This window comes from Rhinolophus ferrumequinum, chromosome 18, assembly GCF_004115265.2.
Source record: "Rhinolophus ferrumequinum isolate MPI-CBG mRhiFer1 chromosome 18, mRhiFer1_v1.p, whole genome shotgun sequence".
Classification (NCBI taxonomy): domain Eukaryota; kingdom Metazoa; phylum Chordata; class Mammalia; order Chiroptera; family Rhinolophidae; genus Rhinolophus; species Rhinolophus ferrumequinum.
The window spans coordinates 50,738,618-50,875,797 of NC_046301.1; the positions used below are offsets into that span (position 1 = coordinate 50,738,618).

A 137,180-nucleotide genomic window follows, 5' to 3' on the forward strand; every position below is an offset into this window, starting at 1 on the left:
GTGTTCTCAACCTTATGTTTCACGGCCCGGACATTAGTAGAATGGGGGATGCGGGTACAGTGGTGACTCTTTGACTTGGTTCGAGTTTGGATGTAGGGACACGGCGCTGCCTGGGAGTCCAGATCTGGGCGGGGGTGGGAAGCCAGGTCAGGATCCATCTAGGTCCCCTTCAATCCCCGCCACAAAACTGAGCCACCCAGGTAGGTCGCCTTCAGCTCTGGCCCTGGATGCCCAGGAAGATATACAGTTCTGCCTCTGACCAAGCCCCCGTGCCCACCGCTGATTGGACCAGGGCGAGCCCTGCGTAGAACAGCTGGCGGCCAATGAGAAGGCGCACTTCGAAAGCTCCTCCCACAACGACCTTCTTGCGTGGTGATTGGTCTTCCATCCTCCCCACCTTTTCTCGCATCCTCCTCCAGATCGGGCCTCCCAGGATGTCTTGAATTTCTCTGACACACCTCGCCAGCTAGCTTTTGCACCTGCTGTGCCCACCACCAGAGACACCCCTTCCTCTCTTTTCTCCTGGATAAGCTGCTTTTTCTCCTGCGTTCAGCTGAAATACCTCTTCCTCCTGCAAACCTTCCCTGACTCCCCCAGGCTGAATGGAGACCTCCCTTTGGGTCCTCGGCACCCAGTGTTCTTTTCATCATACCAGTTTTCTTGTCTGTCTCCCAATCAGTCGGCAAGCCTCTTAGAAGCCAGGACGGGGTCTCAGAAAACATTGTCTCTCTTATGCTTGGCATATAGTAGGTGCTTAAGTAATCTATGTCGAGTGGAATAATTAATGAGTTAATCTGGTATTAAAGAAGAGGGAGCCCTCGACCCTCTGGAGAACACTGAGGGTAGGACTCAGATTCGCCTGCTGCTGGCCCAGCACAGGGTCTGGCACACAGTGGACGCTCAATACGTGTGTGGAAGGGAGGAGAGAAGGGACGCACGTTATTTCTGAGGACTACGTGCTCAACGGCGGCTCTGTGGCACCACTTCAGCGGGGGCGGGGGAGTCCTCTGCAGCCCCCACCGATCTAAACCAATCCACCCTCCTATCTCCCTCCCCACTTAGAGCCCTTAGGTGGGATTTGGGGCGTGGCCTGAGGGAGCGGAAGGGCAGAAACTTGAGTCTTGAGCCGCCGCTGAGTGTCCTGGAGCTGTCTCCTCCTATCTCCCGTGGGGGTGGAGCTTCATAGGACCCTGAGCGGGTGGGAGGAGAGAAGAGGGAATCAGCATTTCTGTGGGTGTCTTTGCACTAGTTGGGGGATTGCGGGAGGGGCTGAGGGCCCCCACAGAGGACTGGATTATAAACAAAGTACAACCTCACCCCACTCACACCCCGTCCCACCCCCCTCCCTCTCCCCTCCATAGTTCATCCTGGCGATTTTAAAGAATGAACTGATTGCAAGCGGGCACCAACCCAGGCCAGGCCTCTCCCAGCTCCCTCTTAACTTTGCCCCGTAGAGTGGTGTTAAAAAGCCCAACCCCTGAAACTGAGGGCATCTGGATTCAAATCCTGGATCTGCCACATGCTGTCTGCGTGATCCTGGGCACATGACTTACCCTCTCTAGTCCTTACTTTCCCCATCTGTACAAGGGGATGGGTAGTTACATGTGTTAATCTTGTAAAATGCTTGAAACCAGCTCACAGTCATTTTTACAATTGACTTTCTATGCCCCCTCTGCTCCCACAACTTCCATGGCTCCCCATGACTCTCAGAGTAAAACCCACACCCTTTCCTGTGACCCAGGAGGCCCTGAATGGTCCAACTCCCACCAAACTGCCTGGTTTACTTCCCTGTATCTCCTTGTCACACCATCTAGTCACTTCGGTATTCTTGTAGCCTTAAAATACACCCAGCGTGTTCTGGCCTCAGGGCCTTTGCACATGCTTGTTTGCTCCACAGGTGAAGCTCTTCCTTCTCCAGGTGCTCCTCCTTCCATCTCCCATACTTGTGCTCCATTTCTCCTCGTCTTTCAGGTTTGACTCAAGTGCTGCTTCCCCTAGGAAGTCCTCCTAGATACCTCCAGATCTGGTTGTGACACCCCTATTATATTCCTAGGCCCTTGTTTATCTCAAATTCATGGATCTCCATCCACCGGCAACAAATTGAAGTTCTCTACCACACACCACCAGGCCTATGGGGAAGTTTTTCCTGGGTATGGTTCTCCTCCCATATATGTCACCTGGAGAAACAGAGGCTTCACTGCTGGGAGGTGGTTTGGAGCAGGTCCAAGGATATCTTTGAGGCAGAACCATGAAATCTTAGCCTCATTTAACCCAAACAATGTATTTAAAAACATTCAGCTCCTTCTGCTCTGGGGTAGCAAATTGGAGCCATATCCTCCTCCCAGGAGACCCCTACTGGTCCTCTGAAGAGCCCCCATGTTCCTCCACAGGGTCTCCTCCAGCCCCTACCTTTCCTTCTAGCCCATCCACGACTGTTGGGGAATCTACGTCTGGTTCTCCTTGGGACCCGGCTGGGGTGAGATTGGTACAGAGGATTTGGGTTGGGGGGGGGTGTTGTCAAATTAATGAATGCGTCATCTGCCTGATAAACTCCTGTGTACTCTTCAAAATCCCAACCACAATGTCCCTTTTTCCAGGATACCTTCCCTGTTGCCCTAAACAGAACCCCCACTGCCCCACTCACTCCTCCAGCTCCAGGCCCCACCCTCTAGCCCAGCCCTGACTTCACAAGGCTGGGGGCATCTATGGCCACCTCTTCTTCCTGCAGACTGGGGTCTCCTAGGGGACCAGAGTGAGACTTCTCGGGTGCACAGGAATGTTGTCAGGAAGTATTTAATGAGTGTGTGAATGAATGAATGAATGAATGAATGAATGAATGAATGAATACCTGCTGCAGGGCCTGGAATCAGATGCCCTGGGTTCATATCCTGGCCAGGGGGCTAGACGCTGAATCTGTCCCTTGACCTCTCCAAACCTCACTTTCCCATTTATTAAATGTGTTTACTCAGAGCCTGGGCCCCAAGCTATTGCAAGGATGAAATGAATTTACACATAAAGCATATGGCTTTTGGGGACTTCAGGCTCCCTCTTGACCCAGATAGGACCAGTAGCTTTGTTCCCCTCTAAAGTACCCAGAACTAGAGTGTGGTCCACACACGTGCTTAAAGAAGGTTGACCAACAGGGTTAGTGAGAGGGGTGAGGGAAGAAAGGAGAATATTTTAAAAGCTGAAACCTAAGTGCCGGCGAGTACAAGGGGTGGCATGGCCTCCCTCACCGGCCACTTGGGGAAACAGCCTGGTCATTTATCACCCCATGACCCAGCCATTGCACCCCTGAGCATTTACTAGCCGAAAAGGAGATATATTCTTCGAAAGACATGTACAAATGGCTCAAAACAGCTTTATCCACAACAGCCAAAAACTGGAAACAACCCAAATGTCTGCGAACAGGTGAAATGTACAAATGGGGAAAAGTTGGTGCCCAGTTGTTACAATAAAAAAAAAAAAAGCAGCCAAGTATTTGCAAGGATGTGGAGAGAATGGAGCCCTCATACACTTATGGTAGGATTATAAAATGGTACAGGAAGCCGTGTGGCAGTTCTTCAAAAAGCTAAACATGAAATTACCATATGACCAGCAATTCCACAGGTATAGACCCAAGAGAATGGAAAGCTGGTACTCAACAAAAACCTGTACACAGATATTCAGAGCAGCTCTATTCACAATAGCAAAAGGGTGGAAACAACCCAAATGTCCACCAATGGATGGATGGATAAACACAATGTCGTCCATCCACACAAAGGAATAAAGTAGTCATACATGCTACAACATGGATGCACCTTGAACATACTACATTGAATGAAGGAAGCCAGATAGAAATGGCCATATATTGTATGAAATGTCCAGGACAGGAAAACCTATAGGGCAAGAAAGTAGATTAGGGTTTGCCAGTGGCTGGGGAGAGGTGGGGTGGGGAGTGACTGCTGATGGGGACAGAGTCTCCTTTTAAGGGGATGAAAGTGTCCTGCAACTAGATACCAGTGAGGGTCGCACAACATCGTGAATGTACTAAATGTCACTGAATTATATACTTTAAAGTTGTTTAAATGATAAGCTATATGTTATATGTACTTTTCCACAATATAAAAGTTTAAAAAAAAAAATGGTACCCAGGAATATTAGATAGCCGTGAAAAGGTTTACACTTGCTCCTCACCACAATGAGAGGAGCAAGAGAAGCCAGATCCAAGAGTGGACACACTGTGTGACTCCATTTCTGTGAAGTTCAAAACCAGGTAAAATTTACCTACCGTGATAGAGATCAGGGCAGTGGTTGCCTTGAGGAGGAGAGAATCAGCTGGAGGGTCCAAGGAACTGCCAGGGCTGTGAATGTCTTAGATCCCGACCTGAGAGCTGTCCCCTCATCAAGCCTCACTCCTGACATTGGTGAACTTGACCAAGCCTAGGTTAAACCTCAACAAAAATGTTAAAAGGAGAAAAAATTTACCAGGGGAAGAAAGTGAGAGTGTCCAGTAGTGCTGAGGACCCAGAGTTTCATTTTCTCCACCATCATCTGACCCTTCTAGAAACTGATGACCTTGAAACAGGCATGGAGCTGGGAATGGACAAAGGCAGGAGGGCAGTGACCTGTGTTCAGTGGCTGGGATTTCAGAAATGGTCCCCAGACCATTTCGTCACCTCTGGGGAGATGCTTCCCATATTCCCCACATCAGAGTCCCTGGGGACACTCTAGGACAGGAAAACCTCAGTGTTGTCACACAGCAGCCTAGCCGACTGTCCCCCCGTGTCTTTCCTTGAGGAAAGAAAAGTCTGTGAGACTTTGCCCTTTTGGGACTTTGCTTATCTCCATGTTTTACACCTTATGTCTCTCTGTCTGGTCACCAAAAGATGGTTTGCAGCTAAAGACGGGTAAGATATCTCACGTGAGATACAACCCAAGCCAGGCGGAACCGAGTGGGGACCCCCAATGAGTTGCCTTAGAAAACCCGGGCAGGAGCCCTGCCTCCCCTTCCCCGCTGCCTGGGAAAAGCCGTTGCTGACTCTGGCTTTCCTCTCTCACCTGATTGTGAGAGAAGTCATGAGGGCAACAAAGATCAGCTCTCTCCACTTATCTCAATGAAACGGTTACAACATGAGAGACTTGCCCCCTGGGAGGTGCATACCTCACCTAAGTCATCACAAGAGTTTCTGCTCCGGCTGCTTGGGGACAAAGATAATTGGTTTGATTCACTTTTGTGACATGATGTATGAGATTCACAGACCGTGTGAAAAACAATACCACTTCCTTGTCTAATTATCAATAAAAGCCACCAGTCAGCCTGATTCGGGGCTCTAGGCTCTGGTGACTGCGAGACCCCCCTGGCCTTCTGAGATTTAACTGCATTAAGTCTCTGTTTCTTTCTTTCTTAAAACCTAACCCAACGCCGCCCCTGCTCGCACCCTCACTGCCCGTGTTGCGCTGGACGCGACACCTCAGGGCTCCAGAACACTCAGAACTTCAGAGGCCTATGAGGGCACCCATCTGCCCCAATCAGAACCCCTGGTAGAGACACATCTTGACGCCTCAGAGCCCTTTAAGACCAACTAGCTTTGGGCAGAAGGAAGAGCAGAAACTTCAGTCAGAAGTTCCTGGGTTCAAGTCCTGACCTGATCAATAAATACACATGAAGGAATGAAGGAGTGGTGGACCAATGGGCTTTTCACCCCCATCCCACAAGCCTTTGCCATACAATTCCCAGATACCCAGCCTTGTCCTGCAAAAGAGCAGGGCTCCGGAGAGGCCTCAGCCTGGTGTGGCCTCCAACAAGCTTCCATCCTTGTGGAGGAGACAGAGCCTGACTGACACTCCCATTCTCCTGATTAAAACTTTGCTCAGATCGCTTCTTAGCCTTTTGGCTAAGATCAAGGGTAAAACTTTGCTCAGAGCAAAGTTTTAAAAAATCATGAGCAGCCAGGACACAAGGAAGGGAGCCAAGGGGGAGGGACTGGAATAGAGGAAGGATGCTAGAGCCAAAAAGAGAGGAAGTGGAGTGTCAGAACGTTAGACAGCACGTGGCTAGTGACTGTTACATACTCACTAGGGAGGAAGTTGGGCTGAACAAGTCAGATAATGAAGGGTTGAGGGAGGCTAATTCTGCTTTTCAGATCTTTTCATTTGTCTTGATTTCTTTTGTATACCTCCAGAGATGGGGAACTCACTCCCAAGGGAGACAGCATGGGCACCGGCCCCTGTCAAAATGTTTAATGCAACATGGTTTTTCAAGTATTGACAGCCATATGTAAAAGGGCTGAATGAGATTGGGGAGCGAGGGGTACCCCTGTGAACCAGGCAGTCAGTCCCTGCCACAGGCTGGATCTTGAATCAGGCCCACCTGAGTTCTAATCTCTGTTCTACCATTTATGGGCCCGTGACTTCATCTCTCCAAGCCTAAGTTTTCTCTCCTTTCCTTTGAAATGACCCTGATAACAGCACATACCTCAGAGGTTTAGGGATGTACTTAATGAGCTAGTGGAATAAAATGCTTGGCACACAGCAGGTGCAGAAGTGGGTTGCCTCACTCCAGGCCCAAAGTGCTCTGGAATGTCTGAAACATACTGTCCTTTGCTAGCTCTAAAACTTCACAGGAGCATGCGCTTCTGCCTCACCGTGCACTTGCTCCACCACCCACACCTGGCAAACCCCCACATATCCCTCAAAGCCCGAACTATAAGATACCTTTCTTTTCTCTGTTTAAGCCCTGACCTAGGGAGCTAGGAGTATTTGGGCATGATTCTGATTGGGCCCACTGTGATGCGATGTGAGGTGAGCTCCCGGAGGGCAGGGATTCTGATTCGCATGTGGTAGGCATGCAGTCAAAGCTTGTTAGATGGATGGATGGATGGATGGATGGATGGATGATCATTAGGGAGAGAAGCCCAAAGCGAGACCCAAGAGTCCACCAGCCCAGACCTCAAAAGGCCGGGAGGGTGCAGATAAGCGGAAGGAGGGGGGCTTCCGGGCGGGGTCTTCAGCGTTTCCGGTGCGGCCCCTTTAAGGGGCAGGGGCAGGGGAGGCGGGGCCAGAGGGGCGGGTGCTCTTAGCGTCAGGGCGGTGCGAAGATGGCGGCGGCGGCGGCGGCGGCAGGGCCCCGGGTGGCTGAGGCGCCCAGCGCCTTGCTACTCGTGGTGGGAGGCGAATGCGGGTGCCCGGGGCTGCTGGCCTATGTATTGGAGGAGCTCGAACGAGGTCAGGCCGGGGCGGGGGAGCGGGGCCGGGAGTAGAGAGACGAGGGGTGGGACGGCCGAGCCAGGGTTGGGGGATGGGGCGGGGGCCCGGAGGGTGTGGCGGCCAGACCGGGCTGGGGGTGGGGGACGGTTGGATCCTAGGGGCTGGGGCCGGGACACCGGGCGGAGGATGGCGGGATCCCGGAGGCCAGGGCCGGGCGGCTGGGCCAGGGGTTTAGGCGGCGTGATCCAGGGGCCCGGGGCTCGGTTCCCCTCACCGTTAGGCGCACGGCGCGGGCGGAGGCTGTGGACGTCTGGGCCCGAGCTGGGTTGCTCAGCCCCAACTCGGGTGCAGTCCGTGAAGCGGACTCGGCCCAGGCTTTGGGACCCGCGCGATTGGGCAACACGGGCGACGACTACGCTTCCCGCCCGCCGGGCCTGCCCAGAGGAGGGCGGGTCGCCTCGATTCCCCGGGTCTTAGCAGCCTGGATGTCCTGGAGGGAGGAGCAGGGATGAGGAGGCCGGGCCTGGAGCCCCAGGGCCCACTTTCCGTGGCACCACAAGTTGCTGCTAATTGGAGTGTGGGCGAGTGCGGCCTACCCAAGAGATTTGGCACCTGGGGAGGTGAGTCATAGGTGCACCTGCAAGGTTCACTTCACCTGCAGTTACTTGGCACGGTGGGACCCGCTGGCGTGGTGCACCACACACCGTGGTTGGAGGGCATTCATCTCTCCAGTTGGCAGGGCCTGGGGTCTGTCGCCTGGAAAATGGGAGGCAGCACACACCTCTCTTCATCCTCTTGGGGAATGTTCCCCTGCAGGGCACAGGGTGGGGACGATTGGCAGGCTGAGCCCTGCTGTCACAGGGCTAAACGGTCTGGTTGGGGTAGACCCAAGATGAGTGCGGAGCTGGAACGAATTTTTAGCTCAAACAGTGTCAGGAGTGTCCAGATGGATGCAAAGGCCAGAGGACCTGAAGGGTGGGGAGGTGTGGGAAGGTGTGGGAAGGGTTGGACAGTGGGAACAACTGGTGCCAAAGCCCAGAGGTGGGAATACGCCTAGCAGTAGAGAAGAGCAGTGAGACCCATGGTGGGGTGAGGCAGATGCTGGGGGGGCCAGATGACCATTCAGGTGGGGGCTTTCTTGCTGAGGTCCTGAATCTTCTCTGTAAAATGCCAAGTTACACTTTGGGGTCCTCAGTGCAGCTGCCGTGAGCCCGTAGGGCCCATGAGGTGGTTCTGAGTTTCCAGGCTGTCACTGCAGCTTGTGGGGAGGGGGCTGATTTCCCACCTCGCTTCCCCTACCCCCACCAGGCATCCGGTCCTGGGACATTGACCCTGGCATCTGCAGCCTGGATGAGCAGCTCAAGGTCTTCGTGTCCCGGCACTCAGCCACCTTCTCCAGCATCGTGAAAGGTGAGGCTGGGGACCCCGTGTGCCGCAGCTGCTCCCCTTCTGTGTTCATTGGGCAAGTGTTCTCTGAGTGTCCAAACAATGGCAGTAATCACCTGAGCTCTGCCCTGTGCAGAGCAGGGGCAGGAGTGCTGTCTCAACAGCCTATGAGGCAGGAACTTGCGTTTTTATCCCCCTTTGACAGATGAGGCAGCTGAGGTGTAGGGGATAGGGAGACCTCCAAAAAGGGGGCTTTGTGGAGGAGAAGCAGCTGGGGCTGCTGTATCAGGTGGAGGGAAGGGCCCAGGCAAAGAGACAGGACATTTGGAAAGTGAGGGACTGCTGGGTGGGCTTAGAGGGGGGAGTACGGGCCTTGTGTGACAGAATGTGTCTGGTGAGTGGCTGTGACTCCTGCACACGCCCGGTACACAGCAGGTACTCAGTAGATGGGGAGCTGAGAAAGGAGTAAGATCGAGGAGAAATTTGGGATGCCTGGGCCAGCTTCACATAGCCTGTGGCTCCCTGGGGATTCTGGGGTGACCTGGGGTGAACAGAGCAGCTGCTAGGTGGAACCCGGCTGTCGCCTGTAGCCCCCCCTTGCCTCAGCCAGCCCTTTGAGTCATGTCCAGGCTGCTGCAGGAGGGGAAGGAAGTGACCACCGCCTCATTGTCCAAGCAGTTCCAGGTGGCTTCCTGACCTCTTACAGGATGGGGGCGGGGCTGGAAATCCCATGCCGGCCTTGTGTGACCTCCACTGCCACTTCCCCTCTTTGTGCCTTGGTTTCCCCACCTGAATTGGGCAATACTTGGATGTGTGATAAGAAACACGTGATAAACTGCTAAAGGTTAACTGGAGCTAGAATATCCTTCCCTCTCCGGCCTTGGGACCTGGGTCTCCATATTCAAAGCACATCTGGGCTCCGAAGGACAGACCCGGGTTGGCATCCCAGAATCAACCCCACTCCCCTCTTGTGGCCCATAAGGCCTCCCCACCTTCAGCTGCTTCCTGTTGCTCCTTGCTCCAGCACCCGCCCCCCCCCCCCCCCCCCCCCCGCCACTTCCCGATCTTCCCACAGCCCTGCCTCAGGGCCCATGTTCCCTCATTGGTCCTCCTTGGGCTCAGACTCCTGCCTATAAAATGGGGATGGTGGTGACATCTCCCACAGGGCTGATAGCTGTGAATTGGGCCACCACAAGTGATAGTGGCCTTGTTGTAACCGCTGTTTCCAACGCAAGGCCTGTCAAGGCGAGCTTTCCTGTTCTTGCCTCATCCTGACCTGTGGCACTACCATGTGGGCCGGCTCTGCCTTGCTGGGGTTCCCAGGAAATGGATCCCGGAGGGGCTTGTGGCTGCCTGCGGTCACATAGGGAGGAAAGGTTCAACCTGGGGACAGCCTGACCCCGCACACATGGTCCAGCCCCAAACTCACAGGGTCTGATTCCCCCACAGGTCAGCGTAGCCTGCACCACCGCGGAGATACCCTGGATACCCTGGTCCTCCTGAACCCATCAGACAAGTCCCTGTGTGACGAGGTAGGGACTAGTCAGCTCCCGGAGGGAGCGGGCCGCAGGGATCTGTGCATGTCCCATCCTGATCTCTGTCCCTAACTTCCAGCCTGAAAATCCTTCTGGGCATTCAGCAGCAGCACCCCCTCCTCCAGGAAGCCTCTCCCACCCCCATGGCTCCAGCCTCAATTTATTCCTTCCTCAGGGGTGATGATGAGAGCAGGTAGGATCAGAAAGGCTGGAGTCTGGAGGAAAGAAGATGGGATAGGGAAGGTCTGGGAAGTGGAAGGCAGGACCCAACTGATTGCATTTTGTGCATTCCCTCGGTCTGGGCCCCAGTTGTCTGAATTGACTTCTTAATACTTCTAGCTCGGGGACGTCTGCATCCTTCTTCCAATATGTATGAGGAAAAATGAACAAGATAAGAGCCCCAGGGCACCCTCTAGAGACCCTTATACAGGTTAATTTCTCTAATCAAAAATCCTCTCAAGGGGCTCAGAAGGAGATACCCTCTTCCCCTGGCACTGGGGCTGGACCGTAGGAGAGGTGGGCTTGAGGAGCCCTGAAACTGTATGGAGGGCTTCCAGGAGGAGGGGCACTGGAGCCAGGCTTTATAGGATGAGCAGGAGTTGGGCGGAGTGTGGGAGCAGGAGGCCCGTACGCTACCTTCCCAGCTTCTAGTCAAACACTGGCCTGGCTGTGGGGTAGGGACTCGAGTGGGGTGATTATCCATAGATTTGGGGTTGGAGGCCACCCCAAAGGGGGTGCTAGATATGTCACCGTACAGAATAGGGCCTTTAACAGTCTCCTCCTCCCTCAGCTCCGAAACCTTCTGTTGGATCCTGCCCCTCATAAGTTACTGGTGCTGTCCGGGCCCTGCCTGGAGGAAACAGGGGAGCTGCTGCTCCAGACAGGGGGCTTCTCCCCCTGCCACTTCCTGCAGGTCCTGGGGGACAAAGAGGTAAGCTGCCCCCTCCCCATTCTGCTTCCCTGGCTCTGAATCCTGGTTCTGTGGCTCCGGTAACCTGCTGTCCCCCTGAGCCCCATCCCCTGCTCCTCTGAAAAGGTGGTGGTAGCCACATTTTCTTCCTGTCGTCAGGGCCCAGTCCCATCACCCACTGTAGCGTGTGGTTCAGGCTGGGCCTGTGGATCAGCAGATACCCCGAGTCCTCAAGGGGCACGCCAGAGTCTACATCCCAGCTAGGATGGAGCTAGACAGCGTTCCTTCTGGAGCCCTTAGTCCGGATAGGGCAGATGAGTAAAACCTTTGGAAACCGCGTGTTCACGTTTTAGTGAGTGATGTGATGATGGTGAGAGAAGAGCCAGGAAGGGGATGGGAGGGCTTCCCTGGAGGGACCTGGGCCCTAAGAGGAGGGAACAGCAAGTGTCCTGCGGCAGGGAGAGTGGAAGAGGGAGGGAGGGAGAGAGCGGGGGAGGCAGGACCGGGGGAGGGCTGAGTTTTTGTCCTGCAGGTGACAAAGGACCCTCCCAGCCACAGGAGGCAGGACAAGGAGTGTCCTTACCCCGTTTTCCCAAGGGGCTCGGTCTTGCCTGGCTCTAGGTGGCCCCGTAACCATTTTCCCTTTCTGCAGATCCGGGATCTCCTGGCTTCTGCATCCCCACCTGCTGACCCACCCAAGCTCACCATCACCTGCCCAACTTTCGGTGACTGGGCCCAGCTGGCACCTGAAGTACCTGGCCTCCAGGACAGGCTCCAGCTGCGGCTGAACCCGCCAGTGCAGCGGCCAGCCTCTGAGGGCTTGCGTGAGTTCCTGGAGTATGTGGCCGAGTCGCTGGAACTGCCGTCCCCCTTCGAGCTGCTTGAGCCACCAGCATCCGTGGGCTTCCTCAGGCTTGCCCGGCCCTGCTGCTACATCTTCCCTGGCGGCCTTGGAGATGCCGCCTTCTTTGCTGTCAATGGTTTCACCATGCTGGTCAACGGTGGCTCGAACCCCAAGTCGACCTTCTGGAAGCTGGTGCGGCACCTGGACCGGGTGGACGCTGTGCTTGTGACGCATGCTGGCGCCGACAGCCTCCCAGGCCTCAACAGTCTGCTGCAGCGCAAGCTCGCCGAGCGCGAGGAGGTCGCAGCCGCTGGGGGCTCTGAGGATGACAGGCTGCGCAGGCTCGTCTCACCCAGCCTGGGCGTCGTCTTCCTCAATGCCCAGGAGGCTGTCTCGCGTCTGGTGCGTGGCGAGGACGAGGCAGAGCTGACCCGGAGCCTCCTGGCTCGGCTGGGCATTGCGCCCCTGCCGCTGAGCCGAGGGCTGCTGCCGGCCGAGCCCACGGTGCTCTTCCAGAAGATGGGTGTCGGCCGGCTGGACATGTACGTGTTGCACCCGCCCTCGGCCGGTGCCGAGGGCACGCTGGCCTCCGTGTGTGCCCTGCTGGTGTGGCACCCTGCGGGCCCTACTGAGAAGGTAGTGCGTGTGCTGTTTCCTGGCTGCACACCACCTGCCCGCCTCCTGGACGGCCTGGTCCGCCTGCAGCACTTGGGGTTCTTGCGGGAGCCCGTGGTGACCCCCCAAGATCTGGCAGGGCCTAAGCGTGCCGAGAGCAAGGAAAGCGTGGGCTCCCGGAACAGCTCGAGGAGAGAGGGCCGGACTACGGTGCCTGCCAGGCCTGCCCAGGAGCGCCCTGTGGTGGCCCGGAAGGAGCCGTCAAGGGCCGAGGCCCCTCGCAGGGCTGAGAAAGAAGCTAGGCCCCCTCGAGAGGTGAAGAAGGACCCCAAGTCGAGTATGCCTCAGACCCAGCCCCGGGAGGTGCGCCGGGCAGCCTCCGCTGTGGTTAGTGGCAAGAAGCCAGGTGCCCAGGCAGCCCCCAAGCCCCGAAGAGCACCCACCACTCCCCGCCAGGTGGTCCCATCGGTGGAGAATGGGCCCCGTAGCCTCCCCAGCTTCCGGTGCAAAGAAGCCAGCCCCCCCATGGAGGCCTGCAGCTCTCCAGCCCCCCAGCTGGTGGCCACACCCAGCCAGGGGAGCAGCCTGGAGCTGGGGTTAAGCCCCGCCAGGGAGGACAGTGACAGCATGGAGGAGAAGAAGCGGGAGCAGCTGGTGTCCACTGGCACTCCCCCGCCGCACAGCACCCCCTCGCCTCCTGGAGCCTGCCAAGGCTTGGCCGAGGGCAGCAGGCAGCTGTCACTGAGCCCGCTGAGGGGTGGGGAGCCCGGGCCTGATGTCTCCCCCACAGTGACCACACCCTCCCTGCCCGCGGAGGTGGGCTCCCCGCATTCCACAGAGGTGGATGAGTCCCTGTCCGTCTCCTTTGAGCAGGTGCTGCCCCCTCCGCCTGCCCCCATGGGTGAGGCTGGGCTGAGCCTCCCACTTCGAGGCCCCCGGGTGCGGCGCTCTGCCTCCCCGCACGATGTGGACCTGTGCCTGGTGTCGCCCTGTGAGTTTGAACACCGCAAGGCTGTGCCCCTGGCGCCAGCTGCTGCGTCCCCTGGCAGCTCCAATGACAGCAGCGCCCGGTCCCAGGAGCAGGCGAGCGCTCTGGGGGCTGAGGAGACCCCGCCCACATCTGTCAGCGAGTCCCTGCCCACGCTGTCTGACTCAGATCCGCCGCCTGCTGCCCCTGGCACTGCAGACTCAGATGAGGACACAGAGGGCTTCGGGGTCCCTCGCGGCCACCCGCTGCCCGACCCTCTCAAGGTGCCCCCACCACTGCCCACTCCGCCCAGCATCTGCATGGTCGACCCCGAGCTGCTGCCCCCAGGACAGGCCCGGCTGACAGAGGGCCTCAGCCGTACCCGGAAGTCCCTGGCCCGCCCCACTGCCAGCACTGCTGCCCCCAAAGCCACTCCAGTGACCACTGCCAAGACCAAGGGGCTGGCTGGTGGGGAGCGGACCAGTCGGCCACTCAGCGCCCGAAGTGAGCCCAGTGACAAGGGAGGTCGGGCACCCCTGTCCAGAAAGTCCTCAGTCCCCAAGACGACCACTCGGGTCCCCTCTGGTAAGTAAGTACCTGAGGGCTGGAATTCTGCAGTGGGTTACCAGCCCAAGTCTTCCTGTTCCTAATGCTGTGTAGCTTTAGCCACACCTGCCACCCTCTCTGGGCCTTAGTTTCGCCTATAAAATGGAAGCTTTGGCCTCACCGTTGAAGCACTTGCAATTCCAAGTTGCTCAAGCAGTGCTGTCAACAGAAGCTCCAGTGAGCCCATTCGTCACGGTGGATTTGCAAGTAGCCACAGTGAATGGAAAGGAACAGGTGAAGTTAATAGTACGTTTTATGTAACTGTTGAAGTTCCTGAGAGCAGGCCCAGTTCGATGACTGGCTAGGAGGACCCAGCATATAGTCATACTTTTGGCTTCCATGTCTGAGAACAAAAGCACGTAGAGCAGGATCAGAGAAAAGGCACGGGGTGGTGGGGCAACACAGGATGGGGGACGCAACATCCCCAGGAAACCAGGCACAAGCTCCTAGAGTCCTCTCCCAGTGGAGTCACATACCACGTGCTTAATTCCTGAGCCACAAGTTGTGATAACACGGGAGAAGTGGCCTCCCCAGGGGAGAGACCATTAGAGGCTCATCACCGGGTTTCTGTTGGGGGCTGGTCACGTTGGCACCTCTGCCTGGCTCGTACCCCAGATCCAGACACCTCAGAAAGGGGAAGTGGTTCCAGCCTAAGCCACGTTGCTGTATGGACGGTGTAGGCTTAGAGAGCCATTCTTACTGTGGGAGCGACTCTCAAATAATCAGTTCCCAAATGGAGCCCCAGGCCACCGCCCTGGGGGCTGAGGAGACAGCGCCCACACTGTCTGACTGGGATCCCCTGCCTGCCACCCATGGCTGTCCTAAGGATGGCAGTCTGGGCCTGCCTTGCTAACGTTTTTGTCCAGTTTTCCTTAATTGTGATGAAATGTACCACCTTAGCCATTTTAAGTGTCCGGTTCAGTGGCGTTAAGCACATTCACACTGTTGTACAACCATCGCCACCCTCCACCTGCTGCGCTCCTTTCATCTTGCAAACTGAAAGTGGTCTCCATTAAACACGAACGCCTCACCCCCTTCCCCCCGCTGCTAGCAGCCTCTCCTATTTTCTGTCTCTGTGAATCTGACTCCTCTAGGGACCTCATTCATACAAGTGGGGTCACACAGCGTTTTGTCCTGTTGTGTCTGGCTTATTTCACTCAGCATAATGTCATCATGGTTGATCCATGTAGTGGCAGGTGTCAGAGTTTCCTTCCTTTTTAAGGCTGAATAATATTCCATTGTATGGATGGACCACATTTTATTCATCCGTCCATGGACACCTGGGCTGCCTCTACTTTTTGGCGGCTGTAAATCACGCTGCTGTGAACATCTCTTCAAGACCCTGCTTTCCATTCTTTCTATAAATACATAGAAGTGGAATTGCTGGATCATGTGGTATTTCTGTATTTAATTTTTGAGGCCCCTCCGTGCTATTTCCACGACAGCTGCCCGTTGTACACGTTCCCACCAGCAGTGCACAGGGGTTCCAGTTTCTCCATATGCTCACCAACACTTGTTTTCTGTTTTTTTGAGAGGAACCATCCTGATGGGTATGAAGTGATATAGTGGTTTGAATCGCATTTCCCTGATGATTAGTGATGTTGAGCATCTTGTCATCTGTTTGTTGGCCATTTATGTCGTCTTTGGAGAAAGACTACGAAGTTGACTTAAATCCTTTGCCCATTTTTGAATTGGGTTGTTCGTCTTTTTGTTGTTAGGTTGTGAGAGTTCTCTGTATTCTGGATATGAATCCCTTACCAGATACATGATTTGCAGTATTTTCTCCCGTTCTATGGGTTGCCTTTTTACTCTGTTGATAATGTCCTCTGATGCACAAAGTTTTTGCTTTTTTTAAACACAGTCCAGTTTGTCATTTTTCTTTTGTTGCCTATGGTTTTGGTGTCATATCCAAGAAATCATTGCCAAATCTATTGTCATGAAGAATCATTGCCAAATCTTTGCCTCATGTTTTCTTCTAAAAGTTTTATAATTTTAGCTGTTATATTTTGCTCTTTGGCTTAACTTAACTCAATTTTGAGTTAATTTTTCATATGGTGCTAAATAAGAGTTCAACTTCATTGTTTTGCATGTGGCTATCCCGGTTTCCCAACACCATTTGTTGGAAAAGACTGTCTTTTTCACCACATGGTGGCATTGAATGGTCTTGGCACCTTTGTCAAAAACCATTTGAATATATATGTGAGGGTTTATTTCTGGGTTCTTTATTCGATTGATCATTTTTGATCTTACTATTTTGAGTCTTATTTTCTTTATCTAGCTAAAGATTGTCAATTTTGTTAATTTTTTCAAAGAATCACCTTTGGATTTCATTGCTTTTCTGCTGTGTTGTTTTCCCATTCTCTGTTTTATTGATCTCTGCTCTAATCTTTATTTCTTTCTTTTGCTAGCTTTACATTTACTTTTGTTCTTCTTTTTAGTTCCTTAAGGTGTACAGTTAGGTTGTTAATTTGAGATTTTCTTTTTTAATGTAAGCTTTTTAAATATAAGTTTATAACTACAAACTTCCCCTTTAGCACTGCTTTCTCTCAGATTCTGTCTTTGCTTTTAACAGTTGGATTATAATGTAGGTCTCTGGGTTCATCCTACTTGTACTTCATTAAGCTTCTTGGATGTTTATATTCATGTCATCAAATACGGGAAATCTGGAGCTATTATTTCTTTAAATAATTTTTCTGCCCCTTTCTCTCTTTTCTTGCTGGGAATCCCACAATACGTATGTTGGTGGTGTTCACCAGGTTCCTTAGACTCTGTGTTCACTTTCTTTAATTTTTTTTTCTTTCTGTTCCTCACACTTAGTATCATTTCCATTGTCCTATCTCAATTTCACTGATTCTTCTGCCTGTCAAATCTTGAACTAAATCCCTCAAGTAAATGCTTCATTTCCGTTATTGTACTTTTTCAGCTGCAGAATTTCTCTAGTTTGTTTTTATGTTTTTTATCTCCTTATTGATTTTCTATTTTGTTCATACATTGTTTTCTTGATTTTCTCCATGTCTTCCTTTCGTACTTTGAGGATCTATCAGACAGTTTGTTTTGAAGACTTTGTAAGTCCACCATTTGTTCTTTGTCAGGGAAGGTTTTTGTTGATTTCTTTTTCCTTTGAATGGTCCATACTTTCCCGTTTCTTTATGTGCCTTGGGACTTTTTTTACACTGGACGTTTAAATGTAATAATGGGGTAACTCTGGAGATCCAAATTTTCCCCTTCGCCAAGGTTTGCTGTGGCTTTTTTTGTATGTTTAACGTGGTCTGTCTCTATGCCAGAGGTGGGTCTGAGATGTAAACATAAGGTGTTCTCCGTCTTTTCTCAGCTCTTATCTAAGTTCCCCTGTACATGTAGTTGCTTTCGAATATCTTGGTCCTTAAAAATCTGGCTCCTAGAAGGGGAGAAAAAAAAAAGAAGATATGTGCAGTCCTTTAAATGCCAGTAAGTCCCTTCAACTTGAGGGGGAGAGGCTGCAATACAATTGTCCTCCAAGTGAGGAGAGGGATTCCTGGTGCTTTCTCTGCCCCATCCTCCCAGAATCCTCCTGCTGTGTTAACTCTTTCCTGCATACTACTATGTCAAGATACTTCAACAAGTAATCAACATAAAAAAAATTAGTAGATAGTTCCCCTTCTTTTTTCCACCCTAAGTTTTGGAAACCTGGTGTGTGTTTGACACTCCCAGCTCCTGTGGGCTCACACGCGCCATGTTACGGTGCTTGGTGGCCACTGCATTCATTGGTTAGCGCAGGCCTAGAATTACCTGGCGAGAAAGCAGTGACAACGACAACAGTAATAATAATTGTAGCTCATAGTTACTGAGCACTTGCTTGTGGGCTGGGCCCTGTTCCAGGTGCCCAGTATAGTCCTGCCCTGCAGGAGCTGTGGGTGTCTCTGGCTTCTCTCCCCACATGGCCTGCCCTTGGCTCCTGGCCACCCTGGTCTCTCGAGTCTCTGAGCCTCAGCACCCACTGAACTACCACCTCATGTCCTTGGGCAGGTTCCAAGGGAGGCCTCTGGTGGGCCCGTGACCTCTGGCAGGTTAGGAGTTCCCAGCACAGTGGCAGGGAGAGGGTGGTCCCCCAGGGCCCTTGGTAAAGGCTAGCACCTGGATGCTGGGGCTATCTGAGGCTCTGTCTGCCAGGGAGTTTGGTCTCTTTGCAGAGGCCACAGTTTTGGCCATTCAGGGTTCCGACTCTCCATTGCTATGTCAGCAAACTGTCTTAAAGGGCCAGAGGGTAAATTTTTTTTTTTCTTTTTGCCGGTGGGACCATCTCTGTCCCACACCCTGCCTGTCCTTTGTAGCACAAAAGCATCTCAGTAAGTAACTGATTATTCCAGTAAAACTGTCTTTACAAAACCAGGCGGTTGCATTTTTGCCTGTGGGTCATAGCTCGCCGGCCCTTCTTCTACCAGTCCTCCTGCCCACAGTTCCCCTTGTCTTCTCCTTGCCCTTCCACCTCTGCCGCTCCTGTCTCCCTTGCGCTTTCCATAGCCACAATGGCTTCTCTTCCTGAGGCTCCAAGCAGGATCCTCACCACCACGGTCCCCAGTTTCAAGTGAGGGAACACCAGAATGAATGAAACTAGGGCATTCTGCAAATGCCCCCGCAGCCCTCTGGGCCCACATCCTGAGCTGGGCAACGTTTGTGATCATAAGCCGTGAGGCATCTGGCAGGTTTCCTGTGCCCAAGACCTCCGTGAGGTGGTTATGAGTTCACTCACCCCAGAACGGTGGCCTTGTCCCCCTTGCACAGGCTCTGGGTTCAGGGTCATGTATGAGGCCCCAAGTACATCCCCAGCTCCATCCAGGCCGCCCCATCCTGAGTTTCCCTTTTGTAACTCCATGCCTCCCATACCACCTCTGGCTCTCCATCGCCCTCGTAGGCAGGGATTTTTGTCTCTGTCGCTATCATGTCCCCAGGGCCTGGTGCCCAGGAGGTCTCAATAAGTATTCCTTGAGTAATTGAACAGATGGAGGCTGCAGTAGCAGCAGAGCATTCCAAGCACTGGCTGCTTTCAGGACTCAAGTGTCAAAAACCCCTTCTTCCAGAAAGACCTCCGTGATTGTCCCCTCCTTCTGGCCCTGAGGATGTCTGTGCCTAGGGACTGGCCAGGGAGGGTCTAGGCATGAGGAGGTGGCTAGGGGTATTTGCAGAGTTCATTACGTAACTGTCTGTGCCAGGGAGGGCTTGTCACCCAATCATAAAACAGACTAAGCTTCATGCTGAGAAGGGAGCCACTCAGAGGTGCAGGTAGAGCTGGGAGCCTTGTCCCAGGCTCTGAGTCTCAGCCTCTTCCCAGTCCCAGGAGTTCACACTGATCCCATCCCTCTTATCCACAGGGCCAGCTGGCAGCCGGCCAGGTGGGTTGGAGGCTTCACCTGGCTCCCCTGTCTACCTTGACCTGGCCTACCTGCCCAGTGGGGGCAGCGCCTGCCTGGTGGATCAGGAGTTCTTCCGGCGGGTGCGCGCGCTCTGCTACGTCATCAGCGGCCAGGGCCAGCACAAGGAAGAGGGCATGCGGGCTGTCCTGGATGCATTGCTGGCTGGCAAGCAACAGTGGGACCGTGACCTCCAGGTGTGTGACCACTGCAGGGCCTCGGGCAGTCTTGGCGCAGGATGGGGTCAGCGCCTCCTGGTGTCTTCATGTTGAACTCATACAGAGGAGGGACTGGGTCTCAGAGAGACTCAGCTGTATTTCCAAGGCTGCAAGGAAAGGAGGGCAAAGGCAGGAGTTCCCCCAGTTCTCACGATGCTGTTCCTGTCACGTCCATTCCTTTGCCCACTTGGGGCAGCCTGGGCAAGGACGCAGGGTGGGGCGAATTTGCTCACCTTCCCTGACCCCTTGCTCTTAACTGCCCCGCTGTCACGTGAATTGGCCAGGAGGAACAGGTGGGGGTGTGGCATCTACACGGTTGAGAAAGAGGGCTGGGGTCATCCCCAAAGCAAGCCTTGAAACAGAGCCTTGAAGGTTGAAGAGTGAGGCAAGGTTAGGTATAGGGAGGAGCTTCTAGGTACCTGGCTGCCCACTCAGCCTGTGAGTGTGCCACCCCCTGCCTTGCACACAGCTTACAAAGCATCCGGGAGGGAGAGTCTGGGCACGGGGCACAGTGTGGGCAAAGGCCTGGAGGTGGCAGCGAGCCTGGTGTGTCCAAGGAGCTCGGGGGAAGCTCAGGTGAGCCAGGAGTGGGAGGTACAGAGAGGGATTCACAGAGCCGTGGCTCGTCTCCTGGATTGTAAGAGGGTCCTTTGGGTGCTGTGGGGAACAGAAAGGGACTTCAGGGACGGGCTGGCTGCTGGCTGCAGACATCCAGGTGAGAGATAAGGCAGACAGAGCAAATGTGAGCTTCAGCTGCCTAGCGGCTGAGCCAAGAAGGCACCCTTCCCACTGTCTGTCTATCTGTCCCACCTGCAGGTGACCCTGATCCCCACCTTCGACTCAATGGCCATGCATGAGTGGTACGAAGAGACGCACGCCCAGCACCAGGCACTGGGCGTCACGGTGCTGGGCAGTAACAGTACGGTGTCCATGCAGGACGAGGCTTTCCCTGCCTGCAAAGTGGAGTTCTAGTCCTGCCCCACCCTACCCCCACCCCTCAGCCCAAATCTGCCACTGGCGTGAGAGTCACTGCATCAAAAATAAACCAAGTGCTCCACTGAGCTGTGGCCTCGGTTCCTTCTGCTGACAGGAGACTTGTCGGCACTCAGGACAATCATCTCCACTGTGGGCCCCCAGGTCCGGCATGCTCTGGCCTCCATGACTCAGGAGAGGGCATGTTTCTCCAGCAGTGCTCGCTGGCAATGGCCCCTGGACCTCCAGCCCACCCTGGCCACTGTGCAGGGCCCGTGTCACAGACAGAAGGCAGCTGCTGGACCCTTCCATACAGACTGACCCATGGCTGAGGTGAGATTAGAACCCCTCTCTGCTCCGAAGCCATCAAATGAAAGCTGCCTCTGTTCCTGGAGAGAATCGATACTCGTGCCAGTAGAGGCACAGCTACAGGGAGATCGTAGAAGAGGAATCTGAAACCCAGAGGTTACAAACAGCAGTTTGCCGATGAGCCCCTGCCCTGAGGGCTGCACGTACAGAAACTCCTAGGTAAAATTTTAGATAAGACGTCATCTGTACTGGGTTGAATGGTGACCCCAAAAAACGTGTCCAAGTCCTGACCCCCAAGACCTGTAAATGTGACTGGCTGTGGAAAAAGGGTCTTTGCGTATGTAATTAAGTGAAGGATCTCGAGATGAGATCCTCTTAGATTAGGGTGGCCCTAAATCCAATTACACTGTCCTTACAAGGGCTAGAAGGGGAGATCCAGACCCGCAGGAGAAGGCTGTGTGCAGATGGAGGCAGAGATGGGAGCGATGTGGCCATAAGCCGAGGAACCAGAGCCCCCAGAAGCTGTAAGAGGAAGTCTCCCCTAGAACCTCCTGAAGGAACCAAGCCTACCCACCCCTGTTTTAAGCCCCCCAATTTATCTAATTTGTGACACACCACCAGCTGTCCCGAGGCGGTCAGCACTGGTCTCCTCCCTGGCCACTGTGGCTTTGTAGGATTCCGTGGTACAGAGCCTTTCCTTTGTCAGTCAATGAATTAGTTCGTTCAGGCTGCTGTAACGATACCACAGAGCAGGCAGCTTAAACAGCGGACACTTAATTCTCAAGGTTCTGGAGGCTGGAAGCCCAGGACCGGTGTGCCAGCGTGGTGAGGTTCGGTGTGGGCCTCTTCCTGGCTTGTACACAGCTGCCTTCTTCCTGTGTCCTCACATGGCTGGGGAGAGAGAGCAGGTTCTCCTGAGTCCCTTATAAAGGCACCAATCCCGTCATGAGGGCTCTACCGTCCTGGACTCGTGGAACCCTAGGTGGCCTCCTGAAGGCCCTAGCTCCCAACATCCCATTGGGGATTTGGACTTCAACATAGGAATTTGGGTGGGGATCAGAGTCACAGGGCCAGTGGCAGGCACGGAGATCTCTACTTCGTGTTTAAAATTTTCATAAGCTGCGGGTGGGGGTGGGGGTGGGGGGTGGGGTCTGGGCTTCTGCCCTAAATACTTGGATCTTTCCCTGCCCTTCACATTTCTGGTGTTGCTGTGTTTCTCATCACCCTCACTCAGCATCCCAGCTTGACAGAACTTTCACCTCTGAGAACATGAGGAGACGGGAAGGGGACACAGGGCAGCCAGTCAGACGATCCGGCTCCCACCAGGGAGCATTTCATTGACCAAAGCAAGTCACATGACTGCCTAATTCAGGAGCTGAGAGGCACTACGCTTCCTGAACCTGGAAGGAGGAGAATCAGAAATAGTGGTGAAAATCAACTAATGAGCACTGACAAGCCACCCATCCCCCCCACCCCCCACACACACACTGCAAAGAGAATTTCGCCCTGGCTGGGGGTTGGCAAAGTTCCTGTGAGAAGCCAGATAGTTTTTTGGGTGTTTTTTTTTTTTTTTGGTGTTATGACCCCTGCAGTCTCTGTCCAGACCACTCAACTCAGCTGTTGTATTCCAATAAAACTTTGTAACTGACCTTTTCCCATCTGTGTACTAGAATAGCTAGTAGCCTGGAGTCCCCCCACCCCCATCCATCTTCCCTTCTCTCTTTCTCTCTCTGTCTCCTTCCTCCCTCTCCCCAGTCTGTCCGACAGCTGTCTAGCCCAGCCAACACAGGAACAGCCACCAAAAATACCCTTGCAGCAGCAAAGCACCTGGGGCCCCGGGCCAGTGCAGGAGCTGGATGTGCGCCCTTGGCTCACGCACCCACTCTCTGCACCACCTGCTTCCTGGCAGCTCCTCCCCGATACTCACCCTGCACCTGAGCCACGACCCAACCTCCTGGGATTTCTCAGTGTTGCTTCAACATCCAGGTCCCGCCTCCAGACCTTTGCACCCGTGGTGTCCTCTCCAGAATGCCACCATCCAGCCAGTCATCATTCAGCAAATGCTGACCTCACAGGGCAAACTGTCAAGAGGGGCAGCCGACACAGGAGACCACAATCCACCGGGTCGGCGTGGTGGGTGGCATGTAGCACCGAGGAGGCGCCCACACCGCCTCCAGCTGAGGATGCAAAGACTCAAGCCAAGTTAGGGGAAGCGGGAGAGCACCCTTGCGGAGGGGCCCGCAGCAGCAGAGGAACTGAGAGGAGACTGGTAACTGAAGCTCCTGAAACCGGGTGGCTGCAGGGCCCTGCAGGCCCCCCTGAGCAGTTGCAAGTTCCCCTTCTTGGGGCTGAGGGTGGGGCCAAGCTGGGGAGCATTGAGAAGGCTAGGTTTGGGGCGCAGCATTCGGAGATGCTGGGGAAGAGGAGGGTGTGGGGCTGGGGGGGCCCGGCTCCCTGGTGGGGTATAGCCCGGACACTTTTCTGGAAAGATGTGGGCTCTTGGGAGGCAGTGATGGAAAGAGAGGGATGGCCTCTCCTGGGAAAAGCAGCACAATAACTTCTTATCTTCCAAGACTCACCTCTAGGGCCCCTCCTGCAGGAAGCCCACCCTGCTCTTCCTCTGATCCCATCCCCACCCCCAGCCCAGGCACACTGGCTCTTCCTGACCCACTCCCTTTAAAATGCCACCCTGTCCGTCCTCTTGCGTTTCTAGTCTGTTGCCTGGGTTGCTGCTGGGGCACGCCAGGCACCTGCCCACACACAGTATGTGACTACCTGCCTGGCACATATTAGGTGCCCAGGAAATGTTGATTGTGTCAGGTTGGCAGCACTTTGGGTGATTTTGGGAATGTTATTTAACCTTTCTGGGCACCTCACCCCCATCTCAGAAATAAAAAAATTGGCCTGTGAACCTCCAGGTGAGGTGGCCTTGGGTTGTACTGGGGCTGACTGGACCCTTGAGTTTCCTTCTGTGGCCCGCTTAGCTCCAGGCACCCCAGGCAGGCCTGTTCTTCATTCTGTCCTCCCCATCTCCACAGCATCTTTTAGAATCCAAGGTCAGAGCAGGTGACAGCCTTGGCACCCACCCACCTGGGTTAAGTCCTGCCTCTGACACGTCTTCACTGTGTGACTTCAGAGAGTATCTTCTTGTCCACATGCCACAATCCCCTCACCTGTGAAACAATCATCCCCTCTTTCCTCCCCTTGGCCCTGGCCTGTGCTTGAGAGAGGCGAGTGTAGGGAGTAGAATGCAGTTCAGACCCCACCTGACAGGTGTGGGTGGCGCCCTGGCCCCCAAGGAGCTCCCAGCCTGTGGGGGGAGGGGGCTGAGCCTGACACAATGCCCCAGCCTTGCGGAGGTCAGCCCAGACCAGGTCTTCCAGGTAGGATCTGAAAGCTAAGTTACCAGTCAGATGTGGAGCTGGGAGAAAGCTCCAGGCAGTGGGAACAGCAGTAGCAAAGGCCCTGGGGTGGAGCTGACTTTGTTCCACTGCAGTGACAGGGGCAAGGCTGGACTGCACAAGCCTGGAGGGCTGTGGGGAGGAGGCTGGGTTCTTGCCTGGGTGCTGGGCAGTCAGGGGAGGGTTTTGAGCTGGAGAAATAGGTGATGAGTTTCTGTTTGCAAACACCCCTGTGAGTCGGAGTTAACCTCCCTGCACCTGGAATGGAACAATGAAGCAAATGGAGGACCTACGGGGAGGCGGGTTTCTCACTGTTGCAGTGGGAGGTTACAGACAGAAAAGGGAGGAGGCTAGAAGATCCATTTAAAATAAATTAGATGGGAGGGGGCCGGTTGCTCAGTTGATTGAAGCAGCAGTGCTCTCAACAACAAGGTTGCCGGTTCAATCCCCACATGGGCCAGTGTGAGCTCAAGGTTGCCGGTTCAATCCCCACATGGGCCAGTGTGAGCTGCGCCCTCCCCTCTGCAACTAGATTGAAACAACTACTTGACTTGGAACTGATGGACCCTGGAAAAACACTTAAATAAATAAAAGTTTTTAAAAAATAAAATAGATTAGATATGGAGACATCTGCACAAACTCCTGTTTAACTTAATATAGATACAGACATTTACATATGGAAATATTTATAGACCTGTGCATATACACAGGTTAGTATACACATATACGTCTTTCCTCTGTCAGCTGCGAGTTCCTAGAAGCAGCAATACCCCAGTAAAAAGGAGCACCCCTACTTCCCCAGTCTTGGTTTCTAACACCATTCTCCAATGAAAGGCACTAAGGCTGCTCCTTGGAGAAAACTGATTCTCGGCCTGGGATGGGAAATAGATGAGCTTGGAGCATTTTGTAGTGACAGAGGAAGTGCTAAGAGGAAAAAACCAAGGACGTGATGGAGGCATGTCAAAGGGACATGAGAGCCTACTGAAGCAGCTCCCAGCAGCCAAAGTTGAAACAATTTTAGCAAGAAAATCAATAAAGTAATATTGGATTATAACCCAAAGTATAAAATAAATGTCCATGAGTCCACACTGATATGAATAATTGAATAAAGGAAGGATAGCTGATGTATTTCCCAGGCAGAGGAATCCCAGACAATTTATGCAGATACTCTGCCCTCGAGGAAGGGAAGTGGGCCTCCTCACCCTTAGGTGTGAGCTGTCCATAGTGACTTCCTTCCGAAGAGGACAGCCAGGAAAGAGCGAAGAGAAGCTTTAGAGTGGAGCCACCTGACAGACACCAGCTCAGCGGGTGATCAAGGTCAACATCAGTGATAAGTCATGTTGATGGCATGTGCCCTGGTCACAGTGTGATGAAAAGGGCACTTCACGTGTGGGGTTCTCCTCCCCAAACCTGTCACCCCAGTTCAACCATGAGAGAAACACCACACAAATTCCAGTTGTGGCAATCATATTATAATACATGTATCAAATCAGTATGTTATACATCTTAAATTTGCACAATGTTGTATGTCAAATATATTTCAATATATATATATTTTTAATCCCAATCGTGGGCCATCCTACAAAACAACTGACCAGTTTTCCTCAAGGTCATCAAAACGAAGAAAGTCTGAGAAACTGTCTCAAACTGTTTCAGAGAAGCCTTAAGGAGCCATGGTAAGTAAATGTTACATGGGATCCTAGGGCAGAAAAAGGACACTAGGGAAAACTGAGGAAATTCGAATAAACTATATGGATTTTAGTTAATAATAATGTCTCAATATTATTTAAGTAATTGTGGCAAATGTACCATATTAATGTAAGATGTTAGTAACAAGGGAAACGGTGTGAGATACGCAGGAACCCTCCATGCCATCTTCACAATAAGTCTGTAAATCAAAAACTGCTCTAAAATAAAAAAGTTTATTAAAAAAAAATAGTTGCCATGAAGAACAGGGCTTGTCTGAGGCAGGGATGGAGGCAACAAGAGGCCCAAGTAGGAAGCAGAGGCAGCATCCAGGCTGGACAATACTGGGCCTAGACCAAGGGTCCCTGCGGCGAACAGGAAAATGGACAAATTGGGGTGTTTCAGAGACACAGGACCGATGCAGATGATGAACGGGGTAGACTCTCAGGAAATCCCAGGCCCCTGGGGAGGCTTTGGAGGAGCAGGCGTCAGCGCAGGCAGATCAGCTCCAGTATTAAACTGGAAGGTTGAATGGGGTACTGGCAGACGCTGTCTAAATAAATCTCCTTTTATGAGGACCCAGGTGAGAGGGGCAGGAGCCTTTCAGATTTGTGACATGACAACATCCTTGGGGCTGGTTTTCCCCACCCCTGGGGCCAGATTCTGGAACTGCTCTCATAAGACTGATGACTTGCTGTGTGGTCCCCGAGCAAATTCTTGACTTCTCTGAGCCTCAGTTTCCCCATCTGTAAAATGAGGATCAGTAATGTCCCGCTCAAGCCCTGCTCTCAGTGCGGCACACAACGGGTACTCAAAAAACTGATCGTCCTTTCCCCTTCCCACCGGATCTCAGGTGGCTGGAGCGCCGCCTGTCTCTTTAAATTATGCAAATAACCTGCAGGTGGTGGAAGGAGGGTAAGATAAAAAGGAGCCTCTCCTCCGGATTAGCCAGTCAGCGCGCTGGGTTGGCAGAGTTTGCCGCCTACAGAGCCCTATGGCTGGCTGCGCCGACTCAGAGACCGCCCCTGCCTCGCTTTGCCTGCTCGGCGTTGGGGACTCTCTCGGCCACGCCCAGGGGGCGGAGCCATCTAGCAGCCGCGCCGCAGCCGCGGAGGGAGGGGCGGGGCGGGCTCGGGTGTCAGCGACCGAGCCGCAGGTGGCGGCGGGCGTGGGGCTTCGTCTGAGCTCGGAAGGTGAGTGCTGTCCGCCGACTCCCCCAATCCCCTGGCCAGCGCAGTCCCCCATGAGCACCGCTCACCGCAGTCCTGGTGGCCACGAGGGGCAAAGGCGCAGCGGAGCTTGGGGGATGGCGAACGCGAGGTGGGGGGCTGCGCGGTGGGCGGCCCGGCCTCTCCCTGGTAATAATCAGGGGTCCGCGCAGGGAGATAGGGACCCCTCTCCTAGTCGATGGTCTCCTGGCTTAGAACCGGAGCGTACAGTGGGGCGGCTATGACGCGAGACCCCTCCCCAAATCCCTTTATTCTAAGCCTGGATCTGGGTCTAGGTTCGGGGGCTGCAAAGATGGGGGCGCCGCTAACCCTCCAGCCTGAGATCTAAGACAGCTGAATTGGAGACCACCCCCAATTTCCCTCTTCCCAGCTCTGATCTGCAGAACCACCCCCCCCACACACACACACCCCCGGCAGGACCGAGATGAGGAACCCCCTTCCCTTTTTCTCCCCTGTGAACCCTGATCCAGTCCTGGCAGAGGAGCTGGGGTCCCCTGGGCTCCTCCTCTAGACTGTCTTATGTCAGCCTCCTTATCACAAGGATGGGATAGGGGGGCCTTTCACTGGCATTCTCTTCAAGAACCCCAAGGTTGGAATTCTGGGGAGGGGGTCAGTGTAGTGTCCCTTGCCTGGCTGGAATTGCCAGACCAGGTCTGGAAGGGCCTGGATTAGACTTGGGGGTGGTCCCTGCCTCAGTGGGGGCTGGGCAGTGAGCATCTGTTCCTGGGGATTAAAATAAATCGAGGTAAATTAGGATCCTGCCAGAGGCTGACTCCTAGTGGAGGGCGGAGGAGGGTTGGTGGGGTGGGCGGCCCCTCCATCTACCTCCATCTCGGGAGTCATCTGCCCCATCTGTCCCAATCACAGTGGGGACAAGGAGGTGGCTCTAGATGGACCTGCCTCACTGGTGACCTTGGGCAGGTGACAGCACCTCACGGAGCCTTGGTATTCTCCTTTGAAAATGGGGTTGGGTACTTCGGCACGTGTATTCTACAGATTCTGAAAACCACCCACCCCACCTTTTGCCAGATCGTGACCTCACCCTTTTGCTTAAGATGTCAACGGTTTGGGGGGTGAGAGAGCAATGGAGGGTTTGGAGAACCACCCCCCAAACCTTGCTTGCCTCCGAGCCTCAGTTTACAGCACTGCAAAATGGGTTGATGGTTATACTCTGGCATTGCTGCAAGGGCTATTCTGCCAGACAGTAAATTATATCACCGGGCTGCAGTAATTGGAATGGGGGCTCCACCATCCTGGTCTCACCGGTGGGATCACCCAGGGCACACCCTGACCCACATACCATCACCCACGCCAGAAGCAAATCAGTGCCTGGGCGGGGTCTTGGGCAGGAGGAGGTAGGAGGTACCAGGCCAGCCTCTCCTCTCTCCCTTGAAGCTCCGTCTCTGTAATGGGCACAGGGGTGAGCTCTGGGCTGAAAGTCCAATGCCCCCAAGTTCAAATACGGTTCTCTTGTGTGTGGCTTTGTCCCTCTGCATCTTGGTGTGTTTCTCTGTGACATGGGCTGAATCCCTCTTGGAAGATCAAAGGAGACTGTGGGAGGATGGGAGTGCTGTAAGTACAGACGTGATCATTATAATACTAATTACAATATTACTGATCATAAATGGGGTCACAACTGACCAGGAGTGGAAAGGAGAGAGGGGAGTCTGCAAGGGTGTCACCTGTTGTGTCTCTAGCCTAGCAGTCAGGTACACAGTCGATGCTCAGTAGGTGTTTGCCAAATGAAATGATGAAGAGGCGGGTACTATTGGGGAGAACTGAAAAATTCCTGAGTGTGAGCTCACAAGCCCACTCAGTGGCTCAGTCATTATGCAGCATGGAGCCTATGCCTCAGTTTCCCCATTTGGAATGATGGCCAAGATGAGATACTATCTCTCAGTGTCATTGTGAGAATCAAGCCAGAGTATGTAAATGGCCACAACTCTAGTAGCTGAATCTGGAGGGGAGGAAGCACGTGACAGAGCTGGTCATTGAAACAGCATGGCCAAGAGGCTGGCCACTGGAAAGAAGAGAAAACCCCCAAACTGTCCCTACTGTGTGCAAACTGGAGACCAGGGGGAGCAAAATGTCAGATTCTGTTTCATAGGACCCAGGAGGCCCAGAGTGGTTGGGGTGGCCCAAGGTCACCCAGCAAGAGGCCAGGAGCTGAAGCCTTGCTTTTTTGGCTGACTGGGTTCCTGGCCTGATGTTTTATCTGCTCCTGGGCCTGCTCTCATACTCCACCTGGCGCAGAGTCCCGGGTTTAGGGAATTAGCGCTGGGGAGGCAGGATTCATCTCCAGATGGTGCCAGGGCTCAGGTCAGACACCCCCAGGGAGGACTCTGTTCCTTGCTTCCAGCAGCCAGAGGATAGGGGTGTTCTGGTCAGCCGACAACCTGCGGTGTGAACTTGGTCAAGTCTCTAACCATCTTGGGCTTTGCACTGGCAATACAGAGGCCGGGAGGCCTGGGTTCCAGCAGGTCTGACTTCTCCGTCAGATGTAGTGACTCAGGCACAATATGTTTAGGGGTCCGTCCATGAAGATGTTTTAACTTCTTTTAAACTCAGAAGGAAAAAAAAAATGAACTTTGGAATCAAAGAAAGCATTTTGATATATGATATTCATATATTTGTTTTTATGCCAAAGCAGTTGTAAAATATAGCTTAAATTCTTTTATTAACGGAGCAAGGGGAAGGCAAATGTGCCTGGGGGCTCATGAAAGTCCTAATGCAGCCCTGTTTGAGTCTCAGTGTTGCCATTCATTAGCTGTGCAACCTTGGATGTGTAGACTCCCCTCTCTGAGCCTCGGTTCCGCCATCTATGAGGCAGACATCACTGGCCCACCTCGGAATGGTGAGATGTGGAATGCTTAGCCCCAGATTGGCACTCAGTTTGTGGGTTCGGTTACTTCACATTTGTCATGATTATGATTTGTTGGGTAATAATAGCCCCAGGCTGGGGGTTGCAGGTCCGGGGCTCAGTTTACCCATCCATGGCCTGTGTGGTTCCAGAGAGGTCCCAAGGGTACTGCTCTGGGGAGCGGAGGGGAGGTGGCAGTTGGGCGTTGGGCGGGGCGGGTGAGCTTCCTGTCCCCTACGCCCACAGGCCTCCGCTTGGTGCTGGCGGAAGTGGCAGGGGCTGCGTGGCTATCTTTGGTGCCTGCCATGTTTGACTGGGTTCCAGCCCCACTTGTTTCCCTGTCCGGTGAGTTCAAGCGCTGCCAGGAGGCCTCCATTGCCCCTCTTTACCCCCCTCAGGAACAGAAGGTAGGCCCCCCTATCGTCTGGGTTTCAGAAATAGCAGGTGTCACTTCCTGGGCTGGGCTAGAGCCTGCAGGGGGTGGGGGAGTCTGTCCCCGCAGTATAGCTTTGAGTGGTAGGGCCAGTTGCGGAGCAGTAGAGTGGACATGGAAACCCAGAGCCCCCTATGGTGGTTCCGAACAGGAGTCTTTTGGCAGACAGGCGAGAGACAAAAATCGCAGTGATCTGGGGACAGTGAGTAAACTCTCTACGCCTCAATTTCCTCATCTCTAAAGTTGGGATTGTGCCCCATGATGTGGTTGTGAAAGTTGAATGAACTGGGCCCTGCGAGAGCCGGGCATAGCACCGCATACATACTGCCGCTCAGCGTATGTGAGGCTGGGAGGCAATCTAATTGAAGTGGTAAAAAACAGTAGCGAGATTCTTATTTTCTGGGGAACTTGGGTCCGGTGCCTCCTAGGATCCTGTAGAGCAGCACTATCTAGAATTCTCTATCTGTGCTGTCCCATATGGTGGCCGACATCTCTTGTGTGGCTACTAAGCCCTGGAAGCAAGGCTGACACAACTAAGGAGCTGGGTGGTTAATTGTATTTAATGTTACTTCATTTAAAATTAAGCTGCATGAGGCTCATGGTTCCTGTGTCGTTAGCGTAGCTTGTGGGGATTTAGCCATGTTCAGGGTCTAGGCCATGGCCAGAAACTAAGAAATGAGACGAAAATGTAAGGCTTTTCCTTCTTGGGATGTCAGCCTAGCATGCCCTTGCCAGACTGGGTTTCCTCGGGGGATTTACTGGTGACTGAAGTTTCTCAGGGGCCCCAGCATCACCCAGCATAGGGTGGTGGTTGGGAATGTTGAATCCAATAATTTTTTGCCTAATGAACTCCTATTCATGCTTTAAAACCCCAACTCCCACGTCCCCTCCTTCAGTCCAGGCTCCTTCCATCCTTGTTCCTCCATTTGGCCCAGCCCCGATCCTACGGGACCAGTTTTATTCCCCTAGACTGGGGGCTCCTCAGGGACCAAGCCCAGGGCTGAATCATCTCATAGACCCTGGCCATGTGGGTACATGGTGGGTGCTGGGTGAAGGCAGTCAAGGGACTAGGGACTAGATGATAATGGATCAAGTTAAACTTACTTTCAAGATTAGGTAAACTGAGGCTCAGCCAGGGGCAGCCTTGTCCAAAGTCCTTGTTCAGTCGTTTCCTGGTAAGGCCCAGGGAGCTTTCCCATTCTGTGGTCACCAGTGCCGTCCCTGTTGCCACTGTCCCTCCTGGGCTCCCAGCTGCTGCTGAGCTGCCTGCGGAGTCATGAATTATGAATGAGGTCTGTGAGCTCCAGTGACAAGCTCAGACTTGAGGACATGCCAAGGACACCAAGTGTCCCTCTGTTGCTGGGTGGCTTGGCCCACCCCCTCTGCAGGGAGTCCTGGGGTCCCCTGGCAAGATTCCTTCTAGGCATTCTCTCTTGTTTTGCAGATGGGGAAACTGAGGCACAGAGCTGGACAGTGATTCAGACACCAGGTGAACACTGGCTTCCGGGGGCAGTGTTGGGACTCCTGGGGGCACCAATGTCACCTGGGTCACCATGGTGAGGGGTGAGCTCTCCATCCTGGGAGTGTGCATAAGACAGGAATTGTTGTAGAGGGATTCAGGAGATGCCAAGGGACCCTTGGGACACTTCAAGGACCCCAACACCCATGTGGCCAATCCCAGTCCCAGTGTCCACCTCTTACCAGATCCTTTTCCCACAGAAGCTGCCCACTGTGGAGCTGAGTGTTCAGGTCTGTACTCAGCTGGCCCAGGGTGCAAATTCACTGTCAATTCCAATCTGTATGACCTTGGCAAGTGGGTTCCCCTTAGGGGGAACTGTTTTCCCATATGTAAAATGGCCCAGAACTTTTTTGCCCATGCTAGGGCTCATCCAGTAGCACCCCACACACATAACAAACTCCTATTTGTGCTTAAGAACCCTAATTCCTTTGCCCCTTCCTCTAATCTAGGCTCCCCCAGCCCCTATCCCTCCATCAAATCCAGCTCTGACCCCATAGGAGTGGGGGCATCTGTATCCACCTTTGTCCTCCTAGACTGGGGGATATTTGGGGAGCAGGCCCGAGACTGAATCATCTCAGGAACGTTGGCATACTCCCAGCCTTGGGGCTTTTGGTTCCTCCTCTGTCCTTTCTCTCCCTTCTCTACAGGGAGGACAGTTGGAATTTCCCTTCCTCAGGCCCAAGACATTCGTGACTTTGCAGCTCAAATTTGCCTCTCTCTTCAGACAGGCACTAGACAGGAGCCTGCAGGGGTCTCCACAGAGGTCATAAGAATGTCATATTTTGGGGAGCATTTTTGGGTAAGTAAGGCCTACTTTTATTTTGGTGGATGGGGGCTCCTGGAAAGGCTGTGGGGGCTTTTATGGAGGTGGGGGGACCTGGTGGCTTGTGGGCAGAGTCTTGGGCAGATGGAGAGTCTGCAGGGGATAGAAACGAAAATGGGAAGAGTCAGGCTGGGTTTGAATATACATCCCCAGAGCTCACGGGCCCTGTGACCTTGGCAGTGTCACAGCTTGAACAATAGTGAGACAGAGGCTTATAGTAGGACTCTCTTACTTAAGGTTGTCCAGTGAGAAAGTGCAGGATTGGGGCTCAAACCCAGGACCAGACTCAACTTCCAGTATCCAGGGTCATTCCAGCCAGGGGATTTCCATATCTTTCCCATCCTGGAGAGTTGGGGGGTTTTCATGGCTTGACCCCTGGAGGACCCCTCACCAGTCTACCCTCTGTGCTGAGGACCACATGCTGTGACCCAAGGGGGCCTGAGTGAAATGGACTTGTTTTCATTCATTCACACCCTCCCTTCCGGCCATGAACACCCTATACCCAGTCAACTCTGGGGGATGCTGGGCCTCCCAGAGAGACTCTATTCTGGCTCTAACCCCAAGGAGTCCCCAATCTGGGGGACACAGAACCAGCCAGACACCTCCAGCCCTGCAGTACCTTAGGGGCACCTAGAGGAGGAGCCAGGACACACAACCGAGTTTGCCATGGGCTTTGAAGGCTGAGATTTTCCAGGATGTCAGTAAGGCATTCCAGGCACAGGGAACAGCCTGGACTAAAGCTCAGAGGTGTGATACTGGGTGGCTAGTGGGGGGCACAGGACTCCTCCTGCAGGGCCAGGCTAATGGGGAGACACAGAGGATGTGTGAACAGGACGGTTGAGTAAGGACCAGGGCAGAAAGCCCCTTCCCCAGTTGCAGGCCCTGAACTTGCCAGAGGAAGCCCGTTGCTAGGCAACTGGTTGCCCCTGGCAACAAGCCCTGCTCCCTCCTTTTCTGCCTCCCCAGCTGGGGCTCCTCTTACTGGCACTTGCTTTCTTAAAGGGGCCACACCCCCTTGCCCCATAAGGGGTGGTAGGGTGGCACTGACCTCCACCCCCTTCCCAAGGGTAAGAGTCCCTGGAATTTGCCTCTGAATGGCTGTGTGATCCTAGTGAGGGGCTGTCTCTACTGAGTCCCTGTTGGCACCTCTGTGTAAGGGGGTTGACTGAGGATCAGTTGTGTTGCCCACGTGCTGGAACCCTGACAGCGGCACCTACATTTATTTAAAATTTCTTTTTAATTTCATGAGGCATGCAAGCTCGCTGCAGAAATTTCAGATCAGTAAAGAGAAAATAGAAGCCACTCCCCACCCCGCCCCTCCGCACCCAAAGATAGTCTAGTGCAAATGGATTAAAACTTTGAGTTTGGGATTTGAATGGGCTCTGCTGGGAGCCCTGGGGCAGGCGACTTTACATCTCGAAGCCTCAGTTTCCCCATCTGGGAAAAAAGGATGACATCCCTGCCTCCCTGGGACTCAGGGAATGTCCCTGGAATGTCTGTTTCTTTTCATCAATGTTTCATTTAATCTATTGTTTGTTTTGGTGACTCTGCTGGGTGACACTGGAACCCTGGCTGGCCTGAAGGAGGCTCCAGTCAGAAGAGATCAAGTCAGACAGGGAGCCCCAGGCCCTGTTGGGCCAAGGCAGGGCTAAAGGCATAGAGGACACTGGGGAACCATGGGGGCAGTGTGAGCAGGAGAGGGACATGATCAAGCTGTGTTAGAAAGATCCTTCTGGGGCTAGTGTGGGAGCAACACTGGAGTACAGAAGTTCTCAGGGCAGACAGAGGCTCGAGACAGCCCTTCCTAGGACCCTCGGTTGCCAGCTAAGCCTGAGGGAGGCAGACACTGCTGGTGGCTTTGCCAGGTCTGGGAAACGGGCCAGCAATTGGCTCCAAGTCAGCCCCAGATGCTGGCCTGGGCAGCGGTGCCTGGTGCGGCCTCACTCAAGGATCCCCTGGGCGGGGCAGGCGGGGGCTGCTGGGGCTGTTTGCTGAGCCATCACCACAGTCCCTGTGTCCAGCACTGTACCAGCCTCAAGTCACCAAGACCCTTGGCAGGTGGGAGCTGTCATTGTCCCCATCTGTCAGATGAGAAAACTGAGGCCCAGAGAGGTGAAATCACCAACCCAAAGTGACCCAGTCCATAAAAGAAGGATTTGACTCCTCAACATTGAAAGCATAACTGTAGACCTGGGAAGAGATTCCTGGAGAGCTGGAGGGATCAACAGTGAATGTTCAGGGAAGTGGATGTCTGAAGAAGGTCTGAGAAGGTTCTGGAAGGAGGTGGGCCTGGCAATGAGCCTTGAGAGATGGAAAGATTTGGATAGGTGGAAAGAGATGCAGGCTGGTGAGCTGGGTGGCAAAATGGTGTAATGGCGGGAAGGCACAGCATGTCATCTTGCTGCTTGCCATTTTGCTGGCGAGGCTAAGAGGAAGCTGGTAGATGAGGTTGGAAAGGCAATTCCAGGCTAATGGCTTTGGACTTCAGGAGCTGGTGGGCCATAGGGAGCCATCGCAATTGTAGAATGAGGAGTGACTGTTGGGAGATTTGGGCTGTCCTGGGTCTACCCCAGTCTTAGCCTCAGTTTCTCCATTTGTGCAGCAAGAGAAATCATCTGGTAATGACTGCTGGCTTTAGCCTTCAAGCTTCCAGGTAACTGGGAGGGTGAGCCCCACAAATTGGAGGAGAATGGAGGAAATCATTACAGAGAGCCTATGAAGGGCTGCCAAAGGGGTCACATCAGTGATTTGTATTGATAGTGAAATAACCAATCCCTCTTTTTTCAGCCCAAATTACAAGGCCCCATTTGGTGCTAAAATGTCTCCAGTTCCCTTGGACTCCAGCTGATCTCCCTGTTAATAAACAGCTTAGTGTATGATATGCCCTTACATGCGACATAGTCTGGCGTCATTAAAACAGCTGTCGCTTATTTTTTCCTGTTCCTTTCATTATGGCATGGGGTCCTGGTTTTCCACTTAGAATAGAGGTAAAGGTTGCCCTTTTAGATAAACGTGTTTGGAAAAGAAACACGAACAAACTTCAAGCAAAACGTTAACCGATGCCACAAATTAGCAAAAACTAGAGTTGCCTTTGGGGCTGTAAGGGACCCTGATCATCTTGGTGTTTATTTGTCCCCATATTAGAGGTAGATGACTCCCTGACCTTAACAAGGAGCCACTAAAGGTTCAGAGAGGGTCAGTGACTTGCCCTGGCCTCTCCCACTCTGGTGACCCCAGAAACTGGGAGGAAAGAGGTTTTGTGCAATGCACCATCAGGCACTGGGGTAGAAGCTCTGTTCCCACCAGTACTGGGTAACAGCAGAATAACTCATTTGTTCATTTACTCAACAAACTCAAATGCCCTTTCTGTGCTCCACCCTCTATTGGACATGGCTGTGTCCTGAGACAGGTGTCAGTCCCGGACGTTGCTCTGAGGGACTCAGAGAGGGAGTTTCCATGTTGAAAAAAACAGAAAACTGACCACAGTGACTTACCCAACAATGGTCATATTGGTTCACAAAATTGAAACGTGGGGTAATGTGGCTTTCAGGGTTGGTTTGATCCAGCAACTCGACTCAACACACTTGTTATTCGAACTCTCTCAGGTTCAGCTTCTTTCCAAAGTTCATGGTTTCCACTTGGCTTCCAATATCTTCTGTGTCCATTTAATTCCTCATTTATGGAAAGATGAAGACAGAGAAAAACAGGGGAAGAGACTGATGGAGGCAGAGACACAGAGAGAAAGCGAGAGAGCCAGAGACACAAAGACAGAAAGATAGAGACCGAGAGAGGCAACCAGTACTGGAGAATGTCTTTCCCTCAACTAGAGGACAAAAATCCCAGGCTTCTCTCCGATTAGGCCAGTTTAAGGCCCATGAACCAATCTTTGTGACCGGGGAAATGCAACAGGCTGATTGGCTCAGGCCTGAACCAATCCTTACAGCCAGGGGGATAGACTTCTGCTGGTTGGGTCCTCACGTCAACGCCCCCGTTGCTTGGCAACCTTGATGTTTTTGTTTTTGTTTTTGTTTTTGTTTTTGTTTTTGTTTTGTTTTTGCATCCTTTTTCTCAGTCTCCACCTCCATCCTCTGCAGGGTGAGAAGAACCAGGGCTTTGAGGTTCTGTACCACAGCGTGAAGCAGGGGCCTACCTCCACTAAGGAGCTGGTGGACTTCATCCGGGAGAGGTGAGGTTCTCACATCCCACCCACCCACCACATGGCCACGCCCCACAGTCCATTCACCCCAACCCTCCTGTGGTCCCGCCCATCCCACCTCACAGCCATACTACGCCCTGCCTAATCAGGTCCAGACGCCTGTGGGCTCCAAGAACCAAACCTGGTAAAAGACACTGGAAACCAGCAGTTCTCAACACTCTCAGCCCCATGACCCCTTGCTAACATTCCCCAGGTTTCTAACGCCTTCTCCTAAACAGACGATATGACCTACTTACAAGAGGAATTTTGAAAACTCAATCTCGTGCCCTAAGTATGATAAAAGAAAACACATGTGTGATGAAATAATCTACATTTCAGCCTGTAAATGAAATGTCGTGTCCCAGAAAACATAATAAAGTCAAACTGCCAGGCATCCTTCTGCTGCAACCCAGCAGCTCATTAGCTGAATGCTTATTAAATCAGGCAGTCAAAAGGATTATAATCAGATTTTTCTTTTTGTGGCTGTCAAGTGGAACTGCCTGAGCCATACAGTGGCCACTCTTTATTTTGTGGGTCTTTGGCCCCTGAAATCATCCACTCTTGCCTGCAGTACCCCGTGGGTGCCTCTATCAAAAAATACTCACATGGGTAACTGGTTTTAATGGGCGTCCCACACAAATTTGAGGTTCTGTTAGTCTGGATGAAAATATGAATGAATATTAGGTAGGCATTTAGCAGTGCCTGTCCAGAGGGAAAAAAGAAATATGAGTTTGTCTCCTACAATTAAATAAGACAAACCGTATAAAGCATTTATAGTATGTGCTCAAAACTTTTTTCACTTGCTGCTGCTACTCCTGCTACTATTAGTAAAATGTATTACTTAAGGATAAAAACCTCTCCCTTGAATTTACCAAATGCCTCCCTCCATACTGTCCTCACTGAGAGCCACTGCTCAGATGTTTGAGATGGGGAAATTGAGGCCCAGGGGGGCAGGTCCTCTCCCATAGGTACCCAGAATTTACTCCATCTTTTCCGCATCCTACTACCCAGGGCCACTATTGAGGAGACCTACTCGAAGGCGATGGCGAAACTTTCCAAGCTGGCAAGCAATGGGACTCCCATAGGGTGAGTGTGCTATGGGTGGGGGAGGGGTCCCCAAGGTTGTGAGGCCCTGGGATCATTGGGAGCCTGTCCTTGGGTGGATACGTAGGATAGGAAATCATCCCCCCACTTATGGGGCTTATTGGACAGAGGAAGGTAACTCATTAATTCACTCACTAGCTCGTTCATTCATTCATTCAACAAATATTTACTAAGCACCTACTATGTGCCAGGTACTGTTCTAGGCACTGGGGATCCAGCCGTTATCAAGACAGATAAAACCCTCAATCACCTTCATGCTGTGTTCTTGCTGTGCACATCTGGGATGTATGACAAGACAGATGTTAACCACAAATTTGAAAAAAGGCCTTTCCCGGGGGGAAAAGTGATAGGAAGGGAACTAAATAGGAGTGTGAGAGATCGGGCACTTCCTCTGGGTTGGGCCCAGTTTCTATGAGCTAAGACCTTAATAATGAGGAATTGGCCATGGGAATGTCTAGGAGACAGAGACCCAGGCAGACAGCTCTGCCAGTGCAAAGGCCCTGAGGCAGCCATGCACTATGCATGTTCAAAGAAGAGAAAAGAGTCAGTCTGACTTGGCTGCAGGGCTTGGGCCAGGTGGAGATGAAATGGGGGGGTTGGGCACAGGGGCCCAACACAAAGGTTTCTTTTAAACAAGGATGTGATGTGGTCCCGTTGGCCTTTGCAAATTTCCCTGTGGCTGCTGTGGGGCAAAAGTTCTATCCGGGGCAGAAATGAAGGCAGCAGGGAGGGAAGGCAGTGGGGAGGCCAGAAGGGGATTCTGCTGAGGTGGGAAGGCCCCACCAACTTGGTTTGGGCAGGTTGGGTCTTAGCTGCCTTTGGGTATCAGGTGGGGCCTGGAATCTAGAGTGAGAACTCTGGGGCCTCAGGCTCTGGATTTAAATTCCAGCTCTGATGTTCATTCGCAGAGGAGGCTTGCATGAGTTACTGAACGCCCTATGCCTCAGTTCCCTGTCACAGGCCTGCCTTGTACAGTTGCAGTGGGGATTAAATGAATTATTATGTGTTGATGCTTAGCAGGGCCCAGCACACAGTAGGTGCCTGAGCAAATGTCAACCATGTTGATTGAGGGGGACCTTGGGGGGTTGGGCTGCTGGATCCTGGGTGTGACCCTGCCTGTCTCCAGGACCTTTGCTCCACTCTGGGAGGTCTTCCGTGTCTCTTCGGACAAGCTGGCACTCTGCCACCTGGAGCTGACGCGGAAGCTGCAGGATCTCATCAAGGACATGCTCCGTTACAGCGAGGAGCAGCTAAAGATGCACAAGAAGGTGTGTACCCAGTGGGCACTGCCTGATGGGGTGGGCTGGGGATGCCAGCGGCTGGAAGGAACCCAGACCTGCTGGGGCCTTTGAACCTCCTGCCCCTGGCGTGTACCTGTAAGAATTCTGGTAATTCCAAAATATCAAACCTAGAACCCCACTGACCAGGGAACTGTCAGACATTTCAGACTCTCAAAATCCTAGACCAGTGGTCTGCAAACTGTGGCCTGCGGACCAGAACCAGCCCACCACCTATGTCTGTATAGACTGCGAGCTAAGAATGTTTTTTCATTTTCAAATGGTGGGGACAAAACATCAAAAGAAGAATATTTTGTGACACGTGAAAATGATATGACCCTCAGAGTTCAGTGCCAGTAAGTAAAGGTTTATCGGCACACAGCCATGTCCATTCGTGTCCATGGCTGTTTTTCAGTTTATGACAAGCGAACCCATTTACTGTCTGTCCCTTTACAGAAAAAGTTTGCCAATCTCTGATCTTGAGCATTTTGTGTATTTCACCACATTTTTTTAAAATTGAGGGACAAGGAAAATTTCTATGGGCTGATGTGGAACAATTTTGGGATTGGATTATGAAGTGGAAAAATCTGTCAGTTAAACTAGTACAGACTGCTGCAATGTCATAATAAAAAAAATGGGCTAGAACAAGTACATTATCCACGTGCTGATTATTTCTGGAGACATCTGATAATAGCGGGGACTCCTAGGCTAGGGATCAGGGTGTGGAAGGTAAAGTTCTTTATTGGACCTGGAATCCCACAGTGTTTGGGAAGCTGGGATCTGCTCAGGTCCTGCCGCCCTGCAGGGGCTTCAGGTGGTACACACACTCCCTTTTCCCTGCCATTGCAGTGTAAAGAGGAAGCAGTGAGCACCCTGGATGCTGTGCAGGCCCTCGCAGGCGTCAGCCAGCTCCTGCCCAAGTCCCGTGAGAACTACCTGAACCGGTGCATGGACCAAGAGCGGCTGCGCAGGGAGAGCACCAGCCAGAAAGAGATGGACAAGGTGAGCCCACGACTGCAAGTTTCCAGTCGGCACTAGCCCACGCAGGTGGTCCAAGGATTTTGCTGAGGAGCAACGGGGCTGCCTGATGGAGAGTGAAAACATCACAGAGTGATAGTCATTGAACCTGAATTTGGTCTTCACATCCTGGGCACCCCAGGGAGTCTATCAGCTGGGTGATGGGGAAGGGGGTGGGGAGTAAGGGCGAAGCACCCCAAGTGTTCCCTTCCAACCTGGTCCCCTCCCTATGTCTCCTAGGCAGAGACCAAGACCAAGAAGGCGGCGGAGAGCCTGCGGCGCTCAGTGGAGAAGTACAACTCTGCCCGAGCTGACTTTGAGCAGAAGATGCTGGACTCGGCTCTAGTAAGAACCGGGAGTTATACCTTGGAGACCGACACATCCCTTGGCCTAGGATGCTATGGGCCTCAGAATTCCAGAACCTCCCACACCCTCAACTCCCAGGAGCCTCAGAATCATAGGAGTAAAGCCATCAAATTCTAGAGCCTGTTAGCTACTGTTACTGTTGATATTATTATTATTATTATTTGAAAAGCAAAAATCATTTTTGTGCCTCAGTTTCCCCATCTGTAAAATGGGGACAATAATACTACCTGCTTCATAGAGTTGTTGTGAAGATTAAATGAGTCACTATATGTGAAGTTTTCAGACTAGTACCAGGTGCATAAAAATCGCTCTATGAGGTACGTTATTATTTCTATTACTATTGATGAGGTTTTTGAACAAGATAGGGCAGGATTTAGAAGCTAAGAGTCTTGTGACATTTCATAGTGGCTGAAAGGCCTGGGTTCTGGTCCAGCCTCCATTACTCACCAGCTATGTAACCTTTTTATAAGACACTGCACCTCTCTGGGTCTCCATCTTCCCAGATGTATGAAAAGCAGATCGGAATCTCAAGATTAGGAATCCTATTATATTTGTTTATTTATTCATTCATTCATTCATTCATTTTGGCAAGTAATAGAGAGTTACAAATGATAGAAACCTTCATTCAAATTGAAAGGAAGATTTATAGGCTCAGGGAACTGAAAAGGTTGGGGGGTGGTCTCCAGGTATGGCTGGATCCAGGTGCTAAAATGGTGTTGACAAGAAGTTGTGCCTCCTTTTCAAGTCTGTTTTCCTCTCTGGGGCTTCACTCCTAAGCACACATGCCCGTGTGCACGCGTGCACACATGCATGTGCAGCAAAGTAGCCACAAGCAGCCTCCACATGCATTCCGTCAATCCATTGACTCATTGTAGGAAAGTGTCTCTTTTCCTATAGTTCCAGCAGAAGTCCCAGGGCAGACTTACTGGCTCTTTCCCAAACCAATCACTGAGGCCAAGGAGTTGGAACAGTCTGATTGGTCGAGCTGTCACATGGTCACTCCTTATAGCCTCCACCTTCCCATTTGCCTCTCCCCTCCTGCCTCAGCGCTTCCAAGCCATGGAGGAGACCCATTTGCGGCACATGAAGGCGCTGCTGGGCTCCTATGCCCACTCAGTGGAGGACACCCATGTGCAGATTGGGCAGGTGAGTGGGGCCGGGGATGGGGAATGAGGGTGGGGGCCCTGGCTTTGCCCAGTTACACACTCCACTCACCTGGCGCAGGTTCATGAGGAGTTTAAGCAAAACATAGAGAACATCAGCGTGGAGATGCTGCTGAGGAAATTTGCAGAGAGCAAGGGCACGGGCCGGGAGAAGCCTGGTGAGTCGGGGTATCTGTTGGGGTCAAGCTATAAGGCCACAGCTGCATGGAAAGAGCAGGACTCGAGACAGGAGACTTCTTTGGGCCTCAGTTTCCTCATCAGAAAAATGGGCTGATGATAAATCTAATTCCACAGCCTACAGAGGAAGAGGATTTGATGCCCGAGCTGTCAGGCTTAGCTGTTCAGATTTTACCACAAGGGCCCAAGGGAGCCATTGAGGGTTGTTGAACCAAAAAAACAATCTGAAACTACCCAGATGTAGGGTCAGGGAAATGTTGAGAGCAAAAGTTTTGGGGTCAGAACTAGATTTGAGTCTTCTTCATTGCTTGCTGTGTGACCTTGGATGTGTGTCTTGAATTCTCTGAGCCTCAGTTTTCCCATCTGGAAAGTGGGGATGATACTAATCCCCACCTGATGGTGTTGTGAATATTCAGTAATTTGATGCAGGTAAAGGGCAAAGTATGTGCCTGGCACACAGGAGGCACTCAGTAAATGCTGGTACACAGTCGGTGTCCCCAAGTCTAGTCATCCACTAGGGTTGGTCCTTTCTCCCTCCTGTCTCTATAGCTCACTTCTGCCTCAGGCCACCTCTCCTTGTGTGGGCCCCACTCTGGCCCTTCGCTGCCCCCAGATCAATCATGACCTGCTTCTGCTCTCATACCCTCCATGGCTCCCTATTGCCCTTAGGAGAGAGTCCCAGCTCCTCATCCTGGCACTTGAGACCCAGCCCACTGCACAGACTTGTGGTCCATCCCCTGACCCACCCAGGTTCTACCCAGAAATACTGGAAGTAGAAGTAACTCAGGCATCACACCCACAGTCCATCCCAAGGTGGGAGTAGAACCTTTGGCACATCCCACTCACGATCATCTCTGAGGCTGGTTCAGCATCTTGGCTCATGCCCTGGACCCTGTGAGCTCAGATCCAGGTGCTATTGTATGGCCAAGGGTGTACTGCTACCCTTCCCAAGTCCAGGCTCCCATCCACTGAGTTTCTCAATCTCTTCTGTCTCAGGGCCTTTGGACTTTGAGGCGTATAGCACAGCCGCCCTGCAGGAAGGCAAGTACGTCTGGGCCTGGATGCCCAGGCTGGACCATGGGGAAAAGGGAGGCAGAGCTGATTGGGAAGCGGGTACCCCCTGGGCTCAGCTGTGCCCCTGATCTGTCTTTAGCAATGAAACGCTTGCGGGGAGCCAAGGCCTTTCGCCTCCCAGGACTGAGCCGGCGGGAGCGGGAGCCACCTGCAGCTGTGTGAGGAAGCACCCCTGCCCAGCCCTGGCCCAGGCTAGCTTGGGATCCCTCCCCCTGCCCAGGCAGTCCCAGAAGTTCCCTGCTTAGGGTAGCCCAGAAGTATTCTTATTCCAGGCTAGACCAGGAGTACCTCTGTCTCAGGTTAGCTCAATATTACCACTGCTTAAGTTAGTCCAGAATTCTTCCTTTTGCCAAGGCTAGACCAGGGACTGTCTGCCCCAGACTCTCCCAGGACTACCCCTGCCCGGACTGGCCCAGGATTCCTCCCTTTGTCAAGACTAGCCCTGCTATTTCTCCACCTAATCTATCCCAGAAATTCTTACTTTGCCAGGACGAGCCTGGGAGTTTCCCTGCCCAAACTAGTACTCAGTTCTTCCCAATGCCCATGGTTTCCCTGGCTAGCCCAGGCTTACCCTTGCCAACGCAGGATTCTTCTCTTTGTCAGAGCTAGCCCCTACGTTCCCTGCCATCTCAAGCCAGCCCTTTTGACGAGCTCCAGGGTTCCTCCCCTTCCATGCTGTTTGAGAACACCACCTACTTGGCTAACTCCAGATTCACTGCCCCCCACCGCCGCCCCAGGCAAGCCCCAAGATCCCACCACCTGAAGGGCTAGCTCAGGACAGTATCACAGCCCAGGCTTCCCCAAGTTGCCATATACAATGTTGGGGGCCGGTGCAGGGCAGATGCGTTGGGGGGAGCTGACACCAATATCTTTTTCCATCTGCAGAGATTCTTTGGAGCCTGATTTAGGGGTGAGTGCCACCGAGATCGTTTTTAGGTCTGAGGACCAGGAATGGGGGGCTGGGCAGGGTGAGTGGGGAAGTTCAGTAGGGAAGAACCCGACTCACCACTTGTCCCCCCAGGCATGTCCAGAGGTGGATGAAGAAGGTTTTACTGTCCGACCTGATGTGACCCAGAACAATATCCTCTTGGCGCCCGCTGGGGCAACTGTTGGCACAGCAAGTGATCCCTCCCACCATTAACAACCCTCTGTGTACACTCTCGGGGGAGACTCTGGTGTGGACAAAGCAAATCCAAATGCAGACACCTGCCCTGTGGGGTCAGAGATGGGCAAGAGGAAGAGAGGAGGGGCTGGGTTACCATAGATGGGGAGCCAAGAGGGCTTCCTGAAAGAGAAGGCACCAGAGTTGGGGCTTAGCAGCTGAATAGGAGTTCACTAGTTAGGGCAGGGCATGCTTATGCAAAGGCTTGAATGGGGCAGAGGGTGGGGAGGAATATGGTGTCAGGGCCACAGATGACAAGTGATGAGAGAGAGAATTCTTCCGGGCCTCAAAGGGTTTGAGCAGGAAAGGATGTGGTCAGATTTGAGGGCTAACGAGAGGGAGGCCCTGCGTTGGAATCTGCTTGGCCCTTGACTGCAGTGCACGCACTGCCGAGCCTTCCCACTTCTCGTCCAGTGACTCCGACTTTGATGATGAGGAGCCCCGCAAGTTCTATGTGCATATCAAGCCTGCCCCAGCCCGGGCTCCAGCCTGCAGCCCCGAGGCAGCCGTTGCACAGCTCAGGGCCACGGCTGGCAGCCTCATCCTCCCTCCTGGCCCAGGGGTGAGGCATGGGAGAGGTGTTCCGGGTGGGGCTGGTGGGGCTGGCTGGATGCACTCGACCTGATGCCACCCCCTTTGTCCACAGGGCACCATGAAACGCCATTCTTCACGTGAGTTGCCTGTTCAGGGGTCTTCGGTTTGGGGAATAGAACATGGAGGGGAGGCAGGGACTGGAGTGCGGGTATGGTTCGAATCCCAGCTCTGCTGTGTGACTTGGGGCAGACTGCTTATCCACTCTGACACTCAGTCTCCTATAAAATGGGGTCATTATTAGAATTAAATGAGCGCCAAAAAGGATAGTTGGGAAAGAAGCCAAAACCTGGAGACAGCTTGGCTCAGGTACAAATCCCTCTCTGCCTGATTTGGTTACTGTGGGCAGCTGGCTGGAAAGCCCTGGGCCTTTGTGTCCTGGTCTGTGGAGTGGAGAGCACTACAGGTGGGGCAACAGGAAGGCTCAGGGAGGTCCATCTCTCATAGGGGATACTGCTGGGAAACCGCAGAGGCCTCGATCGGCCCCGAGGGCTAGCAGGTGAGTTCCACCGGGCTGGGACATCGGGCTGTCATAAATGGGCAGGTGAGGGCCATCCCCGTTACCTCTCTTCTCTTTCCTGGCTGCCTCCCCATATCTCTGTCTTCCCTTGTCTCATCAGGGCAGGGAGTTGAGGCTGTGCTGTTTTGGAGAGACCACTTAATGATTCATTTGGTGAACATTTATTGAGTGCCAGCTGTGTACTCATGCCATTCTGGGTTCTAGGGATATATGACTAATACAGGGTCCCCATTTCAGAGTCACATTCTAGTGGCTTAGATTTTAAGACTAACAAGTAAGTTAGAACATATTCAGCACTTCTAAGTGTTATAGAGAAACTAAAGCAGGTGATATGCTAGAAGATAAGAGTGGGTGACTTCAGTCAGGCCAGTGGTGGAAGGCCTCTGGGATGGGGAAGGGATGACTTTGAGCTGAGCCCTGAAGAGAAGCAGGAGGTGGCCACAGGGAGCGCTGGGGGAAAGAAGGCCAGACCAAGAGCAGCATGTGCAAAGGCCCTGAAGCTGGAGGAGGCATGGAAACAATAGAGCAATACCTCTTATCCATTTGGTCCCCAGCTGTGCAGAGAAACTGCAATCAGATGAGCAGGTTTCCAAGAACCTCTTTGGGCCGCCCCTAGAGTCCACCTTTGACCACGAAGATTTTACAGGTGATGGGGGTAAGGGTTTCAGGGCCTATGGGCCTGGCCCGTGGGAAGGTGGGTGGGGCCGTTGCCAGGATGATGGTGGGCTGGGCCGGTGGGAGGATGTGGGAGGGCCCTTTGTGGGTCAAAGGGAAGCTCAATGGGTCCAGAACACTGTGAGGGTGGTGTTGGCACAGTGCTCGTGGGCAGATTCAGAGAGAAGAAGGGGCCTTGTGGGAGTGGGGGATGGCAGTGGGTGGGGCACCAATGGAGATAAGTGGAAGTGACTAGAGGGGTGAGGGGGTTGGGCACAAGCTTTGAATGGGGGCGGGCCTTTCCTCAACATGGGCGTGGCCTGTAGGAAGATGGAAGGGACCCTGTGTGGGTGAAGTCTGGAGCTGACCACCCCTTCCTCCCCCTTCCCCCCCTTCCCCGCAGGCTCCAGTAGTCTTGGCTTCACGTCCAGCCCCTCACCTTTCTCCTCCTCCTCGCCCGAAAATGTGGAGGACTCTGGCTTGGACTCGCCATCCCATGCTGCACCTGGTCCCTCCCCGGATTCCTGGGTCCCCCGCCCAGGAACCCCGCAAAGCCCACCTAGCTGTAGGGCACAGCCGCTGGAGTTAAGGGGGACACGGCCCCAGCTGCCATCGGACTCAGATGCACCACAGCCCCTCGCACCATCTCCAGGCCCCTGGGGGCTGGAGGCTGTGGCGGGAGGAGGTGAGTCCAGCGGCACCCCCCCAATCTGAGTTATCGGAGTCCTGGGGGGATGATCGCACACTTACTGTGATCAGCACCCGATATGGGTGCTGAGGTTACAGCTGGGACTGAGGTGGGCAGGAAACCCCACCCTTGCGGCAACAATAGTGAGATGGATATATAACAAGGCGGGAGGTGGCAGATGCCTGGCGAAGGCTCATGAGAATGGAGCCTCCCTAAGGAGGGACATCTGAGATGAGATTTGATGGAGCTGAGGATGAAGCTGTATGGATATGGGAGTAAGGGCGTTCCCAGCAGAGGGCACGGCCCATGCAAAGGTCCTAGGGTGGGAGTGGGTTAGGCTCCTTGAGAAACAGTGGGAACATTAGTGTGGCTGAAACAGAGTGATGACAGAGAGAAGGGAGAGGAGGGGAAGATGTCAGCAGGGAGATGGGACCAAGCAGGGGGAGGCTGCCCAGGTACTGGAGAGAACAGAAGGTCCAGGGCTAAGGTGGGGCAAAGCTAGAAGGTGAAGGGAGGAGAAGAGCAGGCAGGAGTGGGCTCCTGGGAGGACTGTGAGAAGAGTGGAGCCCCCTTGCATCAGAGGAACTGTGGGCTGTGACCACATGAGGTCCCCAGCAGTGGTGACAGAAGTGCTTGTCACTCTCCATGGTTAGAGAAAGACCCTGGTTGGAGTTGCTTCAAGGGAGGGCCCAAGGGAATGAGTGTGGACCCTAGTGGAGTTGTCTGAGCTTCACTGTAGAACAGGGATTCTCAACTAGGCCAGTTCTGCCTCCCAGGGGACACTTGGCAATGTCACCACTGATATTTGAGTGTCACCATTAGGGAGATGAGTGCTGCTAGTGTCGGTGGGTTGAGGCAAGGGGGACTGTTCCACACCCTACAGTGCAAAGGACAGTGCCCCCCCAGAGAAGGATCCAGCCCCAGTGTCAGCAGTGCTCGTGAGACCCTGGGGTAGACAGGAGCACAGCCTGGCGGGTAGGTGGGGGGTGGGGGGGTGGGTGAGCAAGTGTTTGTAGATGGAGCAGAGCAAGTGTTTGTAGAGGGGAGGCAGGAGAGCGAGGGGAACCTGGTCTTACATCGTGATTAGTTAACTTCAAAGGGTGAGACTCAGCTGGGGGCCAGAGTAGGAGGCCACCCACCCACGTACTCTTAGAGAGGATGAAGGTCATGGAATTGATGAATGTTAGATAAAAACTCTCTGCCGAATCCCCGCTGTAGCATAGCTGCCTCCTGAGCTTCCGGTCCTTGCTGGCATCCCCCAGTGACGGGGAGCTCACCCCTCACTGAGCCACCCATCTGGTGTCTGGGAGGCTCAGGGTTGTGGATGGCATCTACAGTCCTATCTGGCACCTTCTCTGCATCTTCAGGACTTCAGATCATTAGGGGCTCTGCCCACAATAAGCCCAACTCCCAATTTTTGGCTGAGTTCCTCCCCTGGGGTGACCCACGAGGTCCAGGGCAGCATCTCAGCCATGTCTTTCTCACACACTCCCCAGACCTGATGCCCGTACCTGCCGACCTTACAGCCAGGGAGGGCCTGGCAGCCCCGCCCCGGAGACCCCGCTCCAGGAAGGTGTCCTGCCCCCTCACTCGCAGCAACGGGGATCTGGTAGGGTGAGGGGGCGTGGCAGGAGCTGGGCTGGGGCTTGCCTCTGGGGTCAGCATAAGGATATTGCCCCTCGGGTGTTTATAGCCCAGCCTGTCTCCTTCCCTTCCAGTCTCGTTCCCTGAGCCCCTCCCCGCTGGGCTCTTCGGCCCCCAGCACCATCCCAGAACGTTCCAGCTTCTCATCCCAGACAGGGCACAGTACAGGTAGGTTTCACCTTCTCTGGTCTGGGTTGGGGGCTAAGTAATATAATGGAGGCCCTGGTGGCAAAGGTGGGTTCTGGAGTCTGGGACCTGTGCTCACTGTCTGTCTGCCCCCCATTCTCTCCCCACCACCCCAGGAGTCTCCCGGGGCCCAAGCCCTGTGGTCCTGGGCTCCCAGGATGCCCTGCCTGTGGCTATCGCCTTCACCGAGTATGTCCATGCCTACTTTCGTGGCCACAGCCATAGGTACGTTGTGATGGGGGCAGTGCAGATAGTGACAGGCAAGCAGGGCTCTCTGGGGGCTGTGCATCTGGGTTTTAGCAGGGACAGCCTTTAGCTGTGTTTCATGACCCGCTTTACCATGGAAGGGCCTTGAATACTGAGCTGAGCAGCCAGGCCCCTGTCGTAAGGGCAGTGGGAGCCACAGAGAGTGTTTGAGCAGGGCTAGGCATTGTTTAGCCACAGCTTAGAGGAACTTCTCTGAGGCTGCTGTAAGCATCAACCTGAAGGGAGGAAGACCAGAGGCCGTGCCCATGGAGGGGGCAGGTGAAGAGTGAATTGAGAGACCAGGGATAATCTGGGGGCAGTACCCAGCAGAAAAGACCTTCAAATCAAACCACAAAGGGGAAGAGAGTATGAGACCTAAAACCCAACCTGAGGATGGTCTCAAAAATAAATGTTTCGCTGTGAGCTTCCTGGTGGCCTAGGGGAAAAGAGAACTAGGGAAGGGGATATGCCTGCCTCCTCCAGCCTAGTGTGGATTCCTTCCGGTGCCTGCATTGCTGTTTAGGCAGGGACATAGGGGAGGAGGTTGGGGGTAAGGATGCTGGTGTAGTCAGGGCCTTGATGCTTCTGAGGGGCCTGGGGAGCCATAGGCTGCAGTGGAGCCAGGAGAGAGGGGAGGATGAGGTGCTGGGCAGAGCCCTGAGCCAAAGCCCCGTCCCCTCACCTCTCATCCAGCTGCCTGGCTCGAGTAACTGGGGAGCTGACCATGACCTTCCCAGCCGGCATCGTGCGTGTGTTCGGCGGGACCCCACCCCCGCCCGTGCTCAGCTTCCGCCTCGTGCACACAGCCCCTATTGAGCACTTCCAGCCCAATGCTGACCTGCTGTTCAGGTACTGTTGGGCAGAGGGGGGTAGGGGTGGGGTCCCAGAGGCTGGTGGGGGCCAGGAGCTCCCCAGCTCTGAATTCCTCCTCTGCCTCCCAGAATTTGCTGTGTGGCCCTGGGCAAGTCCCTCCCCCACTCTGGACCTCATTTCCCTGCCCTCCTTTGCTTCCCCACCCCCCACCCCTTGCCATGCTTTACTGGGCCCAAGGTGAGCCAGGAAATCTGCATCTTTAGGAAGCCCTTGGGGTAGTGGGGGCCCTGAGAAGGCTTCTCTCAAGGGTGAGGGTGATTATTCCGGGTGTCTGTAGTGACCCCTCCCAGAGCGATCCTGAGACCAAAGACTTCTGGCTCAACATGGTGGCCCTGACTGAGGCCCTGCAGCGCCAGGCAGAGCAGAATCCAGCTGCCTCCTACTACAATGTATTGTTGCTGCGGTACCAGGTGAGCCAGGTGGATGGGCTGAGCAGAGGGGCCAGGGAAAGGAAGATGGGGGTACAGGTGGACAGGGAATACATAGTGGTTGGGTAGGTCTACAGTGTGGAGAGCACCATTATGCAAATTAGAAGAGCCCCTGCACTGGCACCTGTCCAGAGATTTTGTTAGCATGAGCCCCTCTCCTGCCCTCTGCTGGAAATGTGGTGTAATGCTCACTCCTGTCTACGAGGTCTCCAGGAAAGGGCTCCTTGGGGTGGTGTGTGCAGTGCAGACTCCGGCTGGTTGATATTGCACAGTGTGACAGGACAGGACGGCCCAACCTATGTCCTCCCTCCTGTTCTCATTCCCTCTAGTTCTCCCGCCCGGGTTCCCAGTCCGTGCCTCTACAGCTGAGTGCCCACTGGCAGTGCGGGGCGACCCTCACTCAGGTCTCGGTAGAGTACAGCTACCGGCCAGGTGCCACAGCTGTGCCCACGCCACTCACCAATGTCCAGATCCTGCTGCCTGTGGGGGAGCCTGTGACCAACATCCGCCTGCAGCCTGCCGCCACCTGGTGAGGAGGCCAGGGGAGATTCAGCAGTGCCCGAGTCTCCCAGACCTCCCCTTGATGCGGCAACTAAAGGGTCTGCCCTGGGCTGGACCAGTCACTATGAGCTGGCACTGTTACAGCTGAGGGTGTTGTTTTTAACAATCGTAACATCTGACAGTATCAGGAGTGTTCCATGGACTCTGCACACTGACTGGCTTACGGCTCTTAGCAGTCACCCAGATGTGGACTGCCATTGTCCCCGTTTCCGAAGGGGAAACTCAGGCATAGGGAGGCTACATGGCTTTTCCGAGTTTACACCAGGATTTGAACACAACCCCCTGCTTGTGGCCCCACGCCCTCAGTCACCGCACAATATTGCTTTAGATGTACACGAAGAGTAGAACCTGCCATGAAGAAGCCAGACTTATAGGACCAAATGCCTCATCTAAAAATGCTGCAAGGCTGTGGGGCCCTCGGGGGGTGGCGGTGGAGGAGGGGAACTGAGGCGAGGGAGGGGATCTGGCCTTTTGGGTTATGTGGCTGAGAGGCTACTGAGTTGAGATCCTAGACTCTCAATGTGCTTTCTGGGGTAGACCTGACCAAACTTCTCTTGATGCCAGGAACCTGGAGGAAAAGCGGCTCCTATGGAAGCTTCCGGATGTGTCTGAGGCAGGGGGTGAGTTATGGTTGTGCATGGGGGCTCGGAGGTCTCAGGTGGAAGGACTTCTCTAAACTGGGGAGAATGGGGGATGAATCAGGGATGTGTTGGGGGTGGGGAAGTATGCTCGCGGAGACAGGCTTAGAAGTGCTTTGACAAAGCTAGGGGAGGGGCACAGCAGGTGTAAAGGCCCTGAGGCAGGACTCCTTTGCAAACCACACATGGCTCTGTGGGGCCAAAGGAGAAGGGTGGGAGGGGGCACCAGAGAAGGTCAGAAGGGCAGACAGAGGCCACAGATCAAAGGACTTGGGTACAGGGCCAGGAAAGAGCCCAGTTCACAGCAGGACTAGGGCCATAGATGTGACACAGCTGACCTCAGGTCTCCCCAGGCTCTGGCCACCTGTCTGCCAGCTGGGAGCCATGCTCAGGACCCAGCACGCCCAGCCCTGTGGCTGCTCAGTTCACCAGTGAGGGGGCCACTCTGTCTGGCGTGGACCTGGAGCTGGTGGGCAGTGGTTACCGCATGTCACTGGTAAAGAGAAGGTTTGCCACAGGTATGCCTCCTCTCGGGAGCCAAGCCCTAGCTCCTGCTTCTGCCAGGGTGCAGGGGTTGGGGGAGGCATTTGGGGTGTTTGAGAAGGACAAGTGGGTGTTGGGGTATAGAGACTCAGGATGGGGGTCACAGGCAGGGAGGGGTGGGCAGCGCCCCCGTGGGAGGGGTCAAGACGGGGGATTCATGTGTCTGGGCTGTCCCCTGGAGGGCGGGTATCCTTGCAAGGATCCAAGGTGGGGAGCCAGAAGCTGCACTGCCATGCCACCCTCACTCCCACCCCATTCTCCTGCCCCCACAAGGCACCGCTGGGGCCCATGGGGCCACGAGTGAAGGGGTGTTTTGAGGAGGATTGGGGGTCCCAGAATAGGGACAAGTGACCCTCCTCCGCCTCACTGCCCCACCCCCACAGGGATGTACCTGGTGAGCTGCTGAACCTGGGAGGCTGACCAGCCCACCAGCCACAGCTCCTGGTACACTGACTCCTGGTGCTCGCCAACTGCTCCCTGCTTGCCTGCCTGCCGGACCTGGGGTCCCCACCCGGCCTCCCCTGAGGCCCCAACTCCGTGGAAAGGAGCCCCACGCCCAACCTGGATGAGTCTGAGATTCACTCCTGCTCATGCCAACTCCCACACAGGTCCTTAGACTTTTAATGTTCTTTGAATAAACACTTTATTTTCTAATAAAATAACATTTTACTGCTCCAGGAAGTTTGCTTTCTGCTGCCAGAGAGGCGAGGAAGAGAAGACGGATGGGTGGGGGAGAGCTAACATCCCCAGTGTTCCCCACCCCCCCACCCCCTCCTGCCTCGCCTGTGTAGGGTGATGCTAGGAAAGGAAAAGCCAGACACGGACACCTCCAGTCCCATGGGCTCAGAGCTGGGCTCGTGGAAAGGATAAGGACTAGAGGAACCCCGGGGGGAATGCCAGGAAGACTTCCTAAGGAGGGGGCATTATAAACAGGCCCTTGAGGTATGAGTAGGAGTTTGCAAGATGGGGGGCACCCCAGGCAGAGGGAGAGTGAGTTGTGAGTTCCATGAGAAAGCTATTAGTCAATTCATGAGCATGAACTGAGTGCCTACTGTATGCTAGGCAGTAAGGACCCAGTTGCGAGTAGGACAAAGCTCTTGGAAGCTGCGGGCTGTGAGCCAGAAGGCCTGGGTTTAGAGCCTGCTTGACCACCAGTGGCTGTGTGACTTTGGGTGAGTGACAGGAGCTCCCTGGGCCTCAGTTTCCTTGTCTGTAACCCACCTCACTGGGTGGCTGAGGGGAGATCACACACTTGAATGAACACCCAGTAGGGAGGAAGCACCTTAGCCGTGCTGGTGGCTTTTATTTGATGGCAGCCAAAGTGGGGGTGGGCCTCAGGGCAGGTGGGCAAGAGGTGGCCTGAGTGGGGCACAGGACAGGTGTGGTAACCAGCATGCTGTGGTAGGGAACAGATCTGAGCTTGGTGAAAGTCCTGGGTCCCGATGGACATGTGGGGACCCTGGGTGCCTGACCCTGAGGCCATACAGATCCCAGGGACCAAGCCAGGGCCAAATGGAGCTTAGGAAGCAGGAAGTGGGATTTGGCCTGTGTTCTCTCTCATCCTCCCACCCTGTCCTTCAAAGGAAGAAGGGGAAATCTGGCTGTGCCTCAGTTTCCTCATCTGTGAAACGAGGGGAAATCCTCTAGTGGGGAGTGTCCTCAGCTCAGTGCATAGGCAACACTGCTTGTATGGAGGGTGGGTACACCAGTCACTACATCAAATGGGGGTGTTTCAGGCAGTGGTGACGCCAGTACATGTGTTAGGTTGGTGCAAAAGTAATTGCACTTGAAAAGGTTTAAAAAAAAAATTGCAAAAACCACAATTACTTTTGCACTAACCTAATACTTTCTCGCCTCCAACAGGACTTAGGAGCCAGTTGAGGTGGGTCCTCCCTCTTGTGGGGCCTCAGCCCCCTCAAGGACCCAGAATCAAATGTCCAATCCTATGGATGTGTCCCCTCCATCTCCAGTCTTTGCATACACATGTGTACATGCATGTGTTCACTCTCAGTGGCCTCGGTCCCTCCAAGATGTCCCCTTTTGCTGTGGTCCCATGTGTCTGAGTGGCTGGAGTGCCATCTCCATGCCATGGGCTGCTGTGAGAGGGGACAGTCTGCCACCACCTCCTAGTGGCTTTCATTTGCTTTCTTCAGGTCACAAGTGAGGTTGGGTACCTTTTAAAACAGAAGGTGTTTCGTGGGTATGACTTCCTAACTATCTGACCATCCAGAGTTGGGGTGACATATGCCAGGAAGGAAGGTGGGACACCTGCTAACTGGCCAACCAAGGGCAGGCAGGCTGGCATTTTGTGACATCTCAGTCTCCCACACCTGGGAGGCTCAAAACCTCACTGTGGGGCACAAAATGATTAGGTCACTTGCAGCAGTTGGTGAGTGACCTAGTCGGGACTTCTTTTTACTCGAGGTAAAAATCATACAAAATGAGTCATTTCCAATTGTTCCAGTGAACAATTCGGTGGCATTTAGTACATTCACCGTGTTGTGCAACCCTCACCTCTATCTAGTTCCAGAACATTTCCATCACCCCCAAAGAAGACCCCACCCCCATTAGCAGTCACTTCCCATTGCCCATCCTTGAGCCCCTGGCACCACTTACCTGCTTTCTGTCTCTGGATTTGCCTGTTCTGGACATTTTTTACAAATGGAGTCATGTAACATGTGGCTCTTAGTGTCTGGCTGGCTTCTTTCACTCAGCATCACATTTTAGAGGTTTATCCGTGTTGTGGCAGGTGTCAGTGCTTCTTCGTTCCTTTTTATGGCTAAGTAATATTCCACTGTATGGATGGACCAAGTTTTGTTCATCCTTCATCAGCTGATGGACACTTGGGTTGTTTCTACCTTTGTTGATCGTGATTAGTGCTGCTATGCACATGCACGTACAAGGGTTGGTGTGAACACCTGTTTTAGATTCTTTGGGGTCCATACCTAGAAGGGTAATTGCTGAGTCATAGGGGAATAGTCTGAATTTGAACCCAGGCCCTGCAGCGCCAGAATCTGTTCAGGGAGCTTTGGAGCCACGCTGGGGGTCTGTCGCGTCCAGCGCAGTGAGAGAACGAGAAGGGGTGGTGAAGGGTTAAGAAAGAAACAGAAATCAAGAAAGTTATGAAACAAGGAGCCAACGGTCTCCCAGCCTCAAAGGACTGAGAGCCCTGAATCGGGCCTCCTGGCTTTTATTGATGAACACACAAGGAAGTAGTATTGTTTTTTCCACGGTCTGTGAGTCTCCACATCCTATCAGAAAACTGATTCAAATCAATCACCTTTGCCTGCAAACAGCCGGAATCGAAAGTCCCATGATGTCTTAACAATTATGATATGTGCCTCCCCAGGAACAAATCCTTTATGCTAAAACTTATTGTTAAGAATGGGAGGAGAACTGATGTTATTACATCATTGACTCACTTCCCAAGCAGGTTGTGAGAAGGAACGTAGCCACATAGGCAGAAGCGCTCCTTAGCTGGGGGAAGGTGGGGGCTGTGCCCACCACTATCGACCCCATGAGTTCTCCCAGTGGTCCCTACACGGTTCTGCCTGGCTTGGGTTGTTCCTCCCGTGAGGAACATTGGCTGACCAACCATCTTTTTGGGGCCAAACAGAGAGACATGAAGTGTAAGCACAAAGGTGAAGCAAAGTCCCTGAAAGGAACAGTCTCACAGACTCTTCTTTCTTTAGGAACAGGCATGAGGGGACAGACGGTTAGGCTGCTGCGTGACAACAGGGATCTCCTCTCTTCCAACTTCTGACAGGTCAAGACTGTTTCCTGGAGCGAGCAGGGCTGGGTGTGCAAAGACTCACTTCCTCCACCACCCAGCTAGCTGTCTGGAGCGCCCTAATGGATTAGAGCTCTGCAAGTTTCCCATGATATCAGCAGGAGGGGCTCTGCCTGGTCTGGAGGGACAGGCAGGGCTACTCCCTCAAGATTAGGCATTTGTGTTGGATTTGGGCCCCATAAAGGGGCCCAAAAACCCAGGAGCTCCGGAAACCCAGGGGCCTGTAGAATGGGTGAGGACTCTGAACGTAAGCCCAGGAGCTCATGCCCTGCAAGGGGAGAATGGCCCTCCGTGGGTTCCAAAAATCAAGTGTTTATTGGGGCAAGTTAGTGCGGTTGCGAAGTACCATTTGATGCAGTGACATTTCATGTGTCACCCTTCTTCCCAGCATCACAGATCATGCATTTGGTCTGTGCTGAGTGCACTCCCAAACCTCTCTCAACTAGAGGAGTCAGGGCTCAGTTCCTTCTTTCTACAGATGTGGAAACAGGCACAACTAGAACCCGCCCCCTCTTTCTTCCACCAGAAGATACAGGGATGGGGAGGAAAGAGGGGGTGCCTCAAACCATTGCCTGGCTCACCCCTGTGGACCCAGATCTGCCAACCCCAATGTGTCAAGACTAGAAACTTCTAGAGACTCAAACACAGCAGAGGGTGGGATGGTGGGTCGAGTTCAAATTTTCACTAGCTGGAACTGCAAGAATCTTCATATCGGACTTGCAACTTCCAGAGCCTTTCCAAATGCCAGCGTGGCCTCCTTCCAGAGCCTTTCCAAATGCCAGCATGGCCTCCTTCCAGAGCCTTTCCAAATGCCAGCGTGGCCTCTGGACGTCTGGGGGCTCAGGACAAGTTTTATGATTGGAATCTTCAAACCCCCTGCAGAGACCTGAAGAGTCACTGGGTTCAACTTGCTTCCTGCCCCTTTTCAAAAACCTTCAACGACCACACAGCAGTGGGCAGGGCCCTGTGCCAGGGGCTGAAACGGGTGGCTTGCACACCTCTGACGGCGAGGAGCTCACCCTTTGGTTGTGGGTCGGACCCAAGAAGGGCCTTCAGCACCGGAGGACAGGGAAGGCCCGAAGAGGACAGGCGGGAAGGGCGGGATTGGAGCCCAGATAGGGGAAGGGGTGGGGCCAGGGAGGGAAGAGGGTGGGGCCGGCGGGAGGGTGGGGGACAGCGATGCTTCCACCGGGAAACGGCCCAGCGGGGAGACGGGGACCTGGTGGGAGGTGAGGCCAACGGGGCGGCAGGCTCGTGCTCAGGTAAAACTCTTCCTCCTTGTCGTCAGCTGAGAGGAGACTGGACCCTGTCTGGGGGTGAGTGTTGGGGTTCCCTGAGGACCCGGTAGACCCTCTGGTGGGAGGGAGGGAGGGAGTGGGGACTCTAGGGGAGCGCGGGCAGGTGCCTGAGGTCAGGTCTCCAGCGCGTTTACCGTGAACCTGCCAGGAGTTCCTGGACACCCCTACTCTCACTCATCCGTCATAGTAGCCCCAGCTTTTCCAAGGCGGGCTCAGGGCTGGAATAGCACTCAGGGCCCAGGTGGGAATTATTATTGTTTGTTGAATGAATCGCGGCAGACCCGGGCCTCTTCCCACTGCCCTCAGCCCTGCCAGGCCCTGGGCCACGTTCAGACCTGAGGACCTCAGCTCACAGTTTCCCCCGGGGTTCAGGTCCCTACTCAGACATTGCCCAGCTGTGTGGCTCAGGCACGTTCCTCCTGGTCTCTGGATGTGCCTCGGTTTCCCCTCTGTAAGATAGGACAATGGCCTAGCTTCCATGAGGATGTACAGGGAGTTTGTTCAGCAGGCAGAAGCATCAACGCACTTCTGGACACTGGGGGACCTTGAGTGAATGATGTTAGTTAGGTCTCTGAGGCTCAGTTTCCCTAGGTTTAAAGAGGAGCTCATGGTGTGGGACTGTGGTGAAGGTGGAATTAATTGATAAGCCCTACGGACACTCAGTGGGCACCCAGAGAATGTCAACCATCACCGTAATTATGTGAATACTAACAATCACTGTTATTACAATTACACCATTAGCCAGGTTTCCAGCCAACTTTCTCTTTGGCTCAAACTTTTTTTGCCATGGCCACTTTTCAGATAGGGAAACTGAAGACCCGCCTCCACACTGGGGCCCGGGCCTCCTATTGTCCAGATCTGGGATTCAGGACCCAGGGGAGCTGGTCAGATTTGGGGCCCACCCTAGGGCCACTGCTTCCTCCCAGGACTCCCCTGTGGGCTCCCAAAGCTGCTACCACACCAGGCAGGGCTGAGGAATCAGGAGGAAGAGGTGTGGCCCCTGTGTCAGGCAGCTGGGCCCTCACCTTGCCTAGGTGATTGGCTGATGTTTGCCCAACCTGACACCTATTTTTCCTTCTCCCGCACCCCCAGGGTGTGGTGACTTCTGTCAGGTATTCTGGGTGTGGGGAAACCAAGAACAGGCCTCAAAGATTCTCTGTTCAAGGCTAGAGCTTAGGGAATCCAGACAAGCTGGCTTGGATCCAGGAGGTAAGGTGCTATTGGGTGACTTTTTTCCTGCAACCCACCTCAAAGGCCCATACTGGGCCAGTGACATACCCCCCACCTTCCTGTGAACCAAGGAGGATGCCCATTGTGTCGCCTCGTGATGGGAGTCTGGCTAGACTTGGTTGTCCCCCATGATGGGGAGCTCACTACCAACATAGCAAACTAAAAGGAGCCCTACCAGGTGGTGATTAAAGGCAGGTATTGGGCTCCCACTTGACCTTCCTTGAAAGAGTTCTTTGACCTGTCTGGCCTCAGTTTCCCTATCCATAAAAACAAGTCTACCTCGGCTCTACCTCCCAGTGTAGGTGTGGAGTGTAGATGAGCACAAGGTGCAGAGGTTGCACAAGGGACCTGGTATGTTAACTCTAATCCTGATTATGCTGCTCTGAAGTTGTGGGGATCTTTCAGGAGGTCCCAGAGGAAGGGCCCATGAGACCTCAGTTTCCCTGACTAGGAAATAAGCCCAGAGATGCCCCCCGAGGCCCAGGTGGGGCAGGGCTGGCATTTAATCAGAAGCCTCTGTCCAGCCTGATTGGAAACAGGATTTGAAGATCTAAAGGGCATATGTCAAACCACCCCACCCCTTCTTTCATGCCCAAGTGTTTACCAGTGTGAATGCTGGGTGTATGTTTTCATAAAATTCACCTGCATATGTGGTTTTACTAAAGCAGAGTCTGCACAACATGCCCTTTCTAGAGGATTATCTTTACTGGGCTATTTCGTCTTTTTTTTCTGTTTACAAAAGCTGATCATGCTCCTTGTAAAAAGGGGCCAGCCCTTTGTTACTAGGAGGCCAAGCTGGTACGAAACGCTGACGTATCAGCCTCAGGTCCAGCAGGTCGGGGACTACATTCCACCACCACTCCTGTCCTCCATTGGCTGTGTAACCTCTGGTAGGTGGGTACCCTCTCTGTACCCAGCTTGCCCACCTGGGAACTGGAACTTGGGCCCTCCTGGAAGGCTCAGCGAGTCACAGGGGCTCATCCACAGGCCAGGGACTCACACCCTCTCCTGCAAATGCCACAACTTCCATTCTTGAGTCTCTGGAAAATTGTCTTGTGCGTTGCCTTTCTGTCCCCCATTAGCACATCAGCTGCATGAGCACAGAGGTTTCTCTCTCTCGAATTATCTGTGTGCCCAGAACCTGGATTAGGGTTTGGCACACACCAGATGCTCAGAGCAGTCATGAGTGTGCAACTGATAGTGTTGGCTGATGATGATATGAATATTGTCATCATTGGCACTTCATAAATGAGTGACTTGGAGAAAAGGCCACGGCTCTGTCCTCCAGCCTTTCCCAGGACTCAGGTCTTTATGCATACACAAGGCGTTCTTCCAGATGCTTTTGTTACCCCCACCCCTCACCCCTCCTTTTGACAGCCCCAGAATGTTCCACGCCCTCATCCAAACCCCAGGGGATGGTTGGTGAAAGTACAGGAGCAATGACTCTACCAGACGCGACCACCAAGATGCTGATATTCAGCTGGCGGCGAACCATGAGTTGGCAGCTGACACCATCCTGTAGGCAAGCATGCTGAAGCCTGCAGTCCCAGGATGGTCAGTAGCTAGGTCAGGAGGTCCTTTCCCGGAGGCCACACGGCTACTTCAAGGACAATAGCCCTCTTGGTCCTTTCAGCTGCTGGACGAGGGAGAAACGAACTCTTTTTTTTCCCTCATTTGGAAATTGAGACTCAGTGAGTGGGCCGGCCGGGGGCCTGTAGGTCCCTGGAGCTGGAACTGGGTTGGGGAAGAAGGCGGTTGTGTGTCTGATGGGCCTGGAAAGGAATCCAGGACTCACCCTCTGTGAGCCTCAGTTTCCTCATCTGGAAAGTGGGAATGTTGTCGCGTCTAGCGCAACACGGGCAGTGAGGATGCGAGAAGGGGTGGCTTTGGGTTAAGTTTTTAAGAAAGAAACAAACAGAGACTTAATGCAGTTAAATCTCAGAAGACCAGGGGCCTCACAGTTCTGAGACTGGAGCCCAGAATAAAGCCGACTGGAGGTTTTTATTGATAAGTATACAAATACAAGAAAGTAACATTGTTTCTCACACGGTCTGTGAGGCTCATACATCATAGCAGAAAAATGTTTATTCCAATCACCCTTTGTCTGTCAACAGCCAAAGCACAAAGTCCCATGATGTCTTAATTACAGTATGTACCCTCTCAGGGTCAAGTCATGTAGTAACAGTTCCATTGAGATAAGCGGAGAGAACTGATCTTTGTTGCCCTCATGACTTCTCTCACAATCAAGTGAAAGGGGAAAGCCAGAGTCAGCAATGGCTTTTCCCAGGCAGGGGGGAAGGGGAGGCAAGGCTCCTTTTTGGATCTTCTAAGGCAGCTCATTGGGGGTCCCCACTCGGTTCCGCCTGGCTTTAGTTGTTCCCCCCGTGGGGACTCTTACTCGTCATTGGCTGCAAACCATCTTTTGGGGACCAGACACAGAGACATAAGGTGTAAAACATAGAGATAAGCAAAGTCCTAAAAAGGCACAGTCTCACAGAGTTTTCTTTCCTCAAGGAAAGACACGGGGGGACAGTCGGCTAGGCTGCTGTGTGACTACAGAATGTCGTGTGGGGAATCACCTAGAGACCTCCAAGTCAGTGTCAGACAGCCTCACCTGCCCCACCCCCACGGTCTTGAAATAACGCTGGGTAAGGAGAGGGCAAATCCAGGCTCAGAGGTTGTGAGCAGGTGGGGCCTTGCCACCTTCATGAGTTTCAGCCTCTCTGCCTTCCCAGATTCCCCAGGGACAGTAACAATAGCAAGGTGAGGAGGGCAGAGTTGCCTGGAGCCACATTGCCTGAAGCCTTACCAGGCCTTGGCTGTCACTTGAGGGTATAGATAGAGAATGTGTGGCTAGAGCACTCTCACCAACGGGGGCCCCTAATTAATTCATTCTGCTGAGTAGTCAGCCCCTTCAATACATCTAGTGTCTCATTAATATTCAACAAGTTAGTAATATTTTGTACTCTGTGTATGTAATGAGTCATGAATATTCAATGCTATGTATATGGATGCCTCAGGACTGTTCAGTGGCTTGTTCATATTCATTGTGACAATATTAATATTCATTTGTGCATCACAACTATGCCTTGCAACTATTAATTGTTGCCTTACAACTATGTCCAGTATTTTAAATACTGGGAGCTTCCTGCATATTTAGCGGGTCATTAATATTCAGCACTTCACTGACAATCAGCGCTTCTTGCTAGTTAAACACATAACGAATATTTCAGTGTCGCAAATATGGAGCTCTTTAGTATATTAGGAATATTTGGAGTTGGGAATATTCAGTGCATCTTGGTCCTGCTCCCTGAATCCCCTGAATTCCCCAAGCACCCCCTTCTCCCTAGGTGGCAGCTGTCACCTGTGGTGGAGTCAGGCTGAAGTGAAGCACATGGAAATGCTAATATGTGGGTCATCATTAGTTTTACCTCAGGCAGAATTCCCCAGTGAGTGTCACATGGAGACAAAGCTGTTTGAACAAGACTCTGGGCCCCACTTCTGGCTCCAGGCTGGTTGGGGAGATGGGCAAAAGAGAAGTGAGTACATTTGTCCAAAGGTGGTGAAGGAAGCAGAGCCAGGGCAGCTGTTTTAGCTGGGAAGTTGGGGCACCTCTAAGGAGGTGACATTGGGCTGAGTCTGAAGAGGAAGCAGAACCAGGGGAAAGAGCAAGAGGGCAGGGCTTCCTTTGTGGAAGAACTGGCAGTGCAAAGGCTCTGTTGCTGGCTGAGCCTGGGTGGTTAAGGAGCTGTGAAGAAGCTGGTGGGGCTGGAGCAGATGAGAGTGGACAGAGGTCATTTGGGGAAAGGGGGGCTGAGAGGACCTACACCTGGCAGGTGCATCCCAGGGGAAGACTCTTGGGTCTCTGCCAATGAAGACACGTGGCTTTTCTAGTGCAAAGGGCACTAGAGGAAGCAGGTTCCGGGTGATGGTGAAATTGCACCGGTGCATGGAGGACAAACAGCCCTTAGCAGATGAGCTGCTCTAGCCATGCCGTTTGATGCCCAATCACAAGTGACCCCATGTATGCATGTGGGAGGGTCTCTGCATTTCCATTGTCCTGATGAGGAAACAGGGAAGCAACTCACTGAGTTGCTCAACTGAGGTCAACTCAGGGCAAAGAGGGACTACACAACAACTATCCGACCTCTCTGCTCCCTGCCTCATGGCTCCCCCTTACCCCCCAAGGGATAGCCCCACTTCTCAGCCTGGCACTCAAGGTCTTTACAAGATCTGGCACCACGTCCCCTAGCCTCAGAAATCACCTTCTCTTCAAATTCTACTTTTCAGCAAAACAAGCCATGTAGTTCCTTGACTACGCCTCATGCCATGCTAAGGTCCGGCAGCCTGCTGCTTGAAAAAGTTCAAAATCGAGAGACATGGTTGGTGGAAAGAAAAGCAGGTTTATTCAGAATGCCGGCATTCTGGGAGGATGGCAGACTCCTGTCCAAAGGCCATCTCCCCTTTTCTAGAACTGGCAGCCGGTTTTATAGGTACATAAGAAGAAGAAACAAAGGAAAGGCGGAATTGGTCAGGCAGATCTGAGGGCTCATATCCTTCCTGGGGTCTGATCTATTTTAAGATAATATTATCTTTGGACTCTGGACTTAGACTGGCTAGCGAAGCCTGAGGCTTTATGTGTATTCCAGTGTCGGGGCACCTGAGGATTAAGAAATTGCCCTTTCCAGGTTTGGATTTTGTTAATTAAATGGATTAACCAGGTATGTGTAGCCTAGAGAAAGAGAACAAAACAGTTTTTAAGTGGATTAGTGAGGGGAGAAACAAAGAGAAAATAGCTGAATATCAGGATCTAACTGCAAACTAAGTTTCGAGCTATGCGGTGAGTCAAACTGCAAACTAGCTAAGTCTGATTACATTATCGATTTACTGAAGTTCACCCTTACATGCCTTGTTTTCTTTCCTCTCCATGCTTTTTTCATTTGCTCTTTCCTCCGCCTGAACACCCCCTTGGTGAACTCCTATGCATCCTTCAAAGTCTCAGCTTCAATATCCTGGTCCCTTCTGGCCCAACCCTGATCCCACATGTGTCTGGATTTGTCTCCCCCAAATTAGGGGCTTCCAGGGGGCCAGGCCCAGAGTTGAGGCTTCTCAGATTCCCCAGAACCTATTTGTTAAATAAACTAATGAATGAATGGTTTTCATATATTTGTGTTGGGGTAAGAGTTGCCAAGACCCTTCTTTGGGCTGAAGAACCTGAAGACAAAATGGGTTATTTCTGAGGTAATGTGAGAGAAAACTCCCTGATCCCTACTTCCTTATTTATAAAATGGGGGTGGCAGTCCCCCAGAGTTATTCAGACCCCATGAACTTCATTCAGAGTAAGCAGCTGTTTGGGCTTCAACAAATCCAGTCGTGTTGTTTTACAATGAGACCTGGAGAGGGTGGACAGCAGAATCTCGAGTGGGGATTGGGGTCTCGAACCCAAGCCTGAGAGGAGCTTCTCCTGGCTGCAGAGTTGCTGCCCAGTCACTTGGAAGAAGTAATACCAAGAGGTGTCACTTCTTTGGCAAAGCCGAGCCCCTAACCCCAGTGTCTCCCACAGCAGGTGTGGGGTCGCAGTACCTTCAGACGGTGAGACCCATGAGGACAGGTTGGTGACTACCAGGGGCGCAGCCCACAGAGGCTTTCAGAAAGGTTTACTGGGCCAGCAAATCCTCAGCACTCTCAGGCCCGCTGAAAGGGAGGCCGTGGGGTTCTTTTTCATGCCAGTCCTGTGTGGGATGTTGTGAGACTGGCAACATTTTCTGCTTGAGGTTTTAAGGGACAGTGAGTTAACAGGGGGTCTTGGTGGTTGGAAAGGGAGGCAAATCTTGGATGCATTAATGAAGGTCTAGTGTAGGGAGGGGAAGTGAGCTTCCCTTCTCTGTCCCTGACTTGACTTCTGAGACCCCATCAGGAAGCTCATGTGGGCTGGGATAGCCCTGGGATCCCTCCAGTTAGAGAAACCATAGACCTAATGAGAAAAAGTTGGGAATCTAGGTGCCAACAAAAGGTGTTTCATATGCAAAGAGTTCTGACAAACAAGAAAGAAGAATGCAAGGAAAAACACAGGCATTAATGGAATTAATGAAAACCAAATGGCCACCCCAGGAGATTCTATTTTGCCCTGACACCCTCATCCCAGTAATATGAGCCATTTAGTTCTTTTACCTCCTCTCATGCCTCCCCCAACCCCCCGCCCCAATGCCCAGGTTTGGCTGAGGTGCAAATATTTGTATTTGCTGAGGTGTCTTCCTTTGTTTTTGAGCCCTTGTTTAGAACCTGCAAAACACATTTCCAGTGAATTGATCCTTGGCCATTTAGGTTTAACATTTCATAAATACATGAAAATACATAAATGAGCAATAATAAATACGCCATAGGGTGGCTTTATATAAACCTGTACTAAGGTTCGTTATCTCCCTGATTCTCCTTTTCTGACCATCTTTGATTTTGAGTTCTTTAGTCCAGTACTGCTGGTTTAGACCAGGGTTTCTCAACCATGACAATGTTGACGTTTGAAGCTGGATGGGGCCTCTGTGGTGGAGCCATCCTGTACCCCATAATGTTAATTTAAGCAACATCCCTGGCTTCCACCCACTTGATATCATTAGTAGTCCCGCACCCCTACCCCAGTCAAGTTATGACAACCAAAAATGTCTCTAGACTTTGCCAAGTGTCCCCTGGGGGCAGAATCACCCCTAGTTGAAATCCCTTGGTTTAGATTCTAAACTGTAGATGGTGAATGACACTCTAATTTTCATGGTTCCTTAATGGAGCACCCCTGGCTTGGGAGGTGGGTTCCCCAGGCACATCTTTATCTCACAGCATTTGCGGGGCTCCAGCCACCGGTGTGGCCAGGAGAACACTGTGGCATCTCTAGTCTGATTTACTATTTTGTGACTTGGTCTTTCTACTATAGCTCATGAGGTCTTTCTCATCCTTGGAGCTCAGGGTTCTTCCAGGTTTGCCAGAGTGCTCCTTTCTCGTCCTCTACCCTGGAGTAGGCCATTCTTCAGCTCAGGAAGATGTCCTTCTGGGGATTCAGTTCATTCTTGTGTCACATTCATCAGTTCACAGTCTCAGTCTAAGCTAATTTGCCTGTTTGGGTCTCCCAGACCTGCCTGTCAGAAGTGGAATCCCTGGGGGCTGGCAGCCACACTGGGGGTGCCACACAACAAGACAGGCTCTGTGCTACCTGCAGACAGAGTCTTGCAACTGCTCAGGCTTCACCAGCTCATTCCCACCGCAGGGCCTTTGTATCTGCCATTCTATCCCTGGGACACCTTCTCCCCCAAACCTCACATCCCAGCTTAAATGTCATCCAGACCTCAAAATCTAAACCTGCCACCAGACCCCATTATGTTTGTTGCCTTTTGTCACCTTGTACGATTTCATCGAGGTTTTTATTTAGTGTTTGTCCCCCTTGAGAGTGTGGGTTCCATGGTGGTAGAAAAGTTTAGGTACTTTGTGCCTGTCACTACTGTGTCCCCAGCTCCCAGGAGGTGGCACACAGACACATAATAAATATTGGCTTGAATGAATGAATGTATGAATTCATTCTGAGAGTCAATATTTTTTCAGCTGCTGTGGCAAAGCAGTATTCATTCATTCGTTGTTCACTCCACACACATATATTGAGCTCCTACTATATACCAAGCACTGTTCTGGGAGCTGGGGATAAATGGTGAATATGACAGGTCACATGGAGCTTATGTTCTGGTAGGACAGATGGACAAGAAACAATACATTTAAAAAGTTTCATATATTTTAGGAGGTGAAAATTGTTGTGGAGGAAAGAAAAGGTAGAACAGGATGGGGGACAGTGAGACGGTGTTTCCTGAGGAGGCCTGCGAGAAGATATCCAAACAAAGACAGAAAGGAAGTAAGGGAGAGAGCTGTGTGCAAATCTGGGGAAAAGCATGCCAGATAGAGAGAACACCTGTGCAAAGGTCCTGAGGCAGGAACATGCCCAGAGTGTTTGAGGTTAAGACCCCCACAACAACTCTTACATAGGGTTCCTTCCCTCATTTTACATGGAGGCTCAGAGAGGTCCAGCTTCTTTCCCAAGGTCACACAGTGGGACCTGTGAGGTGCAATCTGAGCCCCATTTCAGAGGGACATCTAACTGGAGAGGCTTTGGCCAGACAGTGTGCAGAGAAAGCGATGGCACATTGGGGAAATGGCCTCAGGGATCAGGGAGGGAGGCCCTGTCCCCAGCTCCAGCACCAATTAGTGGCTCTAGATGGAAACCACTGTCTTGCTTGCTCCCAGGTAATAGCTGAGTAGGGTTGCTTGGGGCAGGAGGGGCCCACCAGAAACCCCTGACTGCCGCCACACTATTCCAGGTGCCAGTAGGGAGAACAAGGAGATCCCAGACCAGAACAGACCTCCCGAGGAAGGCTGAGGTAAATGCTGAGGTTCACATATTTATTTAACAAACACTCATTGAATGCCCACTAGGTGCCTGGTGCTGGGAGTTATCTTCATGCCTGCACAGCCTTATGAGCTGGGGATTGTTTAAATGTCCCCTTTATAGCTGAGGAAACCGAGGTGTGGAAGGCAGGAAGTGATGGAGTCGGTATTTAAACTCAGGAGTTGGGCTCCAGGATCTGCCACCCTCTGGGGTGAGCCAATAAGTGTTTGCTGAATGGGTAAGTCCTGCCTTGGGTCTAATCCAGCACTGTCATTCTTCACTGGAAAAATAGATCCTCAAATTTAGGGCTGAAAACAGCACAGACATCACCTTTCCAGACAAAAGGATATTGAGGGAAGCCTGAGAAAAGGACCTGGAAAGGAGACCAAGGGCTCTGCCTGGATATGGGGAGGGAAAGCTGCCAGGAGGAGGAGATATTAGAGCTGGGTTTTTAAAGGATGAATAAGAGTTTGCCAGAGAGAAACTTAATGAATTTACTTTTATTCATAAATTCATTCTTGTAAACACTCCCCGATTCCACCATGTGTCTACTTCATGCTACACAACGCCAGGACCCTGAATAAGCCCCCAGTCTTGGGAAGACAAAGCCAAACACAGATACCCCCCTGGGATCAGGAATGAGCCAGAGTAGAAGACAGGGCAAGAGGAGCTAAACAGGGAACCAGGACTCTTCCTGAGGGGTCAAAGAGAGCTTCCCAGAAAACAGATCATTTGAGGTGGGTTTTAAAGGAGTAATAGGAGTCTGACAGAGAAAATAGCTTTGTTTGAGACACACTGAGCCTGCAGGGTCTATAAGAAGCCAGGGGTCATGCTCAGGTTACAGAATCATTAAAAATCATCAAGAAGAATAGGGGATGGTTGTATCAGAAGCTCAGAGCTTCCTAGAAGGGTAGGTGAAAAGGGAAACAAGAAGGATCCCAGCCTCTCAACTGCTAAAAAGGGAATTCTCCGCCTCCCCCTGGAAGGGTCCTGGGCCATCAGGGATGCAAGGAGGACCAGGCTGAATTGGTGTGTGTGTGTTGGGGGGGGGCGGGGGCGGGATTCTTGGCACACTGAGTCTGGGGGGCTCATGTTGGCGTTCCCATGACTCAGTTTTCTTGGTAAATATTGAATCCCCAGCAGGGCCTGGGAAACTGTCAGAGTCAACATGGGTTGGGGTGCTAGAGGTGGGGTGCGGAGGACTAGGTGGGGGGGAATTTTAATATTTTACCAACCTGAGCAACTGTGCGGGTCAACCAGGTGTTGGGGTCCACAGGTAGCTCAGGAAAGTGCTTGGCCCATCTGAGATCTTCAGTGTGTTTCTCCTCAGGAGCCGTCTGGGCCGCCCCCAAACCCCTTCCGGAGCAATCCCAAAGCCTGGCGACCAGGATGAGGTGTTCCCGGCCCATGCAGACAGCGGTGGGCCTGGCTGCCATGCTTGGTATCTTCACTCTCTTCCTCCTCAATCTGCAGCTGTCACCACCTCCCTGCGGGGGCCCGAAGGAGCCGCTGGCCAGCCCTACGGCTCTGACCTGGCCCCCTCCGCCCTCCCACCCTCGGCCCGCCCCCTGCCGGGCCAATACCTCCATGGCTGAGCTGCGGGACTTCAGCGAGCAGCCACAGCACGTGCGCGACTTCCTTCTGCATAGACACTGCCGCGACTTCCCGCTACTGCAGGACGTGTCGCCAGCCAAGTGCGCCCAGCCAGTCTTCCTGCTATTGGTCATCAAATCTTCACCCAGCAATTATGAGCGCCGGGAGCTGGTGAGGCGCACGTGGGGCCGAGAGCGGAAGGTGCAGGGCGTCCAGTTGCGCCGCCTCTTCTTGGTGGGCACCGCCTCCCAACCGCTGGAGGCCCCCAAGGTCAACAGGCTGCTGGCGATAGAGGCACGGGTACACCGTGACATCCTGCAGTGGGACTTCCACGACACCTTCTTCAACCTCACGCTCAAGCAGGTGGGCCGGTGGGATGGGGGTCGGGGGGCTCACCTGATCAGGGCCACCTGTCTTTCCTGCCCAGGTGGCCACCACCTCCTCTGAGGGGCCCAGGGGACCAGCAGACCCCCCACACCACCACCCCCAACGTCCTCATGGCGATCTGAAGTACTTTTCCTCAAGGGGAGGCAGAGAGAAAGGGCAGGGTGTCACGATGATACAAGCCTGACTCTAGGGGCCGGATTACCCCTGTTCAGACTCTGTGTAGTTCTCGATGATGGTTCACCTCTCTATGCCTCAGTTTCCTCCTCAGGGAAATTAGAATGTTAATTGGACTCACCCACTTCTGAGAAATGCTGTGAAGATTACATGAGATGATATTTAGAAGGCACCTGGACCAGTGCCAGAAGCTCAAATAACAAGGGCAATGGAATGGGAGGAGGGGGACGCTGAACAGTCCACATCCTGTTTATTTGGTCAGTTCGGTCCCCTCATGATGCCGGTGTGCAGTAGGTGCTCAATAAAGATGGTTTTGATGGCTAAGAACCCCTGAGAAACAGAGAGAATCCACAGGCAGAGGAGGAATTGGAGGTTCTAAGGACCTGCCCAGGTGGGGGGTGGGCGGGGAGCAAGCTGAGTAGAGACCCCACACAGGTTCCTGCTCCTAGTACAAGTCTGGGTACAAGACCTTGAGCGGCTACTTCTGTGTTATGTGACCTGGCTGAAGGCACTTTCTTTATTTCCTCATCTGTAAATGGGATTGAAGACCACATCTGCTTTGAATCCCTATTGCAACAACTGCAGGAGACAGATGTGGTCTTGTCCCTGAGGACAGTGCCCAGCAGGTAGCAAAGGTTATTATGTAGCAAACTAAAGCCAAGGCAAGCAGAGGGCCAGGACCTCTCAACATGCCACGTTCTTAACACAAAACACGAAAGCATGGGGTAAACATCAATTTGACAAACATGAATCCTGCCTTGTGAAGCATTGAGCCCACACTGGGGAGATGACATGCATACGAGACACAGTCCCCACCCAGGGGGAACACTGCGTCTGGTTGGGGAGGTAGATGTCCAGTGACAATCGTGCAAGTAATTATGTAACAGCAGGGCCTGGATAGGCAAAGTGGGAAGGAATAGCAATAAATGTAAACGTGACAGTTTTCCAAGTACTCCTTGGTACTTTATAGAACATTGTCTCTGTGGATCCCCAACAAACCTGGAGGCAGATCCTGAGATGAGACCTGACTGGAAAGTTGGAAACTGAGGCACAGAGAGTAGCAGTTAGTTGCTGAGGTCACCTCACAGAGTGGAGCCTCACACCCAGGCGGGGTGGACCAAGGGACACATCCTCATCTGGGTTTGCTGGGCTGGGGCAGTGGACAGGAACCGGAGGCTAATCGGCCCAGCCCTTGAGCCCACGTGCCCTGTCCACCTGCCTGCAGGTGCTCTTCCTACAGTGGCAGGAGACTCGGTGCCCCAATGCCAGCTTCTTGCTCAATGGCGACGATGACGTCTTTGCACACACAGACAACATGGTCTCCTACCTGATGGGCCACAGTCCTGATCACCATCTCTTCGTGGGGCACCTGATCTACAATGTGGGCCCCATCCGGAACCCCTGGAGCAAGTACTATGTGCCAAAGATAGTGACACAGAAAGAGCACTACCCACCCTACTGCGGGGGTGGTGGCTTCCTGCTGTCCCGTTTCACAGCTACTGCCCTGCGCCGGGCCAGCCACACCCTAGACCTCTTCCCCATCGATGACGTCTTCCTGGGCATGTGCCTGGAGAAGGAGGGCCTGAAGCCTGCCTCACACAGTGGTATCCGCACGGCTGGCGTTTGGGCCCCCTCGAACCGCCTGTCCTCCTTTGACCCCTGCTTCTACCGGGAGCTGCTGCTGGTTCACCGCTTCTTGCCATACGAAACGCTGCTCATGTGGGACGCACTGAGCCAGCCCAACATCACCTGTGGCAGGCGAGTGCACATCCACCCGGGGGATGGCTTGGCCCTCAGCCTCTAGGCTCCCATCTCCACTTCCATAGGAAGGGGCAGTGTTGTCCTCCCAGGAAGCTGAGACCTTTGTCCTCCTAGGGCCTGGCGAAGTGCTAGGGAGGCTTTGCTGAGTGAATAGCTTTGCTGGCAAACCCCTACACATCCTTCTAAACCCACCCAGTGCTGCTTAGACCCTGTTATATCATCCTTCCTACACTCTCAGCTGGAGAGACCATCATCTCTCTCGCCATGGCAGCTAGTGGTAGAAGCACTTCGACTGGGGTTCCAACTGCTGCTGCGGCTTCCAGCCCAGTCGAGTCAAGGTCCCACACCACAGCCCCAGCCTTGATCATGGGCTGGACCGTACTTGGGGGCCAGCCTCTCCTTGGTAGTGAACCTGCGGTGGTTTAATTATGGGTGAGTTTGGGCCATGGTTCAAAGCCAATTGGGAATTCCTGGGTTCACATGCAGCTGAAGAGAGAAGTGTTTTTCAGTCTGGGGAAGGTTGGTTCGGTACCTGACCCCTTCCTGGGTCTTGGACCCCTGAGGGGGTGGGAGGGGCCAGAGAGGCCATGAATTGGACTGCCCTCTCCCTGCCTGTGGTATTAAGTGCTCTACTGGTGGAAGGATTGGGCAAAGGAGGAACAGCTGTCTGTCTCAGCCAATTGGGACTCAACATCTAGAGTCCCTGGCAGGACCCAGCTCCCCACACCTCGGCTCCCCAAGAACTCAGGGAACATTATTGGGATCAGAGGGGTCTTCACTGGGCCCGAGGCCAGCATATCCACTCACCCCAGTGCCCAGAGAATGGGGAGGTTCAGGTCATTGAGTGGCCCTGAGCTCTTGGGACCCAGGGCCCCAGGGCCCCAGAATTAGGACTGGGGAGATCCAAGCAAACTGGTGACCCCCAGCCCTGCGGGCCGGGGACAGATGTCTGGGACTTGGGCCTCCCAGGCATTGGGGTGGTGGCAGGGGTCAACTCATACAGCAGAGTGCAGACTGGAGAGTGGGTCCTCAGGGAATAAAAAGTTTTGTGAAGACCTGGAGGTCTTTTTTTTTTAATGTGATTTATAGGTTTTAACTCAGACCAATCTACATTTATTTGTAAAAGTCTCATTTTCAGTAGAAAATACTCATATACACCAATGGATGAAGTGGGACTGCAGGTGTCTCTGTCAGGTAGCTCTGACCTCACCCCACCCCTGCTCAAACACCCGCCAGAATTCCCAATCGCCCAAGACTGATTCTCACTGCCAGCTTGACAGCAGGCTCAGGAGAGAGAGGCACAGGGTGAGTCTATTCCTACCCGGGCCTGTCTAAGCCTCCTGCTTCCAACAAGACTCCTTCCCAACCGCTCCCAACCTCCCCCCACCTCCCTGGTTCACCTCCTCCTACTAGGACTGTGGTTCCCTGTCTTCTGTCCTGACTCCTTCTCTCCCTTCTTTATTTATTGTGTACCTACTGTGTGCTGCACACTTTGCCCTGTACTCTTTCTCCCAGCCCCATAGGAAGGGTCAACAAATACGGACCCACCTTATAGCGAGCTGGTCATATCATACACCCCCGTCTCAGGATGAAGGCAGGATATGAGTGAGACTGGTCAGAGTTGGATCAATAATATGCACTGTGACTGATTCAGACATTCATGTGTGTGTCCACCATTAAGTGGGCCTTAAGTGACATTAAAGCTCTCCGTGGGTCTTGATAGATACCTGGATTCAAATCTTGCACTTGGCCACTCCTTCCCTGTCTGACCTTGGCAAGCAGTCATCTACCTAGGTTTTGGTTTCCCCACTTTGTGTTGTGATGACTCTCAAATTGTTACCAAGCTCCTGGAAATGTCAGTGGGTCCATGGCTGCCAGGGGCCAAGCACACGTGAGTGCTGACCCAGGCTTGTCCCTTTTTCTTGAGAAAATGCAAAAAGCTGTTTTGAATTCTGCAGGAATTTTATTTATTTACTATTGGAGAGAGGGGGTGTAACAAATGCAGAGAGGGCAGCTCCTGGGGCTCCTCAGAGGTGAGGACATTTGGCTCTTAGTGTCTGGCATCTCCGTAAAACCAACGCTCCTCCAAGCTAGGGTTGGGTATGTTTTATTCCCCAGTTAGCCCCACAGAGAATAGGTGACCAAGGTGAGGTGGTGAGTGCCCCATCCCAGGAGGTAATCAACAATGTACCCCCCAGATGTGGGGCTTTATGGTGCTGTGTGGCTTCAAGAGCTCACCAGACCAGACCTAGGTCTCTAGCTCCCCCGATGCCATGCCCCAGGAGGGCTCAATTGGGACAGAGGGTCAGCAGATCTTGCCGAGTGCAGCCGCTGAGGCAGCAGTGGCGGGCAGGGTTGGTGGCAGCTGCCCGGCGGTGGTGGTAATGTTGAGAGGCCTGGGCCCGGGGCTGTGGTGCAAGTACCAGCATGGGGTCCCTGTCAGCCACCAGCCCATGGAGGAGATGTTGTCCTTCCAGCCATTGCAGCAGCTCACCTAGAGACAGAGTACAGTTTAGCATAGATTGGGGAACCCAGAGGAGCCCGCACACCGTGTACACATCCCTGTATGCTCACATCCCACTGCGTGTCCCACCAAAGGCTCGTCATGCAGACAAATAGAAAGTGAGTGCTTATTAAGTGCCCACTGCGTACCGGCCACAGATTTAATCCCCAACCCAGGTGTGTACACTCCTGACCCATGCTCACACTCAAGTCCCCAGCTGTGCAGACTCCCAGGTGCCACCCATCACATGGACGCACAGACACTTCACAGAGCAGAAGACGGCAGGGGTAACGTGACACATACATGCGCACGGGTATGCAGGCAGTGGTCACACACGGACACACACAATCCCTGGGTGAGCACACACAGCGCATACCCTCATCCTCCCTTCCCAGTCCCCCCACCTGCCACGTGCGCCTCTGTACACGCATCTGCACCTGTGTCACACAGACCAACGCCGGCACACAAACGTGTTTTACGCTTTCTACACCAGCACCAGGACGAGGGTGAGGAGAGCAAGCACTGGCCTTGGTGCACAATTTAAGGGAGCGCCCACACTCAACGATCAAATTTTAATACAATATTTTTAAAAATCAAAATTAATGCAAAAGTGCATGAAGCTCAAAATACTGAAATGGTAAATAAAGACGGGATCTGACCATTCATTTTCAAGACTGCCTGGTTTCGCTCTCCTTGCACCGGCTCCCCACGGAGGAGGAGAGAGGGGGGTGGTATCCTCTGTGGATTTGCACACACTGCTCAGCCGGCAGATGAACCCCCGTCCACATATGCAAACCCACCCTTGTCCTCGACGCCCACCTGCGCTCCGTGCACCTGCCCCACTTAGAAACCCAGGAACACAACCCCCACTCACGGTCGCCGCCTGCCACAGGCCTCCTGGTCTCGAGGGACCAGCGCGGGCCCCCGCACACGCGCACCAGTGCGCGGACAAAGTGGTGGCCACACAGCTTCTCCCGCGCCTCCGGGGCAGGTGCGTGGGCCAGCGCCAGTGCCAGGGCAGGGCCCAGCAGCACTAGTGCCCAGGGAAGCAGACGGGGGTCCATGGTGGCAGGAGGAGCCAGGGGCCTCTACTGCACCCCTCCCTTATAGGCGCCCAGCCTGCCCCAGCTGGGGACCTTGAAGGGGGGGCTGAGCATGCTGAGGGAGGGCCCAGGGAGAAGGTCAAGGGAAGGGGCAGGGCCAGTGCAGTATAAGCCCTGACACTGGGTTTTCTCTTTTTTGTAATGTGAGTGCCGGACTTAAGTTTGGCTTCTGGAGGCAACCACTTCCACAACAGGCCAGGCTGCTGACTAGATAAAGTGCCAGGCGATCTTCCCCCCTGAGGCTCCCCTGTTTTAGAGATGCTGGTTGATTTTGATAACTGACGATTTGGACCACTTTTATCCTTCACACTTTAAATTACTGCTCTCGTGTTTTAAATTCACCAATAAAGGATGAGTCTGTGAAACCCTATGTGGGGACAGAGCCCCAAAAAGCAGTTTTCAAGCTCTCAGCCTCACATAGAAAGGTGCTGGCTCAGGTAGTAAATAGCCATCAACTGTGATCAAATGGCCATCAGCTGTGGCTAGTTGGCCGTCAGCTGTAACTAGTGAGCCATTAGCCATGAATATAACTGCCGTGGCTAGGCTAGCAGAAAAAGGGGGGAGCTAGCAAGAAGATGGTGGCTGAGCCTGCAAGCGGCACAGTGAGGGTTGAGAATTGTGTTGCTCCTGGTTCCTGTGTCTCCAACCCAGCCGCCAGCGAGAGTATAGTGGTGTGACTCCCCTACCTATGGCTCCGTGGGTGTTCCTTTTTGGCCTCACCATGTCCTGCGTTCTTATGTGGGGAGTGGGACCAGAGACCCCGCATGACACCCTGCGTGACACATGGCGAAGTCGGCAGGATCCCCTGCACTACACATGGCGCAGCGAGCAGGGTACGGTGTCGGCCAAAGCTCCCCGAAGGGCAGTGGAGCAGTTTGTGCATATGAACACTCAGTCTCAGGAAGACCAGGAGGAGCAGCTGCCGGAGAGCTGGAACCCCGTGGAGGGGTGGGAAGACATGGACGGTTCCCCAACCAGCAAAGGCCAGAGAAAGCGAAGGTCGTTGCGGCCCTGTGAGCTGGGAAGTGCTTGCTGAGGCAGCCCGGATGCAGGTCTTGTAGTCCTAGGAGGAAACGCTTGCTGAGTCCTCCGTGGGAGCTGAGGGTGAGGTCAAGGTCATCCCTCACCCCCAGGACAGCCCTGGCAAATGACTATGGACTATGGGGAATTGCCTTCCATCCCTAATTTAATGGACAGCTTGACTATTTGTTTGGGAACATACCACCATGTAATGGAACTGGCGGATATTTGCTTTTGTGTCTTGACCGGCCGCCATCGAGAATATGTAAGCACCTTGACTGTGAGCCGCTGTTGTTCCAGCACGGTACCCTGAGAGGCCCAGAGAGAGTGGCAGTGCCCTGAGAGGCCCTCGCTGTGTCCAGGAAGTCTGGCTGTGTCCAGAGAGAGTGGCAGTGCCCTGAGAGGCCCTTGTGTGCCCAGGGAGACTAGTGGTACCCTAAGAAGTCCAGGAAGTCTGGCTGTGCCCAGAAGTACTGGTGGTGCCCTGAGAAACCCTGGCTGTGCCCGGGGAGACTAGTGGTACCCTAAGAAGTCCAGGAAGTCTGGCTGTGCCCAGAAGTACTGGTGGTGCCCTGAGAAACTCTGGCTGTGACCAGAGAGCTTGGCTGTGTCCAGGAAATAGCATTCACCTCCAGGCTCCTCGCACAGGGCCCCTTGCGGAAGACGCTTGTTGCGTAGATTGAGGCGAGAGCCTGTAGGGGTGAAGTGTGGGGACAGAGCCCCAAAAAGCAGTTTCCAGGCTCTCGGCCTCACATAGAAAGGTGCTGGCTCAGGTAGTAAATGGCTGTCGACTGTGATCAAATGGCCATCAGCTGTGGCTAGTTGGCAGTCAGCTGTAACCAGTGAGCCATTGGGCACTAATATAACTGCCGTGACTAGGCTAGCAGAAAAAGGGGGGAGCCAGCAAGAAGATGGTGGCTGAGCCTGCAAGCGGCGCAGTGAGGGTTGAGAATTGTGTTGCTCCTGGTTCCTGTGTCTCCAACCCAGCCGCCAGTGAGAGTATAGTGGTGTGACTCCCCTACCTATGGCTCCGTGGGTGTTCCTTTTTGGCCTCACCATGTCCTGCGTTCTTATGTGGGGAGTGGGACCAGAGACCCCGCCTGACACCCCGCACGACACATGGCGAAGTCGGCAGGATCCCCTGCACTACACCCTAGCTCCCCCATCCTTTACCCAATAAAAGCAGAACCCCAGGCCTGTGCATGTTCTCTCTCTCTCTACCTGCCACCTCACGGTGTGGACCCAGGTGTGCTGTGTCATTTCCAGGCCTTGTAGGAAATAAACCTTTTTTTCCCCCCAAAGTTAATTGATGGTTCCTGAGGAAGGGTGTCTTGCAAACATAATGAGAAGCACAGGGGCTGGTCCAGCCACAATGTTGGTTATTAATAGGCTGAGACCAGGCACAAAACAGCGAGGATCTGTCTCTCTGGGCCAGTGTTGGGTGTACATCTCTTAGGTATATATCCCCCAGGTGGACTGCTGGCTCTTCATTATTATTTTTTAAACCATCTGAAATAAGTGAAATAGATAAGTAGAAATAATAATTCCACAGCGTGGTGGCCATCCAGCCAACTGAGACCAAGGACATCCAGAAGCTTGTCCTGATTGCTGTACGCAAAAGGAAACTAAGGCTCAGAGCGGGGACCCCATGCTTGCCCAAGGTGGCAGGAGGCTAGGCCCTGGGGCTGGCGGTGCTGGCCAGCTCTGCCTCTCCCACCTCAGGGTCCCGTGATGGGCAGAGACTGGAGGGCCCAGAATAAAGCTGGCTACATTTGCTCAGCACCTACTGGGTGCCAACCTGGTGCCCTTGGAGGGCTTATGACCTTGTTTTACCAAGAAGGGAAACTAAGGCAGAGGGAGGGGATGATACTCCACCCGAGGTAGAAGAGAGCCTGAGCTGAAAACCTCCTCTTGCTCGAGCAGCCCCACATGGCCCCTCCCTCCGGCTCTTCACCAAAGCAAGCGGCTTTTCCCGGGCTGAGAGAGTAGGCACAGAGAGCTGTCTCTTGTCTCTGCCCTGCTCTCTCTCTCCCTCTCTGTCACTCGCCATATCTTTCCAGCAGTCCTGAGGGGCACAGTCCCGAGGGGACTGGCTTGGCCTCTCTCACATTGGACCCCTCCCCACAGCCTAGCTCTACCAACTCAGCCTTGCCCTCTGACCCCGCACAGAGCAGCCTGTTCCTTCCACCCACCAAAAGCCTGTAATCAGCTCCCCAGGACAGAGCCAAGGCCAGCAGCTGGGACTTGGGGGAGGGCTTCTGTCCTCCAGGGACCCAGCCAATGCCCCACCATGCTGTCCCTCCTCCCCTAGCCTGCCCTGAGACCCCCCAGTGTGGCCCCTAGGGGTCACTGTCCCCCAGCCCCAACCACATTCCTTCCCAGCTCATATACGCCCAAGGTTCCCCATCACCCAAGTCCAGCAACAAACCATCCCTTCCACTGAGCTCCTTTATTCATTCAACAAACACCCCAGGGTCCCCTCAGTGCCCACATCAGCCAAACCCCCATGGAGTCCCCAGGTCGGAGGACACAGAGCTGGACAGTCACCACCCTAGTCCTAAGGTCAGAGGGAAGCGCAGGGCTGGCAGGGAGTAATGGGAGCTCACCAGGGAAGGCTACAGGGAGGTGAGAGCTGGGGTTCTGAGAGAATAAGAGCTTTCCAGGGAGACTAAGTGGCAGAAAAGCCTTGCAGGCCGGTGAGGGCTGGTGGGGGCTTAAACTGCGTAAGTCTCTCCAGAAGTTGACTGCACAGCTGAGGGACCAGCCCTATGGAACGGAGACACAGAGAAGGGAAGAAACCTGCCCATTGTCACATAGCAAATAAGTGGCAGCACTGTGGGCTCCAACAATCTCTGTACCCTGAGCCTCCTCCTCTCACCATGCTGTTCTTACTAAGAATGCCTTTCACTTCCTCAATTGCTGAAAAGCTTCTGGCAGGCTCCAGGGTCATCAATGCCCGACCCTCTGGTCAGGACAGGAAGGGCCCCAGTGTAAGGCAGGGAAACAAGCCCTGGGGACAGTCAAGTACAGTTAGAGTGGACTGGGACCCCAACCTCTCTTGGCCCCTCACACAATCCCAGGCACACTTGCTTCCCCCAAAAGTGAATTACCAATCAGAGCAGCTGCTCTTGTCCTTGGTTTCCTCCAGCAAAAGCAGGATGGGGGAACAGAAGCCTGAGATCACATATTTAAAGTGACATCATTTCTCTGCTGGAAATGAGACAGGTAGACATCCTCTGAGAGAATGGGAAGATGGGAGGAGTTTAAATGTGGTCCCTCACTTCTGGGGGCAGGACTCAGTGGGACCCATCGAGGCATCTGTCTTGAATCTTTACAAGTTCCAAAGGCCACGAGGCTGCTATTACTCGGCAAGCCAGAAGGGGTGCCCCCCCCAGCCCCGCCAGATGCAATGTCATTTGCCGCATGCGGGGTCTCCATGAAGCACAAGGCCTAGAGAGGGGCAGCTCCCAGCCCAAAGTCACACAGCCAGTCCATGGAGACCAGAACCCGGAGGTCTGTATGTAGGAGACGTAAAAATAACAGTGAGTGGAGTCCTCTCTCCAGACGAGCAGGGAAGGTAAGCATCTCATGCCTCTGAACGCTACCCCCGACTTCCACTCCACAGCGCATCCAGCTGGGGGCCCAGGGCACTGAAGGACGGCCGGTCTTGCGGGCTAGGAGCCCAGCACAGCTTCATGAGCTCATGAACCTGAGGGTGTAGGAGACAACAGGGTCACACGAGAGTGGTAGGAAGGACATGACTCCGGTCCAGTTTTAAAATATACTTAGACTCCATCCCTCCCCTGCTCCAAAGCCTCCCATGGCTCCCTATGGATCTTAGAGCAAAATCTCACCCCCCTCCCCTGCCTCCTTCCCTCCATCACCTCCTCTCTTGTTTCAAGCAGCCTCCAATGAGAGGCTCAGCTAATGCTGAGAGGATGGATGCTCCATCCTCCACTGAGAAAGCCCTCTGCCCGCTCTCCCCGGGGGTGGGCTCCTTCTTCTCCAGACCCCACCCCATCTAAGAGACCCTCCCTGCCTACCCTTCCTCCGTCACTCCCCCCCTGTTCATCTCCTTCCAGACACTGATCACCACCAGAATGTTCTTGTTAGCTTCTGCTGGTTTCCGAGAGGACCCTTGTTGGTCCCCAGCACCAGCACACCATCCAGCACATAGTCGGGGCTCCATACATGTTTATGGCCTGAGTGCCACAAATGATTTTAGGAACTAATTTATGAATGACCACCTGCATGGCAGGAGCTTCCACAAAAGTTATGATGATACACAGTCAGTGTCCCCACAGTTCTATTAAGTACTGACTGTGTGTCAGACTCTGAGCTGAGCACAGGATGGGCGTTAACCCCTCTGTTCCTCCCCCACCTTATAAAGCACTGTTATTCCCATTTTGGAGATGCTAAACTGAGGCTCTGAACATGTTGGTGACTTGCCAGACAGTGAGAAGGCAGCAAAGTAGAGGCCAGCAGGAATTCTCAACCAAGAGACAACGTGGTGGAGAGATCCAGAGAGGCCAGCAGGGTTGCCCACCACCCCAGAGTGGGAAATGGAGGGAAACCCTCCAGCTCTCACCTCACCAGGGCAGGCTGGAGGCGCGGGCAGCCTCTGGCCCTCCGCCAGCAGGTCCAGGAGGCGGCAGAGAGCTGGGACATCTCTCTCACATCCCATCATTCGCAAAAACTCCTGGGGCCAAGGGGGAGAGCCCATGGTGGGGACGAGCATTCAGGGTTGGAGGGGGAGGGGCGTCCCATGTTTGGGAGGGTAAGCCCTAGTGAAGGGAGAGAAGGGCTCACCCGTGGTGGGGGGTGGGGATCTTCCGTGACGGAAGGGGCTGCCTGCGGGGTGGGGGTGGTCAGCCATAGTGAAAGGGGGAGGGGGAGAGCTCTGGGGACCCAGGGCGCCAACTCACGGCGGAGGGGCTGCAGCTCTTGTCGCTGTAGGTGAATAGCTCGTACAGGACGACCCCGAAGCTCCAGACGTCTGACTGGCGCGAGAAGATGTTGTCTGAGAGGGACTCCGGGGCATACCTGCAAAGGACGGGGCAGCTGTGGGCTGTGGGTCAGGCAGAGGACGGGAAACCAGCAGCCCTGGGCTAGGGGAGCGGTCCAGGGAAGGTGGGGCTGAGAAGATCAGTCCCGGCTGGGTCAGTCTCAGTTTCCCTGACTGTGGGATGGGGGTGATTCTCCAACCCAGTGGCCTGCTGGGGTTGGACCTAGTGGGGGTGGGGAGGGGCAGGGCGGAGCCAGGGCTGTGGGGGGAGGGGCAGGGCTGGGATTGGGTCCCCACCAGAAGATAGGGCTCTGGCCCGGCTCGCGGACAACGTAATAGTCTTTGTCCAGCGGCAGCAGCTTGGCGAGGCCGAAGTCGGCAATCTTGACATGTGTCTCGCTCTCTACCAGGATGTTACGCGCTGCCAGGTCTCGATGCACGCACCGGCAGGAACCCAGGTACTCCATGCCCTGCGGGCAGACATGGGGTATAGACCCCAGGATGACCCGGCAGGGGCCCCCCCCGAGCCTGACCTGGAATCCAAACGCAACCCAGACCCCACGCCTAACCCCACCTCTACCCCATCCTGTACTCCAGTCCTGATCTCAGCCCTAACTCAGCCCCACCTCCAACCTGATCCGGACCCCAGACGTCAACCCTCAGTCTTCCCTCGAAACTCTACGCTGACCCATGCCCAAGGCAAGCAGCCAGCTCGGCGAGGCGCCGCAGGTCCCGGAGCGGCCGCCCCCCACCTTGCAGATCTGCGAGGCGTAGAGAAGCAGACGGCTTGCGTCGAGGCGCGAGCGGTGCCGCTGCAGGAAGTCGCGCAGGCAGCCGCTGGGCAGGTACTCCATGACTAGCCGCAGGCTCTGGCGGCCTAAGAGGCAGAGGAAGCGGGAGGAGTCACCACGGGACCCAACTCTATCTGCTCCCCTCCCCATTCTTCCTCCGGTTCAGAGTGGGACCTTGGGTTCTTCCGGGACTCAGTATTGCTTTCAATAAAATGGGAAGGCAACAATAACACTTATCGCTAATATCTCTTGAGTACTTTCTACCATATACGTTGATTCATTGAAACCTCATAATGACCCGTTTTTCAGGTGGGGAAATTTATACTCAGAGAGGTTAAATCACCTGCCCAAGGTCGCCCCCACTGCTAAGGGATAGAGCTGGAAGTCCAACCCCCTGGTGAGTCTGAATCTGGATAAACAATGAAGAGTCCATAGCGTCCCTCTGGTGTTCACAGACCACCCCAAAGACGTCATGTGGGGTTTGAAGACCACTCGTTTGGGAAGGGACAAACCTGGGCCGTAGCTGACGCCGCGGTACTTGACAATGAAGTCACTGTGCAGGGCTTTGAGGATGTGGATCTCCCGCTGGAAGTCCCTCTGCTGGTCTGGCCCGCTGTGCTGCAGCTGCTTCACAGCCACCAGGGCGCCTGTGTTGTCTCCCAGCGGGTCATAGCGGCATAGTTCCACGCTGCCAAAGTTGCCCTGAGGGACAGCGGGGTTGGTGTCCATGTACTTGGGTGCTGCTCCGCCCACCCCCAGCCCAGCCCACCTCACCTTGCCCAGCTGTGAGATGTATTTGAGGTGTCTCTCCTCAAAGATGGTAGGGTCCTGGCAGGCGTAGAGCTGGGCACCATTCCACAGCTCATCACGAGGTGCCAGAGTACCAGGTGTGGGGTCTGAGAGGAGCTCATAATCTGGGGGCCACAGGCAATGCGTGAGCAGCGTATGGGGCCCATCAACTCTCTTCCACACCCTAGTCTCCTGCCAAATGAACTGCCTGATGCACCCCAGGCATGGAACACACCTTCTCAGCTGACTTGCTATGGGGCCTCCATCTGCATGCTTACCCTCTCTGTGTATTATGGCAGGGCTACTGCAAGCCAAAGGGGACATTGCAGGGACTAGAAAAGGATGTCCCTGGGCCAAAGCAGCTCCCTTAGGCAGTGCACACCCTGTACAACTACACATGGCTATGGAGACCGAAGGGCCTTCCCAGACTCCACTGCGGTGACTCGTGGTCACATGACTGAGCTCAGGCTGATGGGGGAGATGCGCTGGGTACCCCTTCAGGCCGACCCCATGGAAACCTAGCATGGAACCCTCCACACTCTCTCTCGTCTGCAGAGGATCCAACAGAGACCTGAGGCCATGGGATGGGTGGAGCCACAAAGGGAAAGGCGCCTGTTGACCTGGACACCCTCACTGAATGAGAACTAAACACCCATCATGTTCAATCTTGAGCTCAGCAGCCTGCTTGTTACAGCAGCTGTCAAGGCCACGCTGACTGTTAAAGTCACCAACACTCCAATCGTGCCAGGCACACAGCCTGGGCTCTGCTTTCACTGGGCCCAATATGACACGCCAGCCCTGCCCACCCTTCCTGGCCCAGGGGGCACCTGATGTGATAAGGTTGTTCAGATCACGGATGACGGCACGGAAGGAGGGCCTGTGGCCTGGCTCATAGGCCATGCATTGTTGGATTAGGAGGGCCAGCTCCATCCACTTGGGGGCAGGCAGCTGCTGTTGATCCTCGTAAAACTGGAGCTTCTGAGGGCAGGAAGAGGGGCTGGTCACCGCTGGTGCACCCTCAGAAGGTGCAGAGCTCCCCAGACCTGCCCACCCTCCCCAAGCTGGACCTTAGTCCATCCTTCTGTCAAAGGGGGGCTCTGACCTTGGCAGGATCCAGGGTACTGACTGGCATCGTGACACCGCTGAATACCTCCCAGACTGTGGCACCGAAGCCCCACTTGTCAGCTTCCAAGCCAAGTGTCCGGGCCTCCTGGAGACACTCAGGGGCCACCCAGGGGATCCTGTCAGTGAGCACTGGGGGTGGGGATTGTGTCAGGGATTGCTCCCTTGCCCCACAAGACCCCTTCCTCCTCCAGCCCTCCACACTTACTCTCCAGGCTGAGCACAGTGGGGCTTACACCAGGATCACTCAGCTTGATGAAGGGTGGGCTCCCATCAGCCCCCTCCCGAGCCAGGAGCACCTTCCGGGCTGAGACATTGCCATGAGGGAGGCACTTGTCCTCCTAAGTGGGCCAGGCATAGGGAAATGCCAGGAAAGGTTTGATGAGTGAATATGCTAGCTCGCAACTCCTACACATCCTTCAAAGCCCAACTGGTACTGCTCAGACCATATTCCAGAATCTTCCCTAGATTACTGGCAGCCTGTCTGGCCTCCTCTAATCCACCCCCTATGACCTATGTCCCTCTGCTTCGTAAATCCTGCTCACCCACCCTGGGGCTCCCCATTGCCTACAGGATAAAGTCAAAGATCCTCAGCCTGGCATTCAAGGCCTTGCTCATTCTTCCCAGGAGCTCTCTTCCACACCCTGGTCTCCTGCCAACTGAATTGCCTGATGCACCCCAAACATGGAACACACCTTCTCAGCTGCAGGTCTTTGCCCAGGCTGTTCCTTCAGCCTGACATGTCCTCCTTCCTTTCGCCTCTTGATGAACTCCTACTCAACCTTCAAAGCCACAGCCTTTCCCCCACCAGCCTCATTGCTCACTACTCCCCAGGGATATCCACAGATGACCAGCTGTTCCCTTCTGGTTACACCTCTGAGCCTGTACATATACTGTCCCCTAGTCCAAAATGTTCTCCCCTGGTACCCCTGCCATATTGCTATCCATACTACAGAGACCACACTCAATTCCCCCTCCTGTCTGTGAAGAGAAGGTGGAGCAGGCAGAGGAGCACTCACCAGATAGTTGAGAGCATAGGCCAGCTGTTTGATCACCTGCAGCTTCCAGCTGGCCGGCACCAGGTGGCCGCACTTGCGTAGATATGTGTCTAGAGCTCCCAGATGCACAAATTCCTGCACCATGATGCCTGGTGGCAGCCCAGGGAGGAGCGGGGTTGGGAGGTAGGACTGCATCGCCTTCGGCAGGCTCTGCCTCCACCTCACCCTCAGGGGTTCCTTGAACTCTCCACTCTGACTGTTCCCTCCGCTGCTCCTCCATCCTTACCCCACTCCCCTCTCCAACCTTCCCACTTCCATCTCAGAACTATCTGCCTGATATGCCTGGAAGGTCCTGAGCTCTCTCTGCATCTCACTTCCAGCCCTTTGTATGTTCCATATCTTCCGCCTTGAACACCCCTCTTTCTTCTTTGCCCTAATTCCTACTTATCTTCACCTCCCCAGAACCACTGTCTGACCTGCAAGCTGGGAGTAGTGGCCCCTGACCACCCCTGGTGGCCTGCATTGTCCCCAATCAGAAACGATCATTTATCACCCTGCCAGCCTGTCATATTCTCTGCTGTGTGCCCCACTCCTGGCACAATTTGGGCTGAACTAAATGGATGGAATGGAGGCTTGGAGAGGCAACGTGGCCCATGCAAAGCTTCAGAGGGGGTACACAGTGAAGGAACATTGGAACCAAGGTCTGTCTGGCTTGAGAGTTCTGGGGGCTGGGGATTGGTTAGAGCCTGGCACTGCTGCCCAAGGAGTGATGATTGAGGGGCATGGGGATAGGGTGGTGGCCCCTGTATGTTTATTTCTAATGCTGCATGGATAGGCTCAGTGAGGCAGGTCAGGGGTGGGGCATGGGGGTCTCACTGTCTCCAGCCATGCATACGCCATGAAGCAACACGAGATGCTGGTACGACACTTGGTTCATCAAGCTCGCCGCTTCCAGGAATGACTGGGGAGGTGAGGAGGGAGAGAAGATGCATGGGTTCTTCCCATTCCAGGGTCCAACCAGGGACCCCGAACTTGCTGCTCACAAACATGCCTGAGGAGGCCTGGCTCCAATCTCCTCTGGCCCTGGAGCCCACCGTGAGTGCACACAGGACTCTGTATCGTGATTTTCTGACGGCAGCTGGAAGACCCCACTGTGATCTACCCCAAGTCTCTTACAGAGAAGTGGGAGATTTGGGGGTTGAGAAGGGCTCAAGCCTTCCCCTGTGTGGCCCAGCCCCTCGGAGGCCTCCATCTACGTCACTCCCCTCTCCTTTGATCACTCCTCTCTGGCCCACTGGCCTCCTTGCTGTTCCTTAAATGTGCCAGGCTCAGTCCTGCCTCAGGACCCTTGCACTGGCTGTTTCAGCAGTCTGGTGTACTCTTTCCTTTGCATCTAAATTCCCACAACGCTTCTATATTTCATTGTTTAGAGATGCTGTGGCTACATGTCTGTGTTTTCAAATGTCTCTGACTCCACGACCCTCTCTCCAGTCAACCCTGACCCCACAGGCCTGGTTCCCATTCACTCACCTCCATGCAGTTCTTATGTTTGGCATCTAACACTTTGAGCAGCACCTCCGTTTCCCGGGGCTCCCCGTCCACAACCTCGTGGCGACAGCCCCGGTAAATCTTGGTGAAGGACCCATGACCCAGGTTCTCATGCTTTAGGGTGAGAGGACAACAGGAGAGGTCAGTAAGGGGCTCTTGTGGGGTACGGGCCCCATTTCACAGTTGATGAATGAAACAGAGGCAGAGAGAGGTTACATCACATGCCTGAGGCCACACAGCAGAGGTGGATTTAGGCTGCGTCTCTGGATTTCAACTGAGGTCCCCCCACTTCCTGAGGCCCCTTACCCACTCCAGGCTTTCAGCGGGGATCTTGTGAAACGTCATCTGACTCAGCTGGCATCCCGAGTGGGGCTGAACAGGGGATGATGTGGGCGGGCTGCAACCTCTCCGGATGACAATCAGGTTGGACTTTTCTAAGAGGAGAAGGTGGAAGGAGAAAACCAGAGGTCAGAGGTGAAAGGCCCTCAAAGATTTGCTCATTCCCTGTTTTAGCTTGGGGTCTCCCTCAGAAGCCGACCCTGAGATGAGGACTCCAGGGCACGTGGTTTATTTGAAAGGAGACTCCAAGAAGTCTTGTATGGGGTGGAGAAGTGAAACACAGAGGGAAGGAACCCTGCAGGGGGCGCCAATGAGCAACTAGCATTACGGGCAACAAACTCACACCTCAGAGTTGTCCCACGGGAGCGGTTTGTCTGAGAGTGAAATTACCCAGAGGAAAAGGCAAGAGATGGAGAGAGATTAAGTGTTTAGCGACATCCCTCAGATTCAGCTGTGCCTGGATCTAGCCATGCCTGAAGGCAGTCCTGTATACCATGAGCCAATAAATCACCTTTTCTTCCCTAAATCACTTTGACCTGCTGTTTCTGCCATTTGCCACACAAGAGTTGTGGCTAACACAGAATGGCAGGGCCCCAGATTGACTACTCAGCTCCCTCAGCTCCAAGAAGAGGATAGGCTCACCTTTGGGTCTAGGGGTGCAGCAGAAGGTGAGGTTCAGTGCAACCCCATCCACATGCAGCCCACCATCCCAGCAGGCAGCCAGGAGCTCTCGAAGACTGCTGTGTGGTCGGCCAAGGCCAGCCAGGGAGAAGGTTCCTGTGGGGTCGCACCGGATGAGGCAGCCCTTGTAATCAGGGCCCAGGGGGGTCTGCAAAGAGGAGTGGTCCCTGAGTGAGAGTAGGCGCAGCCTCCCATTCGCTTCCTCTTCCTTGAGCACCACAGGCTAATTTCAATCTCCAAGACTTTGCATACGCTATTCCCTCCACTGGGAATGTCTTTTCCCTCTCCTTCTTCAGGAAGCAAATGCTGACACATCTTTCAGGTCTCAGCTCAAATCTCACCTCCTCCAGGAAGCCCTCCCTCCCTCCTGACTCCTAGTGGTGGACTGACCTGGACACAGACAGTGAGGAGGAAGCTGTCGAAATCCTGAGGGCTGCGGCGTAGAACGTAGGAGCCAGGAAAGGAGCCCCTAGTCTTGAGCTTGTTGATCGCAAAATCCAGGCTTTGGGGAAATGTGGGAGGGAACCGAGAATTCAAGACAGAGAGAAGGATGCAGAGAAACCAAGCCAGACCTGGGTTCTAATCCTGCTCTCTCTGAAGCCCTGGGACCCTCACCACGTAACATTCCCTCCCATCCAGCCACCGCATATGTAAAATGGGCCAAAAGACGGGGTTCTACCTAGAAGATTAAACAAGGGGAAATGGCCCTGGGACCCCTGGAGTCAGAAGGAAGGAAATGGCTGCCCTGGGAAGCAGAAAGGAGACCCCAGCTTTACTGAACACTGCCTATGCACCAGGCGCTGTTGGAGCACTTGACCTCTTGTCCAAGGCTCCTGGAAGGCGAGGACACTGAGGCACGGAGAAGGGGCGTGACCAGGATTCAGACCCAGGTGGATCTGGCTGCTGAGGGCTGGCCTGGGAGGCGGGTCCTTACGTGATGGGGCCATGACACTGTTGGGCCACCTCCTCCAGCAGCCGCGGCGGAGCCACCTCCTTGCAGAAGTAGTGCTGAGAGTCGGTGGTCAGCCGGAAGTAGCCGTCCACTAGCGCCACGAAGGACAACGCGGCGGGCAGCCCCGGGAACTCAGCCTCCTGTAAGGGTCCGCATTAGCGCCCGCTGCGGTCCCCGCCCTCGGGTAAGGCGGGGAGTGGGGGGGTCCAACACCCACCAGGATCTGGTTGTCTGTCCTGGTGACAGTAACCAGGCGGTGCTCCCCGGCTGGGCCAACGCGTGGGGCCTGCTTGATGCTGATGTCCACAATTTCTGGAAAGTCGCAGAAGGGTTGGAAGACCTGGGGTGGGGGGAGAGTGAGGTTGGGAATCCCACTCCCTCAGAGCCTTCAACCCCTCTTAGAAGGAAACCTGAACCCCACCAACCCATGACCATGAGCCCCGCCCCTCTCAACCTGGCCCAGCCCATCCCTTTCCCACCTCGCCCCTGCCAAACCCCACCTCTTCTATCAATCCCACCCCTCGCTACCCCTCCCCTGCACATCCCAAATTTCTCACACCCCACTTTTGGAGGGTCCCCTCCCTAAGCCCCTCCCTCGCTTAGCTCCACTTTACATCCCCGCCTCTTTTAGTCCAGTCAGAAGCCCCGCCCCCTCCTAGTCCCACCTTCTCCCTACCGTCAGTTAGCACCGCCCCGTGCCCCGCCCGCCCAATCACTCCTCTCTCTCTCTCTCTCTCTCTCTCTCCTCTCTCTCTCTCTCCTCTCTCTCTCTCTCTCTCTCTCTCTCTCTCTCTCTCTCTCTCTCTCTCTCTCTCTCTCTCTCTCTCTCTCTCTCTCTCTCTCTCTCTCTCTCTCTCTCTCTCTCTCTCTCTCTCTCTCTCTCTCTCTCTCTCGGCCCCGCCCATTTTCATTCCCGTCCCCTCGCTCAGCCCCACCTCTAGTTGGCTATGCCTGAGCCCGCCCACAGTCTCTCCACCTCCCTCGCCCCTCCCCTAAGAGCCCCGCCCACTCTCCTGCCCCTCCCTTCTAGGCCCCGCGCTCCCTTGGTTGGTCCCACCTAGCATCCGCCCGCACCTCCTGAGCTCCTGGACTCCAGGCGATGCCGCTGCCACCAGCCACGCGGAGCAGCCCCGGTGCATCCTGACCACCAGCCGCCCCGGGAAGGCCCACGGGGAACGTCTCGGAGGCCCTGGCCGGGTCCAGTCGCTCCAGGTCCATTATGTACTTGGCCATGAGCGATTGCCTGTCAGCTTGACAGGCGGCCACACGGCGCAGGGCCTGGCGCACTGTCCTCCGGATGCGCCTCCGCGTCACGAAGCTCAGTCCCTGGATCAGGTCGCGCAGGCCAGGTGGCAGGCAGGTCTTGTAGCTGCGAGTGGGGGAATCGGGCCCTGAGTGTGGGAAGGGGTCTCCTCAGGGATTGACAAGGACACACACCCACCCCGGCTTTAGTTGAGGGGTTGTAGTGTGGCCTCCCTGGAGGGCATGAGGCCCACCTGGAGACACACTCAGGGTTATGCATGAGAGCAGAGTGGGGAGGGCCCTTGGGGTCCACAGGACAGACAGAAACACAGGCAGGCCTTTTAGAGGCAGGAGGTAGGGCCCTGGAGCCTCAGCAGGGTATGGGGCCAGGTTGAAGGGCCTGGATCACATGGACATACTGCAGGCGTATAGGTGGGAGCCCCAGGGGGTCTTGGGCTCTGGGATGCCCTGGTGGAGCCACCTTTGCTCAGGCCCAGGTAGCAGCTGGGTGCCACAGCCTGGAGGCCCTCACCTGACGGTCTTCAGCAGCTCCTCTGGCCTCTGGGCCTGCTCACAGGCCATCCGGGCCAGGTCCAGCACAGCCAGGCTGAGACATTCTCCCTGCTCCTTGAGACCAAGGCCCACGGGCAGGCGGCCACTCACCAGGTCGTTGCGGTGCTGGGGGCCAGTCACAGCCCAACTGTGAGTTCTAAGGTTGCCCTGTAGACACCCCCACCCCTGAGGTGACCCCCCATCCCTGGGTTGCCACAGGAAGGGTCAGCTGAGGCCACCTCTGTGGTTGCTCTGAGGACCCCCAGCCCTGGGCCAAGCCCCATACAGACCCCTACCTGGGCGAAGAGGTGCTCCAGGACTGGCAGGTCAAGGATGGCGCTGGCCAAATCCTTTCGAAGCCCGAAGCGGTGACACTTCTCTAGCCCAAACCAGTTGGGGAAGTAAAAGCTGTGGAGAGGGGTGAGAACCCTGGAGCGGAGGTATAGGGGGGGTAGCCGACTGCCAAGACCTCAGAGTCTAGGGTGTGCCATTGACTTGCTGTGTACCTTGGGCAAGCCACCCACCCTCTCTGGCCTGTTTCCTCATCTGTGAAATGGGCAATTATCAGGCCCTCCCTGGGGCACCCACTAGGAGGTTTAGGGAGACGATATATTGTAGGATCACTGTTTCAAACTCCCATTTCCTAAGCCCTCAGCAAAAAGCATCCCATTCTGGTGTTGTCTAACCCACACCTGCATGGGGGGGGGGGGAGGTGCTTCCTACCGGAGCCTGTAGACGAGGACCTGGGTGCCTGCATCCTCCACGGAGAAGATATGGCTCGGGGGGAACCAGCAGGACAGGTCCTCCGTGGCCAGAGCAAAGAGGGAGTGGTACACGGGCAGGATGCCTGAGGGGATGCCCCCATCAGCTCCTTTCTGAGTCTCCCCATCTGTTTTCTGCAGCCCCCACGCAGCCATGCACAGGGGTCTTTGTCACCTTTAGCTCTGACACTGTGTCCCACCCCTGCTCACACACACTCCAGGATTCCTCATTGTCCTCAGGAGAGAAGCCATGCACTCACCTGCTTCTCAGGGCTCCCCACCTCTCTCCCCAGAGCACCTCCTTCCACTGCACACTTTACCTTGAGGGATTACCAGTTGTTTTGCCTCCTGTACCATCACACCTCTGAGTCTTTGCACCCTTCTCCATTACCAAACTCCTACTCATCCCTCAAAGCCCCTGCTCCAATGCTGACTCAGGTTGACAGCTATTCTAGCTCCCAATTTGAGCGCCCACCCCTACCCATCCTCCTGGCCCAGCCTTTTATGGACCCACTCACCACTGGCCTTAGCGGCCCGAACACACAGCTCTTCAGCCGAGTGGTCCCCAAAGGAGAAGGATAGGCGCTGTAGGGGTCCAGGGCCCCGAGGGGGCAGCAGCACATGTAGGGCACCAGCCTCTGAAGATGAGAGGCTGCAAGAGCGCTGAGGGATCAGGGGCGTCTCCTCACTTGGAGGCGCCATGAATGCAGCCTGCCTGAACAGAGAGAGACAGCCCCTCAATTCTGGGCAGAGAGGACAAGACTACAAAGTTTCTCGAGGTTGGGGAGGAGGACAGAGATGCTGCTGGATGAGGTAGGGATGGAGCTGGAGAAAGAGGAGAGAGATACACGGAGAGAGAGAGAGATGGAGAGAAACAGAGAGAGGGTTTTGAGTGTGCAAGGTGGATAAGGAGCCGTAAGCCTCCAGCTGAGGGCTGTGCTGGGAGCTGGAAGATAGTCTGAACCCAGATTTGTGTGAATTCATACCCACACTCTTGTCAGTGCCCAGGGCAGACATCTCCAGTCAATCTTCAGCCTCTACATTACCTCCTAGCCTAGCCCCTGCCCCAGAGAGGCAAAAGCAATCAGTCACAGATGTTCAGATTTGCCCACCAGGAAGCAGATGAGTACTGGCTTGTGCATGTAGCATTGACCAGGGTAAGGGTGGCCGGCACCACTTTTTGGGTGGGGGTGAGGGGCTGGGGCTGGAAGCTTCTGCATCTGATGTGATGCGTGCCCTGGGGGCAGACCCAGTCTGATAATTCTGCCAACAGGGGTCTCTGTGTCTGTCTTCCTGCCTTCCCACAACCACCACGATCTCTATCTCCATCACTCCCACCACTGAACCCGCCAGGAGCATCTCAGGCTCCCATGGCAAGAAGCCTCCCTGGGATGGGCCCAGGAGGAAAACGCCTTCTTTATTCACAGCGTTCAACATCCGACAACCTCCAGCACATTCTCTCTCTCTCTGTCTGTCACTTCTGAGGAACCCCAGAGCTCAGGGCCCCTGGCTGGGCAGGGCAAGGGGTTGGCCTTTGAACCCAGTGAGGAAAAGTGGGGGAGGTGGGCAAGATCCACTTAAACTGTTCGGAATTAAAAAGATACAAAGAGAATGTTGGGTAAAAACTATGTTGCAAAATTATAGTAAGGCACAGGGGAGGGAAGGGACAGCATTAATGCATTTTGAATGCATCCAGAATATAAACCTGGGGCTGGGACAGGTGAAGACACACGTTCTGGGTTCAAATCCTAGTCCCATCTTGTCCTGGCTGAGTGACCCCAACAGGGCTCCCACCACTGGGGCTCAACTCTTTCAGCTGTGAAATGGGCTGACTCCCCACCCGCATCAGTGAGGTGGTCTGCTGAGCTCACCCAGACGTGTCACGTTCAATCCACAGTAACTGGCCCAATCCTTGGCAACATGCCCCGTGAGCACTGGACGAATGCCAGCTAAACCAGAAAGGAAGGTCCCTGCCAGGTTGGTTTGGTGGTTACTGTCAGGGAGGGTGGGGGTGGCAGGGAGAGAAATACCCGCCAGTGACACCTCAGTGTCACCAGCTCCCAGACCATTAATAGACCATTGCAGCTCCACAAACCCTGGGATTCCTGTCCCTCACCACAGAGAGGACCATTGTCCTATTTCTTTTTTTCTTTTTTCTTTTTTAAACTTTTATTTATTTTAAGTGTATTTTTCCAGGACCCGTTAGCTCCAAGTCAAGTAGTTGTTTCAATCTAGTTGTGGAGGGTGCAGCTCACAGTGGCCCATGTGGGGATCAAACCAGCAACCCTGGGCTAACCGGCCACCCCTACCACTGACGTATTTCTAATAGCTGATCTGATCTTGCTCATTACATCAAAGGAATCATACAATGCATCTTCTGTTTAAAATAAATTTTTTGTTTGTTTAAAAAAAACATGTTTAAATATCGAAAGTAAAAAAAAGGAAAAGTCAGAGGTGAAATTCAGAATTCGGGGCCAAAAAAAATACCCGTTTTTAACACCCAAAGTCCCACATCCTGGAATGGCTGGTTTGGGAACTGGGAGGGTCTCGGCTGGGAACTGTTTCCCCAGGGGCACTGAGCACCCCACACACGCACAGTGATTCATGTAGGTTCTGAGAGCTGGGACAGTGAAGCCTCATTTTTATGCCAGACAAAGCTGAGGCCCAGCAAGGGTGGCTTTGCCAGAGGCCACACAACCAGCCGCCCCAGCTCACTTGGAGGCCTGGAAGGTAAACTTGCCTTTGCTGTCACAGCACCCTCCACCTGCCCTGCCATCCCCAGCCACAACCATCCACCCACCCTAGGTCTGCTAGAGCCATGTAGTACCTCCAGATCTTACCTGGCAGGTGGGGGACCCTAGGCCAACGACAGGAGGGCAGAGACGGGTGGCGGAGTAAGGAAAGTCCCACTGGGCTCCTTCCTGTGTGGGCCCCTCAGCTTCCTGAGCTGCTGTCACTTACCGAAAGTCATGGCCTTGTGGGGGACGGGGGCGGGGAGGCGAGAGGGCCCAGCTGGGGAGGGGCAGAAAGTTCCGGAAGCCTGCACAGCAGTGGCTCTGCTCAACAAGGCTGCTGGAGACCCCAGACCCAAAAGAAGGGGTAACAGCACAGAGGAGGCCTCAGGTCACACAGGGTTCTTAGCAGGCTCCAGACTCACTTTCTGTGGGGCCCTGGCAACACCCCGGCTCCTTGGGCCTCAGTTTACCCATCTGTGGCACGTGTGGGTTGGGCACCCAGAGGAACTAGTTTTGCACTTGGGGAAGGAACTGGTCTGGGTCTGGCCAGGAAGGAGGCTTGCAAGTTGCCCCAGACAAAGGTCAAGTTCTTCCAGATAGTTCTCCCATGAGACCCTGGGAAGGGCAGAAGCCCTTTTCTGTTCATGGTGCCCTACGCACAGCCCTAGCAACAGCACCAACCAGGCAACTGGGCCTGCCCATGGCGGAGGGGCAATTAATCATTATGGAGAGCAAAGAAAACCAGCTAACAGGACAGGCACAGGCCAGGGCCCAGGGGAGCTCTGTACAGAGGCCAAGATCAGCCCAGCTGAGATGTGAGGCAGGGCAAAAGAGCACTCCTGGTGGAGGGCACCACAAGGACAGAAGCCCTCAGGTGGGCATGAGTTAGCAGTTTAAGAAGCAGAGAGGAAGCTGGCAGGGCAGAAAAAGGAAAGGAGGGAAGAGAACACAGGCTGGGAAGCAGGAGCCGGGTTTGATTGATTTTATTATTTTTTTTTTTTTTTGCAGGGGGTAGGGGAGGCAGTGTCCTTAGTAAGATACGAACCCCAGAAAGAAATTTGGGGAGAGATTTTAGAAGACTCTTATCTCTGTAATCTCATCACAAATCCTGGCCCAAGATGGCCTGGGTACGTATTTGTTGACTTTAATTCAATCACCCACAGCTCCTTAATGGTCACCTTCTGTGTGCAGGGTATTGACACAGCAGACACAGTCTCTGACTGGTGGAGCTGACAGTCTCGTGGGGGAGATGACAATGCACAAACCTATTATCCATGAATTGTGCCAGTGGCCCTCGGGGCCAGGCTGCTAGGAGAGACCCCCAGAGTCTCGGAAGGCTTCCTGGAGGAAGTGACTTTATACTTAAATCCAAAGACAAGTGGGATGAGCCAGAGAGTAATGTGGAGGTATAAGGAGTTCCAGAAGAGGGTACAGCCTGAGAGGTTAGACGATATCAGATTGTTCCTGGGAAGGGCAGGCTGGCAGGGACATAGTATGCCGAGACTTGTTTAGAGGCATCAATGGGGTCTTGTGGGTGGAAGGAAGGGGTATGGGTTATGTCCTCAGTGCAGTGGGAGCCACAGTAGGCTTGTGGCAGGAAGTGCTATGGGGGCGTAGCCATAGTATTTTTCTTTCACTTCCCAGGTGGCTTCAGCAGAGAGAACTGCAAATGTACACACATTCCCACCCGTTGCCCTGAGATGAAAGCTCCTGCCTCCAGGAAGGACAGGGAGTCTCTAGGCCCCTGACAACTGTGGTATTTTGAGAATGAGCAGGAGGGGAACAGGGTCAGGACAAAGGTGGCCCCCTCAGCCCCAGAGAAGATCACACGAAGGCTCCTTGAGGAGGTGCTGGGAGGCAAAACCCAGGACTTGCCCAAGAACAAATTGGAAACATCAGTGATGCAAACACCCCAAATTTTCTGCTGGCAAAAAGCCCATAAATACAGTCAAAGAATAAACAAAGGAAAAGGGTAAAATGTTGAACTCATATCATGGATAAATCATCATAAATGATGATTTTATATCATTAAATCATGATATATAAGCAACTCCTAGAAAGGAATAAGAAAATGCCAGTAACTCAGCAGGCTACAAACCCAGAAATTACAGAAAATGAAGTACAAATGACTCTGAAACCCAGAAAAAGATGCTCAGCCTCACTCATAATAGGAGAAATGGAAATTAAAAGGACCATGAAACCATATGATCATTTCAATGGATACAGGAAAGATCTGACAAAATTCAACACCTAGTCATGATTCAGAAACAAAAACCCAAACCAAAAACCTTCTTAGCAAACTAGGTATACTTGGGAACTTCCTCAAACCGATAGGGAGCAACCACCCAAAAATTAAGTGTAATAATACACTTAATATGAAAGGCTGAATTGTGTCCTCCTGAGTCTGAGAATAAGACAAGGGTGCCATTCTCACCGCTTCTATTCAGCCTTGTTCCGGAGGGTAAGTCTTTGCCAAAAGGCAAGAAACATAAATAAAAGGCATCAAGATTGGAAAGGATGAAGGAAAACTGCCTATTTGCAGATGATATGATCGTTTATGTAACAAGTAAAAACCAAAACAACAAGGAAATCCATGACAACTACTAGAACAATTTAGCAAGTTCACAGTTTCAATATGTGGACGAAAAAGGGGCCACATACTAAACCTGACAAGCTCAGAGCAGACCAGCAGAGGAGACCAGCATGGCAGGCCCTACAAACTCAGAGACTGAAATCAACCACGTAGGATGGTCTGAACAGAAAAATCCCTAACTAAAAGCGGGTCATGGCAGGTAGTCACAGCCTTGGCCTGTAGCTTCCTTGACAGAGGTCAATCTTTACCTTAAGTGAACCTGTCGATTGCCTTTTTTGCATCTAAGTGAACACCCTTGGAACATCAGAGTAATAATCCCCTTTTCCAGACCCCTCAGGGCACAATCCTGTTGCACCAGAGCACCAGATTACAGAACCCCTCATTGTTACCTTGTTCTCCAAGTACCATATGTATGTGCTGTAAAATGTTAATTGTTAACTATCCTGTGTCCACCAAGGTAAAAGAAGTACATGTTTCTCCATTTTACTTTATATCCGATCCCAGAGATTTCCCTGCTTTGCTTTCTCCCACACTCTTAATGTATCACCAGTGGATTTCACGTGATCCTTCTTACATCTCCTCCTTAGATTCTAATGTATAAAATAAGCTGCAAAACTGCTCTTTTCCAGGAGCGTTTTCTTAATCCGTTGAGATTTTGCTTCCTGGCAATTGTCCAGTCAGTTTGGCTCAAATAAACTCATTAAACTTCTCTACAGGTTTAGATATTTCTTACGTCGACAAATAGTTGATAGACAAAATTATATTTAATTGTTATATATTACAGAGTCTTATATACTAGCAGTGAACAATTGAAAATGAAACAAAAAAAATTAATCTCATTTTGCAGCAGCAAAAAAGATAAAATACCTACGGGTAAATCTAACAAAATAAGTCTAAGACCTCTACACTTAGAACTACAGATGTTGCTGAGAGAAATTCACGAAGACCTAATAAATGGAAAGATACTAATAAATGGAAAGATAACAGAAGACTCACTGTTGTTAAGATGTCAGTTCTCGCCAAACTGATCTACAGAGTCAATGAAATTCCAATCTAAATTCAGCAGAATTTTTTTTTTAAAAAAGAAACTGGCAGTGACTTTAAAATGTGTGTAGAATTGCAAAGGACCTAGACTAACCAAAGTGATTTCTTAAAAGAAGATAAAAGTCAGAGGACTTATTTTAGTTGATTTCTAGGCTTATCATAGAGCTATAGTAATTAAGACAATTTGGTATTTGTGAAAAGACAGCATGGCAGGCCCTACAAACTCAGAGACAATAAAACAGAATAGAGCGTAATAGACCCATATAAATATAGCCAGTTGATTTTTGACACAGATATTTAGGCAATTCAATGGAGGAAAGGAAAGTCTTTTCAGCAAATGGTATTGGAACAATTGGCCATCATGTGGAAAACAATTAACATTGACCCTTACCTAACATCATACACGAAATTAACTCAAAACGGATCACAAACCTGAATGTAAAACCTAAAACTCTAAGACTTCTAGAAAAAACATAAGAGCAAATCTTTACAAAGTTTGAGAAGGCAGTCTTCTGAGTTAGAAAAAGTTGATAATTACACTTCATCATTTTATTCCTCAAAAGACACCATTGAGAAAAAAGAAAGGCAAGACATCAGGAGAAAGTATTTGCAATGCTTGTATTAAATAAACAAAATACCTGTATCCAGAATAAACAAACAACTCTTACAACTCAATAATAAAAGACAAACAACTCAATAAGAAAACGGGCAAAAGATTTGAACACTTCACCAAAGAGGATATATGAATGGCTAACAAGCACACGAAAAGATATTCAATGTCATTAACCATCAGGGAAATGCAAATCCAAACCACCATGAGATACCACCAAACACCCTCTAGAATGGACAAAATTAGAAAGACAGACAGTAACAAGTGTTGGTGATGCATTGCTCGTGGGAATGCAAAGTGGTACAGCTGCTGTGGAAAAGTATGGCAGTTTCTTAAAGTTAAACATAGACTACCCTACCACCCAGCCATTCCACTCAGAGATATTTAGAGAAATTATTAAAGCAGGTATCCATACAATGACTTGTAAGTGAATGTTTGTAGCAGCTTTATTTGTAATAGTTCAAACTGAAAACTACCCAAATGTTCACCAGCAGGTGAACAACCTGTGGTCCAGCCATACAGTGAAATAGAATTGGCAATAAAAGGGAACGAAATATTGATATGTGAACACGCACCAACACGGAGCAATCTCAGAATCGTCACGCTGAGTGAAAGAAGCAAGCACAAAGCTTATATATAAAATTCTGGCTTCCAGTCTCAGGCGTTTGGGGAGCCACAAGTTTTGGTGCAGACATGTCCAAGTCCAAGAAACACACCACACACAACCAGTCCCGAAAATGACACACACGAAAACATCAAGAAACCCTAATCACAAAGATATGAATCTCTTAAGGGGGTGGACCCCAAGTTCCTGAGGAATATACATTTGGCCAAGAAGCACAACAAGAAAGGCCTGAAGAAGATGCAGGCCACCAACGCCAAGGCCATGAGTGCACTGGCCGAGGTTATCAAGACCCTCCTAAAGCCCAAGGAAGTCAAGCTCAAGGTCCCAAAGGACGGCAGCTGCAAGCTCAATCAACTTGCCTACCGTGTTTCCCCGAAAATAAGACCTAGCCGGACCATCAGCTCTAATGCGTCTTTTGGAACAAAAATTAATATAAGACCCAGTATTATACTATTATATTATATTAATTATATTATATTAATTATATTATATTATATTATATTATATTATATTATGTTATACCCGGTCCAGGTCTTATATTAATTTTTGCTCCAAAAGACACATTGGAGCTAATTGATTGTCCAGCTAGGTCTTATTTTCGAGGAAACACAGTATATCGCTTACCCCAAGCTTGGGGAACGTTCTGATTGCCAAGGGTCTCAGGCTCTGCTGGCCGAAGTCCAAAGCCAAGGCTCAAACCAAGGCTCCAGCCATGGCTGTAGCTTGAGCTCCGCCTCCAGCTCAGGCTCAGGCTCCAGCTCCCAAAGGTGCCCGGCCCGACAAAGGCTCCAGAGTAGAGGTTTCTATCTGCCAGTATGAGGACAGAGGACTGGTGGGACCCCTGCGGTGCTGTCTGGAGGGGGCTGGTGTCTTCCTGTGCTATTTGTACAAATAAACGTGAGGCAGGATCTATCAAAAAAGAAATAATAAAATAAAATTCTGGAACATGCAAATGAACCTTAATCGTAGTCATGGTTCCATAGATTTACACCCATGTCAAAACAGCGTGTAGGGTGTGTTTAAAATATGTGCAATTTCTTATATGTGGAGTCTGAAAAACAAAATAAATGAACAAACAAAACAGAAACAAACTCGTAGATACAGAGATCAAATTGATGGTCGCCAGGTGGAAGGATTGGGGGGATGGGTGAAAAAGGTGAAGGGATTAAGAAGTAGAAATTGCCAGTTATTAAAACAGTCACGGAGAGCGGCCGGATGGCTCAGTTGTTTAGAGCGGGAGCTTTCAACACCAAGGTGGCCGGTTCAATTCCGTATGGGATGGTGGGCTGCTCCCCCTGCAACTAAAGATTGAAAACAGTGACTGGACTTGGAGCTGAGCTGCGCCCTCCACAACTAGATTGAAGGACAACGACTTGGAGCTGATGGGCCCTGGAAAACACACGGTTCCCCAACATTCCCCAATTAAAAAAAACTTTTTTTTAAATTTAAGTATGCAATTTTGTGTACTACAATTATACCAATTATACTTCAATAAAGTTGAAAAGATGGATGAGAAGGAGAGGAAGGAATAACAAGGGGCCATTTTCCACCTGTCCGACTGATGAAAAGTGTGAGAACTCGGTGTATTCTCAAAGGTCTACAGAAACAAATTCTTGTTCACTGCTGTCAGGGGTGGAAATGGCTGGCTCAGGCGGGAGCTGAAGAAATTGCTCTGGGACCCAGATAGTCTCCTTTAAGTGACTGAGCCTTCCTGGAATGACACCTTGTGGGGACAGAGTCCCAGAGAACAGTTTCCAGGCTCAACCTCACGTGGAAAGGTGCTGGCTCAGGTAGTAGATGGTTGTGGGGACAGAGCCCCAAAAAGCAGTTTCCAGGCTCTCGGCCTCACATAGAAAGGTGCTGGCTCAGGTAGTAAATGGCCATCGACTGTGATCAAATGGCCAGCAGCTGTGGCTAGTTGGCCGTCAGCTGTAACCAGTGAGCCATTGGGCACTAATATAACTGCTGTGGCTACACCAGCAGAAAAAAGGGGGGAGCTAGCAAGAAGATGGTGGCTGAGCCTGCAAGCGGCGCAGTGAGGGTTGAGAATTGTGTGGCTCCTGGTTCCTGTGTCTCCAACCCAGCCGCCAGCGAGAGTATAGTGGTGTGACTCCCCTACCTATGGCTCTGTGGGTGTTCCTTTTTGGCCTAGCCATATCCTGCGTTTTTGTGTGGGGAGCGGGAGCTGAGATCCTGCAGGCCGCCCCGCACAACAAATGGCGCAGCGAGCAGGGTCTCCCGCATGACACCCCGCATGACAGTCTTTTACCTTTTTGTGCCTGTTGAATTTTGTATTTAAGTGTTTAAAGGGCAAGTGTTTCATCAAAAAAGGAAATATGTAACCACCTGGGATAGGAGAGGAAATGGGAATTACCGGAGCTGTTGTTCAGAGGTTGACCGTGACCCCAACAATCGTATCGTTAATGAGAATGGCAAGCACATCACATGCTTTCCAGTGCACCAGGAGCCCACCAGGGCTTCTCACATGTAGCAATTCATTTAATCCTGAAACAATCTCAGAGGTGTGGGCTGTGATCCTTATTTACAGAGGCGGAAATTGAGGCTGGGCAGTCAAGTGACAGGATGAGTTTCCAGCTTGCTTTGCTCCCCCTTTTCACAATGTCCTAGGACCCCCCTCAATAAGCTGAGCAAAGGAGAAGAGAGTCAGGCCGCTAGCTTGGGTGGGGGAGACGCTGCCTGGAGCCCTCAGGAGCCCCTCTTCACTTTATTTTTCTCCCTAGTACACATCACTCTGCTGTGGTGAATATTTTTCTTAATTATTTTGTTTTTGTCCACTTTCCCCATTCATGTGTCCCCCCAGCTCCCCCAGCGCTGCCTGGCACATAGTAGCGGAAGGAAGAAAAGAAGGGAGGGAGGGAGGGAGGAAGGAAGGAAGGAAGGAAGGAAGGAAGGAAGGAAGGAAGGAAGAAAGGAAGGAAGGAAGGAAGAGGGAGAGAGAGCAAGAACAGAGAAAGAGAGAGGAAGGAAGGGAGGAAGAAGTCAGAGGAGGAGCCTTAGGAGGGTTGGGGGCAGGGACAATTGTGGACAGGTAGGAGGAGGAAGGAGGGCAGAGTCTGGGTGGGGTTTCAGCTAGAATACAGGGGAGTGGGTGGCTTGGGGGTGTTTTGAGGACAAAGGGACGGGAGCAGAACTCTAGCCAGGTGAGCCCTGAAAGGATGGAGGTGCCAGTAGCTGAGATGGAAAAGGGGGAGAGTAGGATGGGGGAACAGAGATTGTGGTTCAAGGTCCAGGACCAGCGTACCAGGCTCATATTCCTGCTTGGCTTAGGCTGGGCACAACAGAAAAGAGAGGTCACTGGGGTAAGAGGGTGGCTCAGGAGCGCAGCGGGAGGCCAAAATGTAATAGGCAGAACACATATGCACGTGTCCTTCCCTCCTCTCCAGCTGCGGGGTCATGCTGACCCAGACCTTGGAGATAGAAGGTCCAGGCCCCAAGGCCCGGGCCCTGCCTCCCTCCCCCACCGACTGCCTCCTCCTCCCCTCTCCCTTCTACTCCTGTCCTCTCTACCTACTCTCCTCTGGATGTGATTTGTGCCCCAGGACCCGCCCTGAGTATTCCAGAACCTCTTTCCACCCTCCTGTTTACTCCGCGCAGTCTAGGGAAACAGAGGTCCAGAACCCTGAGTTCACGCACAATGGTAGGGCCCCTGCCTACCCAGTCCTAACAATTACACGCCATTTAAATCGCACAACAACCCTACCAGCTGGGAACTATTATTAGCCTCATCTTACAGGTGGGGAAACTGAGGCCCAAGGCGGTGAAACGATGGGATTCTAACCTGCTTCTGCCCCACTCCAGTGTCCCAGCAATGAGCCTCGTCCAGGCAGAGACAGGCGAGGGCTCTGCTGCCACCTAGTGGACACTCATGGCAGCACCGTTCGGATGAATTTGCCTCTCGCCTGACGTTCGAGGCCAGAGCAAGACCACAGATAAAAGTGATTTCTGTAATTATAAAAAAACAGCATAAATGCATTGCTTATCCTTTTGTCTCTTAACTGATTTAAAAAGCAGTTGTATAAAACTATACGTTAATTGTATTTTGGGGCCTATAACATATAGAAATGCAATACATTTGATAATAACAGCACAAAGGAGGCGGGGGGAGCAAAGCTGTACTGGAATAAGGAAATGATCCCAGGCAGTAACTAATCCACAAAAACTAATGAAAACCAGAAATGTGAAAGGAGAACATTAATACCACCAGCTCTATAAATATATATTTGTCCTCCTTTATTTTCTGATTCTTCAACAGACATACGATTGTATGGAGTAACAATTACAACAATGTGTTGTTGAGTTTGTAACACATGTAGATGTAGTATGTATAACAATAATAGCACAATAACAACAATAATTACACAAAAGGGGAGGAGGAAATGACCCATAAAGGAGTCACATTTCTCTATGTCATTAAAATTGAGGCAGCATAACTCTGAAGTAGATTCTAAGTTAAGATGTATATGTTCAGCCCTAGCGGAACTACTGAGGAAATAACTCAAAAACTATAGTGAAAAAATATTAAAGGAATTAAAACATTACACTAGAAAACCGTCACTTTATGCAATAAGAAGCAGTAAAGGGAAAATAGAGAAACACAACAAAAAAGATGCAGATAAACAAAAGTAAAATGGCAGATGTCATGTAAAAAATGACAATCCTCAAATTGATCTACAGAGTCAACACAGATCCTATCAAAATCCCAGCTATCTTCTTTGCAGAAGTTGACAAACTGATCCTAAAATTCATATGAAAATTCAAGGGACCCAGAATAGCCTTTTTAATTTTAAAAAATATCAAAATTGGAGAATTCGCACTTCCCAATCCAAAACTGAATACAAAGCTACAGCAATCAAAACAGAGTGTTACTGTCATAAAGAGAGACAGATCAATGGAATAGATTGAAGGATCCAGAAATAAACACATTTATTTTCAACAAGATATTTCAAAGGGGGAATAGAATCTCAATAAATGGGGCTGCAAGAACTATAGATCCACACCTGAAAGAGTGAAGTTGGACCCTTGTCTCATACTGAAACAGGGCCTGGTTGGGACCCCCAGAAAAGAGGCCTTGTAATGTCCCTGGCCTTGCCTCTCCCTGCCCTAGAGCTTAACAATTGAAAACCCCCTCCTTGCAGTTTGAGTTTGAAATGTCCCCTGTCCAGTTCCTTGCTTTAGATAATTACCCTGAAACTTGTGCTGGCTTGTGATCACAATACCCCTTGCTTACTGATCACAATCTTTATGACCTAAGATTCTTTTCAGGTTACTGTCATCACTGCTCCTGGGATGATGACCATGTTGGAGAGCCACATCACCTGAGGGAAGACTCCATGCAGACCCCTGGAACATGTGTCCTCTGGAGGAATGTCCAGATTTTCCCTTAAGTATCCCAGGCTGGTCTGAGAATGTTAAGGCAGTTTTTGGAGGTGTTAGCCCGCTGTCTTCTCAGACCACCGGTGCTCTGATAATAAACGCTTATTCTATGACCCAACTCCTGTGTCGGTCTATTGGCTGAGCGGTGCAGGCAACACAGCCCCGGACTCTTTTGGCTTCCGGTTTCAATACTACCACATACAAAATGTATTCAAAATGGATCAGAGACCTAACTATAAGAGCTAAAACTATAAAATTCTTAAGAAAACATAGACACAAACTTCAGAACGTTGAATTAGGCAATGGTTTCTTAGATATGACATCAAAAGCACAACAATAAAAGAAAAAAGATAAATTGAACTTCTTCAAAATTTTAAAAATGTTTGTTCCTTAAAGGACTCCATCAAGAAAGGGAAAAGATAATTCACAGAATGAAAAAAGTTTGAAAATCATATCTGATAAGGAACTATGTATCTATAAGATATATAAAGAACTCTTACAACTCAGTAATAATAATAATAACCCTCAATTTAAAAATGGGCAAAGAATCTGAATAGACATTTCTCCAAAGAAGATATACATATGGGCAGTAAGCACATGAAAAGATACCCAACATCATTAGTTATCAGGGAAAAGCAAATCAAAATCACAAGGAGATACCACTTCCCACCCACTAGGATGGTTACAATAAAAAAGACAAATAATAAAAAGTGGTGAGGATATGGAGAAGTTGGAACCCTCAGACATTTCGGATGGGGATTTAAAATGATGCAGGCATTTTAGAAAATAGTCTGGCAGTTCCTCTAAAGGTTAAACATAGAATTACTGTATGACCCAGCAATTCCACTCCTAGCTACATACCTAAGAGAAATGAACACATACAATGATACAAAGTTTTGCATGCAAATGTCATTATCTCATTACTTGCAATAGCCAAAAAGTGGAAACCACCAAAATGTCCATCAACTGATGAATGGATAAACAAAATACACCCATACAATGGAATATTATGCCATAGTAAAAAGAAATGAAGTATACTGAACCATGGTACAATGTGAATAAGCCTTGAAAACGTTATGCTAAGTAAAAGAAGCCAATCACAACAGACCTCATTTTGTATGATTTCAATATCGTGAAATGTCTAAAATAGGCAAGTCCATAAAGGCAGAAAGTAGATTCCTAGTTGCCTGGGACGGGGGGATGGGGAGGAAATGGAAAGTGACTGCTAATGATGAGGGGTTTCTTTTGGGGACGGTGGATATGTTCTAAATTTTATGGTGATGGTTACACACCTGTGCATATACTAAACATATGAATGTGTGTCTGAATAAATGGCAGCAAAAACCATTGAATTGTACAATTTAAATGGGTGAATTGTATGGTATGTAAACTGTATCTCCATGAAGCCATTGTTCATTTTTGAATTAAAAATAATGCTTGGGGCGGCCGGATGGCTCAGTTGGTTAGAGCGGGAGCTCTGAACAATAGGGTTGCCAATTGGATTCCCACATGGGTCAGTGAGCTGCGCCCATTTTTGTCCTAACCCCTCAAAGATGGGGGAGGTGCATCTAGATCAGTTCTAAGCCCCCGCCTCCCCACTTCTACTCCCACCCCAGGATTCCCCAGGATCTGTACTGGAGGCAAGCAGATGGTGTTTGAATCTAAGAGATGGGGTTTGAATCTCTGCCACTATGAAACACAAATCAGATCTCCATAATAATAACAGCATTCCAGAGCTTAATGAATGTTAGCGCTTGTTAATTGCTCTGTGCCTGGGGTTTTACATGGGTTATCTAATCATTGTCACATTACTAGGAGAAAAACAGTACTATTATTTCCATTTTACAGATGAGAACTCTCCAGCCCGTAGCTCGAGACACAGCTCCGGGAAAAGCGCAGCGATCGCATCATAAACACCGCGCCCACTCGAGGTCTGGTTCTACTAGTATACAGAAGCATCCCGGGAAGGGGAACACTCCAACCCACCACCTAAACCTCCTCCAGGTGCCTACAACTCCCGGTGCGCGGCTGGCGCCGACGTTCCCTTTATGGCAGCGGAATAGGAGGGGGCTAGCTGCGCTGACTCTTGGGAGTTGTAGTCTCACCGCGAAGGGAGGCGGGGCTGTGAGAGGTTGGTGTACCTGAAACCAATGAAGAAGCAGCTCTGATTGAGCGCGAGGCCAAGAAGCCAATGGGCGCGCGGTATGGAGAGGGAGGGACTTCCGACAATAAAGTCATGGTGAGAGGCTGCGCCAGACCAGCTACTTCCTTTTGTGGGTGGCGGCGAGAGCGAAGGGAACGCAATGAAGGCGTCCGGCACGGTAAGGCGGTCGCGGCAGGGTAAGGGGCCGGAGAACGTGTCGCGGACCGAATGGGGGGCCCCAGGAGGTGGCGTGGGCCGCGTCGGGGGTGCGCGCTCCCAGCGGGGAGCCGCGCGGTCGCGGTTCGCGGCCCACTTGTGCCGCCAACATGGCGGCCACTGCGGGCGCCGCGTGGGGAGGCAGGAGCGTGACTCGGGCAGGCTCGGGGATCGCAAGCTCGAGTCTACTTTCCAGAGGAAGGGAGATGTTGCATGGCGTGGAGGCTCGCGCTACAGGACCTCGTCGAGCTTCCGAGCCTCGGTTTTCCCAACTGCATAATGGACGTGAGGGGAGGCAATAGTGTTCCCATTTGTCCTGGTATGTCAGTGAGAAGTAAGAGAAAATTGTACACCCAAGTTGACACGGAGAGTGCGACCCTTATTGTGGCAAGTGCTGGGCAAAATCAAGGGGCACTATGGTGCAAAGTTGGAAGAACAGGCCCTGGGGAAAACGAGGCGCGCACGGGGTGGGGATGTCATGTACAGCTCTCCAGCCTCAGTTTCCACGCTCGGAAAGGGGCCGCATCTGTCCCTTTCAAAACGGGTGATCTGCGGGGCCGATGAGTCAGGTGGAGAGGTGGAAGTGTAGGAGCTTAGTTTGCGGTATTTGGGGCTACCTTTTATTGACATCAGTGAAATAATTGAGAGTTATTTCCGGAGGTAGCTCTTTCCTACTGTATCGCATGGCTTAGATTTGGTAGACATCCTCTTCGTAGCATCCGTGTAAATATGGAGCTTCTGCTTGGGAGCAGCTGGGGAAACAGGCAGCTGTAGGTTGCATGGCAGCAGTGCAGGGAGCCCAGGGCTGGAGAGGGAACTGGATTTTTGTCCTGGTTCTTCCTGGAGTGGGCTGGATCCCAGTTTGGTCACTGTCTCTGAACTTCAGAGTGACAGAGGACTTTGGCAAGATGTGAGTTGCAGAGATGCTATGGAAGAATGAGGCTGCCTGGCTGTTCCGAACCTAAGGCTGCAAGTCTAGGCCTCAGCTTTTCTTACAAATAGAAAGGGAGGAACAGTGGGGTTGACAGCTTTGCTCAGCTTTTGTGAACCAGGGCAATGGGCACACGGGCATCCTGATTAATCCCCCTGCCCTCACTTTTATGGGGAAGGTTGGACAGTGGCACGACCTGCATTTACCTAGATTCCAGATGGAAGCCCTGGGGTAGGATTCTCCTCTATCCACTGATCCAGTGGTCACCAGGCTTGGGAAAGGGAGCGGGACATCTCCACAGTTGGCTCTGGGTGCTGGCCTCACTTCATCCCTGATTCTGTTTCAGCTGCGAGAATACAAGGTGGTGGGGCGCTGCCTGCCCACCCCCAAGTGCCATACACCGCCCCTCTACCGTATGCGCATCTTCGCGCCTAACCACGTTGTTGCCAAGTCTCGCTTCTGGTACTTCGTGTCTCAGCTGAAGAAGATGAAGAAGTCTTCCGGGGAAATTGTCTACTGTGGGCAGGTTCGGGGTGTCCAAGACAGGGTGGGGTCTGAAGTGGGTTTATACGTTCCATGTGGCAGCCCTCACCCCACAAGGTTACCAGGCTACAGAGCCCCTGGTACTGAGGACAGGTACAGTTCAGGCCATAGGTCGGGATGGGATGAGATGGGGTCTCTGTGCCCTTTTCCTAATGAGAAAGCCCAAGACCTGGGGATGGTGTGTCTGAGACACTCACCTTCCGTGGGCCTCATCTGTGAAGGGGAGAGAGGTGCTGTCAGCTGGGCACGCTGCTGTCATGGGCACTAGACTCTACACCATTCGGCTGCACTGGGCGGCAGCTGGTTTTTGGCCCAGGTGTGTTTGGGAGGAGTTAGGGCCTGTGCTGGTCCCCATGGGGAAAGTGGCCTGGACTGCTCTGTACCCCCACTGTTGCTATGGAAATTTTCCCTCAGATGCCTGAAGGTTTGGGGGCTGAGCTGTTTTGGGAGCAGTAAGGGCAGAGGTATTGGCTCACAAAGGGTTGGGACCAGGTGGAGGCCTCGCTTACTCCGCTTACTGTGCTCACCTCAGCTAGTTTACTCTGCAGGTGTTTGAGAAATCCCCCCTGCGGGTGAAGAACTTTGGCATCTGGCTGCGCTACGACTCCCGCAGTGGCACCCACAACATGTACCGGGAGTACCGGGACCTGACCACCGCTGGTGCCGTCACCCAGTGCTGTAAGCCACCATGCCCCACCACCCGGCCTCTTCTTTAGACTCACGTTGCAGGCGTCTGCAGTGCAGTCTGACACCTCCCAACCAGCCCGAGGCAGGACAAGTGCAAGAGGCTACTGGGGGTGGGGGAGTGGAGAAGATACCACAGGCGTGCCTTTTTCTGGAACCTGGCAGCAGGTGGGCCTTTTGGGGTCGGCCTTGGTTTAGACACAGCTCCCATCCAGAAGCTGGTCCAACCCCTGTCCAGTGTTGGGACTTGTAGCTGCCCCAGGTGCTGTTAGGGTGGGCTGCCTGCCAAGGCCGAAACCCAAGCACCTAAACCCAAGAACTGCTGTTTTTCGTAGCAGCAGTTTAAACAGAGGTGCTGACAGCAAAAGGATCTCGTCGCCTTTGGGGGCTGTGGCCGTGCCCCTCAAAGTGAATTTGGAGGTTCTACACCCTTAGATTATGGCCCGCACCCGGTCCCCAAGTGTGGGATCCTCAGGCAGGAACATGATGGGATGTTTCGGGAACACCCAGAGCCCCCAGCACACATTCACCCTGCCCTGCCCCCCCACTCCCCGCAGACCGAGACATGGGGGCCCGGCATCGTGCCCGCGCCCACTCCATCCAGATCATGAAGGTGGAAGAGATCGCGGCCAGCAAGTGCCGCCGGCCGGCAGTAAAGCAGTTCCATGTGAGTGCCCTGGGGCCCCTGCTGGGATGAGGGGCTCCCCCCAGCCTTGGTTTTGACGCAGGAGCCCAGTGGGGGGTGGCCACACCTCTGGCCCCCTGGACGACAGGGTTAAGAGGCTTCCACCCACCTCTCATTATCACAGGACTCCAAGATCAAGTTCCCGCTGCCCCACCGGGTCCTCCGTCGCCAGCACAAGCCACGCTTCACCACCAAGAGGCCCAACACCTTCTTTTAGATTCAGGGCCTCCCTGTTCCCTGGGCTGCCCGAATAAACTTCTTGGGAAAACCGGGCTGCTCAGATACACTTGTTTTCTTTGCACACCCTGCAGAACTCAAAAGGGCACAGCCAATCTGAGTTTTCTGCTCCAGGAAGGGTCCTCCTCTCCTCAAGTGGGACCCAGACCATGGAATCTCCAGCGGGGGTGGGGGGGGCAGGAATGGTGAGCGTCCCACCCCCAAGCTCTCTCCTGCTCGCTAAGTTCCCTGAGGCTTTGTCCAGTGAGGAGCTGTTGTGGGTGAAGGCCTGTAGCCAGAGGGTCCAGTTTTCCTCTCTATTAGGTAGCCCTCTGCTGTGAGCCTGGAGGTGCACTGCAGGTCAAAGGTTTCGCCCCCAAATCTGTCCCTCCTGCTTCATTAAACACAGGCTTTAGCTGGACCCAGGGGGAATCAGGATGGTGGTGCTCATTCATTCTACCTGGGCCGCCCCTCCCGACCAGAGCAGATGCAAGGGGGCCACAAGCCCACTGTGCTGGGATTCTGCTTCCCCTCCCCAATTGGGGCCCCTTGTGGGGAGGTTAAGGTCTCAGCAAGGGCATCTGTTTCCAGGAAACCACTTGAATGGAATTCCAAGCATGAAGCTAATCCCATCCTGGGGCGCCATCCTGGCCAAGCCTTCACAAGGAAGCCAGGTAGAGCTGAGAGCTCAGGCCTTAGGGATGCCTGTCTTAGCATGTCACCTTGGGCCCTGTGAGCATTGGTGTCCTTGTCACAATGTCAGGGCATCAACTAGGTTTACTCAGTTGAAAAATGCTGGGGGCACAGGCTTACAGGACCCACCATGGATCCGGAAGAAGCCCAAGCACAAAAGGAATGAGGTAGGAATTGGGGTGTCCTGGGCAGGGGACACAGCTTCTACTACCCCACGGTGGGGAGGGGGTTGGTAGGTTGCACAGTCACTGGTGAGCTATCTCCAGGGGGAATTGAAGTGCTGGGTCACTTCAAAGCCCACTTGTGCTTGGAGAGGCCTGGATGCCCAGGGCACAACTTGTGCACAGCCAGCCATTCTTACAGGAAAGACAGGCTTCCAGCGTCCTCACCAACTGCTTTGCCTGCTGTCGCAACACAGCGGACTCCTTGCCACCTCCAGGCCTTTGCACTTACTGAGCCCTCTGCCTGGACTGCTCTCCACAGGCCGTCACTGGGGTGGCCTCCGTACTGGTGGTGAACCACACATCTGTTCTATTCGTGTTACTTGGTTGGTTTTCTGTTCCCCACCAGACAGGCTGAGAGGGCAGGAACCGCATCTGTCTGTCCCCAGGAGGGCTTCAGTCGGTCTTTGTGCGACCCAGAAAAGGACATGATGGCCAGTGAACATCCTTCCGCCTGTGCACCACACGGGACAGCAATGCTGAGCCCCAGGTCTGGTGGTGGGCCGGGTTTGATCTAGACACTGCCAGAATTCCCTCAGTAAATACAAACGTTCAGTACATTACCGAACAGGATCAAGAAGGAATCCAGGTTTCCAACAAAACAGCACCCATGGGTTAGCTAACTTTGGTGGCTGAAAAAAAAAAATCACACTTTAGGATTTGCTTTTCTATTAGGTTGGTGCAAAAGTGGTTGCGGTTTAAAAGGTTAAAAATAATTGCAAAAATCGCAGTTTCTTTTGCACCAACCCAATATGAAGGAGGTACTTTTCCCTGAATTAAAATCATTTATATGAACTTGGCTTATTTCTCTACTGGGCTGCTGTTTTCTTTTAAGCTTGTGTGAGACAAAAGCCTGAAAAACATCCCCCAGTGTATGTAACAAATTTTTTTTCCAGGGCACTCTTTGATGTCTTTGTTTTGAGAGATCAGGCTAAACTTTTTTAAATGTTTGCCTGGTAGATTTCATTAATCTGGCGGTTTCTGGTGGAAACTCCTAGTTGCTCCAAATATTCCTTCTTCAGTAATAGAATCTCCATATCTACATTCCACTCAGAAAATGTTTCCCAGAGTGGTCATGTGATAGTGATATGTGCCGTTTTCAGAAAACAGCCATCCAGCTGGAATATAGCCACAACGGCCAGTTCTCCAGCAGCCATCTTTGGCCATGAAGCCACACACAAGCAACAAGGTAGAAGGAGCTTTGGTTCCTGACCCTGTTACCTGATTAGAAGGGGAGGGAAAAGGAAACCAGTCCTCAGGCTCGAACTGGTGTCCTGGAGGTGGACCCTGAAGGCTGTGCCTGGGCCAGCTGAGCTATAGATTTTTTCTGTGTAAAATGGTGATTTAATTCTGGAGGTGGAGGTTGAGAGGGGTGACGATACACCACCAGGAATGTGGAAATCCAGGGTTCTACAGAGGCCTACCGGGCACCCCGTCCTTACCTTGGAGCCTGGGAACTAGTTGGGGAGGCCCTGCTCCCACCAGCTGAAGGGTGGGGTCAATCCCGTTATTGAGGGAGCTTGAACTGAGCCGGCGCAGCTCTCTAACCTCTACCTGTTCATCCACCCACGCTGCCATCTGCTCATCTCATGAGTTTGCCCACAGACCCTTCTACCGTGTAACCACCTGGCAATTCCCCACAAACCCTTAGAGCAGCTGGAGGTGAGGACCACTGAACTGAGCTCTGTCTCCAGAGGGAATTCAAGTGCTAGGAACACCGAGAGCAAAGGCTGGAAGTAGGAGGAAATGGACCTTTCCATGTGGGGTCTTTAAAGTGGGATAGCACTTGGGTTGCTGACACCACTGGTTGGGGCTCACCATGCCAGCCCAGGGGTGACAGCAGGAATCCAGTGGAGCCCTCCCACTGCCTCAGGTACTGAGGTTCCTGGACATGTCCATGTGTCAGGTGTCACCTGGACAGGGCTTGGAGCCCTGGAGGAAAGGAGCTGCCCCTCTGACCTCTGCCCTTGGCTTCTGAGTCAGGACCATCAGGCAAGGGCAGGTGCCAAGGCAAGAGAAGTGGGACCCCAGGAGACCCACCCTAAGTCCTGAAACCCAGAGAGACTGAGGATCATGGGATCTCACAGTGACCACCAGTGGCAATAAAGGTTTACCTTCCCTGAGGATACGGTACAAGTTCAAGGGTGGACGCCCAGCAGGTGGTGCTAGAGCTGAAGTAGCTCTCAACCTCTCACCCCTGACGCATGCTGTCTCCAGGGAGTACTGGGGGTGCCCAGGCAGCAGGCACCCAACATTCCTGCCCATTCTGCTCAGATTGCTGTTCCAGGATTGCCCTGCCTCTCCCCACATTTACTGGGGGGGGGGGTCTTTCCAACTTATATCCTGGGGTCCTGCCTGCCCCTCTCCCTAAGTTAAGGTGTGACTCCTCCCCACCCTGCTCTGTGCCCCCGTCCGTGCTTCCCACCAGTCACGGGAGATGGTCCCCACCAGCTCCCAACTCAGCATCCTCTCGTGTCCTGGAATTCCAGAACATACTGAATCTACCCATGTCTCCCCACCCTATTAGTTCCATTATTAGGTCCATTAGGTCCCTCATTTGTTCCAAACTGTCCAGTGGCTCCCCCTGTCCCCCAGCACCCTCTGAATAAAATCCACACTCTGACAAGGCTCAAGGTCCCCTAGAGCCCTCCCTGTCCATCTTTCCACCTCAGGGCCCTTCTCCCAGCTCTCTCCAAGCCTGGTTCCTTCTCTAGGTCTCCCCTTATTTCTCCAGAGAGTTCCCCACCAAGAGGCCTCACGTAAGGTCTTCCCCTAGGCCATCACTTGTCATCCATAGGCTACTGAGATGGGTATTCATCTGCTGTCATGAACCTGTGCGCCAGGTGGGTCCACCTGGGTCCTGCTGTGTCTCCAGTGCCTGGCACAGGGCCCTGCACACAGTAGGTGCTCAATGAAGAGGCCCCAGCCCAGGTGTCAGTCTGCGCCCTGGAGCCCCCCTCCACAATAGGGTAGGGGGCAAAGGGGGCTGGCACAGGACGATACCTCCCTCCTAGCCCTCCCAGGGAGACAAGGCAGGTTTGAGGGCACCAGCATCAATGTACATATATTTGCGTCCCTTTGCTTGGCTTTTCGGGAAGGGACAGCCGCCAGGGATTTCCCCCTTCCCCAGCTGGTTTCCCGGAGGGTGCCGCACAGCGGAGCCTGGAAAAATGGTGCAGGTAGAAGAACTTGGGGTTCTCCCCACCCTCTTGGTGTGGGTGGAGGGCACAAGCTAGTGGGCAAGAGACACCTGTGTGACAGTTGTGGTGTCACAGACCCAGGGGAGGGGCAGGCCTGCCCTGATCATCTATGTAGAGAGAAGACAGTCCCGCGGGACATGTGGGTAGGACTGGGGGACGCTGGACCCAGCTGGGGTGGCGCATGTAGGCCACAGGGGGCCACCAGAGGGCGGCAGCGCCCTAACGTTCCGAACCCACCTGGTCTTATACCCTGCCCGTTACAGAAGAGGGAACCCAGCTTTGCAGGGTGAGCCAGGACTCCATCCAAAGGTCAGAGCCTCCAGAGGTCAAAAATTCTCCATGTCCCCCAGCGAAGGGCCTTAAATAGACATTGTCCCCCGGCCAAGGTTCCTTGTTGGCATGACCCCAAGGTAAGGGACTTCCCCTGTCGGTTTCATCTCTTCATTTGTGTGAAAGGACATTCCAGACACCACCTCCCCAGATAGTCGTGGGTCCCCATTTATCCGGGTTCATGACCACTGACAACCCCTACCGGTGACCTCCATTGTACATCACGCCCAGTACAAGCAGACGCTCAGCGCGTTTGACAAGGAACCAACGGAGGGAATGACGAGACGAATGAAAAGGCCCTTACTCTGTTCTAGGTTTGTATTATGCGGGTTCGATTTATTCCTCTGAGGCAGGGGCTTTATCCCCATTTACAGATGGGGAAAGTGAGGCCCAGAGAAAAGCAAAGACTTCCTCCAGTACTTATGTAGTCAGGATTTGAACCCCACGCCCTCCCACTCGGCTTAACCTAAGGTTGGGGTTTGGTGATACACTCCCACTAGGCTCTAGAAAAAGAGTTTCCAGGTGCCGGTTGGGGAAGGGGTTTAAGCTGCACAAGTTTTCCTTATGGGACCCCTCAACCTTGAAAGTGAATTCTAGTCTTTTAGGAGAGTGAGTGTCCCATAGCTCAAAGGTACTACAGCACAGCGGGGATTTCAATGCCGAAGCCACTGCTCCCAGCTGTGTGGCCTGGGGCGAATGACAAGCAATCTCTGTGCCTCAGTTTCCCTACCTGTCAACGGGAGACATTGACAGCTGGTGGTCAGGGGGGAGTGCCATATGAAGAAAGGAGGGTGTTTGGAAGACTCCCACACCCGAGAGCCACCCACGTAACCCGGCTCAAGGAGGAAAGAGTGAGTCCTGCCCGCCCCCAAGTCTGAGGGCGGAGTTTCCCTGACCCCGCAGCCTAATAAATCCGCAGCCCGCGCGGGTGCAGGCCGCTGCTTTGAGCCCCACCGAGACCTCCAGCTGTAAGAGCTGAGCGCGGCTCCCAGGGAGAGAGACAGGGGCTGGGGGGCCGACACCCGGCTGCACGGGGCAGCTGCACCAAGAGAGAGGCGAGGTGGACAGACAGGCCGACGGCGGAGGCCGCCGCGTAGACGGAGAGGAGGGACGAACAGGGCAGACGGCCACAGCGAGGGCTGCTGGGGACCGAAAGAGACAGGCGTGCGCCTCGCTGAGGAGGCCGAGCATCCTCCACCTCCGCGCAGCCCTACCTCCTCGGCCACCGCCAGCCTTCGTTGCCAGGGAGCGCTGGGTGGCCGGGGTCGCGCTTGGCCTCTGTACCTGCTCTTCATGGCCGCCGTCGGGGCGGAGATGCGGGCCACCTTCGGAGCCTGGGACTATGCGGTTTTCGCGCTCATGCTTCTCGTGTCCACAGGCATCGGGCTGTGGGTGGGGCTGGCGCGGGGTGGGCAGCGCAGCGCGGAGGACTTCTTCACGGGGGGCCGGAACCTGGCTGCCCTGCCGGTTGGCCTCTCGCTGTCCGCCAGCTTCATGTCCGCTGTGCAGGTGCTGGGCGTGCCCGCAGAGGCCTATCGCTACGGCCTCAAGTTCCTCTGGATGTGCCTGGGCCAGTTGCTCAACTCCCTGCTGACCGCCACTTTCTACCTGCCAATATTCTACCGCCTGGGCCTCACCAGCACCTACCAGGTACCCGGCAGAGGCCGGTGGCCGAACCTGCCTGGCTGGGAACGTAGGGATGCGGTGGGGGTACCCCTGGGGCTTTGAACTGCTGTGCAGGGGGACACAGGTGGGCTCCTCCCCCTCCCCCAGGCAGGCAAGTGGAGAGGGTTCTAGGAAGAAGCCCCAGGCAGTGGGGCGAAGGACAGGAAGGAGGAAGAGGAGCTAGCGTCCTGGTTCTCTTGGGTGGAAGCCCGCACGGGGCGGGGCCACACTCGGCCAGGTGTGCACTCGCGTGCGGAAAGGCACACATCTGTGCCTCACATGCCTAGGTGTGCAGACACCCGAGTGCTCGCCAGATGGGGGCTCGGGTTTCCAAACCCGATGTCCCGGCTTCCTCATACCTTCAGCGAAGGACGAGCCACTGCTCAGGTTTCCCAAATGTCCCACCTGGCTAATAACAGGACCTCCTTCCAGGACCCTGGGTAAAGTGATTAAAATTGTGACCCATAGACGGCTAATAACAGTTGGACACAGGCCAATCAAACAAGAATGAGGAGGGACGTGTGCAAATTTGACGGCTCAGTCCTCCTGGGCACATGCCATGGGCACAGGCACGGGATGGCCCGTGTGCACAAGATGTATGCAGACAGATCAGAGTGTGTGCGTTTGGCGGAGGCCTCCGCGAGAGAGAGTGCGGAGAGCGAAGTTGGCCTCCCGAGGGAGGGCAGAAGCCAAGATGGTACGTGAAAGAACCCAGAGGCCTCGAGCCCCTGGGTAGGACCTGTCCAGGTGACCACCAGCCTTCGGCTCCTCCTTGCAGTACCTGGAGCTGCGTTTCAGCCGGGCTGTGAGGCTCTGCGGGACCGTGCAGTACTTGGTGGCCACAGTGAGTGGCCTTGGCCCTGCCTTCCCCACCCTCCCCCGCAGGGTCCTGCCTTCATAGGCCCTGCCCACAGCCCTCCCGGATTCTTCCCGCCCTTGCCCCGTGGGTCCCGCCCCCATCCTGCAGTGCATTACCCAGGCCCCGCCCACAACCCCTATGGCCCCCGTCCATCTACTCTAGTCACCTACCCCAACACCCTCCTTCCCCCATCTCCAGATCCCCTCCTCGCCCAGACACTATCAGCACTACCCGACTTCCACCAACATCTGCCTCACCTGACCCCCTCCCCCCTCCCCACTGCAGGTGCTGTACACTGGCATCGTGATCTACGCCCCTGCGCTCATCCTGAACCAAGGTTTGACTCTGGGAGATCAGGGCAGCGTGACTGGGAGGGTCAAAGGCTTACGGGCTGGAGGAGGGGGCAGGGGCGACTCCGGGAGCTACACGGAAGGGAAGATTCCTCCAGGAGAGAGGAGGGCCAAAGACACTGGAGACCAAGTTTGCACCTCACCCTGAGCCTAATGGGGAGTCTCTTTGCACAGTGAGTGGGCTGGATATCTGGGCGTCGCTCCTATCCACCGGAGCCATCTGCACCTTTTACACCACTGTGGTGAGTGACCCCTCCCCCTATGGGGGGGCTCCACGCCTGCTGGGTAGGGGCAGTCCAGAACTTTCTGAAGCAGTTCTGGAAGTCCTCTTTCTTGAGTGTCTTTAGTTGCGCTGCCGTGGCTGTCTCGATGTCCTGAATCATTTTGACTTTGGGGAAGAGCCAGAAGTCACAAGGTGCCAGATCTGGTGAATAAGGTGGATGAGGACACACTGTAATGTTTTAATTTTACAGACACTGCTGTACACCAGAAACGATGTGTGACATGGAGCGTTGCCATAATGGAGAGTGATTTACAGCACATTTTAAAACACATCTTCTTTCCACTGCAGTTCACAGCCAACTGACTGCACCGAACAAGTTGAAACTTGTCACACTCTGTTACTAAGGTTTGATGTGCCGCTTCCCGTATTGAAGATCCCTGCCTTACCATTGGATGGCACTCGGCAGCAGCATTCACTGTGTTTCGATCACAACAGAAATGTTCTGTGGCACACATCGCTTCTGGTACACGGCAATTTCTGTGAAATAAAAACATTGTGGTGTGTCCTCATCCACCTTATTCCCTGGATCTAGCACCCTGTGACTTCTGGCTCTTCCCCAAAGTCAAAATGACGATGAAAGATAAATGTTTTGAATTGATTCAGGACATCAAGGCAGCCACGACAGCACAACTAAAGACACTCAAGAAAAAGGACTTCCAGAACTGTTTCAGAAAATGGCAAAAATGATGGGATGTGTGTTTGAAGTGAAGGGGAGTATTTTGAGGGGGATTAATAGCAATGTGTCTTTACTGCAATAAATTTTTAAAATTTAAATAATCACCATATTTATTGATCACACCTTGTATATGACAGGTGCTATTCCAAATATTTTTCTCATATTAATTAATTTAATGATCACAAAATCACTGTAAGGGGGTATACAGTTATTAACCCATTTTACAGATGAGGAAACAGAGGCAAAGATGAGCACTGGTCCCAGGCATTGCTGGAGGCCAGGCCTGCTTGGCCCCAGCCAGGTCCCCCGTCTGACGCCTCTCCACCCTCAGGTCCCCATCTGACCCTCCCCTCTCTGTCACATCCTGCAGGGTGGCATGAAAGCTGTGATCTGGACCGATGTGTTCCAGGTCGTGGTGATGCTGGCTGGCTTCTGGGTTGTCCTGGCCCGTGGGATCATGATTGTAGGTGGGCCCAGGCAGGTGCTCCAGCTTGCTCAGAACCACTCCCGGATCAACTTGATGGAGTGAGTGAAAATGTAGATACTGCAAAATGATGGAGAAGGTAGCCCTCTGCCCTTGGAGAAGCCAGCCAATGCCTCCTGTTCTAGGAAGCCCTCCCAGCTCCCCTCCCCAGACTCCCCACAGACAGAACCCTGGTTCCCCCTCTCTGTATTCCCCTACCCTCCATTCTTCCATCTGACCTAGACCTCTGCCCCATCCCACCTCCCAGCCCAGAATGGGAACTGAAGGCTCTCTGAGGTCCCAGCTGGATAAAGAAAGAATGGTTTTGGAATGCATACATGGATGACTCAGTAAACAAATAAATGAAATTTCAATCTGGCCAACTCCTACTCATACTTCAAAACCCATCCCAAATGTCCTCTAAGGCCTATAATTTCCAGAATGCCCTTTGGGGCCCTTGGGAGGGTAAAGTCATTGGTGGCATCCCCACATGGCTGACTTTCCCTGCCTCATCCAGCTTTGATCTGGACCCACGGAGTCGTTACACATTCTGGACTTTTGTGGTGGGTGGCACGATAGTGTGGCTCTCAATGTATGGTGTGAATCAAGCACAGGTGCAGCGTTATGTGGCCTGCCGCACGGAGAAGCAAGCCAAACTGTGAGTGTTTGGGGGGCAGGGTGGGGGCCTCTGGGATGTACTGCCCCCTCTCCCCAGCCTGAGGCTGTGCCTCCCTGCAGGGCCCTGCTCATCAACCAGCTGGGCCTCTTCCTGATTGTGTTCAGCGCTGCTGGCTGTGGTATCGTCATGTTCACACTCTATATGGACTGCGACCCCCTCCTCAAAGGGCGTATCTCTGCCCCAGACCAGGTGAGTCTTGTCCAGGCTCCTGTGCCACCCCCACCCCCACCTCCACTCCCATTCTGAACTCTCTTGTGGATAAATCTCTGGGACGAGGGCGGAAGAGCTTTCCTAGCAGAGAGAACAGCCTGTGCAAAGGCCAAGAGGAAGGAAAGAGCTTGGATCAGAGAAGCTCCGGGAGTAGTGGGGAAGATGAGGCTGAGAGGCACTAAGGAGCCATAGAGGGTGTGAGCGGGAGAGGGGCACATTCAGATCTAGAGTCAGAGATTCCCAGAAGGGTGTCAAGGAGGAGAGAGGACCATGGTCCAGCACGATGTCATGGAGTTCGTGTTAATGACCAGCCCCCGTGTTCCAAGTGCCTATACTATGCCTCATGCTGTTCCCTTCACAAGCAATTTCCCATCAAATCCTTCAACAAGTGATGAGGCCGAGGCTGTCATGGTGCCCAACCGAGGCTGGAGGGGGCAGGAAGCATTGCCTGAGGGGTGCAGGCAAGTCAGGGGCAGCGCCAGGACCTATACCCAGGGCACACGCCGTGGCTGGAGCTCTAGCCCTCCAGCCACAGGGTTCAGAGTTGACAGAGGCTGCAAGGCTCTCGAATCTGCCGTCCTCCCCTGGGGTCAGATCCTGACTGCCTGACTGTGCAGCCTGAGGCAGGGCTGCACCTCCTGGCCTCAGCGTCCTGTCAGTAAAGTGGGGGTGACTCAGGATGCTGCCTCCCTGAGAACCCAGGGCTCTGTACATGGGGAGGGGCAGACAATCCCAGGGGCATGCAGTCCCTCAACAAACACGTTACACTAAGTGCCATTGTGAACCCGGTCTGCGATGGGTGCTGAGAATGCACAGGGCGAGGACACCCAGAAGCCCCAGCCTCAGGGTGCTGCTGTCCTGGAGGCTGACCCCTGACTCCCCCCAGTACATGCCCCTGCTCGTGCTGGACATCTTCGCGGACATGCCTGGAGTCCCTGGGCTCTTTCTGGCCTGTGCCTACAGTGGCACCCTCAGGTGAGCGCCCTGCTGGCTCTCCCCGCCATGTCCTACCCTCAGGGCCTCCTGTCCCTTCCGCCCACCCCCTTGAGGGATAGAAAGCTCTGAACACGTCCACCATTTGCAGTTGCTGCTCCGTCCCCACAGGGCAGTTCAGGTAGGCTCTAGCAGAGAGCACATCCTGGCCACAAAGACCCCAACTGTGTGGAGTCTCCCCTTTTCAGCACCTGGCAGAGCCACCCCTGACTCCCATCTCTCCCTTCCTTTTGTCAAAGTAACGTTTATTGAGTACCTACTGTGTGGCAGGTGCTGCTGTTCTAAATCCTGGGGAACAGCCATGACCAAGCAGTCCCCCACTCCTGCCCTCAGGGCCCTCACGTTCTGGTAGTTTCAAATCTTCCGTGACTTCTGGCCACAGCCCTGCTCCTGCAAGTGACCAGGGTCCCATGTGGCAATTCTCTGCCCCCCATTATTGCCCTGTAATGAGACCTTGTGTCATTTGTTTCCTTGGTTGTGGTTCCCTGCTGCTGTGGGGGTATCTCAGGTCTGTGGACTGGGGGTGAGGGGTAGACATCTCCTCCACTCTTGGGGGTCTATCATCCATGCCTCTGCCCTTGGGTTGGGTGGGGTCTTGGCAGGGAAGACAGTGTTGGCAGCTCGGCCCCCCCCCCCCCCGCAGGTGGGCCCCAGCAGGGGTATGGCCAGTCTCTGGATGTGGCCTGACCATACTCCCTGCCCTTCTCATGTCCCCCAGCACTGCGTCCACCAGCATCAATGCCATGGCTGCCGTGACTGTGGAGGACCTCATCAAACCACGGCTGCCCAGCCTGTCGTCCCGGAGACTCATAATCATCTCCAAGGGGCTCTGTGAGTTGGGGGAGCCCTGGTAGGGGGGCCAGAGTGGCCTCTCCCCGCTGACAGTGCCACCTTCATCCCTACAGCGCTCATCTATGGCTCCGCCTGTCTTATCGTGGCGGCTCTGTCCTCGCTGCTGGGGGGCGGTGTCCTCCAGGTGAGCCCCCATCCGCGACCGTGCCCCGATTTTCCCAACAGGTGGGGTATCATCCGTCTTGCACTGACGTTAGAAAGGGTCCTACACTCGGTGGCAAAACTGGGTTCCGTTTGCCACCGGAGGCCGTAGGCTTCCTGCAGTCACGTGGGTGGAGGTGTGGGGAGGTGGGAGTCGGGAGGCGGTGGCCTGGGGGCAGGAAGGGCCTCGCCCTGGTGTGGAGGTTGGATCGCATCTGTCGAGAGAGAATGGGCGTCTTTGCCTCCACCCCAGGAGAGAGACAGAAACAGAGCGTCCCCACGCCTTTAGGGAAACTGAGGCACAGAGGCGTCTCAAGGCCTGCAGTGGGATTTCTCAGGTCTTGTTTTCCCAGCGGGTAAACTGAGGCCCAGAAAGGTGGAGCTGTTCTGCCCTCAACCACACCATCATCCTCTCCCCCAGGGCTCCTTTACCGTCATGGGTGTCCTCAGCGGCCCCCTCCTCGGAGCTTTCACTCTGGGAATGTTCCTCCCTGCCTGCAACACGTGGGTAAGTGGGGGCAGGCGGGCCGAGGGGCTGGGAGGCGGGGCCCGACGCCTCAGTCCGCTGACGCTGGCCCCACCCAAGGGCGTCTTCTCCGGGATCGCGGCTGGCTTGGCGCTCTCGCTGTGGGTGGCGGTGGGCTCCACTCTGTACCCGCCCAGCGCGCAGTCCATGGGGGTCCTGCCGTCCTCGGCCGCCGGCTGTGCGGAGTCCTCAGCCAACGCCTCTGGCCTCCTGGGCCCGCTCTTTGCTACCAACGCCTCCAGCGAGGCTCCCAGGTGAGCCGGGGAGGCGTGGCCTGAGAGGGAGTAGTCAGGAAGGGACCCTCAAACTGAATCCCGAAAGAGAAGGGGGAGCTGGGCTGGCTTGGGACGAGGTGAGGGAAAGGGATTCCCAGAGGAGGGATCGGAAAGTGCAAAGGCCTTGAGGCCAAGTTCGATTTAGTACAATTGACTATGTGAGGTTGGGTGGATTTAACCTCACATAGTGGACGGAGAAAGGATAGGAGGTGAGGTCCAGCCAGTGGAATTTCGTCTGATTTTTTTTATTGAGATATAATTTACAGACCATACAATTAGCCATTTAAAAATGAGTTTTAGTATATTTTCAAGGTTAGACAACCATCACCACTATCAACTCAACATTTTCATCACCTCCAAAAAGAAAGACAGAAAGAAAAAAAAAGCCCTATTCCTATTAGCAATCACTCCCACTTCTCCCCCAGCCCCTGGCAACCAGTAATGCACTTTCTGTCACTGCGGATTTTCCTGTTCTGGACATTTCATATAAATGGAATGATATAATATGTGACCTTGTGTGTCTGGCCACTCTCACTCAGTATGATGTTTTCAATGTCCATCAACATTGTAGCAGGTGTCAGTGCTTCATTCCTCTTTATGACTGAGTAATATTCCCTTGTGTGGATGGACCACATTTTGTTTGTCCATTCATCAGTTGATGGCCATTTGGGTTGTTTCTGCCTTTTGGTGATTGTGAATAGTGCTGCTGTGAACAAGTTTTGGTGTGGACATATGTTTTCATTTTTCTTGGTCTATACCTAGGGGAGTAGAATTGCTGGGTGATATGATTCTATGTTTAACTTCTTGAGGAACCACCAGACTGTTTTCCACAGCCACTGCGCCATGTTATATTCCCGCAGGCAATGGAGGAGAGTTATCTCCACATCTGCCCCAACAGTTGTCATTTTCCTTTTTTCTTTTTTTTTCAATTCTAGCCATCCTAGTGGATGTGAGCTCATTGTGGTTTTGATTTGTGGTTTGCTAATGACTAATGATGTTGAGCACCTTTTCATGCGCTTGTTGGCCATTTGTATCTCTTTGGAGAAATGTCTATTTGAATTCTTTGCCCATTTAAATACTGGGGTATTTGTCTTTTTTATTGTTGAGTTGTAATTTACATGTTCTTAATATCTTTATATATTCTGGATACTAGATTCTTATTAGATGTGTGATTTGGAAATATTTTCTCCCATTCTGTGGCTTGTCTTTTCATTCTCTTGATAGTGTCCTTTGATACACAAAAGATTTTAATTTTGATGAAGTGCAACTTCTCTGTTTTCTTTGGTTGCTTGTGCTTTTGGTGTCATCTCCAAGAAATGATTGCCAAATCCAAGGTCATAAAGATTCACACCTATGTTTTCTTCTAAGAGTTTAATTTGGTTTGATTCTGAGGGCAGTAGGGAGCCATGGAGGGTAACAAGCAGTGGCAGGATGTGATCTGAATTACATTTAAGTAATGCTCCCTCTGGTTGTGTGTGGAGAATGCCTGGGGGTAAAAGTGGGATAGATAGCAGGACAGGAATATTGGCTACACCACACATCTGGGTGAGTAATAAGGAAAGACTGGACTAGGCGGTGGCAGTGGAGATGGGAGGAAGTGAATGGATTAGGAGTGCTTTTTAGACTCACGTTCTCCTCTCCCACCCCCAGAATGGACCCTGGCCGACCCAGCTTGGCTGACAGCTTCTACGCCATTTCCTATCTTTATTATGGTGCCCTGGGCACACTGAGCACCATTCTATGCGGAGCCCTTGTCAGCTACCTGACGGGTAAGCAGGGTGTGAGAGGCCACCCTGTACAGTACTCTGTCTCCCGGACCCACCAGGCAGGGAGAGGAGGGAGGACACCCCCATTGGCCAAGTGGCTACTGCATGCTGGACACATCTGCACCCTTTATGCTGTGTCTCCCTCAGGACAACCGTGCACCTTGCAGGGCTTGTCCTATTTTGCAAAGGCAGAAGAAACTGAAGCACTCTCTCCCCCAAGGTTATTAAGTCCTTGCTAGAGAATGTGGGGTGGGGCCACCAGACGCTCTTCCTGGTGCTGAAATATCTTCTAATCAGGACCTTGGCCACTCCAATTCCGCAGGGAATTCTGAACCCCATGAAGAAGTGGAAAGACATCAAAATAAATCAATAGTGATAACAGTACCTGTTCCTGCTTCCTGAGTCTAGATTTTACATTCACCAGGCCTTTATTGAGTCCATCTCTGTGCCGAGCTCTATTCTAGACTCTGGGCACATATCAATGAACAGAACCACATGCTAGACCCTGTCAGCAATCCACTGATATAGAGATAAAAAAAATCTGAAGCCCAGAGATAGGCAGAGGCTTGTCAGGATCTCACCGTGGGTCACCATCGCATCTGGAGTTGGCACCCATCAGAGCTCTCCCTTCCCCTCACAGGGCCTGGTCTCCAGTTCCCACCACCCCTCACTAAATGACCCCAACTCTCTCTGCCCCTTAGGCCCCACCAAGCGCAATGCACTGATTCCTGGACTGCTGTGGTGGGACCTCACGCAGCAGACAGCATCGGTGACCCCCAAGGAAGTGGCCACCCTGGGTGACAGCTTGGTGAAGGTCAGTCTCAGAGCTCGGCTCACACAAGGGGAGGAGGGTGGTGAAGTCACTTGAGGTGCTCTGGGCATGGCCATAACTCAGGAGAAGAACGTGGTGAGTCACAGTCTTTCTTCTCTACTTCTCGTTACCTCCTGTGGAAGACTCATTTGGGAGCTGATGTGTGGTCAACACGTTTTATTATCCCCTTTAACAAAGACTAAGCAGAATGTCATACTTTTCATTGTTATTGCATTTGTTTTTATACTTACTTGCAATGTATGGCAGGTGAAACTAGTTTGCCTTTAAGGTATTGATATAAAGTCTCTCCTGAAAATAAAGTTACTTAATGCAAAAGTGAATCAGCTTAGAGAAAATCTTAAGTAAGAAACCTGACTGGGTTGACTGACTTCAGCGAAAACCACTAGTTGCTACGTAAATACTTTGAGTTTGGGAAACACTGTCCCTGGGGGTCTGATTCAGACCTGCCCCTGTCTTGGATTCCCTGTTTTATTTCCTCGTTTATTAAGCACTCACTGTATACCCAGCCCTTCTCTGGGCTGGGGCCGAGCCCGCTGTCCAGCAGAAGCAGATAAAAGCTAAACTGAGAAATGAGTAGGACGTTGGCAGGGGTTAATGTTAGGAATACAATCAAATAGGATACCATGGTGGGGTGGCCTTCTGGAAGAGGGGACATTGATAGAGCCCGGAATGAGGAGAAGGAGGCAGCCATAGAGAGATCCGGAGGAAAAGCTTTCTCAGTGGAGGGTACAGCAGGTGCAAAGGACCTGAGGCTTGAAGGCAAGGGCTAGGGAGGGAAATGATTTGGCTAAAATGTTTTAAAGCTTCCTCCAGCGGCTGTGGGGAAATACTTTTTTCTTAAAGTGGAACAGTCAGAGAACCAGAGAGAGGAGGGAGGCAGGCATGCATGTGAGAATTGATGGCCTGGATTGCAAATGACATGGGCATGGAGAAGAGAAGTGGATGGAGGTTTTGGAGGCAGAGGGGACAGGACTGGCTGATGCACTGGACAAGGGATATTGTGCAACCCTGCCCAGGTTCCAGACTCCCAGGCCCTCAATTTCCCCATCTAGGAGATGAACCGAAATGGGGTCTCTGAAGAGATCTTTCTTTTCTCCTCCCCCCAGGGGGCTGAGGAACTGTCCCTCAGAGCCAAGAGGCCTCCTGACTTCCTGCCCACCGATGACGACCATCTGCTCTTCCTGCGGCAGAAGGAGGTAAATGAAGCCAGCTCTGGCTCCTGGACCACCGGCCGTGGACATGAGGATGGTCATGATCTGCAGGAAACTGACCTCTGAGCTAGCCTGGGACTGACCGCCTGGGATGGAACCTCAGGGTGGGCCAATCCCAGGCCATGGGCCAATCCCAGGCCAAGGAGCAATGGCCTTGGGCTCTGATTGGCTGGATGGCATCATATGCAAATGAGCTCAGGACTACCCATCCACCCTATGAAAAGAGGCAAAGCCACACCTCCAGGAGGTCATTTTATCCAGCACCCTGCTTCCAGGCAGAACCTAGTCTTAGATACTGCACCCCTACCTGCTGCCTGCTGCCCCAAAATGAAGCCAGGTTTTTCTTTACTTAAAATAGAAAGGTGTCAGAGTTCTCTCTGGACAACATGGGAAACTGTCAGGTCCAACATTAGGGTCTGAGAAAGATCCCAGCTCTTTCCTGGGAGGTCTCTTGACCTTAGCAAGGATTTTGGAGGTCCACAGACCGAGCTCCCTTCACTCCATTTCACAGGTGGGGAAATAAGGCCTGGAGAGGGCCAAGAACTTGGCCAAGGTCACAGAGCTAACCAAAGACGCATCAAGAGTTGGACACCAGCTCTCCCTCCTCACCCCCTACCTGTTCTCCTCCCTTTGGATGTTACATGGCCTCTGGAGGAGGAGGCAAGGAAGAAGGAGAAATAACGTTTCAGCTTTCCCTCGTGCCTAGTCACTTTCCCCATCACATCTATTAAAGACTATGAACCCACTTTACAGAGGAAAAAAATTGAGGCTCAGCGAGGTTGCCTGACGTCACCCAGTGAGTCTGGTCGGGTAGGGACAGGCCTGGGTGCTGCATGATGCGGGGGCGCCATTGCTGACACATTACTGGTATACAGGATCCCATCAGCCCAGCGAATGCATGTCCCTGGAATGTTCCTGGCACTTGGCTGGAGACTTTATCCACATACATCAAGTAAATGGACTCTGAGGTTTAATGTCTTGAGCTCTCTGAAAAATCATTCTGGTCTGAGATCTCTCAAATCTGAGTGCAAATCTCTGTCTCTTGCCTCAAGCCTGTGAGTGAATAAACCTGAGTATTTAAAGCATCAGAATGAGGTGATCACTCCCCCATTAGGGGGCGTTGTACTGCCCTCCTGGACGTGCAGCTTCTCTCCCCTCCTGACTCCCTCCTGAAGCACCCACTCCTTGCTGCCCGTTTTGTCTGGACCCTGCCAGCCCCAGCAATGTCCATGCACCAGCCCCTGGGGTTTCTGTGACCCTGAGAGCAGGTTGCACTCACCTTTGTCCATATACCTGCCATGGCTCCCATGGCCCCCTGCTCACCTGGCAGTCGGGGTCCCTGTACTGGGTTCAATAGAATCCTCCCCCAAAATTCATGTCCACCTAGAACCTCAGAATGTGAACTCATTTGAAAATAGGGTCTTGGCGGTGTACTTAGTTAACTTACGAGAGGGTCATCCTGGATTAGGATGGACACTGAATCCAATGACTATGTTCTTCTTACAAGAAAAGGAGGAAGGCCGGCCTGGTGGCCCAAGTGGTTGGAGCTCCATGCTCATAACTCGGAGCTCACCGGTTGGAATCCCACATTGGCCAGTGGGCTGCGCCCTCTACAGCTAAGATTGTGAACAACAGCTCTCCCTGGAGCTGGGCTGCGGTGAGCAGCCGGAGGTTGGCATGGGCTGCCATGAGCGGCCAGTGTGAGTGGCTGGCAGCCAGCAAGAGCGCTGTGAGCAGCCGACAGAGGACTGGCGGCGACCGGCTGCCTCAGCCAGGGGGAGCGCAAGGCTCACAATACCAGCATGGGCCAGGGAGCTGTGTCCTACACAACTAGACTGAGAAACAATGACTTGAACTGGAGTGGGGAAGAAGCGGGGGGCGGGGAGAAAAAAGGAGGAGAGAACCAGAGATGTAAACATATAGGGAGAAAGCCATATGGACATGGAGGCAGAGAGTGGAGCGATGTGGCCACAAACCACGGGATGCCTGGGGCCCCCAGAAGCTGGAAGAGGCAAGGAAGTATCCTCCCCTCGAGCCTTCAGAGGGAGCATGGCACTGGCGTCAGTGTCATGAAATCAAACACCTTGATTTCGGGTTTTTGGACTCTAGAACTGTAAGAGAATAATTTTTTTGTTTTGTTTTAAGCTATGGCAGTGACAGGAAACTAACACAATAGTCTTTCCTTATCTGCAGTTTCACTTTCCAATGTTTCAGTTACCCTGTGGTCTGAAAACATTCCATGGAAAATTCCAGATATGAACAATTCATACGTTTTAAATTGCACACTGGGGTAGTTCTGGGTAGTGTCATGAAATCCCTGGCCAACCAATTTGGATGCCTTTTATTTCTTTTTCATGCCTAATTGCTTTGGCTGGAACTTCCAATACTACGTTGATAAAATTGAAAAAAGCAGATATCTTTGATCTTAGACCTCAACTCACTAGATGCCAGTAGCACCGCCCCCCCCACCAGTCATGACAATAAAAAATGTCTCCAGACATTTCCCAATGTCCCCTGGGGGAAAAACTGCCCCTGGGTGAGAACCACTGGCCTTTGCCTATACAAGAACCACACTGTCTTGACTCCCATAGCTTTATAGTAAGACCTCTCAGCTTTTGGGAGTCTGAACTTTTGAATGACGATGCCTGAACCTGGCCCAAGGAAATGGGTTGGTGTGTAGAGGGAACACATTGGGGTTCAGAAAAGCCAAGGGATGGAGGTTAAAAAAAAAAAAAAAGGATAATCCATGTGTCCATCTTGAAGGCCTGGAATATAGGACATGTGATTTTCAGGGGACAGAAAACCAGGCTGGTGATAAAAAGATCATGGAGGTGGGGGCCGCCCAGGACTCTAAGCAACAGGGAGAAAAAGCAGGTTGCCCAGTGATATTTATAGTTATGTCTCACTTAGATTAAAAAAAAAATAAAATAAAAAGAGTTAATGTCAGTATTTGTCTGCCTTGGCATTGCTGACATTTTGGGCTGAATAATCCTCTGTGGTGGGGGCTGTCCTGTGGATTGCAGGGTGTTAAGCAGCATCCCTTGCCTCCACCTGCTAGAGGCCAGTAGCACTCTCCCCTTCCCCACAGTTATGACAACCAAAGATGTCTCCAGTGTCAGGGGTGGGGGGCAGAGTCATCCCCAGTTGAGCACCACTATTCTATGAATCAAGAGTAGATGATATATGCAGGGTTTCCTTTTCCATCGTATTATTTCATTCTTAAAGTGATTCATTTTTATAATCAGAAGAGAAGAACATTTTGAAATGGTTGACATTTATTGAGCATATACTATGTGCCAGGTGGTTTATTCATATTAGAAGTGTTGATGTTTATTGAGCAGTGACTCTAGCAAGCACTTTTTTTTGTAATTATTTTGATTTATTTTTTAATTAATATACATTTTTAGAGCAGTTTTAGGGTTACAGAAAGATGGAGCTGAAAGTTCAGGGAGCTCCCATAGACCCCTCTCCCCCACCCTCCAGTTTCCCTTATCATTAATATATTTCATTAGTATGATACATTTGTTACAATTGATGAGTGAATGTGGATACATTATTATTAACTAAAGTCCACAGTTTACATTAGGATTCTGTTGTACATTCTGTGGGTTTTGACAAATGTATAATGTCATGTCTCCAACATTACAGTATCATACAGAATAGTTTTACTGCCCTAACAATCCCCTGGGTTCCACCTATATTGATTGTGCCTTCAACCTCTAAATCAGTTCTATTTGTTTTGTTTGCTTGTTTTCTATTGATTTTCTGGTCTCAATTCTGTTTCTCATTGCACTGGCCAACACTTTAATATGAAGCATTGACTATTAGCTATGACTGTGGGCATCCGGCCCCATTCTGGAATATGTATGTTATCTCTTGTTTCACCATCCAACACAATGCCGACAGTTCCTTTCTAAACCACAGTCTTTGATCTGATTTCTTCCTATTCCCCATTTACTAAGAACTTTTTTAAAAAATCGAAAGTGGTTGCTGAATGTTATTGGATGTTTTTCCAGCATGGTGAGATGATCATTTGATATTTTTCTCCTTTTATATCTTCACTGAGGAAAGGTTTTCTGATGCTAAACTTTCCTTGCCTCCTTGGACTAAAACCCTGCATGCCCCTGGTATGGTGTCCTTTAAAACGCAGCTGAATTCTATTTGTTGATATTTTATTTAGCATTTTTGCAAGCGCCCAGGCTCCTGACCCCTTCCAGGCATATCCTGACCCTGCAGCTGAGCTGATTCCCACATGGCATGGGGGAGGGTCTGCTCAGAATGTCTGCATGAGCTCAACCAGGTGACTTCAGCTCAGCAGCTCTCCCTCCCTCCTCCCAGGATTGCTCGTCCTCCAGGTGACTCTGGGGGCCTACCCTGCACCCTGGGCAGCATCCTCACCTGGTTCCACTCACCCTCTATACCCCATTCTCCAATCTTGTTGACTCAGTCTCCTACATGGGGGCGGGGCCGGCCACACAGCTCCCCCTCAAACTCCCGCCTCCCTCACCCCCCACCCTGGGCCCTCAGCTTGTCCTGTCTCTCCTGCTGATCTTGGCATCCGAAGCTGAAATCAAGACAGAGGCCACAAATTCTCGTTTATTCTGATACTGCTGAAGAGTTGTCAAGGAGCCAGGTTGAGCAGAAGACAGGATCTCGCAGGAAGCAGGTAAGTTCCCATTGGTACCGCCCACCTTCCTCCTCCCCAGCTTCACAGCTTGGGTCAGCTTCAGGCTCAGCTGGCTCTAGGCGCACCTGGGGGCACAGCAGTGCAAGGATGAAGGATCCACCTTACATCCTGTCCTCCTTACGGCCAGGTATCAGACCGGGGCTGGGATCTGGGGTCCCCCTAAACCAGTAGCTTCTCAGGAGGCAGCTCACCTCACACCACCCCATCCACCAGTATAGAATCCTGCTGAAACGCTGTGCAACCTGCCGCCAGTCACTGCCCTTCTCTGCATCACACACATCGCTTTCTCCAATCCTGACCTAGCAAGAAGTCATGCAAAGAGTAGGTCAAACTCATGGTTGCCCCAGCAATGCAGAGCCCCCACATGAAGAAACAAAAAAGATCTAGAGGGGGAAAGACTTTTTCTTGTTTAAAAAATTGATTATTCACATTGCTCTGAAATTTTTTTCCTTCAAGAGTAAATCATAGAAATGTTTCCTGGGCAGTAATTATAAATCTTATTCATATATATATTCATATATATATATATATATTCATATATATATATATATTTTAATTTGGCTTTTCTTGTTACCTTTTTATCACAAAAATATTAAGATAAAGAACTAGATTGTTCTGGAAGTCTTGTTAGGAAAATCTGCAGCCCCCCACAGCTCCCACGTATGATGAAATCAGGAAAACAACACAATCATGAGAATGCCATAAAGGGTGTTGGAGGGGTACGGATTCAAAGGTGTTAGGGAATGGGGAGGATTGAATGGAGCCACATACCAGGACATCCTCCCTTTTGTCCACTCCAGCACCCATTGGTCCCTACATCCTGTTCATTCACACTGAATCAGCCCCTCCAACTCCCTCCCAGCGCTCTGGCCTCTCCGCTGCCCCCACACTCCCTAGGGATCTAACACCCAGCCTCCCTCCGCTGCTCACACGCCTGCCACAGCTCCCTACTGCCCTCAGAAAATCCACCTGGTAACATGAAGCCACCTCTGCTACCCTGCTCCTCCTCCCTCTCCCCTCTTCATCCCTATACCCAGTGAGATAGTGAGGACTCTGGACTTAGAGCCAAGCAAGACAGAGTTCGAATTGTGACCTTGCTGTTCACCAGCTAAACCTGGGCAGCTCAACTTGAGCTTCAGTTTCCTTGTCCATGAAAATGGTTGTGTGTTCAAGGAAGTGGATGGTTCTGGGTGTTGTAAAGCACTGCCCTTGATAGGAGGCATTAGCAGGGCAACCACTGCCTCTGAGGGACCCCAGCCCGAGGTTACTGGGGGAGGCCCATGTTTGATGTGGGGAAAGAGGCACCAGACTGGCCGTTAATGGGCAAAGTGAAAACACACCCAAAGGGTGCAAGTGCTGCAGGGAGCCCACAGATTCCATCTATTGGAGATAAGGGTAAACCCCAGAAAGCAAACAGCAGCTTTGTGTCCCTGAGGGCCAGTCACACATTGTCTAGTCGCCACCCCAGCCCACCTGGCCACCACCATCTGCATGAAAGCATAGGGTGTTTGCTGAATTCAGTCCTTGCTCAAACATTTGTTTTCAAGACAAGACGTCTGCAGAGGCCCCGTGCCCTTTAGTCAGGGTCAGAGCCCACAGCTGGGGCCGAGGAGGAGAGGCGCACGTCTGGAGCTGCACGCAGCTGGACCTGAGGGCTTGCCGCCAAGCCTGAGACTCAGGGCCAGCGGGCCTGTGGTGCGAGAACATGCACAGCTCAGAGCATGGACCGTGGGCTCAGCTTCTCCAGCCTTCGCAACAGAAAACATCGAAGGCCTGACATGCTGCCTCATGGATGAACCTTGAAAACATCCTGCTCAGTGAAAGAAGCCAGAGACAAAAATGTGATTCCATTTATATGAAATGTCCAGAATGGGCAAATCCAGAGACAGAAAGTGGATTATTGGTTGCCAGGGGCTGGGGGAGGCGGACGGGGAGTGACGGCTAATGTGTATAGGGTCTCCTTTTGGGGGATGAAAATGTTCTGGAACTAGATAGATGTGATGGTTTTGCACAACATTGTAAACGTATTAAATGACTGAGTTGTACACTTTATTTTTTCTCTCCCCTTTCTTCCGCCTTCCCCCCACTCTGGTTCAAGCCATTGTTTCTCAGTCGAGTTGTGTAGGGCACAGCTCCCTGGCCCATGCTGGTATTATGAGCCTTGCACTCCCCCCTGGCCGAGGCAGTCGGCCGGCCGCTCACGGCAGCTCTCGGTGGCCGAGCCGGCTGCTCCTGGCAGCACATGATAGCCCATGACAGCACACAGCAGACCACGGTCATGGCAGCTCAGCTCCAGGGACAGCTGTTGTTCACAGTCTTAGCTGTAAAGGGCGCAGCTCACTGGCCCATGTGGGAATCGAACCGGTGTTAGGAGCATGGCTCTCCAACCACCTGAGCCACCGGGCCAGCACTGAATTGTACACTTTAATTGGCTAACTTAATGTCATGTGAATTTCACCTCAAAGAATAAACAAACAGATAAAATAATTTAATAAAAAAAGAATCTCAGCCACTATGGAAAACGGTATGGGAATTCCTCATAAAATTAAACATAGAATTACCATATGCTCCAGCAATGTATTTCTGGGTTTATACCCAAAAGAAGTGAGAGCAAGTAGTGAAAAGATTTTTGCACACTCAGGTTCATAGTAGCATTATTCAGAATAGCCAAAAGGTGGAAGCAACACAGGTATCCAGACAGATGAAGAAATAATATACAAGATCTGACAATTAAGCTCACAAACTTAAGCAATGATATTGCTAACATTTTTTAATATCAGAGGGATTATTCATTATGAATTTGTACCAACTGGACAAAGAGTTAACCAAGTTTACTATTTGGAAGTGCTAAAAAGGCTGTGTGAAAAAGTTAGACAACTTGAACTTTTCACCAACAATTCATGGTGTTTGTATCACGACAATGCACCATCTCACACAGCACTGTCTGGGAGGGAGTTTTTAGCCAGTAAACAAATAACTGTATTGGAACACCCTCCCTACTCACCTGATCTGGTCCCCAGTGGCTTCTTTCTTTACCCGAAAATAAAGGAAATATTTTTTTGAGGGAACAGGACTTCACTGGGGAACAGTGTGTACTTCCAGGACTGTTTTCCAAGTCAAGTTGTTGTCCTTTCAATCTTAGTTGCGGAGGGTGCTGTTCAGCTTCAAGTTGTTGTCCTTTCAATCTTAGTTGTGGAGGGTGCAGCTCAGCTCCAGGTCCAGTTGCCGTTGCTAGTTGCAAGGGGCGCAGCCCACCATCCCCCACGGGAGTCGAACCAGCAACCTTGTGGTTGAGAGGATGCACTCCAACCAACTGAGCCATCTGGGAGTTCAGCAGCAGCCCAGCTCAAGGTGCCGTGTTCAATCTTAGTTGCAGGGGGCGGAGCCCACCATCCCTTGTGGGACTTGAGGAATTGAACTGGCAACCTTGTGGTTGAGAGCCCACTGGCCCATGTGGTAATCGAACCGGCAGCCTTCGGAGTTAGGAGCTTAGAGCTCTAACTGCCTGATCCACCGGGCCGGCCCCGAAGATAAAGGAAATATCGAAAGGAAGACATTTTGATGACATTCAGGACATCAAAAGTAATACGATAACAGCTCTGATGGCCATTCCAGAAAAAGAGTTCCAAAATTGCTTTGAAGGGTGGACTAGCCACTGGCGTTGGTGCATAGATTCCCAAGGGGAGTACTTCGAAGTGTAGTGGTGGTATTCAGCAATGAGGTATGTAGTACTTTTTCTAGGATGAGTTCGTGAACTTAATTGTCAGGTCTCATATCCACACAGTGGAATATTATTCAGCCTTATTCATCCTGACACATGCTACAACATGGATGAAGCTTGAGGACATTATGCTGAGTATAATAAGCCAGTCACAAAAGCGCAAACCCTGTATAACTCCACTTATACGAGGTCCCTAGAGGAGTCAGATGCATCAAGACAGAAAGTAGAACGGTGGGAAACAGGGGCTGGGAAGGGGGGATGGGAGTTAATGTTTAACAGGAACAGTTTCAGTTTAGAAAGATGAAAAGTTCTGTGGATGGATAGTGGGGATGGTTTGTACAACAATGTGAATATACTTAATGCCACTGACCTGTGCACTTAATATGCTTAAAATGTGTGAAAATTAATAAAATGAAATCTCCTATGAAAATGGAGTCGGGAGACCAGAAGCGGGAGCCCTCATGCACGATCACTGATGTCAATTACAGACCCCAACAGGAAGAACTGTCAATTAGGGACCTCAACAGAAAAAGATGCACCTTGCAAGTCGATACTTTACCACTCTAAAGGAGGAAAGATTTCCTTATTTGCCCAGCAACTTAGCCAATGAGAAACCATTGTCTCTCTGAACTTTCACATACCTCCAATGGACTTTTGTCAAAATAACCCAACTTCCTTCTTTTAATCTACAAAGTAACATTCCTCTCCTTGGCTTGTGGGACTTGCCTATAGTTTCTGCTATAGCTTGCTTGTCCCAAATTGCAATTCACTGGTATTCCCAAGTAAACCCATTTTGCTGGTAAAACTGGCTATTTTATTTTTTAAGACATTACTTGGTGTCATGAGTGGGATCCAGTAAAGACCCCTGACAACTTCAAGGCTGATGAGCAAACAGGTGCTGGTACCCACTGAATCCACTGAGCTCACTGTTTTCTCACTGATCCTGGAGTTTGAGGGTAAGTTATCTCCTGGATCAAAACTCCACTCTCTTTGTGTTTTGAGCTCTCCAACTTTATTTGGAATCTGCTCTTGTTTTTATAAAGGCTTTGTCCTTTTGGGGAGTACTCTTTTAGCCTTTGGTCAGACTCCTTTGGACTCAGGCTGTTCCTACTGGAAGTGTGCAGAATTTTTCTTCTGCTCTTGAGAAAAAAAATCTCTGTGAGAAGTGACCCCCGTCATCTAAATGTTTTAAGGGTAATCTCCCCAACCCCCTTTCAGGGACCCTGGCTGGTTTTATGATTAAAAATGGCAGTATCTCTTCATGCACATTTTCCACTAAACAGACCAACTTAATCAAAAATAATTTAGACGACCAATGACCATGATGGGAAATTTTCAATTTCCCTAAACTTACTTTTCTCAAAACTGAATTGGCCATGGCTCTAAAATGAGCAAAACTATTAATAAGCGGGACATCTATTTTGATTGTTATCTTGAAGCTGCCAAATGTTTTCAATACTGCTGATCAAGTGGTTGTCCAGAAAGCATTGTCAGATATAGTTCCTCCTGCTCTTTTGGTTGCAGTTGCTGGATACCAGATCAAATTAGCTTTGCAGTAGAATTTAAGGCTTTGGACAGAGTACATTGGCCAAGTAGACCATAGCACCTCCCAGAAATAAACTCTTTACTAGTCCTTATAATAGGCCCTATTTTAGCTATATACTGCTGCATAAGAAATGACCCCAAAACTTAGCAGCTGAAAACAACACACATTTATTTCATGGTTTCTGTGCGTCAAGAATCTGGGAGTTGGTTCAGCTGGGTAAGTGTAGTTTAAATTGTCTTATGAGGGCCACAGTTGAGGTTTTGGCTGGGGCTGTGGTCAGCTCAAGGCTCAACTAGGGTTGAAAGATCAAATTCTATGTTCACTCACTCCGCAGGGTTGCCTCGTGACACACCAGCTGGCTTCCACCAGCACGAATAATCCAAACGAGAACACCCAGAACAGTAGCCACAGTTTTGTTTTTTTTTAAGCTTAAACATATGGATGTATTTTTCTTACATAACAAGAAGTCCAGAATTAGGCAGCTACTGGTATCTCTTCACCTGCTCCACGATGCCACAGACTTTTTCTTTTTGGCTCCACCATCTTTAGTGTGTTTTTATCCCCAGGCTGTTGCCTTCTGATTGCAAAATGGCTGCTGCACCTCCACGCATCACATCCACACTGAAGGCAAACAGAAGGAGAAGCCAGCTGCATCTCCCTTTATCAAGATGGAAAAAGCTTTCCTAGAAATCCCCACAGCATACTTAAAAACATGGCCACCCCTACCTGTAAAGGAAACTGGGAAGTTGGGGTAGGAAACCCTATCTTTTAAACCTAATGTAAGTGTCATCTCATTGCTTCTGTTGTGTGATATTAAAAGTCAGTAAATCCAGCCCAAGTTCAACGGAGGGGATTACGCAAAGGTGTGAATACTGGGATGTGGCAGATAACTGGGGACCATCTTCAAGGCTTCCCCTCACAGGTCCCAAAGCCAGGAGTCTAGATAACTAAATCCAGGCAAAGAAAATATGCCCCAAATCCAGCTGGTGGTGTATTCTGGAAATCCAGGTGGCTTTTTCCTTTTCTTCTGGTCACAGACTCTTCTACTTGACCTGCAGTATTCTATACTGTATCAGGAAGTGTTTCTCATACTAGGCTTCCCCCGTATCTGGCTACTAGGAAACCAACATTGGCGAATGAATTTAGATGGGTCTGTGGGACTTCTAGAGCTGAACCTGTGTCTTCATAAGTAGTAACATAGAAAGGTGCAAACTTGAATGGGAACACAAGCATTGTTTACTGCAGTGGGAGTGAACCAAACACTGGTCCCTTAAGGGGAGAGATTTTCTGAATGGAGTTAAACAGTTCTGATTGGAGTTGAACAAACAGGGGGTGTCTCTAAGGGGAACATGTTGGTTATTATGGCAAGGAGACCCCCAATATTTGTTTCCACTCTTGATGGGCTGGGCTGATACGGTGGTAATGACCTCAGAAGAAGGTCATTTTGTTGACCTGAAATCAAGATCCAGTTTTTTTGGGGTTTTTTTAAGCACACAATTAAAGTTTTCTTTAAATATTTCTTTGGGGGAGGGGACACCACACTTCAACTCAATTAAGAGAAATATTTTTAACAGTACAGAGATCTTTTATTTTTTTACACTTATCATACCATGAATTCATAGGGAATGGGTTTCCAGCAGCTCAGGCTCCTTTACATTGGTTCTCAGAAAGTGTGCTTCTCTGGGTGGAGCAGGCTGACCCTTCAGTTGAACCCAAGCACCTTTCTCTTTGGCTTCCTTCTTTCTTTGATAATTTTCCCATGTTTCAGGAAGCTATCTCGGCTCTTAAGAGTGCTTGATATGCTCAATACGTACATTAATTCTCTTGGCAAGAATCTTGCCCTTGTTTGATCAAGATCCAGTTTTTACAAGATGAAGCAGGTAAATGTATCTAGTTAGGAGGGGCTTATAGGAGGAAATCTACTGTATTAGTTTCTACTATATTATGCTGTACCGTAGTTTCACCAACTGGGTGGCTTAAAACAACAGAGACTTATTTTGATTTGCCTCTGTACAAAATTAAGGTGTTGGCAGGTTGGTTCATTCTGGTTGCTGGAAGACTCCAGCTGTAGGGTGGGAGCAAGGTCTCTGGAGCCCAACTGTCACAGCCAGCAATGGTGGGTTTCTCACTTTTTGTATGTCTTCTACCTGAAGCTGGAGAAAGTTCTTTGCTTTTCAGAGCTATGTGATTAGACTGGCCCCACCAGGAAAATCCAGGATGATCTATTTTAAAGTCCATAACCTGAATTATATCTGCACAATCCCTTTTTCCATATGTGACATAAGCTATTAGGATCAAGGTCCAGGATGTGGACATCTTTGGGGGCTTAGATAATACTACTGTTTTTTTCTGGTCAGACATGATTATGGAGGGGTCTTGTTTTTGTCTCACTCCATCCTGGCCAGAGTGGTCTTGTCTGATGTTGATGCTCTATAAAATTATGTTCAAAAGGACACTACAGCCCAGCTGTAGACACGAGGCCAATTCTCAGCTGACTGTGGTCAGGGCCTGCTTTTTCCTTTCTCACTGTAC

At 52.5% G+C, this 137,180-nt stretch overlaps 7 protein-coding genes, 1 non-coding gene and 1 pseudogene across 28 annotated transcripts; 7 read left to right on the top strand and 2 right to left on the bottom strand.

The window, feature by feature from the left end:
• Positions 1-7,059: 7,059 nt before the first annotated feature.
• On the top strand, positions 7,060-20,717 carry MAP1S (microtubule associated protein 1S). 4 transcript variants are annotated; one of them, XM_033134516.1, is made up of 9 exons: positions 8,497-8,598; positions 9,281-9,418; positions 10,024-10,106; positions 10,189-10,302; positions 10,449-10,539; positions 10,900-11,040; positions 11,672-14,030; positions 19,400-19,635; positions 20,473-20,717. In XM_033134516.1, exons 5-9 carry the CDS (start codon positions 10,492-10,494, stop codon positions 20,626-20,628), a joined length of 2,940 nt encoding a protein of 979 aa, XP_032990407.1. In that variant the 5' UTR covers positions 8,497-8,598; positions 9,281-9,418; positions 10,024-10,106; positions 10,189-10,302; positions 10,449-10,491; the 3' UTR covers positions 20,629-20,717. The 4 variants fall into 4 exon arrangements, with proteins under 4 accessions (XP_032990405.1, XP_032990406.1, XP_032990407.1 ...); XM_033134514.1 differs by lacking the exons at positions 9,281-9,418; positions 10,189-10,302; positions 10,449-10,539 and adding exons at positions 7,060-7,206; positions 7,563-7,808; XM_033134517.1 differs by lacking the exon at positions 10,189-10,302.
• A 6,382-nt stretch (positions 20,718-27,099) lies between these two features.
• Positions 27,100-52,654, top strand: FCHO1 (FCH and mu domain containing endocytic adaptor 1). Of its 5 annotated transcripts, none has more exons than XM_033135509.1 (29): positions 27,201-27,217; positions 30,360-30,458; positions 31,991-32,035; positions 32,790-32,864; positions 36,983-37,074; positions 38,095-38,169; positions 39,314-39,455; positions 40,314-40,466; positions 40,722-40,826; positions 41,895-41,993; positions 42,072-42,168; positions 43,184-43,228; positions 43,341-43,419; positions 44,147-44,171; positions 44,283-44,340; positions 44,807-44,985; positions 45,070-45,094; positions 45,462-45,513; positions 46,089-46,180; positions 46,592-46,873; positions 48,364-48,485; positions 48,595-48,688; positions 48,823-48,931; positions 49,646-49,801; positions 50,103-50,235; positions 50,583-50,782; positions 51,379-51,434; positions 51,806-51,970; positions 52,379-52,654. In XM_033135509.1, the coding sequence occupies exons 4-29, from the start codon at positions 32,838-32,840 to the stop codon at positions 52,399-52,401; spliced, it is 2,685 nt and encodes an 894-aa protein (XP_032991400.1). In that variant the 5' UTR covers positions 27,201-27,217; positions 30,360-30,458; positions 31,991-32,035; positions 32,790-32,837; the 3' UTR covers positions 52,402-52,654. The 5 variants fall into 5 exon arrangements, with proteins under 5 accessions (XP_032991401.1, XP_032991400.1, XP_032991405.1 ...); XM_033135514.1 differs by having other exon boundaries at positions 48,373-48,485; positions 52,379-52,653; XM_033135510.1 differs by lacking the exon at positions 30,360-30,458 and having other exon boundaries at positions 27,100-27,217.
• A 4,316-nt stretch (positions 52,655-56,970) lies between these two features.
• On the top strand, positions 56,971-71,699 carry B3GNT3 (UDP-GlcNAc:betaGal beta-1,3-N-acetylglucosaminyltransferase 3). Of its 7 annotated transcripts, none has more exons than XM_033134671.1 (4): positions 56,971-57,101; positions 66,662-66,721; positions 68,060-68,685; positions 70,109-71,699. In XM_033134671.1, the coding sequence occupies exons 3-4, from the start codon at positions 68,119-68,121 to the stop codon at positions 70,685-70,687; spliced, it is 1,146 nt and encodes a 381-aa protein (XP_032990562.1). In that variant the 5' UTR covers positions 56,971-57,101; positions 66,662-66,721; positions 68,060-68,118; the 3' UTR covers positions 70,688-71,699. The 7 variants fall into 7 exon arrangements, with proteins under 7 accessions (XP_032990562.1, XP_032990567.1, XP_032990561.1 ...); XM_033134670.1 differs by lacking the exon at positions 66,662-66,721 and adding an exon at positions 66,777-66,967 and having other exon boundaries at positions 56,976-57,101; XM_033134673.1 differs by having other exon boundaries at positions 56,987-57,047.
• A 149-nt stretch (positions 71,700-71,848) lies between these two features.
• On the bottom strand, positions 71,849-74,694 carry INSL3 (insulin like 3). Its single transcript, XM_033134677.1, has 2 exons — positions 74,022-74,694; positions 71,849-73,138 (listed from the first exon to the last, which is right to left on the bottom strand). Exons 1-2 carry the CDS (start codon positions 74,209-74,211, stop codon positions 72,933-72,935), a joined length of 396 nt encoding a protein of 131 aa, XP_032990568.1. The 5' UTR covers positions 74,212-74,694; the 3' UTR covers positions 71,849-72,932.
• Positions 74,695-77,704: 3,010 nt separating this feature from the next.
• Positions 77,705-93,001, bottom strand: JAK3 (Janus kinase 3). Of its 4 annotated transcripts, none has more exons than XM_033135018.1 (24): positions 92,891-93,001; positions 90,569-90,765; positions 90,013-90,136; positions 89,586-89,697; positions 89,270-89,415; positions 88,570-88,864; positions 87,713-87,835; positions 87,478-87,635; positions 86,934-87,045; positions 86,505-86,691; positions 85,830-85,957; positions 85,506-85,637; positions 84,852-84,936; positions 83,997-84,124; positions 83,186-83,318; positions 82,958-83,109; positions 82,683-82,833; positions 81,841-81,980; positions 81,579-81,768; positions 81,028-81,152; positions 80,573-80,745; positions 80,196-80,313; positions 79,859-79,969; positions 78,843-78,979 (listed from the first exon to the last, which is right to left on the bottom strand). In XM_033135018.1, the coding sequence occupies exons 2-24, from the start codon at positions 90,750-90,752 to the stop codon at positions 78,872-78,874; spliced, it is 3,315 nt and encodes a 1,104-aa protein (XP_032990909.1). In that variant the 5' UTR covers positions 90,753-90,765; positions 92,891-93,001; the 3' UTR covers positions 78,843-78,871. The 4 variants fall into 4 exon arrangements, with proteins under 4 accessions (XP_032990912.1, XP_032990909.1, XP_032990911.1 ...); XM_033135020.1 differs by having other exon boundaries at positions 90,569-90,761; positions 92,891-92,993; XM_033135021.1 differs by lacking the exon at positions 92,891-93,001 and having other exon boundaries at positions 77,705-78,979; positions 90,569-90,752.
• A 4,724-nt stretch (positions 93,002-97,725) lies between these two features.
• On the top strand, positions 97,726-98,454 carry LOC117038359 (60S ribosomal protein L29-like; annotated as a pseudogene).
• Positions 98,455-105,275: 6,821 nt separating this feature from the next.
• Positions 105,276-108,525, top strand: RPL18A (ribosomal protein L18a). Its single transcript, XM_033135132.1, has 5 exons — positions 105,276-105,372; positions 106,688-106,867; positions 107,433-107,562; positions 108,126-108,235; positions 108,378-108,525. The coding sequence occupies exons 1-5, from the start codon at positions 105,355-105,357 to the stop codon at positions 108,468-108,470; spliced, it is 531 nt and encodes a 176-aa protein (XP_032991023.1). The 5' UTR covers positions 105,276-105,354; the 3' UTR covers positions 108,471-108,525.
• Positions 107,868-107,999, top strand: LOC117038608 (small nucleolar RNA SNORA68). Its single transcript, XR_004425698.1, has one exon. It is a non-coding gene; the product is annotated as a small nucleolar RNA SNORA68 (small nucleolar RNA).
• Positions 108,526-108,679: 154 nt separating the features above from the next.
• Positions 108,680-125,782, top strand: SLC5A5 (solute carrier family 5 member 5). Of its 5 annotated transcripts, none has more exons than XM_033135128.1 (17): positions 108,680-109,329; positions 114,423-114,563; positions 115,357-115,422; positions 115,723-115,774; positions 115,962-116,029; positions 117,117-117,271; positions 117,727-117,867; positions 117,948-118,077; positions 118,985-119,073; positions 119,810-119,922; positions 119,997-120,067; positions 120,506-120,592; positions 120,671-120,864; positions 122,536-122,654; positions 123,353-123,465; positions 124,590-124,679; positions 125,206-125,782. In XM_033135128.1, exons 1-17 carry the CDS (start codon positions 108,907-108,909, stop codon positions 125,215-125,217), a joined length of 2,064 nt encoding a protein of 687 aa, XP_032991019.1. In that variant the 5' UTR covers positions 108,680-108,906; the 3' UTR covers positions 125,218-125,782. The 5 variants fall into 5 exon arrangements, with proteins under 5 accessions (XP_032991019.1, XP_032991022.1, XP_032991017.1 ...); XM_033135131.1 differs by having other exon boundaries at positions 108,680-109,143; positions 109,233-109,329; positions 124,590-125,782; XM_033135126.1 differs by having other exon boundaries at positions 124,590-125,782.
• The last annotated feature ends 11,398 nt before the right edge of the window (positions 125,783-137,180 follow it).

Excerpts from the sequence above, each read along its gene's own strand:
- MAP1S (XM_033134514.1), top strand. The coding sequence starts at position 7,080 with ATGGCGGCGGCGGCGGCGGCGGCAGGGCCCCGGGTGGCTGAGGCGCCC. Across the intron at positions 11,041-11,671 it reads AGGTCCTGGGGGACAAAGAG|ATCCGGGATCTCCTGGCTTC; the intron begins GTAAGCTGCCCC and ends CCCTTTCTGCAG. Across the intron at positions 14,031-19,399 it reads GACCACTCGGGTCCCCTCTG|GGCCAGCTGGCAGCCGGCCA; the intron begins GTAAGTAAGTAC and ends TCTTATCCACAG.
- FCHO1 (XM_033135510.1), top strand. The coding sequence starts at position 32,838 with ATGTCATATTTTGGGGAGCATTTTTGG. Across the intron at positions 41,994-42,071 it reads CCCATGTGCAGATTGGGCAG|GTTCATGAGGAGTTTAAGCA; the intron begins GTGAGTGGGGCC and ends CACCTGGCGCAG. Across the intron at positions 51,435-51,805 it reads GGATGTGTCTGAGGCAGGGG|GCTCTGGCCACCTGTCTGCC; the intron begins GTGAGTTATGGT and ends AGGTCTCCCCAG.
- B3GNT3 (XM_033134670.1), top strand. Across the intron at positions 68,686-70,108 it reads TCAACCTCACGCTCAAGCAG|GTGCTCTTCCTACAGTGGCA; the intron begins GTGGGCCGGTGG and ends ACCTGCCTGCAG.
- INSL3 (XM_033134677.1), bottom strand. The coding sequence starts at position 74,211 with ATGGACCCCCGTCTGCTTCCCTGGGCACTAGTGCTGCTGGGCCCTGCC. Across the intron at positions 73,139-74,021 it reads GCCTGTGGCAGGCGGCGACC|GTGAGCTGCTGCAATGGCTG; the intron begins GTGAGTGGGGGT and ends CTCTGTCTCTAG.
- JAK3 (XM_033135021.1), bottom strand. The coding sequence starts at position 90,752 with ATGGCGCCTCCAAGTGAGGAGACGCCCCTGATCCCTCAGCGCTCTTGC. Across the intron at positions 88,865-89,269 it reads GAGCTGCTGAAGACCGTCAG|CTACAAGACCTGCCTGCCAC; the intron begins GTGAGGGCCTCC and ends CCCCACTCGCAG. Across the intron at positions 83,319-83,996 it reads CCTATGCTCTCAACTATCTG|GAGGACAAGTGCCTCCCTCA; the intron begins GTGAGTGCTCCT and ends TGGCCCACTTAG.
- RPL18A (XM_033135132.1), top strand. Across the intron at positions 106,868-107,432 it reads AAATTGTCTACTGTGGGCAG|GTGTTTGAGAAATCCCCCCT; the intron begins GTTCGGGGTGTC and ends TTTACTCTGCAG. Across the intron at positions 108,236-108,377 it reads CGGCAGTAAAGCAGTTCCAT|GACTCCAAGATCAAGTTCCC; the intron begins GTGAGTGCCCTG and ends TCATTATCACAG.
- SLC5A5 (XM_033135126.1), top strand. The coding sequence starts at position 108,907 with ATGGTGGTGCTCATTCATTCTACCTGGGCCGCCCCTCCCGACCAGAGC. Across the intron at positions 115,423-115,722 it reads TGCAGTACTTGGTGGCCACA|GTGCTGTACACTGGCATCGT; the intron begins GTGAGTGGCCTT and ends TCCCCACTGCAG. Across the intron at positions 119,923-119,996 it reads AATCATCTCCAAGGGGCTCT|CGCTCATCTATGGCTCCGCC; the intron begins GTGAGTTGGGGG and ends TCATCCCTACAG.